General features: G+C 34.4%; 17 protein-coding genes across 28 annotated transcripts; 10 read left to right on the top strand and 7 right to left on the bottom strand.

The window, feature by feature from the left end:
- Positions 1-4,109: 4,109 nt before the first annotated feature.
- Positions 4,110-7,338, top strand: LOC129797844 (aminopeptidase N-like). Its single transcript, XM_055840690.1, has 3 exons — positions 4,110-4,819; positions 4,896-6,852; positions 6,911-7,338. The coding sequence occupies exons 1-3, from the start codon at positions 4,242-4,244 to the stop codon at positions 7,157-7,159; spliced, it is 2,784 nt and encodes a 927-aa protein (XP_055696665.1). The 5' UTR covers positions 4,110-4,241; the 3' UTR covers positions 7,160-7,338.
- Positions 7,339-7,602: 264 nt separating this feature from the next.
- Positions 7,603-11,269, top strand: LOC129797843 (aminopeptidase N-like). Its single transcript, XM_055840688.1, has 6 exons — positions 7,603-8,128; positions 8,524-8,562; positions 8,640-8,759; positions 8,844-9,137; positions 9,213-10,923; positions 10,988-11,269. Exons 1-6 carry the CDS (start codon positions 7,653-7,655, stop codon positions 11,216-11,218), a joined length of 2,871 nt encoding a protein of 956 aa, XP_055696663.1. The 5' UTR covers positions 7,603-7,652; the 3' UTR covers positions 11,219-11,269.
- A 9,945-nt stretch (positions 11,270-21,214) lies between these two features.
- Positions 21,215-28,051, bottom strand: LOC129797842 (uncharacterized). Of its 2 annotated transcripts, none has more exons than XM_055840686.1 (4): positions 27,672-28,051; positions 24,291-24,474; positions 23,019-23,123; positions 21,215-21,562 (listed from the first exon to the last, which is right to left on the bottom strand). In XM_055840686.1, the coding sequence occupies exons 1-4, from the start codon at positions 27,678-27,680 to the stop codon at positions 21,507-21,509; spliced, it is 354 nt and encodes a 117-aa protein (XP_055696661.1). In that variant the 5' UTR covers positions 27,681-28,051; the 3' UTR covers positions 21,215-21,506. The 2 variants fall into 2 exon arrangements, with proteins under 2 accessions (XP_055696661.1, XP_055696662.1); XM_055840687.1 differs by having other exon boundaries at positions 24,297-24,474; positions 27,672-28,043.
- A 5,921-nt stretch (positions 28,052-33,972) lies between these two features.
- Positions 33,973-34,852, top strand: LOC129797840 (RWD domain-containing protein 1). The gene is made up of 2 exons (XM_055840685.1): positions 33,973-34,115; positions 34,178-34,852. Exons 1-2 carry the CDS (start codon positions 33,977-33,979, stop codon positions 34,828-34,830), a joined length of 792 nt encoding a protein of 263 aa, XP_055696660.1. The 5' UTR covers positions 33,973-33,976; the 3' UTR covers positions 34,831-34,852.
- Positions 34,842-36,438, bottom strand: LOC129797839 (cysteine and histidine-rich domain-containing protein morgana). The gene is made up of 3 exons (XM_055840684.1): positions 36,126-36,438; positions 35,356-36,023; positions 34,842-35,293 (listed from the first exon to the last, which is right to left on the bottom strand). Exons 1-3 carry the CDS (start codon positions 36,184-36,186, stop codon positions 34,952-34,954), a joined length of 1,071 nt encoding a protein of 356 aa, XP_055696659.1. The 5' UTR covers positions 36,187-36,438; the 3' UTR covers positions 34,842-34,951.
- A 424-nt stretch (positions 36,439-36,862) lies between these two features.
- LOC129797838 (motile sperm domain-containing protein 2-like) lies at positions 36,863-45,632 on the bottom strand. Its single transcript, XM_055840683.1, has 8 exons — positions 44,843-45,632; positions 43,248-43,394; positions 42,999-43,179; positions 42,760-42,923; positions 42,480-42,685; positions 38,541-38,616; positions 37,735-38,057; positions 36,863-37,384 (listed from the first exon to the last, which is right to left on the bottom strand). Exons 1-8 carry the CDS (start codon positions 44,931-44,933, stop codon positions 37,058-37,060), a joined length of 1,515 nt encoding a protein of 504 aa, XP_055696658.1. The 5' UTR covers positions 44,934-45,632; the 3' UTR covers positions 36,863-37,057.
- A 934-nt stretch (positions 45,633-46,566) lies between these two features.
- On the bottom strand, positions 46,567-47,784 carry LOC129797837 (solute carrier family 25 member 35-like). Its single transcript, XM_055840682.1, has 3 exons — positions 47,598-47,784; positions 47,366-47,541; positions 46,567-47,301 (listed from the first exon to the last, which is right to left on the bottom strand). The coding sequence occupies exons 1-3, from the start codon at positions 47,679-47,681 to the stop codon at positions 46,632-46,634; spliced, it is 930 nt and encodes a 309-aa protein (XP_055696657.1). The 5' UTR covers positions 47,682-47,784; the 3' UTR covers positions 46,567-46,631.
- Positions 47,785-48,248: 464 nt separating this feature from the next.
- On the top strand, positions 48,249-49,851 carry LOC129797836 (protein Tube). The gene is made up of 3 exons (XM_055840681.1): positions 48,249-48,556; positions 48,620-48,783; positions 48,842-49,851. The coding sequence occupies exons 1-3, from the start codon at positions 48,375-48,377 to the stop codon at positions 49,552-49,554; spliced, it is 1,059 nt and encodes a 352-aa protein (XP_055696656.1). The 5' UTR covers positions 48,249-48,374; the 3' UTR covers positions 49,555-49,851.
- A 1,802-nt stretch (positions 49,852-51,653) lies between these two features.
- LOC129797833 (probable cytochrome P450 304a1) lies at positions 51,654-54,730 on the top strand. Its single transcript, XM_055840677.1, has 5 exons — positions 51,654-51,851; positions 52,949-53,373; positions 53,438-53,559; positions 53,657-53,928; positions 53,995-54,730. The coding sequence occupies exons 1-5, from the start codon at positions 51,758-51,760 to the stop codon at positions 54,618-54,620; spliced, it is 1,539 nt and encodes a 512-aa protein (XP_055696652.1). The 5' UTR covers positions 51,654-51,757; the 3' UTR covers positions 54,621-54,730.
- A 1,585-nt stretch (positions 54,731-56,315) lies between these two features.
- Positions 56,316-59,326, top strand: LOC129797834 (probable cytochrome P450 304a1). The gene is made up of 5 exons (XM_055840679.1): positions 56,316-56,605; positions 56,670-57,094; positions 57,166-57,287; positions 57,354-57,625; positions 58,402-59,326. Exons 1-5 carry the CDS (start codon positions 56,512-56,514, stop codon positions 59,025-59,027), a joined length of 1,539 nt encoding a protein of 512 aa, XP_055696654.1. The 5' UTR covers positions 56,316-56,511; the 3' UTR covers positions 59,028-59,326.
- Positions 59,327-59,862: 536 nt separating this feature from the next.
- On the bottom strand, positions 59,863-61,846 carry LOC129797835 (uncharacterized). The gene is made up of 3 exons (XM_055840680.1): positions 60,380-61,846; positions 60,178-60,321; positions 59,863-60,107 (listed from the first exon to the last, which is right to left on the bottom strand). The coding sequence occupies exons 1-3, from the start codon at positions 61,442-61,444 to the stop codon at positions 59,985-59,987; spliced, it is 1,332 nt and encodes a 443-aa protein (XP_055696655.1). The 5' UTR covers positions 61,445-61,846; the 3' UTR covers positions 59,863-59,984.
- Positions 61,847-61,930: 84 nt separating this feature from the next.
- Positions 61,931-63,045, top strand: LOC129797832 (signal peptidase complex catalytic subunit SEC11A). Its single transcript, XM_055840676.1, has 4 exons — positions 61,931-62,130; positions 62,244-62,380; positions 62,450-62,572; positions 62,654-63,045. The coding sequence occupies exons 1-4, from the start codon at positions 62,062-62,064 to the stop codon at positions 62,880-62,882; spliced, it is 558 nt and encodes a 185-aa protein (XP_055696651.1). The 5' UTR covers positions 61,931-62,061; the 3' UTR covers positions 62,883-63,045.
- A 166-nt stretch (positions 63,046-63,211) lies between these two features.
- On the bottom strand, positions 63,212-127,104 carry LOC129797822 (uncharacterized). 7 transcript variants are annotated; one of them, XR_008751364.1, is made up of 14 exons: positions 126,297-127,098; positions 110,621-110,810; positions 107,823-107,944; positions 94,351-94,634; positions 92,356-92,944; positions 89,217-89,357; positions 86,008-86,132; positions 75,664-75,792; positions 72,115-72,283; positions 71,282-71,997; positions 67,863-68,597; positions 66,587-67,768; positions 66,268-66,382; positions 63,212-65,214 (listed from the first exon to the last, which is right to left on the bottom strand). XR_008751364.1 is itself a non-coding variant. In XM_055840660.1 (13 exons), the coding sequence occupies exons 1-12, from the start codon at positions 126,415-126,417 to the stop codon at positions 66,827-66,829; spliced, it is 4,263 nt and encodes a 1,420-aa protein (XP_055696635.1). In that variant the 5' UTR covers positions 126,418-127,098; the 3' UTR covers positions 63,212-66,382; positions 66,799-66,826. The 7 variants fall into 7 exon arrangements, 3 of the variants coding, with proteins under 3 accessions (XP_055696635.1, XP_055696636.1, XP_055696634.1); XR_008751361.1 differs by having other exon boundaries at positions 66,799-67,768; XR_008751362.1 differs by having other exon boundaries at positions 63,212-66,382.
- LOC129797831 (uncharacterized) lies at positions 97,957-99,002 on the top strand. Its single transcript, XM_055840675.1, has 4 exons — positions 97,957-98,263; positions 98,358-98,447; positions 98,527-98,642; positions 98,716-99,002. The coding sequence occupies exons 1-4, from the start codon at positions 98,071-98,073 to the stop codon at positions 98,887-98,889; spliced, it is 573 nt and encodes a 190-aa protein (XP_055696650.1). The 5' UTR covers positions 97,957-98,070; the 3' UTR covers positions 98,890-99,002.
- Positions 127,105-127,813: 709 nt separating the features above from the next.
- Positions 127,814-130,643, bottom strand: LOC129797828 (mitochondrial dicarboxylate carrier). Of its 2 annotated transcripts, none has more exons than XM_055840669.1 (3): positions 130,529-130,643; positions 128,947-129,368; positions 127,814-128,575 (listed from the first exon to the last, which is right to left on the bottom strand). In XM_055840669.1, exons 2-3 carry the CDS (start codon positions 129,357-129,359, stop codon positions 128,122-128,124), a joined length of 867 nt encoding a protein of 288 aa, XP_055696644.1. In that variant the 5' UTR covers positions 129,360-129,368; positions 130,529-130,643; the 3' UTR covers positions 127,814-128,121. The 2 variants fall into 2 exon arrangements, with proteins under 2 accessions (XP_055696644.1, XP_055696645.1); XM_055840670.1 differs by lacking the exon at positions 130,529-130,643 and adding an exon at positions 129,493-130,139.
- Positions 130,205-133,865, top strand: LOC129797829 (uncharacterized). 4 transcript variants are annotated; one of them, XM_055840674.1, is made up of 3 exons: positions 130,205-130,309; positions 131,309-132,085; positions 132,740-133,865. In XM_055840674.1, the coding sequence occupies exons 2-3, from the start codon at positions 131,369-131,371 to the stop codon at positions 132,743-132,745; spliced, it is 723 nt and encodes a 240-aa protein (XP_055696649.1). In that variant the 5' UTR covers positions 130,205-130,309; positions 131,309-131,368; the 3' UTR covers positions 132,746-133,865. The 4 variants fall into 4 exon arrangements, with proteins under 4 accessions (XP_055696649.1, XP_055696646.1, XP_055696648.1 ...); XM_055840671.1 differs by having other exon boundaries at positions 131,309-133,865; XM_055840673.1 differs by lacking the exon at positions 130,205-130,309 and adding an exon at positions 131,034-131,200 and having other exon boundaries at positions 131,278-133,865.
- Positions 133,866-136,621: 2,756 nt separating this feature from the next.
- On the top strand, positions 136,622-141,306 carry LOC129797827 (uncharacterized). The gene is made up of 2 exons (XM_055840668.1): positions 136,622-137,938; positions 140,578-141,306. Exons 1-2 carry the CDS (start codon positions 137,069-137,071, stop codon positions 140,587-140,589), a joined length of 882 nt encoding a protein of 293 aa, XP_055696643.1. The 5' UTR covers positions 136,622-137,068; the 3' UTR covers positions 140,590-141,306.
- The last annotated feature ends 1,040 nt before the right edge of the window (positions 141,307-142,346 follow it).

Raw genomic sequence — 142,346 nt, 5'->3', positions numbered from 1 at the left:
AGGACGCAGGTATGCCTTTGCTTTCTGTCTCTTATCACTGCGTGTACCAATAAAAAACTTTAAATTAGATGAATGAAAAAAGTTATTCTGAGCATGATGCATAAACATTTCCACCCCTTTCTCTCAATTTCATTTCTTTTCAATTTCACCGGAGGTAGATTTGCGTACGGGGAATACACAAAACTCTCCCTAACTATTGCCTGCGGTCTCATAAAGGGACAAATATACAAGGAAGTTTTATTTTCTCTCTAAAATGCACGTTCGTTTGCCAAAATTGAATAAAATGCCTGCAAATTGTGTGGCCCCCAAGGTAGAGTCAACTTGAAAGAAATTTAATAAATTGCACAATATTGAATACAAGAGCAATTTCCTTGAGAAAATTTAGGGTTAATGCTTTCTTTTTGTCTACAATCCTTTAATTTAAAGAAGTTTTTACAGAAATTTTTAAAGAAAAATAATTTTTATCAATCAAACATATATCATCCCCTTGTGATGATCATGAAAAAATCGAAAAAGAGATTTATAGAGTAGCTGACGTTTCATTTGTTATTTTAGAATAATTCATAATGACAAGTTTTGTATTCCAACTTCATTATTAAAATATTAAATCTACAGCGATGTGATTATTGTATTTCATGCATCAGTAATATTCAAGACTTTCATTATCCCTTCAAACCACCAAACCAAACATTTCTCAATGTACATCATACAAAATCCTTTTACGAGCATCAGACACAAAAGCAATGAATTACACTGTGAGAGCATTTTGAGATTGGAGTGGTATAACAAGGTGAACGTTTTCATTTAGATTCTCAATTGTTGTACTAAATCAATGTGAATACAAAGAGAATTTATCGAAATGGATTGCAACAAGAGTTACGATATAATTGGAAATTATACTTCAATTCAATTTCATCCAAGGGTTATGTCTTATGTTGCCGCAGAAAGGGTTGAATTGGTTCAATTGAAATAAATGCTGTGGATTTGATATTCGTTGGGATATCGTTGGGGGTTTTCAAAAAGAACGATGAAAATTAAATAAGTCCTTATAGCTCTCCATTTTGTTGTCAAGTGTGTATATTAAATAATACAAACGTTTTGATTAATGAATCACGTTGCTCATATGGATTTCGCAATAATTATGCTTTATACATTATTCATTTTATCAACACTTTATGGCGAAATAGTTGGTTTTATTGTACAGAATGTAATAAAATAACGCATTATAATGAGTAGGTATGTATGTTTTATGAATAGAATTATCACGCCTATGTATGAATGTTATCCATAGGGCTAGGAAGAATTTTACATTTATTCCTTTTTGTTCATCGTTATGTCTCCTATACCATATCCATGGACATTTTTTACTATTCCAAACGGATAGCATAATGATCAATAAATCTTGCAACAACCCCTCAATATAACTCCTATGATATACGAATGATGTACAAACACATAAAAAATACAATCGTAAAATTAGCCCATTGTTGAGTGATTTTAAAAAGGACACATCTTTTCTTTTTCGACCTCCGGGGTTCCTTCCTACTTTGCGGAGTTTTCTCCTTTTATTCATTATTCAACATAAACAAGGGCTCGTATTTTCATAAAACTTATCAAATCAATATACACTTTTTTATTTATGATATTTTAATCTAAAATCTCTCCATGATTTAAATAATAAATCTAGGAAATTGTATATTTTCAGTCGATTTAATAATTTTGTGAACACACGGCCCTTTCGCGATTTACAAATATCAAATGCTTACATTTAGAGTCAAAACACATGATTTACGAATGCCACCAAATGCTTTATGCGCACCCATTGAAAAGGGGGAGAAAATGTCGAATATCTTTTTACGTGAATATTCATTCATCTTGTTGGTGCCCCGTATACGATAAAGAAAGAAAGTGCGAGAGCCCCGTTATACTGCGACAATGCTCAGCGAGCATGGAATTTGGTGGAAAAATTCATTAATAAAATTATTTTCACACTTGATCAGCTCAGCTAACAAGTCGTGCCATTGTTCACATTCAAATTGAGACATTGTGAAAGGAATGTCGCCAAAGTAGGAAAATGGAGATATAATTATGATGAATGTTAAATATTAAAATGAAACCATTTCCATTTTATGAGTATTGCTGCATAATCCTCTTCATATTTCATAATTATGTCCCGAAAATCTCACGGAGATACGTGATTAATGTGAAAGAGCGTAAATTGTGAGTTAAACATCGTTCGTCCTTCTTTAGTTGTCGTGAGAGAGTGACTCACTCACTATTCTATGTATCATCTTAAAGAAAAGTATTTTTTGCTAAAGTCTTTGAAAAAAAACTCTTATTGAAACAGCTGGAAAGCGGCTATAGATAAGACTTACGAATTTTTATAATACAAAAAAATGATAAAAATGCAGAATTCTTATTTTGTGGCCTTCAATGTTATTTAGTATCCTTAGTATATATTTTAAATGACGCATAATAAATGCCATTAATGCTCCCAACATTACATCAAGATGATTCACCAATTTCATCTCCAGGAGAAGGTGTGTAAATGCGTAGTTTCCTCCCCCACGGAGATAAAATCCACGCACAAAGTCCGAGAATTCTCAATTGCGTCGTTAGATTAAAGATTACCAAAGGATGGGAGAACGTGCGAAGAAAATCTATTGGGTGCTACACACTTTCAATCAACTTTTCACACTGGAAAAAACATTGTATGCGGTGGAAATGGGTTTTTCAGTGATGAATTTCTCAAAATCAGCAAATTCCCCCATCAAAGAGGTTCATAAAAATCCAATAGAAACATGGGAGATGATGCCTTTTGAAGATGGGGCTGCTCATCACTTTACTATTTTCACAGAACGCTGAAAACAATAAAATGTATTTCCCTTTTTTCCCTACATTGTAAATTTTGTATGTACATACATATTTATCAGTAAGCATAGATGATCTTTTCATAGTGTTCCAAAACTGCGGTGTGTATTAAATTCTGCTTCAGTGATTTTATGTACAATTTTCTTTTAGGATATATAGGACAGAAAAGATGCGCCCGGATCTCGAAGCAATTGGGCGCGGGAAGAAAATTTCACAGAGTTTGTGAATGGATAAGGACATCATGGTTTTATTGTCGTGGAATGAATAATAAAAAAATAATCTGCATAAAGAGAATTGAAAGTTTTTAGCGTTTCCGTTTTTGTTTTTACTGCCATAAGAGCATTTCCAATTTTTTATTGCACAAAAGGAGGGTTGAAGGATTCCCTCTCAAGCCCATCCCACTGATCATCTTCTATACTCCATGCACATTTAGTGTGTGCGAATGACGCACTCGAAACAATTGTATACCCCTTGTAAATTTATTGTGACAGAATGGAGAAAATGATTACTATTATCCTCCCTTATATCATCCGCGTACAATAGGCATCACTCCTCTCTCTGTCACATTGTTTCCGCATTTCCCACATATAGCGTCGCGAAGGAAAAAAGGCGCTCTTGGAAAGATTATTTCCCAGTTAATGTGAAATGGGAAATTTAAGGATTCTTTAAAGGCACTTTTACTGCTATTTTTCTCACCATACGAAATTTTACCTCCACCTGCATGAAGCTGGAAAAAGAATTCCATTCAAAATACCAGAGAGCATAAAATATGTGACGAAAATCGAGTGAAACCATAAAAATGCATTTGCATATTAGTAAAACGTGAGATTCACTCATGTGACTCCAATACCAATGAAGTTGATGGATTTTTTTCCAATAAAAGAGAGGTGAGACGAAATTTCCATTTCGATAATGAAGTTCTCTTTTATGGGTAAACATATAAAAAGTATGTGGTGGAGATTGGCGAAACCCAGTAGAAAATACAACATGAGGAAAAACTAAGTAAATTGATGGTCAAAATTGTCTTAAAGTGTTTTTCTCGTTTTTTCTTTCTTCTCATGGAGATTCTTGGTATTTTTGGAGGGGACAAAATCAAGATTAGTGGCTCATTATCAAGTACTTATCTTTATAGCATGTCTATTTGTCTTAGGGAGATTCCACACTTATATCTTTTATCAGCAAATGAACACAATTACACAAACGACAAGAAAACTCTCTCAATGACTTTAAGCCAGTCAGTAAGCTTCCAGTAATCAACTGTGTCGCTAACACCAAAGTCATTTGTATTTTGTTTAATAAAGCAAGTGATCTCTTTCTCAGTGAATACCGACTGAATAATAATATCATTTTGCCTTATCGGATTCAATACAATGAAATTATTGCTTTTAATACACATCTTCTATCTTTCCTCTGTATTTTGCAAATTTCACTTGCCGAATACTTCGCAACCCAATAATTATGAACTATTTCTTCACATCGATGTGGATGGAGGCATTTTCAATGGCACGGTTAAAATTAATTTAAATGTCTCGGAACCCACTGACAGAATTTCCCTAAACTACAAAGATATCATCATTCACACGGAAAGTGTTGATTTCAAAGATGACAACTCCAATACTTATAATCTGAGGGAAGCTATATACAACGACACTTCAGAAATTGCTGAATTTATCTTTGATGAACTCCAGCCAGGAACTTACAATTTTTACGTAGCGTTTGACGGATTCATTCGAAATGATTTGAAAGGGCTGTACATGAGCTACTACTGGACAGAGGATGGCCAGCAACATCAAGCTGCTACGACATTTCTAGCATCGATTTATGCTCGAATGATCTTTCCTTGTTATGATGAACCACACTACAAGGCCATTTTTACAGTGAGTGTAGTTCATTCAATGAAATATCATGCTCTCTCAAATTCTCTTCCTTACGCACCACCAGAAAATATGTAAGTTGTGAATTAATAATTTATCTATGATAAAGGAATAATCAGAGAAAAGATTTAAACATAATTTTTTTTATAGTATACCTGGATTAATGCAAACGAACTTCAGGCCAACTCCCAAGATGTCAACTTATCTTTTAGCCATAATTGTATCTGATTATGTTGGGAATTCAAATGCAGAAGGAAACTTTACTGTATATTCTCAACCAGAGCAGACCTTCATGACAAACTATGCCCTGAGCTTTGGTCAGCAATCTTTGAAAAAGCTGGAAGAGTATTTCGGATCACCGTACCAAATGTCCAAGTTGGATTTAGTGGCATTTGATGATTTTCTCATGGGAGCTATGGAAAATTGGGGACTTATAACATTTCTGAGCAGTCGTCTCCTGTACGATGAGGCTTCTGTAACAACAAGGACTCTGCAACAGATGTCATCAACGATCACGCATGAATTGATTCATCAATGGTTTGGAAATGAAGTAACAGCTCAGTGGTGGTCTGAGATATGGCTCAATGAAGGATTTGCCACACTGTACCAAGATCTTATTACAGATCTATTGTATCCAGATTGGCAGTTAATGGATCAATTTGTCGTTCACACAATTCAAAATTCAATGGGACGTGATGCTAGTCTTACAGCAAAGAGCATGAATGGAGATATTGTAAGTCTTCAAGATATTTGGGGTGTTTATAGTTACATTCCATATCAGAAAGCTGCTAGTATTCTTCGTATGGTTCATAGTGTTGTAACAGATGATATATTCAAAAGTGTAATTAAAAGTTACATACAAGAAATGAGCTACGAGGCAGCCATTCCTCAAAATCTATATGATCAGTTCTCTCAACAAGTTTCCGTAGTAAATATTGAAGATTTCTTCAAAAGTTGGGTTGAAAATCCTGGATTTCCACTTATTACGATAAAGCGTACTTACAACGTTGACAACAACAGCATTCTAAGAATTTCTCAAAAACGTTTTATTGCAAGCGATGACCTGATAAATATTCCTGATACTAAATACTACGTTCCAGTTAATTTTGCAACTGCCAAAAACCCCGACTTCACAAATACTCAAGCTGAATACTTCATAACTCCTTACGTTTCGGAAATTACTGTAGAATTGAATAACGAAAACTACATTGATGACACGCAGTGGATAATTGCCAATAAGAAAGCTACCTACTACTACCGAGTTAACTATGATGAGGAAAACTGGAGGTTAATCATAACTGCTCTCAATAATGACCCAAGTATAATAGCAACAGCAAATCGAGCACAACTTCTCGATGATGCTTTCACTTTGGCCAAGTATGGTCAATTGTCGTACAAGATTGCTTTGGATTTAGCAAGCTATCTTCGTCTTGAAACGGAATACTTACCAATAACAGTTGCCATTAAACATCTCACAGGATTAGACCAAATTATCAGAGGAACCAATATTCCATTTAGGGACTTCTTGAGAGACATCTTTTCTGATCTTTACAAAAGAGTTACTCTGAAAGAAAATAGAAATGATCCTCACCTGTTGAAACTCATGAGAAGTGAAGTAACGAAATTTGCCTGTGATCTTGAAGTCGAAGACTGTGTTGCGGATGCATCAAATCAAATTGCTATAAATGAAATTCCTCCTAATACCCGTCCTGCAATTTTCTGTGGCTATCTAAGAGGAACAGCTCAAACTAGCTGGCCTATTGACATTCTTCACACCAAACTGTCTGATATTGTGCAATCTGAAAGAACTCGACGGAAATATTCTCAGGAATTGGAAGATATTCGTTTGTCGTTTGCCTGTGTTAATAGTCAATCACTGAGATTGTCTATTCTTCAAATGACGCTGGATGATATGAATATTAATCTTCTTTCAAGTGATTTCAATACCATATTTTCGTCTCTTCTACTCTCTGGGGAATATGGCGTTACAGATGCATTGGAATTCTTTGAGAAATCTTGGAATCGCATTGAAGAAAAATACGAATCACTGGGCAGAACAATCCAAGCACTTGGAGAACAAATAAAAACTGTTGCGGAATTAGATTTGGTAATTTTGGTTATTACTTTTTAATTTTTATTTTGATAATTTAAATGCTTTATTTCAGTTCAAAAAAATCATTGAGGAAAAAATTTATACGTATCAAAATATTACTCCGGGATTACGGAATATTGCTGAAGCAGCAATTGCGAAAGGAGAAGAAAACATCGCATGGCTCACCAAATATTCACCTGTTATCGGCGAATGGATTGAGCAATACAAGTCTGGGGCCAATTTGATGAAATCATCCATCATAATCATAATAATTGGTCTCTTTCTACCGATCTTGGGCAATAAAATACAGAGTGTTTTCTGAAAATGCAAATTATCCTGATATTGCTATCTCTTTGCAATTTGACTGTATTGAAGTATTTTATGGTACATTGATTAGATAAATAATTCCAAAATAGGTATGTTATACATTTCTTGAAGTCGCTGATTTTGTAATTCATAAAGAAAATGTTATAATTAAAAGAATTTTATACATGTTCAGTATCAATTAGTTTTCTTTTCTATAAGCTTCATAACATAAAAGTTCTGATCCAATATTTCATTCGTAAAAGATTTATTTCAGCCAATTTTCATCTTTGTTCTAATTCATATCGTTAGACTCATATCGTTTCATACTTAAAATGATATGGCCTCCCAAACTCTTCTAGTGAGAGCTATTAAATCATTCATACCATAGAACAGCAAGTACTTAGCGATTGATAAATTGTCCATAACAGCATTATCTCAATTGACTTCTCAATTTAGTCTCTCTGTGAACTTGATGACTCTCGCACATGCTAAGTGAAAGTGTTTAAAAAATGGAATTCAGTATATTCAGTTTTCTCTTCTTGATTTTTCTTCCTTGTTGCTTCTCTCGTGGTTATCCTTCAATTATATCGAAGGATTTGTCTAGCGACGATGATTTACAGTACCGACTACCGAAAACCTCACGACCATTTCATTACGATTTACACATGAAAATTGATGTTGATGAAGCAAAATTTTATGGATCTGAAGTAATTCACATAAATGTTTTGCAAGGAACGGATGAAATAGCCATTAACTACAAGGATATGGATGTGGATGAGTTCAGTATTGGTCTTTTAGATGCGGATTTTCTTTCTGTGCCATTAATCCAGCATACCTATAACAACGTTACTGAAATTCTACGACTAAGATTCCCTCAGTTAATCCCTGGAGAATATTCTTTAAGTCTTGACTTCAATGGAACAATTAGAGACGATCTAAAGGGACTGTATATCAGCACATATTTCGATCAAGATGGCAATAAGCGGTAAGACTTTAAGATATAGGTCAATAATATTTGTCAAATGTATTGTTTTGTCCACTTAAGAAATCTTATCTTTGTATGATAAGGGATGGTCACGTTATTTTGGAAACTCGGGGACTTTCAAGAGCAATTTTCAAGCCAATTTTGAAAACAAAAATTCAAAATTTGCTTGCAGTCTTGTTAAATGGCCAAATACTGATAAGAATTCAGAACTTTCGATTTAAAAAGTAAATTTTTGTGCTCAAAACAATTATTTGAAATTCTCACATTTTGGCCATTTTGTTCCTGTAGAGTTTCCAAAATAACGTGACCATCCCTTAATTCTTGAGCATTAACGATTTGATTGAAGATTTAATCGTTTAAAAATGAAGAAAAGTACTAATTTTAAAATAATTTAGAAACATCGCAACAACATTTATGGCTCCTAACTATGCCAGGTAATACAGTTCACAAGCTTTAATAAATTAATAAAGTTAAAAATTAAAATCCGTTACTTTTTGTATTAAAAATTTAGAATGGCTTTCCCTTGCTACGATGAACCAGAATATAAAGCAACATACAGTATCAGCATCAGCCATAAGGAAAATTATTTCGCAATATCAAATATGCCTGCCATAGCAGTTGATCCGGATATGTGAGTTTCTAACATCTACAAATACCATAAAATTTTATAAAATTGAGGACTTTACGATGAAAATCTTCATGACATTTTTTTTAGAGTAAGCGGATGGAAGATCACAACCTTTGACAAATCCCTAAAAACATCAACCTACATAGTAACGTTCATAGTATGTGATTTCGTTGCAAATAAGGATCCTGCAAGTAGCTTTACAATTTACTCTCAACCAGCCGTAATTGAAGATACAAATTTTGCCTTGGAGTACACGCAACAAGTCCTAAAGGAATTAGAACTTTACCTTGATCGCAAATTTCAGTACCCAAAAATGGATATCATAGCCATTGACGATTTCCTTATGGGAGCAATGGAAAATTGGGGTATCATAACTTATTTGTAAGTAGAGTGCAGACTTTCTTTTGTAGTGATTAGCGACCTATATTAACGTCTAGTTTTCTTTGACTCTTGTAGGAGTAGCCGTGTTCTTGTAAATGATAAAACTGATGAAAAGGCCAAGCATCAAGTAACTAAAACTATTGCCCATGAGTTAGCTCATCAGTGGTTTGGAAATGAAGTAACCCACTTCTATTGGTCAGCGGTATGGTTAAAAGAAGGCCTTGCATCGCTCTTTGAAGACAGCATTAGTGGTATAATCTTTCCAGATTGGCACACTGATGATAAGTTCGTCCTTGACACTATGCTTTTTGTCATGCAAGACGATGCCGGTAAGACGGGTGTTCGAAAGATGTTTCTTGAAGTAGAAACAGTAGATGAAATCAGAAATATCTACGATTTTGTAACGTACAAGAAAGCAGCATCTGTTATGAGAACTATGGCGAATATTTTAACGGGTCCTACTTTTAAAGAAGGACTAAGGAAGTACATCAACGACTTTAGCTTCGATGTTGCGGCACCTGATGATTTGTCTGGCAGTTGGCAATGGGCTATTGATCAAAGTACCCCAGGACGTAGTTTGCCTCCAATTAAAGAGGTATTCGATACTTGGATCACCAATCCTGGATTTCCCTTTATAACAGTTACTAGAAACTATGACACATCAAGTGTTACAATCACGCAGCAACGTTTTATGGCCACATTAGATTACACCGTCATTCCAAATACGAAGTACTACATTCCATTAAATTATGCCTCCCCATCCCGCAATAGTGACTTCAAAGATACTTCCACAATGGGATTCCTGAAACACACCGATGACTCTGCCGAATTTCCAGTACAGGCACGAAATGATGATTGGGTAATTTTCAATGCTAGATCCACGATGTACTATCGGGTTAACTACGATATGAAGAATTGGGAATTAATTACGGATGCTCTTATTGCGAACCACAGTAATATTGATCCAGCAAATAGGGCTCAACTCATTGACGATGCTTTTAATTTGGCACGTTACGGCTATCTGTCGTATGACATTCCATTGAATATGATGAAAAACTATTTTCCTAAGGAAACATATTACTACACCGTAGCATCAGGAGTTAGAAACTTGGATTTACTAAATCGCAACATAAGGAGTCTTCAAACAAATAGATATTCTGGATTAGTTTTGGACATTTTGAGACCTCTTTATACCCAAATTGGCATTACGGAAGATCCTTCCGACCATCACCTGCTAAAGATGTTAAGAACAGACGTAACACTGCTGTACTGCAAATTCCCCCAATCTGAATGTGTTTCTCATGCTTACAATTATTTGGTCAATAACCTACAGAGGGATATTTCAGCAAATGTTCGTAGATCAATTTACTGTGGAGCCCTTCAGTACAATTGTCGTGAGCATGGAGACGAAAATTGTCAGAGTGATTATCCAGCCTTTAAAATGCTAACCGATAAATTGTCTAGACTCACAAGAACAGAAGCAACTCGTAGGATCAATGATTTAGAGATCAAAGACATAATTGCCGCATTTGGATGTGTTAAGGACACTAAAACCATAAATGATATCCTAAGAATGACAACCATTGGATATCCTGGCATTGAATTTGACAAATCATACTACAATTTAATTCTTCAAGCAGTCCTGGACGTTGAGGAAAGTATTACAAAAGATGTTCTTGTGTACTTGAGGGACAACTTCAAAAGTATTGAAAGTCGCTCTGCTGCGCTAACAGGAGTTTTCCAAACAATCGGAAAAGTTGGTGTTACTGATGAACACAAATCTTTGGTAAGATTGTTTTTATAAGGAAAATTGGTAAATAGTCTGAAATATAACATGATTTTTTTTCCAGCTGAATCAAATAATTGAAACGCACATCGATATGAATTCAATTTCGGACAACTTGAAGAAATCTATTGATACTGCTACTGATACAATTGATGAAAATCTTGCATGGAACAATAAACTTTCAGCTGAAGTTCTCAGTTGGTTGGAAAAAAATACAACTGGAAGTGCATCTAATAGTAAAGTTAATTTTCTTCTATTTATAACTGTTTTATCAATATGCTATCTATTCATGTAATTCAATCAAAAGTGTAAATGGAATTTAATAATAAAATTTTGTGGCATAGTAGTTTTTTGAGAAAAACATATCTGCCTTATAAGATAATCAATGATGTCTCTATTACGGCGAAGTGCATTGAGGTGTGGGAGCTCATAGCAACACTACTAAAACATGTGGGCTAATTGTTCTCAGGTGCTAAGAGTGCGTTAATCCATTGTACTTTACTTATTTGTACACTTTCTTAATTGCACTTATCATCGATTTGATACACAAAATAATTTTACAAAGCCATTTTTTTATCAAAATTAGACTTGAAACATTTAAAGATTTTAATTAAATAAAAGTATAGCACTATACGTGAAATGTATTAAATTTATGAATTTATTTAAAACATTCAAGCTGCCTGCGTTTTTTTTTCTCTTAATGCAAGCGCAACACTTCAGTGAAAAATATAATTTAGCTTCGTGTTGTAAATTTGAAGAGCTCTTCTCCAAAACTCCCCAAAAGTATTTCCCTTTGTGCAAATTAAAAGTTCCAGCTGTCTCTTTCTCGTGAATATGCAATGACGTAAGGTCTCTGGGTGCACAATAACGTGGGGAAATGATGCTCGTTAATACAAGCATAATGAAGCAATTTTTTCGTCTGCAAATTTGATACATCATCAAATGGTCATAATTTGCAATTATCCTCTTCTGCCCCCATGAAATTTCATTCACGTTCGCAATCTAAATCAAGGAAGGTAAACTTGGGAGCAAATTCACTTGGGAATCCGCACTCCTGCCCGCACACTCGTCAATCTCAAATGAAACACGATAGCTCGCACAGTAAGGAGGGAAAAGTGTTCACGGTGATTTCTATTCTAATGCCTCATGGGAGTTCGCTATGCTCGTCATCGTCCATCCATCAGCATTAAGGCGCTCAATTCCAACCCAGCAGCGGCTTCTTGGGACGACAATCACAGAGACATGTACTCCATGATTCGATAACTCGCATTTGATACATTTATTGTTACCCGTGTCATTATTGGATATTTGATTGCTTTCAATTCATAACAAGCGATTCAATCAATTCTTCCATAACAAACTATCCCCCCGAAAACTTTTCAATTACATCCGTGTCGTCCACTTGCCAAAATTCTCCCCATTATTGTACCCAAAGAGGTTTGTGTGTGTCTAATAGAAAAAAATGTAACCTTTTACCTCTCAAATTTGTAAGAAAAAAATATTGTTGGGGAGGTAAATTGGAAAAGCAGCATGAAATAAGCAACAAAAAGGAAGTAAAGATGGTCCGCCATCACTCTTCAATCCAATAAGTAGCTATAAAGTTATTTGATATTTCCTTCAAATCATCTTCTCATTCCTTTCTTCCTCTAGAGAATATTTATTCAATTTCATTTACCTTCGGCAGCATTTATAGTGGGAGGAAGGAGTAAAGATAAAAGATATCCTTTGCAGAATTTTCAGACTTTCGTCCACCTGATACGACACAGATGTTTTTAGTGTCATTATGAGTCTCGGCAAAATTTATGAATGAAATTCTTTAGTTTTATCGTCTACCTTTGTTTGTTTTAATTACATTTTCAGATCTTCTTCAAATTATGTTTAATATAATACCAGGATTAATGACACTAAATGAAAGCAACATTTCATTAAAGATTTTCCGTATTAAAATTAGACTTTTTTCAGTGTTTCTGTCATAAGAGTAAAAAATATTTTGTAAACATTTTCTGATAAAAAAAAAATTAAAAAATACAAAGAGATGAAGAGTTTAGTAGACGAGACATACAAGTTTTTGCAAAGCATATGGACGATATAAAACACTGCATTACTTATCATTTCTCTACACAAATAAAATTAATTTGTAAAAAGTTCGTCAAATTTCTTGTAAGGTTCGTTACTTTCCTATGCATTTATGTATATGGGGAAGTTCACCTCCAGGTTCGTAAAAGTGGGTTTCAACTCCTTTTAGAGGTAAAAGTTCGTAAGAATCCACCTCCAAAGTTCGTAATTCTCATTTTACCTCCAAAGTGTGTCATTTTCACCTCCAAGTTTGTAGAAGGTTTGTTATTCGTCCTGAGAGGTTTCAAGCAGTTTTCTTTTCTCATTTTAACCTTTAGAAATAATATGACCCCATCCCGATTGTACTAAACATATTGAAAAATTTGGTTTGTTAGAATTTGATTGCGGATCTCATCCCAGGATTATTAATGGTGCTATGCAGGAAAAGAATGTCAAGAGAAAATGATCATGACATTTTTTCCTGACATTTTTTTTGTCATTCCCTCTTACTCCCACTAATGTATTTTTGTATCTTTCGTCTTTCTCTGACGCATGCTTCCGACATTTTCATCATTCTTTTCTGTGCACTCAACATGTTTTTCATTTCGTATTATTTTCTCAGTATTTGGGGATATTTTTCCATGAAAAAGTGAAAATGGGCTTTGCTGAAGTGTTCTCAGTGCCAGGAAAGCCATGAAAAGTGGAAATTTATGGTCATTTAGCGGCCAAATATGTGAAAATGCGCGAAGTGAAAAATCAAAACATTCTTTCCCTGACCAATTTTTACGGTATATTTTTCTGTATTTTCACGACACAAATCACTTCCTGCAGGTTTTTTGGACTTTCCCACAGGTCATCTGCAACACGGAAGGTCTGTGTGGGGGGCAGGAAAATGCTTCCTGGGTGGTGGAATCCCACCTGAACGCGGAAAAAATTGGTCCGGGAGTGAATGTTTTGCTATAGAAACTGCACAGTTTTCACTTATTTGGCCAATAAATACCCCCGATTTTCCACTTTTCACACTTTCACAGGCACTAAGAACACTTCCACAAGCCGCTTTTCACTTTTCCCAAGCTAAAATATCACAATTTACAGAGAAAATTGCAGAAAACTAACAAATACGTTGACTTCACAAGAGCTGGAAAAAGAATGACAGAAAAAAACATGTTCCTGCGACATTCTTTTTCAAGCTCTTGCGTAGTCAACACGTTTCTTATTTTTCGTCAATTTTCTCTGTGAATTGTGATATTTTATCTCGGGAAAAGTGAAAAGCGGCTTGTGGAAGTGTTCTTAGTGCCTGTGAAAGTGTGAAAAGTGGAAAATCGTGGGTATTTATCGGCCAAATAAGTGAAAACAGTGAAGTTCGACAGCAAAACATTCACTCCCGGACCAGTTTTTCGCGTTCAGGTGGGATTCCACCACCCAGGAAGCATTTCCCTGACCCCAGGCCGACCTTCCCTATGCAGATGACCTGTAGGAAGATACAAAAAGCCCGCAAGAAGTGATTTGTGTGGTCAAAATCTAGAAAAGAATCCCGTAAAAATTGGTCAGGGAAAGAATGTTTTGATTTTTCACTTCGCGCATTTTCACATATTTGGCCGCTAAATGACCGTAAATTTCCATTTTCCACTGTTTTCCTGGCACTGTGGGCTCTTTAGCTAAGCATTTTCCACTTTTCTTTGGGGAAAATATCCCCAAATGTTGAGAAAATTCAAGGAAATAAAAACATGTTGTGCGCAAGAAAAAAAGCACGCCACGAAAAAAGATGTCGGAAACATGCGTGAGAAAAAGACGAAAGATAGGAAAATACATTAGTGGGAGTGAGATAGAATGACAAAAAATGTCAGGAAAAAATGTCATGATCATTTTTTCTTGACATTCTTTTCCTGCATAGGACCATAAGTCCTGAAAAAATAGGGTATGCTGGGGTAAATTGGTAGATTTTTACAGGTTTTGTGGTCACTACTCATTGTTTATTTAGCGTAACACTGTGGAATATTACAAAACCTTGCAAATCTCTTCTGGGGGATCCTGTACAACATAAAATGCATCCGATGAACCACAATAGACATTCCTGGAACACTGCTAAATAACGGAAATTGATTCTCACGGATAGAAAATTTTTCTCACGGATAGAAATTTTTTTCTCACGGATAGAATTTTTTTTTGATTTTTTTACATAACTCTGTGGAAAATTACAAAATCCTGCAAATCTTTGCTAGGGGATCCTGTACAACATAAAATGCATCCGATGAACCACAATAGACATTCCTGGAACACTGCTAAATACAGTGGGACCTCAGTACAACGACCACTCGGATGTACTCTTCACACTCATTAATTTCAATGCGCGAGAGTAGTATAACCAAGTGGTCGTTGCATTGGGGTCCCACTGTAACGGAAATTGATTCTCACGGATAGAAAATTTTTCTCACGGATAGAATTTTTTTTGATTTTTTTTACATAACTCTGTGGAAAATTACAAAATCCTGCAAATCTCTTCTGGGGCATCCTTTGCAACATAAAATGCATCCGATGAACCACAATAGACATTCCTGGAACACTGCTAAATAACGGAAATTGATTCTCACGGATAGAAAATTTTCCTCATGGATAGAATTTTTTTTTACTTTTTAGCATAACTGTGGAAAATTACAAAATCCTGCAAATCTCTGCTGGGGCATCCTTTGCAACATAAAATGCATCCGATGAACCGCAATATGTAGACATTCAGGTAGAATGAGAATTACGAACTTTGCAGGTGGATTCTTACAAACTTTTACCTACAAAAGGAGTTGAAACCCAATTTTACGAACTTGGAGGTGAACTTCCCCATATAAATGCATAAGAAAGTAACGAACTTTACAAGAAATTTGACGAACTTTTTACAAATTAATTTTATTTGTGTATATAGATACTTTGGATACTTATTGGTTTCTATTTAATAAAAAAATATAGAATGTTTGGGATTGAATAATTACATAAATACATCAAACGTTTAAATACCTTGAGAAGCAGATACTCATAAAGAATAGAGAGAGAAAAAACGTTCATAATATTTTGGCGTGATGTGTGTTCAACTCACATTGCTCACATCATCACCGGAGAAAATAAGACATGAACTAAATGAAAATTTTTACTTGTGAACAAAACACTTTAAATGCTGACGAAGTTTGCTCTCGCCAAAACAGACAATTGGGTGAGTATAAAAGCGTTGTACGCCTGGGGTAGAAAGAAACTAAAGAACAGACGGGAAAAATTATTGCACTTGCGAAAAATTTTCCCCGGGAAACATATTGCAAATTCATCCCACGTGAGAGTTGGAAATAGAAGAAAGTAACGAGAATTTGCTTGTTTATTTCACTGAAGGAGGAGGAAATGCAATTTTTCCCTTGAATATTTCTTTCCGGTTTCAATGATTCAATTTTCGTCTTTCAATTTTGCGGTGTGGATGTTTGTTGGTTTGCATTATATATCCACCCTTCTGCTTCTTTTCTGTTTTTTTTTTCTCCACCACCACCGAAAATCCGGATAAAAAAGGGTGCAACATTTTCTTTGATGAAAATATCTTGATACGTGTGATGATTTCACATAAAAATAGTCTGTACATGCCAGATGCAAAATTTCAAAGCAAATGTGCCAACAAGAAACTTCGTCTGCTTATGTTACATTTAATTTAAATTACATTTAAAAATAAATCAATGCACTTTTCCTTTTTTTTTTCATGTGAAAAGGAAAAACCACCCAATCTTCATTGCAATGTTAACAACTTTTGCTTTCTTCATCAGTCATTTCCATTTGAACCTTAAGAGAAGAGTGAATCTCTCCGAGGTAATCAAAGAAGCTTGCTCCTGATGTCCGCAGAGACCTCCATTCGCCTAATAAGCAAACCACCATGCAGAGTTTATGATAATTTTCGGTAATTTTCCATTTTCCCCCCTCTTTGCTCGTGCATGAATAAAGACAAGCGTATGATTTAGGGATGCTAAACTGATCCCTGGCAAAATCTGACTTACAAATTTTTGAGGGAAATTTTCCGACGCCTCTTTCGCGTGCTAGTGAAATTTTTATTTATGCGTCCAGTAAATTAAATGTTTCTGTTTTCCCTGGAAAATTGCCTGTGTTTTTCATTAGGCCGGAGTTTATGTATCAAAATTCATTTCATATCAGCAAATTATATGCTTTGCATAGGCAATGAAGGGTCTACTAAAGGTATTTTCGGCACTCTGTCTTAAAAACAACTCCTTTATACTGTGAGTTTATTATGTGAAATAGTCCAAATATTGTCGGATTATTTTTGAATAATATTTCCCAAATTACAGAGTGGAGGGTGATTATGGACAATAATTAAAATCTTTCATGGAGATTTCATTCAAATAAATCGCTCACGAAAGGTAATTAAGAAATGTCGCAAAAAAAAGTACTCATTCCACCCTTCAAATGAGATGGGGAACAAAAATTTCGGTTCTCATGCAATTTTATGTTGTTCACTGTTTAATTAATGGAACCAACATGCTCAAAAAATGGATTTGAGAAAATGCGAGCGTCCGCTTTGCAAAACGAAAAAAGACCTGTAATGCAATTCGGTGAAATTTCCGCCGAAAAAAAGTATATAGAGACGATGGGGAGCTCGAAGGTGGACCCTTCACAATATTTACAGAAATTGTATTATTTCCACGATATACAAAAGGGCCTGTTTAATTTATTGCTCAGAGACCATCATATTTATGGTTTCCTCACTTGTCACGAATAAAAAACTTCATATATAGCCGAAAAAGCTGAAAGTGTTCGCAATTGAAGGGACCGTGAAAAACACGACAGAAAATTTATTCTTCCCTAACGCAGATTTCTACGGAGATGCATTTTTGTGTATGGTAAAATAATTGCCATGAATTTGGGAATGTGGTTAGTTGGTGCAAAGTAGCGTGCAAAAAATGGGCATGTTGCCAAAAAAAGTCTTCAACAATATCGCGTGCATGTTCAAATAATCAAATTGCCACGATATCAATGTGATATGAAAATAAAATGTTTTGCATAGAATTCGTGTATGTTGGTTGATTTTCCCTTTAGCTCTACAAATGTAGTTATGTGTACGTACATACACCCTTCAATATCCTCAAGAAATATTCATATTTTTACCGAAGAAAATCAAATCAAAAAATGAATGGAAAAGCAACGATGGAAAACATCAAATAGAAAGATTAGATATTTAGATTTATTTTATAATTAGATTATCTATTTATCAATCAGCCTATTTAGAGATATTATGGCTCAATTAGTTTTTAGATGTTAAAATAGTGTTTTTATAAGCGAGTTCCTTTATAATTATTACAATCAAAGAAAGGTATCAAGTGGGAAATTGAAAATTTAAATTAGGCAATAAAAGACATTTCGCCCATACATACATAACAGCTTTTATAATACTTTTTTTTTTCATTGTCTATTCACCCTATAAATATTGTGGTGCGCGCACTCATTCCTTGAAATACCAAGACCATTTATATTGGCTTTTTAATATTGTAATGAAGGGAAAAATCGAAGGGCCACCCCAAAGATATCCACCAAAATTCTACAACTTCATCGTCAATTTGGATGTAATGTTGGTTTGTGATATTGTTTGATTGATTAAAAGCCATTCCATGATAGCTGTCATGAATCTCCAGAGCGGAAAATTGACATGAAATTCAACTGTGCAATTTTCATGAATAAATTTTTCTTCAATTCATCCAAATGAATGCCACAACAATGAATTATTTTTCCCAGATATATTTTCTTATACTCAAAAATTCATCTTCAATATGTATTATTATGATTATTATTTTGTGGAAGAAAACGCAAAAAAGGCAAATAATGTATATACGAATACAACATTCTTATCCACCTCGCACAATTTATCATCACAAAAATTCTCTGTATGTGGTGTAAAGAACCAAAACTACAATACCTACTTTTTTCGTCTGGTCTGGATCAAGATGTGTACTGCATGAAAAGTAATTTGTACGACAAGACGATTAATTTTCACAATTTTTGTTTGCATGTTTCCTCACAGGTGAATATTTTCCTTTCTATTTGTTTAATCTTATGAAAGATTCTTCTCTTATTTGATTTTTTTTTTATTTAGGACGTAAAGATAGCAAGCAAATTTAAAATAAAAAAAATAAAACAAAATATTTTTCCGTAAAGAAAATGTGCAATAATGAGGGAGGAAAAAATTGTATGTCGCATGCTTCAAAAAAAGCATATCAAGTTGCATAAAATGAAAAAATAAAAAAAGAAATTATAATGGGATGAGCGATTTTTGAATGATAGTCCGTTGCAACATTGAGCATAAAACGTAAATAAAGCATTAATCCAAGACTCCATCCAAATCATAAAATTCAAAGTTGAAGCAAAACCATAAAATGTTGTGCTATAACGACAACCGTTGCTGATCATAAGAATAATTTTCTCATAATTTTGCAATGTTTAACAAATTTCATGACACAACCGCCGTTTCATAGCAATTTACTTCCAGCCATTATTGTAATTAATTGTTTACCGAACAGCCAGCCGGGTGTTGAATGTATGGAATGCGCACCACCGTTCTGTAAGCAAAACAATTAATGAAGTGCTCTAAAACTTTATTGATAATATTAACTTGTACACACCATTTGACTGTATTATGTTTTTATTACAAAATTCCCAATGAATCAATTAAAACGCATAAAGAGTGAATGTGTGGTGTGTGAAAATAGCATTAAACCACATCGGATTTGCATTCCAGAGGTGTTTTGTGAAAAGAAATGGCAATTTTGCATGGCGGGAAAATATATAGAGCTTATACTATTCTGTGCTCTATCCTCAAATATAAAATCGCGGTAGCTGTCTACAAAAGAACTTTTTCTTATAATCCATTGTTGGTGCGCGGTCTAAAAGAGTATTTTGCAATATTTTTGCGATATTATTAATGATCAGTAGCTAAATGGTGACAAATCAACAGCAATTTGCGTAACAATACAAAAGACCAACATTTTGCTCTGGCTACCCTTGAAACCTACTATTGCCATCGTTAATCCCAAGAGGTGAGAAACACGATTGCTCTCCATTCGATAAATTCTAGGCAGAACTCACATTCCCAGAATATGCTCCCATTTATCATTATATTGATTGTTCTTGCAAACAGAATATATAGCCGCAAAACAATTTAAATGCAATTCCCCACAAAAATTAACGCGATTACAATTGAGACACACGCTCATGACTATTTGCCATGATAATCTCTGTGGTATTTAGTCTTAATGCACACTGCACTGCCTGCATATACATCTTATGACAAATATTGCTTTTATCGCAAGTAGCAAATCTAACGAGGAAGCTTAATTCAAGTAAATCTCATTCGCCTCTCTTGTATAATTTCACGAGTATGTATTCATCTCGCGAATGCTCCGGGAGGTTTTTGTTTGCCAAAGAAGGCGGCATGACATGAAGAACACCATCATAGTGGCTGATTTACCAAAGCAGATTGTGCCTGTTCAACAAGGATTTCAAATTAACCAAAACTCACGATTACACTGCAACTGGTGACGCTTTATCTATGTCCTATTATTACATAAATATAAAAATATGTTTATTAAAGTCTCCAATGACATTAAAACTCTTTTAATTCAAAATACATAAATCAAAATATTTTGAATAATTAAATAAATCAGAAATTCACTAAGAAGTCTTCTTAATAATAGTATAATGATTATTTTATATTTTTCTTCGATATTTTTCAATTAATTACACATGACCCCCATGAAAAAAAAAAGTTTGGATAAAAAGTCACGACAGTGAACGTGCTACTAAATAAACAGAAATGTTAACAAAAGACATTTTTGAATTAATAATAGTATTTATTGCACATAATACTATCTTTCACGATGACTTGAGGTCACCGGAACAAAAAGATAATCTTCATATTATTTTGTATGGGCATTGCGAAAAGCTTGATGGTTTACTGCTTTGGAAGATATTTGGCAAAGACAATTAAACCTTGTTGGTGGTTAGAGATGGAATTGAGATTAATAGGTATGTGGTATTGTATGTAGTAAATTGATTTATTTTTGATACTCAACAATGTGGAATAATAAAACATTACAAATTTAATTGATTTATTCGCATTTATTGCAAAATTCATGGTCTTCACAACCTTAAACGTTGCAATTGATGATATAATTATCTCTGCAAATCAACATAAAACAAATAAATGAGGAACTTTTGGACTTGTCTCTTCTCACATTTTTTAATGCATTTTCTCATTATTTACAACCGCTTCACAATAAATTACAAATTAGAACACATCCTAATATAGGCTTAGAAGAATTCAGTGATTCACACTATCTACACACTTACTGTAATTAATAAATTAAATTAAAAAAATATATATATATAAAATTTCATACATTATATAAATTATAAGATATATAGAGGATGGAGGGAGACAGATGAGTTTTGGAGCCGACTACTCGGAAAATATTATGGACTTGGATTCCTTACTAGAGAGAGCCTCAAATGAATCGATATCGGGTGTAAGGAAACTGTCGTGGGAAACCAAAGAATGGCCCTGAAATAAAATTCAACACGTCTTCTTAATAAAATAGTGTTCACGCTCAACTATTCCTAAGTGGTGCATTAAATTGACTTTATGTGTATTTATGCTCTCTTACCTAAGATGTTTATTTACATACGTGTATTGCAATATATACACGGTAGTTACATATAACTTATTTAACAAAAAAAAAATGCTAGTAAAACTTTTTTTCACCACACAGCTGGGGAAGTAAGTAAAGATTATTTACAATTATTTTTATTAGGAATTTATTAAAAATTTAGAACTTCTTCAATACATTTTATATACAAAAAAAATAGTTAGAACACTGAAGCCATTAAACAGAATAGGAATAGAAATCTTGTATTGTCTTAAGTTCTTTATTTTTTTGCCATAAATTTATTTGTTGTGAAAAAATTGACTGAATCAACAGAAAGTGATCAATGATGTGAAAAAATTATTTCCGTGTTTTCTCTAAAATTAAACTCACATCACGTTCCTATTCTGCCAAAGGCATATTTATGTAAATACTAAATCAAAATAAAAATCCAAATGTTTTGTTTGTGATTCTTAAAAATAATATTCTTTCTTTTATTTTGATTTAGCATCACACACATCGTTTTAGCTTTTTTCTTACCCTCACATTTTCCAGTAAACCAATCACCTTTGATTAGGTGAAGGATAGCTGAAGGTATTGGGGAAGGATCGCTTTTCGTCAATCAACTTAACATAAAATGAATCACACACGACATGGTAATCAGTACAACAATCAGCAATCAAACCATCAAGCATTTTCACACCAATTTCACACAGTTAACATATCAATGTTAAAACCCCATCAATCCGCAGTCAATTAAACCCATTCCTCGTGGTCAAACTCAACGTGTTGTACCTTTGATTTTTAATTGAAATTTTCTGCAAATTATTTCACTTTATTCACACATTTCACATTCATTTTATATATATCTTGTTTTTTTCCTGAGGTGCTAGTAAATATTTTATTGAGTGTGCAAATTATTTTTAACAGATTTCTGTACGTAATCCATAAATGCATGTAAAGCAGGGAAATTCCATTTTATTCTGCCTTGACAGAGTGCATCAATTTGTCCGTGAGGAGTGCAAAGAAAAAGGTGGCGCTTTTTTGGGTAATTTATTTACAAAATTTTCTTGTGTTAAGAAAATAATTTTATTTACATTTTATACACAAATAAATAAATTGTATGTACACTTAATATGTAATTAAATATTTCTTACATCAGATTAGCATACAACCACATCCATTCAACAATTCCCATTCATCCGTGGAAACATACAATCTTTTTTTTTATTCTCTTCATACGATCATTTTTTTTATAAAGTATTATGTAAAGATTACATTTAGCGATAAATCCATCACTCTGTACAGAAAATTTACAATTAATTAGACAATTTATCGGAGGTGGGGTGTGTTAAACTCAAAATAGTTGCTTACTCTGTGGGGTCTGAGGTGGGACAAATCCATAGCCTGATGCCCCAACAATGACACCACTCGACTCCACGGGAGCATTAGCTGGAGAGGGTGGAAAAACAACGGGGCCTGGGGAAGGAATTTAAAGGGAAGTATTTTAGGAAAAGGTTAATTGAGCTGTCATAACCCACAACCAGATTTCAAGAACATTAAAGAGATGTTGAGGAGGAAAGTTGATTTTATTTTTTTGCATTTTATGGATTATGTGTGTTTAACATTTTGCATCCTTAATTAAAATGTAGAATAAATGTTAGTAGATATATACATATGAATAACATATAGTGTTGGATGGTATAATTTTAAATTATTTATCTTATGTCACTGAAAAATATTTATGTCATGCCCTTCACAGACTTGAGACTATATAATCTTAGCTAGATTTCACGCCTAAAATTGCAAATTTGCATTTACAAACAAGGAATAAAATAAATTGAATTAGATTAATGTTTAAAACTCTCAAGTGATATTTTTTTTTTTTAATTTTAGTATTTGGTCTGCAAAGGAAATTCTTTCTGTTTTCTTGAAGATTAACCAAAAGTTGAGGTCTTAAAAACAATCTCAATTTTATTTTTTTAAAGCATTATTTACACCTAAAGCATTATTCTTTGTCTGAAGAATGAAGGTTCTTTTTAATTTTTAAAAAAAAATCTTAAAGTTTTTAGTTCGCCGCAATAATTTTGATCTCTTTGTGCTACATTCAATTTATCAGAATTTGCGTAAAAATTGCAACACATTTTTGCAAACCCCGAGAGTGTCTTACTTTCGGGTCAGATCTTTCGTCATCATCACTTCCATGCACCCAATTTGTGGGCAAATGCTCAAAGTGTCGCGTGTTGTTTTCGAGTAAACTTGTACGAGTTACAATGACAGTTGTTCTGCCTCAATGACTGAGTAAATGAGATGTCAATGCTTTTCCTCCACATATTACAACCACTCCATGAGGATCATTAAATATTTCATAATGGATTTAATTATAATTTTTCCCCCTAAAAGTGGTTGACGATGTTCGTGAGAAGGAAATGAGGTCATTTTCGTGAGACATTTTTTGCAATATTGACAGTTACAAATTTTTTTTTTGAAAATTTTGTCTGACACTATATAGTGGAAAAGATAAGATTACAATGTGATGTAAAGAAATAAATTAGAAGAATCATTGCTCACCGCATTCCAAACTACAAATGGATTTTTTTCACGAAATGGTTGAAGGAAATGATTGATGGATAAAATGTTAATTACCAGTACCTCTGTCCTGTCGTGGGTCCCTAACACTACTACCCGATTGTCCAAATTGGCTGGCGAAGGCGGATGGGCCACCGAAATCACCGGAAAGGGCATTGTAGCCAAAGTTGAAGCGGTCTCCACCGAAATATTGGGCCATCACGAGGCTGCTCGACACACAGATGGAGAAACAAACTAAGAACTGCAAGAGACATTTTCAATCGCAAAAATAACAATTACCATGTATTCGTTATGCAAAGACCGCAGGTGGGGTAAAAAAGCTTTGAGGAAAATTACAAAACTATCGCTTTTCAAAATTACTGTGCAATTAATTTGTGAATGAGGAAAGATGGCGATGAAAAAAAAAGATCACTACTCGTTGGCTAAATTGTGTCAAAAAGTTGTTGAGCTTTTCACTTGTACGCGGTGCTTGGGCTTTTATTTGAATATAGCACCCATAGCAAAAGTGGGTTACTACTGAAAAGCACCTTCTTGTATTTATGGTATGACTCAAAAAATAAATAAACTTCAATTTTGCTGTTATAAAATCATAAAACAAACTAAACATTACTTCACATAATTCTACCTCGCAGTTCAGCAGCTCTTTTCACTTTACCATGCAATGCCGTGCCTAGATAATTAGGCCTCTCTCTCTCTCACTCTAGATTTTCAATACTTCAAATTCATTTTCTTATATATACGTACTCAATTTAAAATATGCACTGCATGAGCTTTATTATTGAGGAGACAGAAGAGCCGTCACGTGTGGAATATTTCTTCGGTGCAATATCTCATATAGCGCCATATGGATAAAATCCTTACTCAATCACCCGGCGTCTCCATCGCACAATCGCAATCTCGAAAATATATATAACATACGGTAATTGCTGATGAGCTTTATACAGCCATGCCAACCATGTGACAACGCTGGCATAAATTGAATATCGCCCGAGAAGAGACATATAATTTCCATTTGAATTATGAAAATATGTAGCAATTCATCAGACAATTGGGTCATCTCTGCACTATTGCGTACCTACTGTATTGAATTGATATGGTAAATATAAATTTTCCTACTACTGACTTGAACCAGCATAAATAGCAAATATAACGCTTCCCAACATGAAGGAAAATGTAACGGATATCCTCCACAAATTGTTCAATGTAAATATAATACCTCAAAGACAATGCTAAATGGTACTTCCTTTCTAACCTATTTACATAATACACATTATAAATCATTTATCATTAGGACAATCTATCGTCCAGAACGTATTCAATGCACACAGTTGGAAAATTGTTAACACCCCACCCCCGTCTTTGTTTTTCTTTTACACCAAAAACGCAATTACAAGACATTTTGTAAATCATTCTCCACGACCCTATTGCAACGGTGATCAGACACATTATTTGTGTATTTCCTCACATCAATTCATGTGTTAATGACTTTGAAATTGGCGTTGAATATAGAGTGAGACGAAAAAAAAAGAAACCGCGTATATGGTCTACAATATTGAGACAGAAATGCAAGCAAGAAATATTATGTCTCTCCATATCAATCTTGTGCCACTAATTCACGTTTTTACATCTCGCACATTTTTCTACTAAATTTCCTCACCGTGACATTCGCGAGTCCAAACCGGCCAACGATCAACGACACTTTACGCACTCTTGCAATAGGACTATATCTTTCGTGAAATCAAATCAAACTTTTCATCTTTTTATTTTTAATTTGCCTTGTGTTTGCGTGAACAGCAATTATTTTATTACTAATTTGTCTTTCAAGATATTAATCAAAATTTACGGTCTTTTGTTTGAAAAATTACTCTTTATATGGTTAAATAGTCAAATAAGCCATAATAATAATAATTTCATAACAATGTATGTGAACAAGTCATATAAAAACAATGTACGTTTAAATAATTTTTTTAAAATTACCTTTAAGTATAAATAATGCTGACAAAAGTTCCCAAAAAATTAATTAATTTACAAATTCTTTTTTTTTTTTACTTTTTTAAAATTTCTTAAAAAGAAGTTTAAAAAAAATAATTAGGTACTTCGCGTTAGTTCTTTCGCAATTAAATAACAATCCACACCTACTCTAAAAAATGTCGAAATAATTTCATAAAACTTGTAATTTTCTGCAGCCTAAGCAGCTGAAATGCACTGAAAGAAGTGAAAAGGAGAGAAAAATTCCGGGCGACAGGTTTGTCGCTATAGAGCATTGAAATCTTTCGTCGTGATCTTTCAAGCCACATTTCAGTACCAATTCTCCAATCTTCTCACCAATCTCAGTATACAGTTGATCACGATTGAGATATTAATACACCGCTAACATGCTGACTAATGCACTAATGCAGCTGAATGGCGTGTGTGAACTTGAAATAACAGTGCAATTAGTAGGCAGCATAAGTAGAGTTTAGTTTCCTCATAGAACGTATAGCGGTGTGTGGCATTAATGTGAAGAAATTATTCTGAAGAATATCATCCTTGACTTTCATAATACTCTGCGGTAGGTACATCAATACATCATCTAACGAATTTATTAGCAGGTGGCAAAAAGTAATAACAAGACTTTTGCAGGAGATTATCATAATCTGCACAGTATGTACATATCGGAAGTAATTAAATAACGACTTTTGCTCAATGTTTACTCGAGATTTATGTAACCCTATATAGATTACTCTACAAGAGTTCATCTATTGAATTAATTCGTCCATATATATAGGATTTGAAATAGTTGAGCATTTTTTTTCGTCTGCATTTTATGTGTGTATGTGTACGCGATTCATTCTGATTACGCGCCTTTTTTCTACCAGTGAAAATGATCAAGTGGTAACAATAAGTTAAAACCTGAAAGCTCTTATTAATGGGCCTCACACTCGTAAATTGCCATATCGATCAAACTTTAGTGCAATTCACGTAACACTTTATATGCACATTTTTTAGGTAAGTATACTACATACTCCTACCACCATCGTATACATTTGGCTACCTAATCGCTGTGTCTACTACATGTTGCACTGAGATCACTTTTGCTGTTTCCATTGTACAATGTAACGACATTGCAGAATAATTGTAATTTTTACTCATCTTTCTGGATAACTTTCTCGCAACATTAGCACACCATCATCATCACATCACGAATGGTCTCAAGTTAATTTGACCAAATTACGCTCAAAAAAACTGCAGAAATTATTAAAGCACCTAGTGGGGAATCTTCTTCTCATCGCACACACAATTGAACCACAAACTTCTTCACCGAATATTCCTCAATCTCTTGTCGCGAACACCACTTCCTCATTTTCGTAAATGTGTAATGGATTATTACAAGCTTATGCGAACTCTTTTTCCCCCACATTTGGTATTTGAGGAGAAAATATACTTTTTTGCACTTACAAGCTTCATGATTGTAAATCGATTTATAATCCCTGTGATTATCACTGCTTTGAGATGAACGATAGCAGATTGGTGCGGTGTCTGCAGGTGCTGTGTGTGGTATGTGGTGTACTAAAATTGATCACAGTCTGTGAAGCTTTAAATATCCCAGGCTGGTTTGCTATATATGTACTTAGGAGCTGGACTAAATGGGATCCTACTGATTCGAATAGTGGCAACTTAATGACTGCTTGTGGATTTGGCTAGTTGATTTTATACGCGATTCACTCTCTCTTTCATTTTGCGCGCGCAGCTTAGCCAAAGCTCACGTGGAGGCAGCACTAGCAGCGGAACTTGCGCCTTGCTCGCGCTGTTTAGCCATGAGACAATGTATTGCCACCTTTTTTTCTCCACAACATTCGCCCGTCTTACGCAGATCAACTATATAATACTTTATCCGGATCTGTCCAAGCTTGTGCCTGTGCAGAAGAGTGGAAAAACTATTTTAATTGAACTGACCTTGCAAACATTTAATATCTTGTCACATTCTCCCTCTCTCAGGACAAAAAAAAGTCAAACACACACTTGTTCCGGATATCGAGAAAGAAGCAACATCTTCCGGTGGTGGTTGCGAATCATTAGAACAGGAAATCATCATTTTTTTTTCAAACCGCTCTGTGTGGGTAATATGGCATTGTTGTGAAGAGGGAGAAAACACGCAGCATAAGAAATTATGCTCAAAACCGATCAGCAAGGTTATCGCATATTTATGTACAACAAACGCGCCGAGATGATGGACGTGCTAGCTCCTCACATGCAATTTCTGCATCACACGGAAATTAAGATGATAATTCACCCAATTCCCATCGAATTTACCTAGACCCCGTTAAAGTTGTGCAATGTATGGATACAAAGTGGACTTAATTGCTAAATTAATTAAAAATGCACAAACGCGTTTTCCTTCTGCCGTACAAATTTCCTCATTTTACATGAGAGAAGATTATTTATTAGGAAAAAAATGAGACACCACATGCCACAAAACTGTGCAATATCTCTCAACACGGGTAGGATTTTTATTCTTTTGAAACCTATTTGACTTGGCACGCGAAAGATAATGTTTATTTTATTTTTTCTTATAGCACTTGAATATGATTTTCACGTAATTTTCGCATTCCAAGAATGAAAACTTCTATGCAGTAAAATCTAGGAAAAATCAACGATCAACTTAAACATTAAAGCCATAAATTAGAGGAGGATCGATCAATTTTATACATGTTTTTGAATAAGATATTTAAAAAAATAATAACGGTGTTTCTTGCATAAATTAACATAAATAAGATGATTATCATTTGATCAAATTTAGCACCTGGTTGTTTTTTTTTGGATTCGTGATATGATTTAATTTTATTTAAAAAAAAACACATTTTTCATTCCTACTTCCACATTTTAAATAGATTGCAAAATTTTCTTTAAAACAGGTTTGAAAAAGCTAAAATCCTTAAAATGCCTTCAATTTCATTTTTATTTCATTTACAATTTAAAAATAAAAAGTAGGTATGTATACAAAAATTGTGAAAACCAACAATATGTGGCACGCATTGCTTCACGTTAAGAAAATTGGAAACCACTTTAATTGCCAATTGATATTTTTTTATCTCAATAAATCTTCATTTATGCGATGTACCAACTAAATCAGAATATAAATTCCAATGAACGACTTAATTTTCATTACAGCGGAAAATTACGTAAAAGACGTGGCGAACTTGAGCTTTCCGCCATAAAATCAATTACATTTTGTATGATGCAATGTGGCATTAGATGCTAACCAGGGAAAAATTCTCAATATCAATTTTGATGCCCATTTAGTATATAAAAACAATGCCCATAGGTCTTTCAATTTCCCATGAAGATCAATGTGAATAAAAAAAATCAACAAAAAAAGACGATATGAAAGTATACGCATGAAATTATCAATCTAAGAACATCGATAATAATTATTTAGATTATTCGTCTTATACAGTAAATTGCATGTTTTCGGTCAAGGGCGCAAATTACTGACGTATATGATTTTTATTCTTATTAATAACTTCTCTTTTTGTTTTATTTCACAACGCGACACATTTAATATCGGTGATTTCTTTGCAAAATTAGAATTATGTGCTGAAAAATAGTGATCCTTTTTAATATTTATTTTCCTCTTTATGATTCACATTTCAATCACAATGATGTCAATTGTAAAGAGTAGTTAGGATCTCTTCAAAATTATCAGCAAAGCAAATTTTCATTCGATTTTCTGATTACAACCAGGAAATTTTCTTTTCCAACTTTGTACAAGGTTTTTTATAAGATAAAGATAATACTAAAAAGCTACATCGAGAGGTCTCTGAGGCCTTCTTGTTTAGATAGCGTAAAGTTGCATTATGACAACACCCCACTATACATAAAAATCATAAAAGCTCCGCTTCCGAAAGAGTTACAGTTATTTATAAAAAAATCTCTTGCTATTTTACTGAACATAAATGTGCTTACCACTGAAACTGAAAATGATGGTCACGGAAATTTGCACACTTTGTGCAATTCCTTTTGCAATTTTCATTGTCACATGGTCTGATTGTGAGGGTAAAGGTCAGAAAAGATTTAATATAGAAAATAAATAAATGTTATTAGAACGAGCATGTGATTTTCCCTCCCACAAATTTCATAGTCGCATAATCTCACCACAAATACGTAATGAAAATTCCGTTGTAAGTATAATGAAAATAAAATAATTGATGGATTTAACCAATAATCCCGTGTATGAGCCCTGACCGAAATGATCGTTGTTTTCTTCTCGTTTGCACTAATTAGCAGAGGAAAATCCATCATGTTATTTGAAACTTGGCACAAGTCAATTGGCTCAACTTGCACACATTGCATTTTATCTGCCAAACAAAAATTATGCTACCATGTAATTCCCAAACACCATCATCGCGGTGTCTCACCTCTGCCTGCCTCAATGAACATTTGACTCACTTGCATGGCATACAAATAATTTATCTCAATTTCGTCACATGGAACACGGTGCGTTAATCAAATTCAACTCTTTTTTATTTGCGTAACCATTTTAACTCCCTCCGACTCGTTCTAGCTAATAATATAATTATAGCACAAGCACAATCCTATTATATTTATTAATGATCCCAAAGCAAACAACACCGTAGAACATTGTGACGAAATATGTGATCATAGCCAATAACGTACAATGGCAATTGCAAAAGTATCGCTTATATATACGATAGACCTTTATTTAAATATGAACTTCATGCTGGTCATCTTGTAATCAATGTTTAAAGAGAGGAGAAAAAAAATCAACAAGAACCGAAGCAGAATCTCCCGTATTAAAGTACCATGAGAATCATAATTTCCCAATGAAGGCTTTTCCAAGTGATCACGTCTCTTTAACTTTTCCTTCATTTTTTTAGCTTCTTCGTCTTTTTCTTTAAACAAATTACTCGCAATTTCGTGCATAATTGACTTCATTAAGAACTCAATGATCATCAACAAGATGAATTTGATAATTTGAACTTCGTCTTCTTAAGAACATTAACAGTCGGAAAAGCTTTTTTTTTCTTACCGAGTTGCAATGAAAGTGAAAATCCGTGGGAAATTGTGTGAAAAATACGCAATTTCCGAATGGTGTTCAAGAGAGATGCTGTATAGGTGAGGTACCTCGATTACGACACAGAGGAGATTGAAAACAATGTACAAACTTAATTTTCACATTCAATGTTAAGTTTTCATCATCCGCATACGGTGAAATATCATAAATTAATGTTGTGGCATTGAAAAGCCTCTCTCGTTAAGATTTCTTATTATTTCACTACACATCGCGACCCAGCGAGTCACGTAGACACAGCTGGAAAATTGAAACAATCTCCTTTCCTGGCACCCAGAGATGGACTCAGCTGACGCCGGCTGCGGTTGGAAAAGGGGCTCAAATTCTCCGTCAGGTGATCCATGGCTGACTTCCGTGCGCGCAATTGGATGGGCCATAGAGGTGGGACGTCTCGGGTCCCGTGGTATACATACGGCTGTGTGAGCTCAAGAACAGCGCTTGAGGTATTTCGCATATATGCGCTGCCCACCGAAAAGGTCAGTTTGATACTTCATTTTTTTTACGGTCTGTCTTGTGGTAAATGTACAAACAGCAGATATTTCCTCATACGAATTTTCAAACGGGCACTCCAACGCGGTTTTGCAATAAAACACAAAACACTCACTTGGTAATTGCAGCGGAAACTGAAATACCTCTTTTTTTTCGGGTGTCTCTAAAGGAATGATAATCCCCATTTTGCGAGATCAGCCTTCGTACTCATTAATTGGGCTTCTTTTGCCTTTCGTAGGCGAAACATTTTGCAGCGGAAGAGAATACCTACTGTTCCGCTGATGGATTTTCATGTGTGATGATGACCGACCTAGAACTTGCTTTTTTTGTGGGCGCTTCTCCCCACTATAGCTATATAGCAGGTTCCATTGATCTTTACAAAAAAAAAAACGTTTAAATTCAAACTCTCAAGATCGCATCGGACAAAAATGAAGATGTGATAAATTTTTGCGTGGGGACATATTCGGTGACGACCATCATGTGCATCCGTTCGTTTAGTAAAAATTTATACCTATATAATTAACTTTAAGACTTGCCATCATCAATAACCTTGCGATCCCATAAAGTCGGATATTTAAATCTGGACTTGTCTCTGCTTCCGTTAACACAACGTACTATCTTGTATTTCACAGCATACAGCATATACCTCCATATCGTATTACGCCTTTTTCCCCACTCACTTTTATTCAATGAAAGACAGTATAATGAGATCTTTAAGAATACACGTTAAACTTCACCCTGTTGCGATCACTTCGGAAGAGCCAATTACGGTGATCAAGTGACGAAAGAGCTGCTGCAAGTGTCTGCAAATAAAATGAATACGACAACAGCATTAGCCCCACATATTTCCGCATTCATCGTTTTTAATGGTGATCCCCACCTGGTACGATGCCGCGGCGTCTCATGTGATCGTGATCTTGAAAGTGCCGCATGGAGACTGCATCGTATATCTACGATAAAAAAAAGATATTGTACCCAATTGCTCACCTCACTCAGAAACACACCTTCCTTTGATGATCACCATACTCTCTACTACTCTATTCACATTAAAAATTCAATAAATGCTCATGTAAATTGCTTGACACATTGTAATTAGCTATTAATACCTGGAATAATGGGTACATTGTAAACGCAATCTTGTGGGGTACACACAGGAGAGTCATTAATTAATTTATTGACGTGCGTGATGTGATGAAATAACATGAAATTATGCTCAAATGAACATTCTTCTGGATTATGTGACATCCGAAAAAAATTACAAGTGATCTTTTGTGTATGTTTTGTTATTGTTGTTGAGTAATCCATAATTTTCTCTGTTGAGCCCAACGATCCTCAAAAACTTTCAATGTACCAATTTAATTTTTCTGGTTCACATAAAAAAGAAACTTTCCAAAAATCTCCGTTTTTTTTCAATATCAAGATAATAAATTTTTTCTATTCGTAGAAGTAACGAAATACTTTTTATTTATGAAATTCATAAAATAAAATATTTGTGGGGGTGCACAATCATGATTTATTTGACCCAGATTTGCTCATTAAGAACTTTTACTCGAAAACCTTATTTTCTTCTAAAGAAAAGATTTTGCGTCTGCATAGCTATGCATTCTCATACCGTTTGTCCGATCGCGATGAAAGAGTCTTATGCGCAATACATACAGTAAGTCCCCCGCATGTAACCAAAATTAGTTTTTAAATTATTGTAGGGGATCATTAGAGGCTACCGTCACCAAGGATACTCCTTCACCCCCCCCCCCCAGAGCCCCCCTCTGCACGTCGATTAGGATCAATTTAAAAAGTTTGCGAAAATCCATTCCGGGAAAAAAAGTGCGTGTAAAATCCCCAACCGTCAAAATTTTCAAATTTGTAACCCAACCGGCAAAATTTCTGCGGGCCCCAAATTCCGCTCAGAGAGGCTCCCCAGGAGCTCCAAAGCACCCATAAGTGCCCCAGAAGTCCCAAAAATGCGTTTTATGCCCACTAATTTGTGAGAAAAACATGGAAAACTGTGTTTTTTGGAAAAACAAAAAAAAAAGTTCGTTAAAGTTCAAATTTTAATATTTCAGCCTGACGTTATATGGCGCTATTAGTTGGTTCACCGCGATTCTCTCAAGAATTCCTATTTTGCCCCTGAAAGTAGACTTATGCAGTATAAAAATCACAATAGATGGCGCTCTTCCCCTCTATGTCTTCTATCCTCATAACCTATATCCGGAAAGAAAGTCTCAAGTTTTTTTTTGTAAACATGGATGTAAGAAATTACAAGGAGGACCAGGCAAATGAAATAGAAGCCCTCGATTCCATTTACTGCGGAGAATTGGAAAGTATGTAGAACATGCTATAGTAACTCAAAAGAATATTTTGATGAGTTTTTTTTCTCCGGCAGTTCTTGCCACGGAGCCTTACCACAGATTCAAACTGCCCATAGCCACAGAGGAATACAATGCAGACACGCAAGAAAATGGTCTGAGATGCGACTTGATATTCACATACACGGAAAAGTACCCAGATACCGCTCCTTTGGTAGAGATTGAGGACCCCATAAACTTCCTGGATGACTACGAGAAGCGCCTGGTGGAACACATTGAGGAGACAGTAGCTGAGCATCTGGGTATGGAGATGATTTTTTCGCTTGTCAGCAGTGCCCAGGAATGGCTAAATCAGCGCTGGGATGATGTAAAACAAGAGGAGGAGCTGCAGCGGGAACGTCGATTGCGGGAGGAGGAAGAGCTGGAGCAGAAGAAATTCGAAGGAACTCGCGTCACCGTTGAGGCCTTTCTGGCGTGGAAAGCCACGTTTGAGGATGAAGTGGGAATCACGCAGCGTAGATTGAAGGATTCAGGGGAAAATCGCAAATTAACTGGACGGGAACTCTTCCTGCGTGACACCACACTCAATGAGTCAGACATCAAATTCCTCCTGGAGGCGGGAGATTCCATTGAGAGTGTGAAGATCGATGAGAGTCTCTTCCAGAACATTGATGATCTTGAATTGGACTCGGACACAGACGATGAGGATTATGTTCCCGGAAAGGAATAAAAGGCGCATTGTTAAGAGTAAATGCCATTCGTTTCCTCCATATCGTATCCGCCTTCTCTGTTACATTATTATTTTTCACTCTCACTCAATAAACTATTCGTCGGGTAAGAAAGAAAAGATTTCAATCGAGTTCTGTAATCTTTGCGCCCGGCCTTAGAGCTTCGATGTCATCGAGATCCACGTCGGAATCATCAGACTCCTCCAGATTCACTTTGTTAACTAACTTTTCTACTGTATTCACAGCTGGTGGTGCTTCTGAAGGTTTTTCCACAGCGCGTGGGATGTCCAATTTTGGCCAGGAACCAGGCTCGGCTTTGGTGAATTTGATCTCAACCTTCGTGGAGAACATATCCACCGAAGACTTGGCTACATCGATGATACCCCGTAGCTCTAGATCCAAGTTGAATTGCCCATTGTTTTGCTGTGGGAATACTAAACACACCTGCAGCCTAATGGGATTCACCTGAAAATGATTTCAAATCATGATCATCTCTGGATTAAAAACAATCTCAAAGAATTTTTTACCTTAACGTAGCTCTTGGTGTAGTCGTACATCTTTGCATAGACTGCAACGACAACACTGGTAGCAGTTTGGTGCCAATCATAGCGGCATTTAACGGCCTCTTTATCTCCATCTGCAACCCACTTGTGATGACCCAAGCTGCAGCCCTTTTGGGCAAGGAAGGCAGCAAAGTCAGTTGTTCTTTTTGTACAGCACGACCAATATTTGAGCCCCTCATGGAATACGGGTACACCCGGATGATGGATGCAATCCTCTTCATTGGATTCTGGCGATGAGTATGTACCGCCACAGCCACGATTCTTGCACGTTGTACCCACGGCAATTGTTGCATTGGCATCAGCATCCTTCACAACTGCAGGAGCCAGAGCATCTATTTGTTGCTTCAGCGACGGTGCCACTGTGAGCTGGAGAGCAGTAAGGGGTGCATCGAAGGAAGGTCTCTCCATCATTGAAGGCCTAATTGGAGGTCGGATTTCCTTCACTTCCTCCACTGTGCATTCCTTCTTATCCGGCTTCTCGGGTTCCGGTGGTTTCTCATTCGAATGCTTCCCCACGGTGCAACCCTTAATATTGAGAAATTCCGTAAAGTCCACGCTTTTCTTTTTGCAGCAACTCCACCCCTTGTAGGCGTCATGAAAATACGGATCTCCCGGATGGTAGCGGCAGGATTCTGCAAAGATACATCATCCAGAATGTTCTCGAAAAAACTAACCTTCATTTTCACCCCACATTGTATCACCCACAAAATCCCAGATTAGCCCATTTTACGTACCTTCGGTGTTTTTCTCCGGATCAAAAGACTGCCCACAGCCACGATTGTAGCAATTTAGCATTTTTTGTGATCAAAATCCTCAAAAATAGAGATATGAAAATTCCTTTCTCCTTCTTCTAAATTATTTAAGAGACCTTGGCAGTTTTCTTCGGCGACACCTTCACCAGGAAATAAACTAGTGAAATTCTAGTGTAAATTATCTACAAAAGATTTGAGGAAAAAAGAGATTTTCCCTAAAAATTTTACTCAAAAAATCATAAAAACAATTAGCGTTGTGAACCAAAAAATATTTCCAATTCGATATTATTTAATCAGAGGTCCACTAGAGGCGCTACTATCGCTTTTGGCCGATTGGCGCCAATTCTGTTGGATATTTTATTATATTTTTCTCACTCATCAGTTTCATGATTTTTTGTCATTTAAAAAGCAATGAAACACTAGCATAAATGTTTCATGTGTTTAAAAAGACAACATACAACGGTGACGTCATTGCTTGTCTTTTTTTAGCAAATCTTTACGGTTTTGCCAGTTAATCTTATAGAGAGAAATGGTAAATTTGTTTGATCCGTTTGGTCATTTCTTAATCTTTTTTGTCTTTTTTCCAAGATTGTTACTCTATGTTTTTAATTTGATTTCTTCGAAATAAATAGGAATAGGTTTAAAAAAAAATCCAGCGTATAAAAATCTCGAAAAAATGTAGATAATCAAGTCCAAAAAATCCCAGGAAAAACGACTCCTTTCTGAAACATGAGATTTATTTTTGATTGAAGATCACAATCAACTATAAATTATGTACAAAATACTGCATCCACGTAACAGATTTTGGAAATATAGAAGGTATTTCTATGCCATGTTCACAAACATCAGTGAGTATTGCGTCCAGATGAAATCCATATAGCGCTTGGAGAAAAAAATTGTCAGATGCGCCCCATTTACAAGTCCCTCTTGGCGCAGTATCCCTGGTTATCTACACTCTCCTTAACAATGTACAGCGTGGCCACGCAGAAGGATACAATGGCAAGGAGTGCCAGGAAGAAGAGTATCTGATTTCTCTTGAGCCGCGCATCCAATCGTTCCACCGATTCCGACAGGTCATGCACCTCCCGCACAAGGTGACTAAGTTGCCGGTCGCTGTCACTTCCGGAGCTACCGCTGAAAGCATTTCCATTCCTGAATGATACCTCGGCAACATGAGATACACCTGGCAGGTGGCATTTCAATTTGTGCTGCTCAACAAGATGACTGTGTGAAGGAGTATTCTGAAAATAGATGTAAAAATGATTTTATTTCTCTGCTTTTTTTGCACAACTCTCTCTCAGAGCGCAGTTTTAAAAATAGACTCTATAACCGATTTATCTTAATTTATTTATTTTATTCTATTCCAATAGAGTTCTTATTCAAAATTATAATTCATTAAAACATTTAGAAAAGATCCTGAATAAGGCTAATTTCCTTTTAGGCATAAAATACCATGTTTTTCAGTTCAATAAACTCATCAATAAAAAATCAATAAAGTATCCAATATACTCAATGTAATTAATTTACTAATATCTGAGAGCGAATTACGCACGTAGAAAAAGTTCAATGTAAGGGTCAACGTGCAAATTACCTTCCACAGTTCGGCAATGTCTTGGGAATTTGTCTGCTTGTCAGCACCCAAAGCCATGCACATCACGAGGAATTTCTCCCGTGATAGCGTTGTCAGTTGGCAGCCAGGTACGAGGACCACATTGACTGTGGTTGTGGAACCCGGTGCCAAAACCCCGGAACTGGGGCGTACTCTGAATTTATCGGGTGCCGTCGTCTTCACTTTGTACGTTATTGGTTTCAGATCAATATTAATTATCTCCACAGATCCTGAATAGTCCGTGCCCACTTTGTTGAAAACCAACGTGTCTTGTACCACACGCAGCATCTCCTCACCCACGGTACCTACAGAAATTGTTGTGCAAAAAAAATAAGAGAGCTGTGAGAGTTAAATTGGTGAAATTTTCGATTAGCTGGGAAACGGAGGAAGAGAGTATTATTAGAGGAGATATGTTTGATGAATGAATGAGCACATTATATGCAAATATCACGAGCCTCCATCATTTCTCGTGTGCAATCAACTAAATAAATTGAATGGCAGGAAAGGTGATTTACGTAAATCTATTTATAGGAAATGGCAAAAAAAAACACCCTCAAAATTTCAATACATAGAGAATAGTGGCCCAAATCCGATCCTGAATAATAGGTTCTAATAGAATTATTAAGCAGGAATGATTCATTTTTCTTATTTTAGCAATGAAATCTTCCTCTATTAATAGCTTATTAAATAATATATCTTTCAATTCTATTCTTATTGTAGAATAAAATTAAAATAAAATGCAAAAGATCCATTTTGAGCCATTCTCCCCTATATTGCTATGTAGGTACCTTTCTCCATTGTAAAACCCGGCGAATGTTGGTCCGACATTGATGATTCCGTTGGGCTCAGCTTTGCAAAATGTACCTGAAAAATGTGTGTAAAATTTATTTGTAAGAAATATTTTTAGATGCATTTTGCTTGCTGCAACATAGTGCAAAAGAGGTCTATTAATAAAAAGCAAACACGCCACTTCCTAACAAAACTAAATAATATATTGCTCTACTTTTTTCCACACACATGATTCCATAATTGACCAATTTTACTTAACGCATGTTTCAGAATTTTTATTTTTATTACACAACTCCCTTACATTACCTACCATCTTTAACTCAAGTACACCACAAACTAAATAGAGTCAAGCCAAAAAGCACTCTAAGCAAATTGAAAATACTTCTTACATGTGAACATTTCCTCTCACACTTTCTCTATATATGAGCCACACTCTACATAATTTAAGTCATCGCGTATTTATTGTTTTGTAACATTTTTAGATGCACACCAAGACAAACTGTCTACAAATTTGTACACCTGTTCATTCGAATGTAACTACTAAAATTAATGTTTGTTGAACATACAGACAGAACACACGTCGTAAGCAGATCCTTTCACTCTTGGGACTTCTCAAGGTCAAAGGTCATGATAAATTATCAGAAAAATTTGTCCTTTAATTTGTTTTTCATCAACCAAAAAAAATTATTTCTCATTTTGCTACTTTTATAGATAAATAGCTCTCTGTTCAACCATTTGTGCTACATTGATATTCTTAATATCCTATTCTAAATTTTACACTAAAAGAAGTTATGTACTGTAAAAGTTCTTACATTTTTCATTTTTCAGTTATTGTATTATTTTATAAAATAAGCGAAAAAATCCCAAAAAAAGCTAAAAAAAAAGTAATATTTGACCATCCAAGTCTTTTTAAACTTTAAAAAATCTTTTAAAAAACAAAATCATCATGACATGATTCTTGTAATTCTTATAGTAATAGTTTAAATAAAAAATATTCTTTTATCTGTTAGCTACCAAAAACAATAAAAAAATAAAAAGAACTTTAAATTAATAAAGTCACTTAAGGGTTTTGAAAAAGCTCAAAAAATAATATTTCCCAAACAGTTAAAGCGAAATGTATAGATCATTTATTTAGGACATTTTTTATCCTACAACTCTTTCTCAGACCATTTTGTTCTATCTAGCTAGGAAATATGATATTTTAGGCTTTTTCCAAACCCTTAAGTGACTTTATTAGCCCCGCCCTCCTCTAGATATTATCTTTAGTCTTTTTTTCTTAAATACATTTAAGAAATGAGTTATGTACGTTCGTTTCCAGTAGGAGATCATTAAGTGTGTTCACAGAGAGGTCATTAACTCTTGGATTTTTAGGCTTTTTTGTTAAATGGTTGCAAAATGAAAATGAGATGTGACATATGAGTATAAGTTAAAGGAAAATTTTTTTCGTATCCGGTGGTGGCCAGGTAAAAATTTTGAGGATTTATTTCTTTTCTTAAATTATTTGTGTAGACAATTTCACTACTTGTGTTACAATTACTGTTAATTTGAATTAAGAATTAATTAGAATAATTTTTTAAAGTTAAAACTGTCTCAATGAGAAAAATTTTTTAATTATTTTTAATTTAAAATTCTAGATAGAACATCCAAATTAAGGCCCTGCTAAGCCTAGAAATTCTAATCGTCACGTTATTTAGTTCTCATGAATAATTAATCTTTTTTTATAAAATAAAAATTTTTTTTAAACTAATATTTCCTCTTAAGAACCATTTTATTCTTTTGTGCTCTTCTGAACAACTTAAAGTTCTCATAAAAAAAAGAGATAAAAAAATATAAAATCCAAGATAACTTTTAAGAATATTAGAAGATAAAATACATTCAAATGTATATTTCTTAATCGAGACATTTTAATATTCAGTTACACGTTGGAATATGAATAGGAGGGAATATACGAGCTGACATGCTGACATGTTCGAAATTCACTCTCGTCTGGCTTTCGTGACGCGCATAGAGAATATGTTGGAGAGAAAATGCCCAATGTTTTGATTGCAAAATTATTTTTAACATTTATGATCTAATATCACATAATTTCTTTTGCAAAAACTACAACACGGCATTCTCTAGGTCAGTGTCAATGCAACGTAATACTGAAAAAAGCAAAGCAATTAAAGGAAGAAAAACAACTATGATTTCTATCAATACTTTAATTAATATTAAAGTAACAACTACCACATACTCTTGACATTTTGATGCACTGCTTTTCCTACAATTTTCCCTCTTTTTTTTTTAATTTTATCAAACTACAATCGTCAATGGTACTTTTGTTAAAGTTAAATCAATTACTTTAATGATATACTTAAAGAAGAACACAGTGAATGACGAATAGAATTTATGAATGATGATAATCTGGGAGCACAAAGCAAAATGACTACGTCGACTCTCTCACGAATCATATATGCATAAAGTCATCAAATTCACAATATTTTACAACGATTGGCAAACATTTACACTGTTTTAGCACTTTTAGTCCTCCTCTTGGCCAGCAAATTAGCAAAATGCGTGAGTTTTCTTCTCAACAAACGCCAGAATTTTCTTCACAAACTTCTCAGTATATTGCAAAAAAAGAAGACAAATACAATAACATCAAACAAACACTACGGCAGCCAAATGGATACTGAGGTATACAGCCAGAATAACGATAAAAAAAATATTTTCTGCCATTCCGCTCTCTCTGTGACTCTCTTTCGAACATTATTATCCAACATTTTCAATTTGCGCAGAGAGACCAACGGCTGGATTTTTTTTTATGAATGAGGAAAATTTCTAAAAAATTTCTTATTTCATGATTTTGGGGTAAAATGCTTCACCGGGGTGAATTGACTCATAGTTTTATTTTTTTTTAGGATAAATTGTCTGTGATTAATTGAATGAAATTGACTTTAACGAAAACGATTTCTATGTTTAAGAATTAATTAATTGTTTTAAAATATGTTCTAGTTGTGATCATTACTAAAATTTTCATTCTGAACTTATAAGGTTTATTAATATTCACGCTAGAAAAAGAAAATTCATTCAAAACTTAATTTTTAGTTTAAGAAAATTAATTTAAAACTAAATAAATATTTCTTTCTAGTAAATTTTATGATTTTTTAATTAAATAATAATAATATTAAAAGAATGTACTAACCGCTTCATTTTTAAATCAGAATTCTCTGAGTGCTCTATAAATGGTATTTGAGATAACAACTCGTCATATGTTTCCTTATGATTATTACAAAAGGTCAAAGACTAAAAGCGTCTCTCTTTAAGCTGTATTTATTGAAAGGTCATTAGTTTAGTGATAAGGTTTGGCTGATATTGTCGATGAAAATAAATAAAATCTCCCCGAACGCTCAAAATAATTAATATTTGACCTAAAGCCTTATTATATCCTAAAAACCACGCGTTGATAGATTTTTTTACTTGAATTAAAAAAAAACTGAAGAAATCCTTCTCTACCTAAACAGAAAAGATAATCGAGATTTTTTTTCATAAAAAAGAATTATAAAAGAGTTTTCAAAATTATGTGTTTTATTCAATTTTTCTCAATCAGAAAATTCCTTATTTTCAGTTAGTGCTTAATAAAAATAATTTTACCTCATATTCATACGTGATTATATACAAATGGCCTTTAAAATAAGACCAGTTGAACAATTTTAATAAATACCACAGAATTTCAAGGATAAGGATGTGTGTAGTTTTCGCAAAAATTCTTAAGACAATACGTAAATACATAAGTACAGTTTAGCTATATATATAACAAAATCGGAAAGGTCAAACAATCAGAAAGCTCTATAAATTTTAGGATGGACAGACACACCTCTTTCTTGACTGACACATTGAGGAAATTAGTGTAACCCAATAGGCAATTTAAAGCGACGTTATATATTGATTTTTCTCACCTTCCTTCCGGTAGTGCTCACATTGTTATTGATGCTCTTCGTGGGGGTTTCCTCCTCAAGAAATTCATATGTGTAACAATCATTCCCACCCCAAATGTCCAACATATTGCTCTCGTCGACAAATTCATGAAGTGTCTTGCCATTGACGAACTTCATTCGCACAACAGCCTTCGCTGGTAAGAGCGTCTTAATAATTTTGAAGGTGGCTGAAAGTAAATGAAATAGAAATGAGCTCTTTTTTTTTCATTACCGCAGAAGGTTGCATTCATTTGTAACGTACTATTCAGTATCCAGGGCATTTCAAAGATTATGATGTAGTTTAGTGAATTTGGATAATAGTATTTGAACAGGTTTATAATGTACCGCGTATATTCCATATCCATATTGCTGAGCCCTGAATCCTTGAGATCGAAAAATACCGAGATTTGGTCAAGGTCTTCCTCTCTGCAAAAAGAAAGAAATGTTAAAACATGAAAAACATGCCTGTGATGCATTTTAGTTATAGCTTAGCATACAAACCTGTACATAACTCTCTCTACCCAGTAGACGAGTAACCTCTTCACATCATCCATATCTTTTGTTCCACGTACATACAGCTTGGAACGGAAGATGAGGAGCCGTTTCCCGTTTATGTCGCGATTTTTGGGAAACATAAAACCTTCATGAAGGTATTCCTGTCGCAACTGGCTGGCCTCTAGGTCTACATAAAATAAAGAATTGCACATTAACAATTTAAAAATCATTAAAAAACTGATTTTCTTCTCTTACCATTTGTTCCAAAATTCTTCCGCCATTCGCACGTATCCCAAAGTTGAGTTAATGCCTTTTTCAGATCTAAATCGTTGTACTCAATAAACAGTCGAAGCCATTTTTCTCGATTTTGTATTCTTTCAATATCAGCCGGATGGAAACCACCTGAAATAAGGCAATGAAATATTATAATATTATTCTCTTATTTTTTTTCATAACTAAAGGTTATTTTATGTCATGAATCTATCTAAACTTGTGAAGAATCTAGAAATTTTAAGACATTGTACGAGGAATAAAGATAAAATATCATTTCAGTGCCTCCTATCGTAATTAGTAGAGAGTGGTACTTCTAAACTTGCTTCTAAATCTTTTATTTTATATTTTTTTGCACTTTATGTTATATTTAGGTATATTAAAAATTTACATTTAAGGAAACCTGAACTGGTGATAAAAAAAATTGAAAAAAAATGTCATGAATCCAGAAAAAATTAAAGACTGATCTATTAAAGTAAACTTAATTAGAATACAAGTTAACGACACTTTTTATATAAAATATTAAAATATTAATAAAAATTGTCCAAACAACTGAGACAATGTAAATATGTACAGCCGCTAATGAACAAAAGCTTTTTATGATTTTTTATAGCTTATCTTTAAAAATAAAAGTATAAATCATTTTCTCACAATTCGCGAATCCCGGAAAATCGATAAAATAAACAAAGCCATAATTTTTTTTACACAAAATGCAATTAATTCACGAAGTAATGAATTAAAAAAAAAACAGATAATAAAACTTTGTTATAGAATTTACAGTCCTAGGATTTAAATCTCAATTTAATTACTAATATAAAGCCCTATATTACTCTGTTCGCAAATTGACATAGTTTTCTTGCAGATCAAGAGGTCACAGTCCTTCAATCATAAACAAGTGATCACCTTGAAAATGTGTTTTCATCTCCATGTGCAAAATGGAGGCAACAAAATGCTTGAGAAAAAGTTCTGTTGAAACAATTTTATTCCCACTCTCTTTGTAAGTTTTATGATAACAGCATTCAATAAATAAATAATTCCTCTTGCGGCTTATTTTCATGCGAGTCAGCGTGATTTCCCAATTGATCATATACGAATGATCAACAGTTAGAGAATTTTCTTCATTTTATTCAAATAGCAAATATTAACACAAAATATGACGGAATTCCAAAGTACATTTTATAGGTGTTATAGGAGAGACTTTGACTCAATGAATTGGCAAAAAGAATAAAAGGGAAACACTCAAATCGCTCGAAACGTTTTTTGTAGGTCTAGAGGAGGTTGTAAAAAAATCAACCAATTGGCATAGATTTTTTACCTTTTCAACAGTATGTTATTTTACAAAAATAAAATTGTACATTGGTAAAAGTACACCTTATTTGTATATGATCATTACGTAATTCCCCGCGGCATTGACAACACACACATTTTTGCTCTGTGATGAGGGAAAATGTACAAAGTCTTTTATTCACAGAGAAATCATCTCATTTTTTTTTCTCCATAAACTCCTCAAGGTTACCAATTATTTTTTAAAGCCTCTTTAATACATTTTTAATTTATTAAAATAAAAAATGGGATCATACCGTCAATTTGGTGTCCATCCTTTGCAACTTTTTCAAAGAAAAGCCGTCGAAGCTCTTCAATTTGTTCACTAGTTGCACTTAGATTTTCCATTTTGATCACTACTCAATGTTGCCCGTAGACTGCTCAAATCGAATGCTCAGAGTGTTTTATTATCAGTTAAATGTTGAAAGAAAGAAAAACAAGAGGCGAAAAAAAAACTTTGACACAGCACTGATAATTACTCGATGAACAAATTGCCCACAAATGCACAAGCCTTAGCACAAATTAACGCGTGAAAAATACAACTGGAGGATCAATTTATTATGTAATATTGGGAAATTGGTTAAACTTTTTATTCCCTATCTAAGCAAAACTAATCACACTTTATTGCAACAACAACACCACTTCATTGTCAAAGTTCGCACGATCAGAAGCTCACCCGCTGGATCACCTCCATCGGCTGCCGATAAATGACTGAAATAACTTGATGCGATGTTGGATGTGCCCAACTCACTTTTCAAGCATTTATCTACCACATTACAATGAGAGTGACTCTGAGTAATTTTTACGTATAGTCGTAATGCCTTTTTTCACATCCCATGTGGTGGGATTTCGCTGTGTATCTTTTCATCATATACATAGTATACTCAACTAATTGCTGGGATTGAGTCTGTGGACTACGTCATCAATTGAACAATGATTGGAGTTTGTTTGGGGTCTTCGGGGTCTTGGTTGCTTGGTCGATACAGCCACAAATTATATTTTTTTAACCACATTACACGATCTCGTTCATTTATTGATAGCAAAATGACTTCAGCCATTGCCCTATTGGACGGAGAGAGCTTTATAGTGGAATTTATGATAAGGAAAAAGCGATTGCACTCATCGATCAATATAGCAAAAATTCAGTGTTGAGAAGGCACTCAAGATTTGCCTTTTTACCTCCAATAAAAGCAACCAATATTTGTAATAAAGTGAAGCAGTATATACTGTTGTGCACCTGAGATGTTATCTAAAAATTCTTTCTTAACCCTTTTAGAACAAAATGATTATTATTTTTGCTGAATTAAAGAGCTTTGCAAAGTTTTGTATGGAAAGCCCCTCGTTTGAGGACATTTACATGTAATTTTGTAGAATAGAAAAAAAAGCATAATAAATTGTTAAAGAAATTTTTCAATTTTCCACTGAGATTAACTCGAAAAAGTAGTCAAAGATGTGACCCAAAATGCAAACAATGACGTCATCATTGACATTTTTGTGAATGAGAAAAAAAAACAGAACGATGACGACATTATTTACATTTTTACGTAAATCTTTGCCGGCTTTTCCCAATTCATTCCAATCAAAAATAAGAAGTTTCTTTGACGGTCTCTACAAAATTACATCCGCGAATTAAAGGCATTTTCTATACAGAAACGAATAAACTCCTTTCTAAAATGTCAATGTCCTAATGGTCTGAAAATTGTTCCGTATTAAGGTTTTATCCTTAAATGGTTAACTGCCTTTTTTAGACAAGATGAAGAATAATTTAAATGAATAAAATCTGAAATAAAAAAATCTTTTTATTATAAAATTGTCATGCTGTAAGCCGATTTTTTTCTGTCTACCGCACCTAAATAATGTGATTTATTTGCACACCAAATGGATAGACGCAACAAGTTAATGAATACGTACAAAAAATTGCATTGGAATGAGAAAATATTTATCCGCATTAAAGCTGAATTCAGGAAGAATTCTTCAAGCATGGCAATCTTAGAATTTGTATTTGCTAAAACAAGAATTTACTACATATATGTAATATCACAAGGACTAGGAGGTATTTCCAAAATATTCTTTCCTGTACATGACCATTTGATCGAAGAACATAAGCACTAGCGTAGCATGAGGACCTATGCGAAAATACGTTGCCCAGAATCCTTTGTATAGCCCATAAATACCCTCAGTTTTTACAACTTTGACAAGACAATCAATTACACCGCGATAGTAAAGACCTTGTCCCTTCTCATCCACACCCTGGTTGAATAGCCGCGTGGCAATTACATCGGGAGGTGTAATTGTCATGGCCATCACAGTTCCGGCGAGCATTCCTGCCAGTAGAGACACCCAAAGGGGATTCTGAATCTCCAAATGGCGCCTTATCATGTCTTTGGTCACTCCAAATGTCGCTAGTTGTCCTCCACTTCCGAGGATGGCACGTGGAATAGTGACTAGAACACCACGATAGAGTCCACTAAATCCATGGGCACGATATATCTCTGCAAAAGCATGTGACATGCCTGTATGTTTGTGCTGATGCCCCACAGCAATTGCTTTTGCAGCCTGGGATTGCAAATGGGTTTTAATCATGAAGAAGGGTGATGAGAGAACAGCTCCGGCAACACCACCCGTAGCTCCCCAGAAGAGATTTCTGGCGAAAGACTCCCTTCCCTTTGAAGATTTCGTCCAGCCAGCCTCAACGGCCATATTATAGATGCCCAATCTGTCAATTAAAAAAATCTTTAGTGTTGTGGTGGCCACAGGATTGCATATTTTGAGGATCTCACCTGAAAGCATTTAGAACAAACTGAAAACAAGTTGCAGGAACTAAACCTTTCTGTAAACCAGCAATCCCATCGTGCTTGGCAACTGTTATCAATGACTGCAGGATCCCTCTGTAGGGCTCAACGTAGGTTCCTCGAGCTGCCAGTTCCCCCTGAAGCTGAATTCTTGTTTTGATCACCTAAAAGATTATTTTATTACAATCAAAATTAAATCAGCGATTTGTGAGCAGCTCACCTCTAGTGGATTTGTGAAGACAGTTGCTCCCATGGAGGCTATTCCTCCCAGGAGGAAATCCGAAGAAGGATGAACAGCTGACATTTATGTACATCAGCTGAGCACTTGAGGGGAACTGAGGGAATCAAAACAAATAATCAGCTGATGATCAGCTGTTGAAACCGTTATAATGAGGCTTGTTGAACAATCTGAGCTTGATTCCCATAAAATTCAGAAACTTCACAAAAAGTGTCCTTGTTTTTTTTTTTAATGACTATCATGTCGATTAAATTATTTTTAATTACACAATAATTAGTTTTTTTTCCTTGGGATTTTTATAAGAAAATAAAATCGATAAAATTCTTTCTAGCGCCAAAAACCTGTACCCCCTCTGCAGGGAAAACTCGGCAACAAATTCGAAAATTACCAAACAGCTAATAACGATAGAGCTAAATTATTTTACGATCATTGGGATTTTTATTCAGCTACATCTCTCATATGGAAAGGATTCTACTTTAAAACATAAAACTAAATCATAAGCAATTTTTAAGTTGAAAATTTACCAATTTATAAGCAAAGATTTAGGTAGAGTGGAAAGTTGAATGAAGTAGAAAATATAAAACTAACACATTTTTTTTCTATTCAATTACAATATCTGCCAATTTTCCTATCACGTGTTGATCAGTCAAAATACAACATTGATAAACATTCCAGTGAATCAGTTTTTTAGGAGCATTTTTGTGAGTTTTCCTGGCCCCGGAGAACCTGCCCTAGCACTTGTTCCAATCAAGGGATATCATGGCCACTCTGACACGTAAAACTGAGGTTCGACACCTACCCGCAGCTGATATGTTTAGGATTGCCCAACAACTCGATTCATCCCAAAATTGGAAGAAGTTGATGCGGATTATTCCCAAGAAATTGGAGAATGATGACGAGATTGCAATATTTGGTGGGAAATACAATGCTGAGCATATTAAGTAAGCTAATATATAATATCAAAACAACCTTCTTCGATACAAAGAACTTTCCTGTGATTTCAGGATAATTGAGAATAACAAGGGAAGTCGCCTGGCAGCTGAGGTTCTCATGGAAGAATGGGGAACATCTGGGAGAATTCGACCCAATCTTTCACATCTCTTGCAGCTTCTTGTAAAAGCTGAACTCTTTCGTGCAGCTGATTACGTAGCTTGTGATCTACTCAACGGTGAGTCCGGAAGATTAGTTTTAAAATAACAAAAACCTTGATTGAATTGTCTTCACAGAACCACGACCAAAACGTCCGGAAAAAGGTCCAGCGGCAAAAATTGACATTACTTTGCCACCAGATGAGGAGCTTGCTGAAATAGGAGCAATCCTATCGGATATGACATATCCCAATTCATCTGGGATCAACAATTTACAGAGTCAACTGGACAACAATCGAGATTTCTACGACAAGTGGATGCCAAAAGACCAACAGAAGTTTCATCTTGAACCTCTTGAACACTCTACTAGGGCATTAACTGAGAATTTAATACAATTCTCCAGGTCAAGTGTATCCGGAACTCAGGAAGCTAATCTATCTATTCATTCGGATATCGTGGGAAATGATGGGATTGTCCTGGTTGGTGGTGAAGATGGTCCCAGCAATAATTCCAGGAATGTCCCAAGTAGCATTGGTACTCTATCCACTGATATTCCTGATACAATAAGTACCAATTCTCGAAATGACACTGAACATTCCGATGTGGTGAACGACGTTCTCCCCGATGTCAGTATTCTACGTGTTCACAGGGAGGACTCCCCTGCGGAAGAGCCAAATGACATCATTCCACGTTTTAGTTTACTAATGCCACACGCGGATGAAAACAAATCTAAAGATTCGATTCTAGACAGCACGAGTTCAGTGGACTCTTCTTCATCTTCTTCCCAATCAACGAGTGAAATTATATCCAACAATAGTATTCCAAATCTTTCACTGCTCCAAGGAAAATGATTTACATTTAAAATAAATTAAAGCTCTTAAGGAATTTTGAAATTCAGAACTAGCAAGTTGATTCGGATCTTCTTCAACCATTCTTCTACAAGAGAATATTTTTTAAGGAAAAGAAAACATTCCTCAGCAAGTAAATTCGCATGCCTTAGTGATCATCAAAGCCTTCAAACTTGTGAATAAAATGTAAGAAAAAGTTGGTAATATTATGGAATATCAACAACCGTTCAGGTGCTATAACAACGAGTTTTTCGTTTTTTTATGAAGTGCAATTAAAGGAGAAAAGGTGGCAAAAATTTATGCAAATGTGTTTCATTTAATACTCCCTCTTACTTTCTTTTTAAGCTGTGATTTTTACAATCCCCTCAATTTTTTGTGTACTTCGAGGCTTTTTTATTGTAGAATTGGATTTAAAATTTTTAATTGAACATAAATTATACAAAATTTTGCGTTTGAACAATTGCATCAGCTCCTAACGATTAGTTTAAAAATATATTGAATACTTCAATAAGATTTACAAAAAAAATCAATGCTGAAAAACCTAAACGATGCCGCTTTTATGGGCAATTGTCTCAAACGCAAGAATGAAAAATCACACCTTAAGTAGTTATCTTATCAGTCGTTATTTTTTTTTATTATCTGCTTCCGTGCAATGCTCCTAATGTATGTAAATCATATTATTACCTAAAAAAAAATACATGGATTTATTTATTCCATTATTTAAAAACATAACACTTTTTTGATTAATTTTGCAAACTGACACAGAACGAGTTTTACAAACTTTCATCTTTAACTGACACTGCAAATAAAAGTATATTGTACAAATAAAAGAGAGATGAAAAGCATAAAATTTGACTAAATATCTTACAGTTGTCTGACCCACAAGATAGGACATAGAGGATAGAATTTTAAAATAAAATTTGAACTGATTTTTTTTATTTATTTATTCAACAAGGTGAATTTAGTGAAGATATTTTTTTAATTTAATTAGAGCTCATTACGATTTTGACATTTTTCATTTTTATTTTATTTTTAGAGTCTTGAGGACACTCTTTTGTAAAATATTCCTAAAAAATTATTCTTTTTTTTTTCTTAAAGAAGGTTAAAAAAAACATTCAAAACTATAGGTCAAATAAATTTTTCTTTGGGAATTATGCAAGGATTTAATATAATGGATGTAAAATACCTGACAATGAGATACCACTGTCATAGCCAGGTACAACGATTCAGAACTTATGGAGTGAGTGCGTCCACACGGATCCATGGCCCACGAACAACTGAGCCAACCGTACTACGGTGGTTGTGGAGAGAGTCACCTTAAGACTCCCGCCAACCCCACACACATAAGACAATCTGTCCTACACCATGACAGTAGGTACCAGCGGTAATACATGGATTTTTTTTTACTTGAATTAAATTGTGGATCAGTTTTCCTCAAAATTATGTTGAAGGCTTTTCTTGTAGGAAAAAATCGCAAGAGAACTTATCAATCAGAGTTAATCTAGGTGAAATAAACACAAATATTGCAATTATCATTATTGAGTACCTGCCTGCCATTCTATCCTCTAGGTCTCTAGGGTAGTTACATAGTTTTTTTCAGTTGTCACGTCGACAATAGACTATTTGAGTCCTTAGTAATAGTTGGTAAATTCTATAAATGAACCACTACTGTCTGATTAGCCTTTTATCAGTATTATTCTTCTAACAATACTTGGCAACACAATCTTTATCTAATACAAATTCTTCAAAAATCTTATCAACAACATTTAGAACTTTCTTTTTTGTTATTTATAAGTAACTAAAAAGCTTCAAGAGCTTTTTACACGCTTAAGCAATCTCAAAGCTCAATTCGTCATCGACATATCAATTCTATATAATGCAATTAAAATTTTTCTAGTAAAAGACGCATTATCATTATTTAAGAAAAATTCACTGATACCACTTCCCAAAACAAACGTCCTCCTCTTGATTGTATTATCAGAAAAGTAAATAGAGCTCATCTTAAGGCATGTCGGAAAAAGGGGACAGAGACGCAATAGAGTCTGATTAGTCGGGTCTGAGCTCACCCATAAGTATTTAAAAGACCCATCGCACTTTTCTTCAGTTGCAAACGATTCGTGCTCGGAGAGAGTTGAAAGCTTCAAAGTGGAGGAATAAAGTGATTTTTCTTTCTTGTGGTGCAAAGTTTGAGTGAAAATATTAGAACATGGCGTCCATTATCCTCATTGGACTTACCATCAGCCTGATTTTGTACAGGATTTACAAATATATGTTCTATCGCCCAAAAAATTTCCCTCCAGGTAGTTTATTAATCTAAAAGTGATTGTAATTTAAAGTTGCTCTTGATTTAATGTTTGAGTCTTGAATTTATTCAGTGGTTATTTCAAATAAAAAGGATGTGATGTGTTTCAAAGATCTAAGGACTTTATACGTTCTGAGCATTATTTCTTTTTTCAATTATGAATTTTGTATCAGTAAAAATTTAACTTTAAAGTCATAAAATTATAGCTCTCTTCTAAGATTAAAAAATGTGTGAGAGTTAAAATTCTGAGAATAACGTATTTTTATTGAGCAATAAAGTGTATTTCAAACGAAATCTTTAAGTTTAGGTGGCCATTTGACTTTCTTTTTAGACACTATAATAAAGAACCAATAATAGGCATAATAGGGCATAAAAAGTGCAGATTTTATTATTTTTCATCGATTGTGTCTGTGAATATTAATTTGATCGAACATGGTATTCCCAGATAAATTTTTCTCCTCTAAAATCCAGTTTTAAAAGAAAGTTTACGTCACAAAGTGATTGATTTATATCATTTAAGTTATTTTTACTACACTCATAATTTAATTCCGCGTGTCCGGTGTAATACTTTCACTTTAGCATATAGTTTTAAAGCATAAAATAAGTAGCATAAAAATAAAGTTAAAAAAAAGACAATTTATTATATTTAGTCATTCTATTTGCTATAAAAAAAAGTTTTGCATAAAAAATGACGCAATGTTGCGCGAGACTAATTAATGTCCTTATCAAAAAAAAAGTTTGATTAGCTCTTGAACCGAAATGACGAAGTATTATCTTCTGACAGTAAAATTAAACATCCATTCATAATTTAGATTAAGTTTATCAACATACATTTCCATAAGCATTTGAAATAGGTATTAGGTATCTTTATAACATTTTTTGATACCAAGCCGACAGTGAAGAAATGAATTCATTGATCACACGTGTGTTTAAAACAATGAAAAAACCGACTAAAATTTACCTAATTGAAAATACCCACAATTCTAAGACTACACTGAATTTGCCGCACAAAAGAATATTTTTTAATCCACATAAATCTTTTTATGACCTTTGCAAATTATAAAAACTTACGATAAAACTGTTTTGAATTTTAAGGTCCGCCTCGTTTGCCAATCTTTGGGAGCTACCTATTTCTCTTGCTCCTCAACCGTAAGGAAATCCACAAAGCAGTTCTTAAGCTTTGCCAATGGTACAAATCGAAAACAATCGGGCTCTACATAGCAGGTGCCCCCACAATTATTTGCAATGATTACGAAGGAGTCAAAGAAATTCTCAATAGAAGTGAATTTGATGGACGACCGGATATTTTCTTGGCCCGCATGAGAGATCCTAATCACAATCTTCGAGGGATATTTTTCATTGATGGTGGATTCTGGAAGGATCAACGTCGATTTGCACTCAGGCACCTTCGGGATTATGGATTTGGAAGACGTTTTGCTGAATTAGAAATTGAAGTTAGAGATGAACTTTGTCTCTTTTTGGATATTCTCAGAGGTGGACCAAAATATCCGCACGAGGAAGTAAAGTTTTGCTCTCAAATCAGCTAATTTAACTTGATTTTAATTCATTTTTTCAATTCAATAGAAAATCATGAAAAATGGATACGTTTTAGTACCAGACATCTTTTTTGCATCAATGAGCAATGCCTTTTTGAAAATATTATCAGGTGATAAATTCCCCAGAAGCGAACAAGGAATTCTCTTCGAGTAAGTTAAGCTCAATTAAAATTCTTTTTAAGCTTTAACGTGATTTTCTTGTTATTCCCTTGAAAAACTATTGCTTTTGTTCTTAACATATTTACAGAACGGGACGTGCTGGAATTCGATTCCAACGAGCTGGAGACGACTATGGAAAACTTTTGAGCATTATTCCGTGGATTCGTCACTTCTTCCCAGAGAAGTCGGATTATATCAATTTGAAAGAAGGAAATGGAGGAATTTACAAATTTATCAAGTCTATCGTGGATAAGCACAAGGATACATTCGATGAGAGTCACGAGAGAAACTTTATTGACTTGTACATTCGGGAATTGAAAACACAAGAAAAGGAAGGAATTCCCAATCCTGTCTTTCACTGTAACGTCTCAACAATCTAATCTAAATGATTGATGGAATATTCAGTAAAATTCCTTTTGTTTTCAGATGAACAATTGATCCTGATTTGTGTGGACTTTTTCTTCCCTGCCTTGACTGCTGTACCCGTAACAATTGCATTCCTTTTGCAAAGGCTATTGCATCAGCCGGAAATCCTTGAGAAAATGCAAAAGGAAATTGACGAAGTGGTTGGGAAAGGACGACTACCGGAACTGGATGATAGAATCAACCTACCCTACGTGGAGGCTACTGTTCGTGAAATTATGCGCTTTGAAACCCTCGTACCATCTGCTATTCCGCACAGGGCTCTCGTGGAAACTACACTAATGGGATACGATGTCCCCGAAGGTTGTTTCGTTGTACCTGGTTTATATGCCTTTCACACTGATTCTGCACTCTGGGGAGATCCACATGTTTTCCGCCCAGAGAGATTCATCGGACCGGATGGAAAACTTTCCCTAAAGCTCGACAAATCTCTGCCATTTGGTGCCGGGAAACGACTTTGTGCGGGAGAAACTTTTGCACGTAACACCCTCTTCCTCATGATTGCTGCTCTTGCACAAAATTTCAACATAAGACAACGACCTGGTGAAAAACTTCCAGATATGAAAAAGAATGATACGGGTTTGATTGTACTTCCACAGCAGTTTTGGATTAAATTTGAATCACGTTAAAAAGAAAATTTTTCTTGTATGTATCGACTAATTCTTTGGTTTTTCTTGTAGAAAAGTGTACCTATATTGTCTTAAACAGTAAGTTTTAATAATAAAGTTGTCGAAAAGAATCTTTTTGCGGACTTTTTAATTAGGATTCTCAAGTTGAATGTTTAAAGTTGACACACGCTGACACAAGAATAAAGTATGTGTGTAAATAATTATTAAATATTACAAACGACCTTTAGAAAGATTCACATCTTAGTAAGGTCATTCAATCTGTAGGTCAATATTAAGAAATAAGTTGAAAAAATCGACCGGAAGTATTTTTATTCTTTATGACCTTGACTGACTTTTTTCTGTATCAAGAAAAATATAATTTGCATAATATGGGAGACATGAATTAAATTAGCAAAGAGAAAATTCCAAAAAAAAGAAACTCAAAAAATCATATTCCGTTAAGCAAATTGATCTTATATGTAGTATAAATTGGAATTCCTAAATTGAAGAATAGGAAATTTTCTAAATCCTAAATTTTCTAATTCGGGTGGGAGGGTGGCAAAAAAAGGGAATTTTCTATAAGGCTATTATTTTATAAAATATTGCATCATATAGCAAAATTGAGAAACTACAGAAATATTAAAAAAAAAAACTCAATCATATCTTTCTCACCTTCTAACTTAGACCATTATACTCTATCTTAAGATGAATATTTGGACCGAACGGACCGAGCCTTTAAAAGTAGAGGTTGAAGATAGTCATCCTACAGATTAGTTAGTGATCGCCATGAATAAAAACTTTCAGTGAAAAATGGAAAGGTCCTTAATAGACATGAGCCTTAATATTTCTTTCAATAAATCTAGAATTCCATGAAATAACCAAACCTAGAAGACCACTGTACTATATCTCATAGGGAAATATAATTCTTTAACTACATATTCCTAAATCCTTGTTCGACTTTCTTGCCCCAGTATACCCTACTTATCACTATAATTTTTAAACATGCTTATCAATGTTTAATAATAAATTCACTTTCCATATTTAGTTTTTCTATTAAAAACTAACGGAATATTGTGTACAATATTTTCAAAACAATCACAAATACATATAAATAAGAGTTTTTCATTACTACTAGATAATTACTCTACACATGCTATTTATTTGTACATACATACCTTGGAATAATGTCAAATGGCAAAGTGACGACATACATATACGGCACGTTTTATAAAAAAGCAAATTTTGTATACCTGATTTTATAAAAAAAAGAAATGCTAGTTTATTTGATCACATGTCTGGATCTTAAGAGAGGAAGACAGCTCCTATTATTTATTATACTACCTACATACTTATATATGTACATTTTTTATTACCTATTCATTTCTACAAATATCAATTAAACTGATAAGGACATTTGTGAAAATTGATAAGGGATGTTTCATTGAATGAGAGCATCAGTAAATAAAGATAAATATATAAAAACATCATGTACACCTACAATTAAAGTGATACGCAAATAAATTCGGTAAAACAATATGAAAAGAATTTCATGAACCTGCTGAACCTGTATGATTAGGGAGAGTCGGACATTTAAAATTATATAAGTCAAAATTACGAAAAAGAATTTCATGTGAGAATATCCAGTTTTACTCTGTTCAACACTTAAAATTATTGCTGTAAATACTTTGTAAATATTGCCTTAGACAATGTCAATTGTATATATTAGCAGCTTTTTACTGCCTTATTTTTTTTTTACAGTGCGACCAAGTTAATAAAAGCTGCCTCTTAAGTGGCTCCCCAGTCAATCTTAAACTTCCATTCAGTCTGGTTCAAAGTTTATGGGAAATAGTGGATACGTTGTTTTGATTTTTGTGAATTCATTCATAGTGCGGAGTGTATTTTAATTAGCACCATGCTCTCGATAATACTATTTGGATTAATTTTAATAATTCTAATACGTGAGGCCTATAAATTCATGTACTATAGGCCACCAAATTTCCCGCCAGGTACATTGCAAGCAAATAGCATCACCTGAGAGTTTATTCTTAAAGTGAAATTTTCCCTCTAAAGGTCCACCGCGGATTCCTATATTTGGAAGTTATCTCCTAATGCTCCTAATGAACCGAAAGGATCTCCATTTTGCCGCTCTTACCCTTAGCAAATGGTACAAATCAAAAGTTATTGGCCTGTACCTCGGTGGTACTCCAACTGTTATTTGCCACGATAGTGAGGGAGTTAAAGAGATTCTCAATAGAAATGAATTCGATGGGCGTGCGGATATTTATTTAGCTCGTATGCGAGATCCTAATCACAATCTTCGTGGGATTTTCTTCACGGAAGGTCCTTTCTGGAAAAATCAGCGACGATTCACGCTAAGGCACCTTCGTGACTATGGCTTTGGGAGACGTTTCACTGAATTGGAAATTGAAGTTCGAGATGAGATTTGCTTATTTTTGGACATTCTCCGAAATGGACCAAAATATCCGCATGAACATGTAGGTCAAATAAAAATTGTTTTGCGACAAAATGTGAATCAATGACATTCATGCACTCAAATCCTTTACAGGGTATGATGAAAAATGGGCATGTTCTAATACCTGACATCTTTTTTGCCTCAAGTGGTAATGCATTTCTCAAGATTATGTCTGGAGATAAACTCCCTCGCGAGGAGCAAGGAATTCTCTTTGAGTAAGGGCGAAATTTCCACAAAAATACGTAAATTTTAATAAAATTAATTTACATTTCTCACGGTAGAACCGGTCGTCGCGGGGTTCAATTCCAAGCCGCTGGCGATGATTATGGCAAGTTGTTGAGTGTTATTCCCTGGATCAGACACATATTTCCGGATAAGAGTGACTACATTAACCTTCGTGATGGAAATGGTGGGATCTACGATTATATAAAATCCATCATTGATAGACATATTGAGACGTTTGACGAAACGCACGACAGAAATTTCATTGATCTCTACATCCAGCAGATAAAAGCACAGGAAAAGGAAGGAACGGAAAATCCATATTTTCACTGTAAGTTTAGATTTTTCTATTCAATTTGCTAAAGTTGCTGTGAAAAGGCTTATTTTTCTACGTTGATTCTTCATAAATCATTATGTTGAATTTGCTTTCTCGTGAATTAATTTGACTTATTTCATTAAAGAGTTCGAAAATCGTCTGAATTACATTTTTGGTATATTAATCGATAGGCTTTAATATCTATTTTTTTCGATTTAAGAGAGGTCTATAAATCTGCGATTACCCACCTCATAAATCTTTAATATTACCTAGCTTTGAATATCACTGTAATGTACCGTACGTATACATAGCATATTTACATAAAAGCTTCGAAAGTATTTAAAGTTCAATCGCAATGTCTATACATACACGTGCGAGCTTTTTGCTTCATGTCTCATATTTTGAAACTTATAAGGCCGCGCAAGATTTTTTGTTACTATTTTTGCTATATATTCTTGCGGAGAGGAATAGAAGAAAAACGAAAGCTTTTGCCTTTAAACCTCTTACAAGATATACGGAGAAGCTTAATACAAGAAAACTTTTAAATACTCTGAATAGCTTTTAGGGGAAAGAAAATTTTCTATCGACAATGTGGGAAATTGCAAGTTCTTAAGAAGAATTTATGTAAAAGTTCTGTAGCTACAAAAAATCATTTATCATAGTTTGGGTGGTTTGAGGATATAAATAAATAGACCGTTTTTACCTTAAATATTTTTCCAAATACAGACATTGAAAGCATTATAAAAACAAACTTTCAAAAACACATTTTCGTGATTTTCTTATCGTTTCAGACGAACAACTGATTCTGATTTGCGTGGACTTTTTCTTCCCTGCTCTAACTGGAGTTCCAGTGACCCTGGCACTCTTCTTCCAGCGTCTTCTGTACCAGCCTGAAATTCTTGCAAAGATGCAAAAAGAAATTGACGAAGTTGTTGGCAGAGGTCGACTTCCAAGTCTCGATGATAGAATCAACCTTCCCTACGTGGAGGCTACTGTTCGTGAAATAATGCGCTTTGAGACCCTCGTGCCATCTTCCATTCCCCACAAAGCTCTCGTTGATACAAAATTCATGGGCTATGACGTCCCAGCGGGTTCTTTTGTAGTTCCAGGATTATACGCTCTACACAATGATCCTGACGTCTGGGGAGATCCACATGTTTTCCGCCCTGAACGATTAATTGGACCAGATGGAAAACTTTCCCTAAAGCTCGACAAATCCCTGCCATTTGGTGCTGGGAAGCGACTCTGTGCGGGAGAAACTTTTGCACGCAACACCCTCTTCCTCATGATTGCTGCTCTTGCACAAAATTTCAACATAAGACAAGCACCCGGTGATAAGCTTCCGGATCTCAAGAAAAATTATACCGGCATTATACGGATGACACCGCAGTACTGGCTCAAGTTTGAATGGAGATGAAATCAAGGCTATGTCGGAGCTTTTTAATTAATCGCACACTCTTATCATAATGATGCGTTTCACAACATGCGTGTTTTATTTAATGTCGCGTGTTTTAAAATTTTTATTATTGAGACATTTATGAATTGGTCTTGATATAAAATTATCTCATTTTTTTTAAATGGTCGGCTGTCTAAAATACATAAAAGTTTGGCGGGTAAAAGTCAATGCAAATGAACCATATTTAGAGACATGATTATACTAAATGATATTGGGGTAATTTGTACAAAATGTGGTAATAAAAACAATGTTAAAAATTATCAAGTTTTCAAACTCGTGGCACATGATGTGCAATTACATTATTTTGGGGTCATGAGACTGTTGATATCAAGTGTTTGTGCAAAAATATGAATACATAATCTCTTTGCAAATAGACCTCAAAATGTTCACGAAATTCAAGAGAAGTTTGATACTATACCTACTGATTTTGGTTAGTCATGGGAGCTGTTATATCAATTTTATTTTTTCTTGCTCTGTCTTTGAATAAAATAGTGGGTAATATTTTCTTATCAAATCATAATTTTGAAGCTTTTCCACTTTTTATTTGTAGAAAGAACCAAAGACAGAATGAATAAAATCGAATGCTGAATTTTTTTCTGGGGAATTATATTAAAAAGAAAAATTTTGATGCGCTCAATTATAATTAGAATTTACAAGAGAAATTTCTAGACACTATAATACACAATCACAAAATATTGTGATCTATTATTGTTTTAATCACTAATCAATTCCAATCAAAGAATACTGTGACATTTTCTTATCAATAAGTTTACAGATGTGAGTAAATTTCCGTGAATTCAATGGGAGTCTTTTATTAATTTCAGTTAATAAGGGTGGTAGACAAAAACAAATACTTCTTCCTCAATAATATTTTTCATTAGAAAATTACAAAAATAATGTAAATGGAGCAGTTTTACCTTATGGTGTTGGCCTTTGATCCTTTAAATGAGTCAGGAAACTTCCCAAAGCACTGACGTAGTTGTTTCCTTGTGACTTCTCTTGAACTTGATTGTAAACTGTTTCCAGGAAGGAAGCTGTACTCTGAAAAAAGAATATCCGATTAGAGGTCAGCATTACTTTTCCTTTTGATTGATTCTGAATCAACACGAACCTTTTGAACGTTATCAGCTGTGTGGTATATGTTGAGAATTTCAGCACATATTGGCATGACTCTTTTGATGAATTGTTTGAGAATATCATCCAAGAGATCTCGTCTTATCGCTGCTATTGTTAAAAGATACACCGTGTGAATGAACTGAAAAATAAAATATTATGAATGGCTTGAGATGATGAACGGGACAGCAGTTTCTTACTTGAATGGTGGATACTACTCCTTGACGAGTGCTGGCAATTGTTAAGAGTTGCACAACAAACAAATCAAGAAGGTTCTTTGCCCAGCGATAGCATTTAAAATTATCAATTGTTGCCCCTTTGCTTTTCAACAACTCATCCAACAATTCATTAAGATTCTGTGCCGACAAATTATTCAGATCGACCCCAATTTCTCTCTTATCTGCCACAACTGAAAATGATACAAAACGCAAAAGGGTTTCCTTTAGGAATCTCTTCGTGCTCGGTTGACTTTCAATTTTGAGTCGATAGATGAGAATATTGAGACAATCGTCGAGTTTATTCCACTCGGGATCACGTGCCAGTGTCTTATCTTTAGACACAGCCAACCAGATGCACTTCCAAATGGCACGGCTACACTCTTCATTGAGCAACTTCTGAATATTATCCATTGCTTGGCTGTAGATCACACAGTGAGTGTTTGTCTCAATGAGAGAATCCTCATTTGAGCACTCCAAAAGCAGGCAAAACAATTTAAGGCCACAGAGTTTAAAAGATGGATCAACATTCTCCAGGAATTGAGTTCCAATAGACAAAATGAACATTTCCTTGTCCAAATCGAGGGTTTCTGTGGCATCTCCCTCAAAGGAAGTTCTGCAGAAACAAAGAAATCCGTGGATGGCTCCTAAGTGTTTCTTCCACGCCTGTCCAAGGAGTTTTGATTTGTATACCACAAACATTTCCTTCCTCAAATCCTTATCACTCTGCAGAATTTTCTTAAGTTTTCCTTCGCAGCTCACGAGATTCTTTACCAGATTGTCCACATCCGTTCGAAAGAGATCACAATCTCCTCTCTGCTCACAGACAAATTCAACAAAAAGTCTTCGGAATTTAAGGGTTTCAGGAATGACATCAAAGAGCTCCAGCTCCCGGCTACTGATTAAATCAAACAGTGTCGGCAGGACATGCTTCAGGTGCTCCCGGTACTCAATAAACTGATTACCATCCAGCGGATTCTCTGTTATGTCGTAGATGCACTCTGGAAGGAGGCAGGACTCCAGCATTTTCTCACCTTCCTCCAAGAACATCTCTACGAAGTTATCTTCTCAACTTATTGTGAATCACTTGCGATTTGCAGAGATATTCAAGTAAGAATTTTGTTAAAAATATTAATGCGGTTTTCCATTCTTGTTTTGATTCACTTGATGTAGAAAGAAAGAAGAAGAAAACGATGATGAAAAAGAGAAACATAGAAAAAGACGAAACATGAAACATAAAGAATTAGGAGGATTCGATATTTCGCGATTTCCTCGCATTTATGTGGCTTTTCTTGTCAGAGTGCATTTTATAGGCTTTCAGAAGAAATCTGTGTTGAATTGTATCAGAGAAAATCATTTTTAAAATCCAAAAAGTGTGAATAATGCCGCAAAAAATAGACTACATTCAGGAGCAAAGCACCCGCATGAATGCATGAATTGCTTCACGTGTAAAATGTTTCTTTTGTGTTTCACTTTTGTAAAGAAACATTTTGTGCCCTTGAAACACATAGAAGTGAAACTCGGATGAAACACAGCTTTCCCAGACTTGTCGTCCGGCCCGCAGAAAAATAAAAAGAAGAAGAAAAAAGTTTGTGTGGTGACGTTGATGTTGTGAGGGCATTTTCTCCTGACTTTTCTGGACATTTTCACACGGAAACACCACCAAAATGGGCATTGTGGAAGCCCTCAGCCTCGATGGCTTGCTCAATGATATCCAGCGAATGGATAAACGCCAGGTAAGTGATTCTTTTGCACTTTTATATGCTACCCAAAGCAGAACATAACCTGCCAAGTGGAAGAAAAAAGCCGGATTATCACTTATTTGTCCTTTTCTGGTTGTTTTTTGCAGTTTTTCTACCAAGTCCTGAGCTTCGGGATGATTGTGTCGTCCGCACTAATGATCTGGAAGGGGCTGATGGTAGTTACAGGTAGTGAATCACCAATTGTTGTGGTTCTCAGCGGAAGTATGGAGCCTGCGTTTCACAGGTATGTGCCTTCCGGAAAGCAGTCCTTATTGAGAAGAGTTCAAGGATACATTTTATTGTATTTTTTCAGGGGAGATCTCCTTGTACTGACCAACTACCGCGAGGAACCAGTACGAGTGGGAGAGATTGTGGTGTTTAAGGTGGAAGGAAGGGACATTCCGATAGTACATCGCGTGATTAAGTTGCATGAAAAGTAATTTATTGCTGCAAAAACATCACATATCCTTTTTTTTCTTCCTGTATTTAATTTAACAAAATGTTAATCTTCTTCTAGGAACAACGGGACTGTGAAATTCCTCACGAAAGGTGACAACAATTCTGTGGACGACCGAGGATTGTACGCTCCGGGACAGCTGTGGCTCACGAAAAAGGACATTGTGGGACGAGCGAGGGGTTTTCTGCCCTTCGTGGGCATGATAACAATCTACATGAATGAATATCCAAATCTCAAGTACGCCATTCTCGGCATTCTCGCCCTCTACGTGCTCCTTCACAGGGAATAGGGAATGTGTGCCGTGTGAGGGATGCGGATGAGTTTGCAGAGCGCATTTTTTTTACAAGCACAAAATTTTCACAAACTCTCCTACACAAAAGCATCGACAGGATAATTTTACCATCAATGTATTCCCAATTCAGTGAATAAAATAAACTGAGAATAAAATTGAATGCGAAATATTTTCTCCAAGCTGGAACCATTGTATTGGGCCACGTATGTAAAGCTGGCATGCGACACTACGTCAGCAACATTGGAGCTGTTTGCTGAAGAGACGATTCAAATTCTCTCAGGAGTTTCTGGACTGATCACAGCAAATTTAAAAGAAATCTTCGGAAATATTTTCAATATATTAATTCCATTTATTAGTATTACAAAAGTACAAGTTATCGTTATGTTTTCGTTTTTGTATCTCTGCTGAATTGATCATATAATTTTTTATCTTCAAATACTTCTTTAAATGTCTTTTAAATCAATCTGAATGTATTTTATTTCTTTGAGAAAAAAATTGTTCACTGGTATAAAAAAACTGGAGATTCTCGTCATAGTCTTGTCAAATGAGAATTAATTACTTTTTTCCAGCAATAAGGACAGAATCCTTCAATAGTGAGTTTCTTAATGCATTTAGTATTGTTGCACAGAGCATTCAAAACTTAGAAATTCGATTTTTTTTTAGAAAATTTAATTTATTGAATTTTTTTTTGATTATTTTCATTGCATCTTTGCAATTAAATTGTACGGAAGTTTCCCATTTGTCATTTTTTTTTATCTAAAAAGGTAAAAAAATATTTTTGATCGAAATTAATCCTTTCAGATCCACGATCAATCCATAGCGAGCTGATCGAACTAAAAATAATTTTTTGAGGGCTCTTTTGAACTTTGGCAAAAAATTCCAACTCAAAAATCTTCGGTTTTTCGTCCTTCCTGATCCTGAGAGTCCTTGGGGATGTCTTTTTGTGGTCATAAAGTGATCAGGGATTGTAAATACATAGTCTTGTACTAATTTGAACTCAAAATAAAAAATTAATAGGTTTGAAAAAATATTACAAAATGAAACATTATTTTAAAATCGACTCTTTGGGTCAGCGTATAACCCAATGGACCTGCAAGGGTTAAGTTCATCTGATCTCAAAAACATTCAAGAAAACAATTAATAAAAAGAAGACGCCTAAAGATTGAAAGTTCTGATCAAAGAAGTATTGAAGGATTCTATCCATATCGCTTCTTACCTCGATTAATCTTTTTTTTCTTATTTTCTTATAGCTTTCTCTCAACATTTCGCTTCTCATGGAAAATTTTTTAGCAAGGCGTGTAGTAGCTTTACTTGTTGAACAACTTACTAAAATACAGTGCGATAATCTTAATACTTTTTTTCAGATGTTTCACGTCATCAAGATCGGTGATAGAGATTTTTCATCTTACATTTTTTTTGGCTCGGTAGGTGTATTTTTTCATAGAGGGAACGATTAAAAATATATTCATTATGTGTATATAGCAATATCTTTTTTCTTTTAATATTTTACAATCTGCAGTTTGTGTGTTATCTTTCCACGAATAACTCATTTTTTGATTTTCGTGAAATATAATTTTCTTTTTGCTTTAGGAGTGTTCACAATAGGTCTATTTATGTTTTTTCTTCTTTAAAAATATCTCTTTTTATATATTTTTTTCTTCAAAAGATTTTGGAAGCTTTTTTTTGAGTATTTATCTCAATTTGGATAATACACATCGACAAAGTGAGAGAAAATGACTTTTTTTGTACCTCAAAAAATGAGGACAATTTATGCATTTTTTATAAGAACTGTGTTTATTTTTTTTTTTTTCGAAGAATGGACTAGGCACATTAAACAATTTTATTATTTACTCAAATCGTTGGAAATAGCACAATGCAATAAAATGTACCTATATAATTACGTTAAACTATGTGCTGAAATGAAATTGGAATGTTTTTCTTTTTTTTTAGTTTTTATTAATTTTTATACCTAAAATTTGTTATTTTTACATTATTTTTTTCTTCATATTCCATTTTTCAATATTTTTTTTAAATTTTTATTACAGTCAAAGCGTCATTATTGGTTTATTCCTTTTCTATGTGATATTTTTTTTTAGGTTTTTAGGCTTCGTTATTATGTACAATCAATACTATGAGATAAATTTATTATATTATGTATATTTATTGGCTAATTCGTTAATTCCCTGATGGAAATATAACAATGTTATTTCACTTTCACTGTCGCCCATTTCACCCACACATTAATCTAACTCTCGTTACAATTCTTAACCATTTTCTTCTATTTTTTTTTATAATTAAACTCTCTACCGTATAAGTTTTTATTTAATGCCTAAATTTATGATAAAATTAATAAATTTATATTTTTTATAGTAACTTATTGATATGGTCACGTTGAAAGAACCTGGATATTTCATAAAAATTTGATCATAAGTACAAAGTTTGAGTAAAAAAAATGAGATTAAATTATCACATTAGCTTCAATATACGAAGGTTTAAAAAAAAGAATTGATGGACGCAAGAAAATCACAAAAGTTTGTTCGAAAGTATCCTTAAAAATATTTAAGTATTAAAATAGTGGTAGATTCTAATCCGAACCTTTTCTTTTCTTTCATTACAATTCGTCAGTTATATGATTTTTCGTATTCTGGGAAAAAAATCTTATAAGATTTTGACATTTTATTTCTTTCTTTAAACAGGTTTCTGAAGGAAAATTACTTTTCTAGGACTTCTTAAAGTTCTTTCTTACTGTTTTCTGGAACAACTAATTCTTTCTTTGTCTCTTATAGAATGATAACAGAACGATTTTCTTAAATCTTACAGATGGAGTTCTTCGTCCATCTGTCAAAATCTTTCAAAAAACTTTTAAATTGTTAGAAAAGAAAAGAAAAGATTTTTATCAGAATCTACCCCTAGAAGAATTTTAACAAAATTAATAGAAAATTTCAAACTTTTTAAAAAAAAAATATCGGAAGGTCATTGTTTTTCATGGAAAACTCGGGAGATTCACAACACTTTAAAATTTTTTTTTTTAAAGTCTCACAAGGAAAGATAAGGAAACACTAACTTAAGCCTAAAGATGAAAAATTTGCAAAATTATCTAATAAAGAAAATCCTTTTCTTACTTTTCTTACACATTGATAAAAATTATTTTCTATAATTTTATTTAAAAAAAGATTTTTTTGAGTATATCTTGAGGATCTTGAGTAATTTTGTATGGAATGAAAATTTTGTGACAAGGAATAAGGAATTTATCGCAAGATTTTGGGCAAGAGATTTTACCTGAGCATCCTATGTTATGTATATTAAAACATCCAGGTTCTTTCATTTGAGACTGAGTGTTTGTTTTCTTGTTCACTAACTTTCTCATTTTCTTCTTACTTACATAATATCCAAAGTAAAAAAAGGCGCAAAAAAATTAAGTACACGGGACTAATGGAAGAAGTTGGAATAGAAATGAATTGGCACATTTGCAAGAATTTCCTTATTTTATCCGCCGTCTTCAATGAAAGAAAAAAAAGGAAAAGAAAACACACTCAATATTAATTTCCAGCACAATCACTGTGGTGTGGAGAAGATTGGATTGTCAGGAAAGCCTCCTTATCATTCCATGGTCTCTCCACCACCATCAAATACTTTAGTGATGGAGCGGGAAAATAGCAATTTAGAGCAATAATTCCCACTTCGGGGGACACAACACTCACCCACTCTCGCTCTCTCACATAAATCTCTGCGTCATTCCACCCAGCAGAGTGTCCGCAAATACACAAAACCTATTCATTTTCCTCGGTGCCCCTAAATGATTGGGCTCCATTGGGGATTATCAGACTTTGCAGTCAATTTCTAGCAATTGACATGGGGGAATTGCCTGGCTCCTTCTCCACCCTCCCTCCCTCACTCTCTCTCTTCCACTCACCCGATGCGCGCTTAATTGACAGACAACTCTATCGATCGTGCACGAGATTCTCCACATCGGAGCACATCACCTCCAGATCCGATGGCAGGGGCTCCTCGCGCGCCTGCTTGGCACTCGTCGACAGTGCAGATGGCCACTCAAAGGGTGTCACGTCCTCACAGCCACTTGTATGTGGTCTCCCCGAGCCACCTCCCGAGGGTGCAGCCCGTGGGGCTTGTAGGGAATTCTGCCTCGTGTAGCTGGCATTGAGACTCGCCCGGGGAATATTCCCAATACTTCCACGCCGTAGCGAGGGAATTTTTAAATTGCTATTGCTGGCAGTGCGTGAGATAGGCACCTTCGCTACACTGGCACTACTATTCTTGCGACTTCTCTTCGCCCCACTGGCACCCTCATCATTGAGATTCCCATTGGAATGCCTATGAGTCCTTTCGCGCCCCAAGCTCCCCTCTTCACGGCATCTCGTTGCGAGATTTGTCGTACTTGATCGCATAAGCCCCTCACGCGGATGACGCGCTAAACTATTCCCACTCCCATGCCAATCCTTCGTACTGAGATTCGTGGTACTCCCACGCATCCCACTAGATCTACCGCGACTTCGCATTGTTGTCTCCATTGTGTTACTTCCGCTAGAGCCACCAATTGACTGAGATTTGTGACTACTGGTGCGATTAAGGCTGTTCGTCATGTGGCCACCACTTGAGCTCCTCGACACGCGGAATGTTGCTGTATTTATGCCTGCATTCACATTCTCATACACCGGCACTTCCCCACCCTCGACAGTCTCATAATTGGGCTCAGTCGGTGTAATTGCGGAAGTCTTTGCCACAGTATCCTCCTCCTTTGCTGCATCCTCTGTGGTTCGAATGAGCAAGGCAGTGCGTCTTCTACTTGTCTCCGGATCAACATTGAGTACCCCAACGCGTTTCTTATCAGCTCTTCCAACGATTTTTCTTGCATTGCGACTCACCTGAAACAAATATTAATTTTTACATAGATAATGAGTCTTCTTGAAATCATTTACATTTTATTTGTGGCTAGAGAAAGAATAACTGAAAACTTACCCGATTTGCAATCACATGCGTTTTCACGGAAGCATTCTTTGATAGTTTCAGACTAAACTTGAACGGTGGCTTGTAGACAACCTGAAGTTTCACTTTATCATTGAGATTCCCCACTGATTTGGTCTTCATCGGTGATCGCTGAGTGAGACGTTCTGGGGTTGATTGGCTCTTACTCATGAGATTCGCCATTTTCCCACTGTGCTCAACCTGATTGACCGGCTGGGCAGCAACTGGCGACTCCAGCAACCACTTGTGCACCTTGCTGAAGGTATTGCTGTGATTCTCCGTCCGATTGCTGTAATCAATGATTTCCTTGTGCTTCTTCTTGTCCTTCTTCAGCCGTTTTGTGCTCTTGAGGGAGAGTGTGGGCTCCGTGACTAGTGGCTTCTGCTGTTGCTCCTCCGCCACAACAGGTGCCGATACCCGTGTCTTCTTCTTTCCTTTACTCAACTTTTTGGGGCTCTCTCGACTCGCCTTCAGCACCCTCTTGCCCGGCTTTGTCTTCTGACTCGTCGACGGTTGCCCATCCCCAACTTGATTTGTTAACTTTGACTTCTTGGAGCGCTCCCCGCGCACCTTCTTCTTCAGTGGCACCTTCGTTCTCACTGCTGTGTGAACAATCACACCGTTGTTGTCCTCGGGCAATCGAACCGTCTCCGTTGTCGCACTGTGTATTATTGTCACTGTCTTCAGCTTCAGATTTGATTTCTTCCCCAGCAGCTTCGTACTCAGCACCTACAAATACAAGAGAAAAGAATGTTTTTCTTTGTTAATTAAAAGACATGAGATTTTTTTTTCATGGCGACTAGCTGTTCTTAGCACTATGTATTTCATTTCTTTCTACTTTCAGCTTTTCTTTTATGTGTGAAAAATTTAATTCAAAAGAGAGACAACATGATATTATGAATACTAATTATACTACTTATTAATAATTTTCTTATGATGTTTATGCTCTCTTTATTGATTGATAAATACAAAATTCATCAAATTAATAATTAGTTTGAAATACTTTTGAATAACTTTGTTCTTTAAAATAAAAGTTGTTGACATTAATTCAGAATTGCAAGAGAATCTTCTCATCGCAAGTTTGAAAAATATTCATTCACCGTAACGTTATTATTTCATTATGAACACATTGAAAACTTTCCCATAATGTCTCTATCACCTCTCATTTTTAAAAGTCCACACTAAAATTCCTTGTAGATACTTAAAGAAGAAACTTTTATTGACTCTATCTATAACGACATCTTTTGTATCTTTGCATTTTCTTAAGAGCACCAAGTAAGGGTAATGATAAAAAAAAATTCACAAAGTTTTCCCGCAGCAGAGTTTGAGAACAAATTATGTAAAATAAATGGAATGGCTTAAATAGCTAAAATCATGAATATTTAATGGGATTTTCCTTTTAAATTCATTTAATATGTTTGGTAAAATTTAAACATTAGGTACAAAATAAATCTTTTTTTTTAACAGATCAAGAAAATCTCTAAAACTTCAGAAATTTTCACTGAATTTCCCAAAATGAGTCGTCATTCAAAATTCAGTTGAAAAATAAGATGAAATGCTAAAGATTAATGCAATGGCAACACAGAATGAGTATTCTGCACATGCAAACATACTCCTATTAATCACTGTCGAGAACAATCGTAACATATTATGGAAAAGCGCATTTCCTCTCAGCCCACCGCATTCAAATGCATTTATTACGTTCACCCACAAAGGACTAGAGTGAGAAAATGGAAAATTTTCATTTTATCTTTGTCATTGTCTTGATGGGGAACCAACATCTAAAATTTAAACAAAATTTATTTCATTTAAGTTCTAAAATTTTTAATAAAGAACTCTAATTTAATACGAATTTTATTTATCATTAAAAATACATATTCTATTAGATTTGTTTTTTCGAATCATGAAAAGTACTTTTTTTCTTGTTTTTCTCCCTCACAGTTGAGTGGGTACTTGTTGAAGATTGAACGGCGAATTCTTTACGAATATTTTATTTATACCCTCGCAGCATATTTCGGATTCATTCATTTCATTTAATATTTTATCAATATTTTAACATAGCTTCTAATCCTCGGGGCTAAACGATGGTATCCCCAATTTTTTGGGCGATGAGCTTTTTTTTTGGCAAACCCATTATATGGCTAAATCATACAAGAGTGAAGATATATGTTGAAGTTGAAGTTATTACTGTGAAATAACATATAATACCATCTAATTAAAGTATAAGTTTGTATTTTGCTTAGAAAATTGATCACAATGCAACTTCATTGTGTATCTGAATTGTTTATACTTTCCCACTAACTCTCAGAACTTTTCTCGTCCGCAAAACTAATTTAAAATTAGTTCCACTCAACTTTTTAGTGAAAATGTTTGCAATTGTCATTATTGGGGAAACCAAATAAAGTTTTCAAAATTAAATTACAACAAAAATTCAAACAAACTAAAATACAGCGAATACTTCAGCATACTAAAAAGAAGAAAGAGAATTAATTCACTCTCACCGTCCCCATCTTTAGCAATGTTCTTATCATTTGTAATTTACTTATGCACTTCAACACGAATGGCATTGCAAGGGATGAAATACAAATCATCTTGGGTGGTAGTGCTCAAATAAAAATGCCACCATTTACATTTTCTTTTACAGTACCATTGATGTAAAACCCAAGCTTGCAAGGAAAATGAGGATTTCGTACGTCTATATTGCAAGTTGTAGCACCAATTTACTAAGCGGTTCAAGGAGGAGGGTAAGCACCGACTTACAGTTGAATTCTCCATTTGACTCCATCCCCCTCTTCATCCACTTATTGAACTTCTTTTGCATTTTTTTTCGTGCATTTACCATCCCAGTTAAATTTCATAAAAGATTTCATGCATTAACAAATAAAATTAATTAAATTAAATTACAAATTAAATATAAACCTACTCAAAGAAAGATTTTTTTAATCTAGCGATTTATCATTATAAAAATAAAAAAGTTTCTTCCTATTGCAAAATATATTATTAATTAATTCATTGTAATGGAAAATTAACGCAAGAGTGAAAATTCTGAAGAATTAATGAGCTGTCTTGTGAAAGTATATGTTTTGATCTTTCTTTAATAAGCTGTCACGACTTCCAAGACAATTCCCTATAATTCTCACGTAATTTATGTCATATAATACTTATTTTATGCTTAAAGAACAACACCGGAAAATTCATAATAAAGTTTTATAAATAGGTGTACGTATACATAACCATCAATGCTGGAAATAGCATTTATATAGATATAGGTATACATTTCAAAAAATCAATTAGCATGACGTATTCAAGTTAATTTATATCCATTCATTGAATTTGAGAAAAAAAAAATCAAATTTCGTTTTGGATGAAAATTAAATTATTGTGATAAAAACAAATAAAAAAAATTGACTCACCAGTAGCACCAAAATTGCAATAATGATGAGAACTACGGTGTACCAATTGGTTTGGACCCATTTTTTGAATGAAGCTATACTCTCGTCGGATAGGAGGAGTTTTCGCAGTGTAGCCAGTGGTCCGGATGGATCCACTTCCCTGCACTTTTGGAACACATCGCAGTATCCATTGTAATCATTGCAGGGTGTTCCTGGTTTAGCAAACATATCAGGAACATCGTAAGGCGGTTCATTCCAGAGAAAGGAACTTTTGCAGGGGCTACTCTCCCCTGGCTTTTTACAGCACAATTCACATGATTTTGTTGTGGGATCCGATGGACCCGGAATGCACTGACACGACTCCAGGCCGTACGCCAGGCAAATGGATCCCGTGCACTCGCCCATGTAGCACACAAACTCCTTATTGCAGATTGTCTTGTTCGGTTTATTCACCGATGGCGGGCACTGGGGCATACGCCCATCACAGAAGCTGGGATCACGGCAGCCATTGTCATCACGGCACTTATCGCCGAATTTCAGTGTGCATCCAACGGTGCAACATGGACCCTGCGATGGACTGCACAGTGCACGCGGTGTGAGTGTGCACGGCTTTTCATCTATGCTAGGATGCCGTGACATTGGATAACAGCACTTATCCTTGCAATCTTCTTCCCACCCACAATCACATTCTTCACCATCTTCAACAACACCATTGCCACAGATTGATCGTTGTGGCTCTGTAAATAAAATTCACTATTTATTCACCAATTATGGAATCCATTGAGGGTGATTATGTATCACAGAATGTAAAGAGAAAAAAAAATAATATCTAACACCCCATTCTAACGACTTACCCGTGAAGCACCCTTTGGCACTACGCGCTTTTGCATTCAGCACTGGCTCTATGGCCTTCAATGAGCATGGTGAGAATTTATTGTTATTCCGCTTATCGCCGGATGTGGCTCTTGCAAACATAATATAGTTGCCATCCTCACCACCGGGTGTACATTGTTCCGGATCATGCTAAAATATTTATTAGAATTTTTATTTATATTCTGCAAAATAAATTTTCAAAGCGCGTTATTGCATTTGATAAAAAAAAAGTTGTCCCTTTTTTGCAATTGAAAGATTTTATCATGTTGTGGGTTTTTTTTTGTTAGAGAGAATTGATTCACTTTCGGCGTTTTCCGAATAAACGTAAATCATCATTTAGCAGTATCCCAAAGAGCACGGCGGTTTCCGGCCGTATTCCATTTCGGCCAAAATGTATTCCGCGCGGGATTCCCGCTCAGGCACCGTATGGTGCACCATATATGATGGTATTGGGAAAAATTTGGTACCCAAAATCGGGTCGTGGTTCCATAGCAGGTAAAATTTTACGCCTAAATTAGGGAATACCATAGGGATATCCGTATGGTGTCTGGAAACAGCCTCTGCCACGACTGAAAAAACTCCTACATGTAGGCAAAATTTTTGACATTTTTTTTCTCTTTCCCTCTCACTTATCTTTCTTTCTCTCAAACACATTATTTTCTCTACCTAATGCTCTCCTTTTACAATAGTGTTCCCTTTTCTATTTTGCCTCACCGGGAGGCAAATGGCCAAATTTCATGGAGATGTACTTTGGCAAAAATACCTCGTCTTGGCAATATTATTCACAATGAAAAATTCGCGCGTTTTCACGCGTGAAAAACATATGCGAGATTGATTTTCAGATAGGATATAGATTAGAAGAGTCATAAATGACCTTCTCATTTCATAAAAATTAATATTTCTTTGAAAAATTAGACAATTAAAAAAATTCAAATTATACCCACATCATTATGCTTATTTAATACAACATTGCATTATGTTTCTTATGCTAGAAACATTATTAAAATGGCATAAATCGCTTTAGTTTTCAATAAATAAACTTTTATAAAATATCCATGCCACGTGTAGCTGAAAATAACCTCAAAAGGACAACCATTCGTCGAATACATGAAAAAGCTTTGCATTTCCGTACAATTTTCTTCAGCACATAAGAGCATTTTTATGTTGCTGACGCATTTGCTCTAAGAAATCATTGGGAAACACATCTTGTATTCAGCATTAAAAATGATAATTGAAAAAAAAATCAGAATTATTAAAAATCTACCTGAAATTGGGAGGTCTTTTCTTTGGGCTGCATTATTGTTCCCTCAGAAGAAAAATATGCTAATGCTAATTGCTAATTCTTCGAAAAGTCCAAAAAGTATCTCTCATATTGTAAAAGGATTACATGTGTTAAAACTTTTTCAATGGAATTCTAAGATCAATCAGGTAGATATCTAGTTTTTATTACAGGACCCATTTGCTAACTAAATCTTATGTAGGTAAAAATAATTAAAAATATTTGTACCTAATATTAGGAAACTTTATAATTATTCAAGTCAAATGATTATATTAAATTCATTAAATTAATAATGACATTTTTGAGAAATGCGATAGTGTTTTTATGTTGGTATTAAAAGAATAGTTTTTATATTTCATTTAAACTAATAATTCTTTATTATATTATTTGAGTGGCTTTTTAGTTAAATTTTGAATCATGTTTTCTAAAAATAGGGTGGTCATACCCAAAAAATGACAGAATCACATAAACAATCCTTCCAAAATTATTTAATTTCAAGAAAATCTTAATAAATAGCGATTTTGGTACCAAAAAGAGCATAAAATTATGTTCAATGATACTCAATTTAATCCTTAAAATATGTTTCAATGATTTCTTTTGTCTATCTTTTGCGAAAAATTGTAATTTATCAAAGATTTCGGATTGTTTACAGTCCGTAGCTTGTCCGGAGAACATCTTCCCGGATACATCCAAGAATAGGTTAAGATAAAAAAATTATTTTAAAACACATCATAAATTCATAATTTGATCAAATTTTAACATAAATTTATAAAACTATCAATGAAATATTAATTATGGATTAATACTCTGAAAATGATTTGAATATTTTATGATTATTATAAAACCACGTGTTCTGATATTTTAAAACCAAAATTCACGCGTGCCACGCCTGTATTTTGGAACCAACGTTGAGCCGTAATCTCTAAATTTTTTGGATCCAAAATTCACGCGTAGCCACGACTCTGTGTTGGCACCAAAATTGAGGCATAAACTCCGGTTTTTGTTGGACCCAAAATTCACGCGTAGCCACGACTCTGTGTTGGTACCAAAATTGAGGCGTAGCTACGACTCTGTGTTGGTACCAAAATTTAGGCGTAGCCACGACTCTGTGTTGGCACCAAAATTTAGGCGTAAACTCCGATTTTTGTTGGAACCAAAATTCACGCGTAGCCACGACTCTGTGTTGGCACCAAAATTGGGGCGTGGAGCAGACTGATCACGACTGATTTTGTTAATTTTATTTATTTTACAATTATTTTACTCTGAATACATCTGCTCCATCATATATTAACTAAAACTAATCAAAAAAAATTGCCAAATATTTTTAATTCTTCAAAATATTAGAAATTGTACTTCAGTCGTGGCACACTCCGTGAGTTGACACCATATGGATAGGTGTATGGTTATCCAAAATGGCTAGAGTCGCCGGCGTGCTCCTTGGGATATCAACAATCCATTAATCAGAATATCGTTTTTCCCTTTTTTTCTCATATCCACTTTAACGATTAAGTGTCAGATAAAATTGCCATTTGATTGAAAACATAATTATTACTCAATCAATGCAATGCAATAAAAACCAACAGGAATGTTCTCATTTTTTTCCTGATAATAATTTGTAATAATTTGTTTATGGTATTATTAATTTTACACTTCCGAGTAAACAATTTGCAAATCCAATTATTAATTTGATAAATCAATATTGTGCATTGATATGTATGCTAATCACATAATTATAGACAGATACACCGTATTCAGGTGCATCCTCTTTAAATATTTGCCTATGCTTTCCATATCAAAGGAGTAGTTCTAATTAATTTATAGACATCCATATCAGGCAAACAATCATAAAATTGTGGAGAGAGATATCATATTGTGTAGTAAAGAGATATGGTTATGTGTCTCAACATACGAATTATTCACCAATTAGTACAGCAATTGGAGACGAAGCGTGTAATTAAACTCCCCAGCCAAAACCCACAAGTATTGAATGTGTTCAGTTCACATAATATACACCATATGTAGGTACATGCCGTAAGGATAATATATAATATAGAATAGAATGACCAATTTAGCCAATGGAAAAGTCTCTCAATGGTATTTAATCAATATCACTAAATTAACTTTCTATTGCACCAGAAAATTTCTGGTTCAGTTTTTTTTTTTTTTGCTTTGGGAAGGTATACACGATGGGAGCAATACCAACAAATGGGCAGTCTTTTCGCATTAACGTCATGTGCATAAATTCACCTACCGGAGACCCAAAATTGTGGCCAATTTCATGGGCTAGTGTGACGTGGGATACAGCGGGTGGAACGTGCTTCCCATAATTCAGTAGTGTCACAATTCCTGTGTTCAGTGACTTCAATGAACCACGGTAGTGCTGCAAGAAACAAAAAAGGTGTTTTAATTAAAAACATTGTTGTATCGGAAATATTATGAACTTGATGCATTATTTAAATTATGCGTCAGAATTTCAAATATGTAATATGCCTTAAAAAAAACTCCTCAAAGAGAATTGTATGAACCCCAAAAACAGTTTCAAAATCACTGGATGAAATAATAAAAATAAATGTTCATGGTCTTTAATACTTTAAGCAAGTATTAGATTAAATATCCCTACATTTCAAGAAATTGAATTCATTTACATCAGATTCTTCAGCTGTCTAAAACATAAAGAAGCAAGGGATGAAAATGATTTTTTTTAAAACAGCAAGAACAATGGGAATAATATTATGGCTTTGAAGGAGATATTTATCAGAGATTTTCAGCGATGCATTCATGTGGAATTATTAGATATGACAGTTTGAAATGCATTTTGAATATAAATAAAACATAAATAAATTTTCTCACCCCCTCGAGATCTTAAATTAACTGCTTTTCATAAGAAATAAAAACATGAGAATCACTTTAACATCACCAATGTTAACAATGAAAGAAAAATAATATATTGTGAGTTTAATAACTTATTTAAATGTAGTGTATAATGGGTGTAATGATACATACATCAGCATTCAGCATCTTACAGTTATGAATATTTACATTTTACTATGAATTTCCCACAACATGATGTATGATCATTTTCAAAGTAAAATTAAACTTTCAGAATATGAATTTCAATTCATTTGTCGTGTGCAAAAATCCTTTTAATTTGAAATTGCATTCCATTTATTAAAAGTTGGAACTAATATTTGAAAAGTTATACCACTTATTTTCCAGTGTGCGTAAGAAAAAAATCCTAATTCCCTCCAATGAAATTTCGTTTGAAGAAGATTTGAAGCATGATGTGCAAAATTACCCCTTTCTTTGGCACTGCATCGCTTATATGTGTAGGGGCACCCCTATGTAGTTAATATTAATTGTCGACTTTGGAGAGTAATTCATGAAAGTGGGAAAACAAAATTTAATGCAATTGCCACCACCCGTATGCATAAGATGGGTGTTGTGTTTGCCTCCCAATAAGGACTTTCAAGAGAGATTATAATATGCAGTTAGTTATTTTAAGCACGTGCAATTTACCAAACTTTGGCATTCCTCAACTTTACAGCATAATGGACAACTTTGCCTCTTATGCTCATATTGTGAGTTTACTTTAGAGAGAGAATCCTTACCGTCACACATACGAGCTTTTGTCTTTTAGTCCTCCTCAAATAACCCACCCGTACTTTAATGCCCCCATCGTATGTAAAGATAGTTATTATAGATTGGTATGGAACATTAAATAGTTCCATCATGTGTAAGATTCAGTTCTCGTTATTCGGGAGGGTACTAAAGCTACTAAACGATAGACCGCACACATTACATGCTTCCGAAAGTTGCGAAAGCGCACCAAGCTGTGAGGCTATATATCTTTATAAAGTTCTTCCATGGTGTTACCTCACTTGTAAAATTTTTTAATGACCATTTTATTACCATATTTTAAGAGTTTAAAAGTATCTACATGGCTATTTAATAGGCTATCGGAATACGTACACATATTATGTATGTACGTACATATATTTAAAAGTTTAATGTTTTTATATTAAACAGTAGGAATTTATTATTAAAAAAGCTTAATCTACTACTGGTCTATGTATATCAAGAAAACATGACAAAATGTCGTGATAAAATATAAGTTCTTTGTGATTTTGTAATTCAGATATTAACAATTCATCCAACATTTTTAAAGGTTTGATTTTTTATAAAAAAAATTATACAGCAAAATATCTCCGTATGTAAAATATGAATATGCAGTGCATAAGCATGCGAAATAAGTAATGTAGATACATGTATATTAATTTTGCATCATAAGATAAACAAACAAATTAGAGATTCATTCTCCTTGGTAGTGTCATATTCATTGAAGGTTCAAGCAAATGAGAAACAATGTTGAGTGTAAATATGTTGTCAAGTAAAGGATGTCATGCACAATACAAGGGCGAAGTACCTAATTGAAGGAAACGCAGAAAACAATTTTAACCCACCCAGTCTTGTAGGGAATCAAAAAAGGATAAAGAATCGCCAAAAATATTCACCATTTTCCACTGGGGTCACAACGAAAAAAGACAATAAAGTTTTGTAAAAATTCAAAAAAATTAGCCGCCATTCGCCATTTTGTTCATTTCAATGCATGAAGCATATGTTTCAATGCTTCGTCATGAGCTTGTCTACGAGAGTTTGACATTTCATTCATTTTTTTTTTGGGAGAAAATAAAAAAATTGCATATTTTTTAGTTTAATTATCGTGGTAAATGTGTTTTACGTGTTTTTCGAGAGTGATTTTTATATCTGAATACCTGAAGGATGAATTCCCGCACAGCTTGTGACCGTCTCAGCGAGCACATCTTTCGTTACAAAACAAAGCAATCCAAAAACAATGGTCGTGGATCGTCTTGAAGATGACTTTTTCACAAATTGAGAGATCCTCTGCGCTGGAATCCTTTGCGTTTCACACCACCACGACGGACAAGACGATGGATTGCTGGTTTTGTGATTCCCTGGATGATGTCACGCAAAACCTTACGATGTATCTTGGCACCACCTTTCCCAAGACCTTTTCCACGACCAATGATGTGCTCGCTGAGACGGTCACAAGCTGTGCGGGAATTCATCCTTCAGGTATTCAGATATAAAAATCACTCTCGAAAAACACGTAAAACACATTTACCACGATAATTAAACTAAAAAATATGCAATTTTTTTATTTTCTCCCAAAAAAAAAAATGAATGAAATGTCAAACTCTCGTAGACAAGCTCATGACGAAGCATTGAAACATATGCTTCATGCATTGAAAGAGACAAAATGGCGAATGGCGGCCAATTTTTTTGAATTTTTACAAAACTTTATCGTCTTTTTTCGTTGTGACCCCAGTGGAAAATGGTGAATATTTTTGGCGATTCTTTATCCTTTTTTGATTCCCTACAAGACTGGGTGGGTTAAAATTGTTTTCTGCGTTTCCTTCAATTAGGTACTTCGCCCTTGTATTGTGCATGACATCCTTTATCCCACAAAGGACACACCAAGCAGTAGCGGAAGGATACACAGGGAAAGTAAACAGAAATAACTGGAATGGCATGTAAGTTATTTGGTCGGTTGGTTGTTGTTCTACACAGGAGGGAAATCATCTCTCGTACACTGTAATAGCATCCTTCTACATTATAAGCATTCGCTGGGAGGCACACACAAAACATATTGTATGAAATGAAAAGCAACATCATGGAATGACTTCAAAATGATGAAAGTTGAGCGCATTGTTGTTATATTTGATTATCAAAAATATAAACTGATATTAACAATTCCCATTTCATCAGCGTATGTAGGCTATGTAGGTTTGTTAAGTGTAATTACAAAACGGGAAATTGTAGCATTAATTTTTTAAACGGTCTGGACCATACCACCAACAATAATGAAGTAATTTAAATTATGGTGTATGTATCCCATTGTCGTTTTTACAATTTTTTTTATATACCAACAAATTTTCATGTCACACCATGTTTCCTTTTTTTTCCTTGACTACCACTTGCTGGGGTGGCGGAAGCATAGTCATTAATTATAGAGGGATTGGTGTATGAAGTGAAAACACAGCAGATTATTTTTTTCTCTTCTTTTACTACCTAAATCCGACTACTTCTCTCGTGTTGACTTTCATTCGAAACCCCATCAGCATTCCCATACCGAGAGGATATGAGAGAAATCTCTGCGAAAGAGATAGAATGAAAAAGTTTTTCCCCTTTGTTTGATCATAGGGATGGACACAAGATGACTTCCGGTCCCACTGTTGTGTAGCAAAAGTAAACAAGACTTACAGTGACATAATTTGTCTTTCTGGGATTTTTCTTACTCTGAAAGGTTATTCTTCATCGTTTACATAGAAGGGAATTACGAGCTTTTTCAGTGAGCTTCCCGCAACTTCTCTCACATTCGTTTAGTACATAGAAATCCTCCTACCATATGACTTGGGCTATACCATATAAAAAATGTTAACACTAAATCTCATCTGCAAAATGTTTTATTCAGTACAATTGAGAGCATGAAAATATTTCAATTTACTTTTCCCTGGTGTAACACATTTATGAAATTCCCTTTTCTATCTGTTTTTTTCTCATATACATATGTAGGTAGGTATGTATTATAATTTACAATATGTAGAGAAAAAAATCCCAAAAACTCATAAAAGATATTTTTGTCTCATATCAAGATTTTTGTCTACACGTCCTTCAATATATAACTTCATTACGTTTCTTCGCATATCTTTCCATTTATTGGGTAGGTGATGTGTTTGAAACGTGACACTTTTGGGAAGACTGCAATCAAGGATAATAAGGCAAGACGGGCGAGGTGAATTGAGATGGAATGAATTGTGTTAATATAGGTAAATGAAATGAATATGAATAAAGTAAATATACTTATTTGAAATTAAATTATTTTGAAATTAATTAAAGAAAAACAAGTCTAAAAGTCTAAAAGATTTTCCAAATTAATTGCCATAGAAAACTTTTTCTAAGAAAAAAAATTGTATGATGACTTTAAGGAAGTTAACTTAATGTTTTAAAAGCAATTCAATAGATAATGTGAAACGTACCCCTGAACTAATTAAATTTCTCCTTAGACATTCATAAATTATTCATTGTTTGCATATTAGATATACCACCATACTAAGCAGAAATGCAAAGGACTTTGGAATCAATAAAGTATAAGGAGAAGTTATATTGTCACGTACTTATATGATAATTACTGAGAAGATTTACTAATTTAAATATTTATCGTTTTCTTATTTGATAAATAAAGTTTGCATTAATTATTCCAACTATTCTACTGAATACACATTAAATAATTAAGTAGATACCCAAACTTAAAGTATTGCGATGCATACTGATCAATTGCTCTATTTTAGTATTTAATTAAGTTGAGAGGAGATAATGCAATAAAAACAAATGAATTCATCTAATCCCATTAACCTGAAATAGCATAAGCATTAACCTTAGCATAAGAAATCGAATGCTTATTCCATCTCATGTTTAAATTAGGGATAAAAAAGGACAGAGAGAAAATGTTGTAGAAACAAAAAAAAAGAATGAGTACCTATGTCTTATTCTTAAAAAAAATTTGGGATAGAACCTTCGTAGTCATTACATACATTAAATTCATGCTTTATTTTATGTGGATGGAAACATCTCTCTCTTTCGGCTCTATCCCAATACAACAGAGAATCAACTCCTGGGAAATTTCGGCAAAATCTCCATTGCATGGACGAAACCATCACAGCCTGACAATAATCAATATTATTAAAACGAACTGCTCGCCATTCAAGAGGATCGGCCTCACCATTTCTGAAAGGCTGCTCCCCAAAATATTCGCATGAGCACGAATAGGACAACACATTTGATATGAACGTGGAATGTATGTAGAAACATATAACTGAGACACTTCAAAAACAAACCAACTAGCAGTTATGTATGTATATATGTACATACATATGGTACGTACATTTTGTGTTTCACAAAATACACTCAACCCCTCTTTCTGCACCCCCTCAATATACTCAACGCCCCAATCACGAGAGACAAACTCTATCATATATGGAATCCCCGACCCTAGAGGCTCAAGCTTCCCCAGAAACGACAATATTTCGCTCTATTTGCGGGAATATAACCCACTGCTATTGATATATAAATCCCCAGCCTCCCTTATCCCTCAGAGCACAAAGACCATTTCTTTATTCTCCGCAATTTTCGGTTCATATTGATAAAAAAAAAAGACAAAAGTGTATCCATTGGCAATGGATGTAAACTTTTGGAGGAATATGAGAAAAATTCAGAGAGCATTTCAGAATATTTAGAATTTCATTTTACATGTCTCACAGATTATAAACTCTCTCCTAAAGTTGTCAGTGAAGTTCCAAAATCCAATAAAAGTATTTTGTCTAGTCCACTACGGTTGTTATGAAACCAACTTTATCTAGGTTAAAATATCTTAAAGTTTTCCAGAAAATAATTTTTTTTCCTTCATCTTAAAATGTATATTACTTGACATTCTAACCACAGCCCTTATATTTTTGAAAGTTCTAAAGATATGAAAAATCCACTCATACAAGTTTGTAAGTTTGCAACAAATGTTTGAAATTGAAAATCATACAAATCTTCAAAGAACTTGCCACAAATGTATGAAATTCATTTTGGTAGGTATTGAAGTTTGTGGAAATGTAGAAATGCACGTTGTCTAGTTTATGGATTCTGCACATTCTGCATGTCTCCATAATATGCAAAATAATATCCTATATTTTTTATTTAATAATTTCATCGAGAAAAATTAAATAGATCACTTCTTATACTTAAACTTTTAATTGTTGTTTCAATAATTTTTAAATCACCAAAAAAAAATTCTCAATGATGGTTCAATAGTAGAGAAGTTAGTTAAGACTTAATGAGTAAGTTTGTGAAGATCCCAAAGCCAAAACTCTTCTGAATAGATGCGAATTCACGTTTTGTGTGCTAAGTAATTGTGGTGAGGTATTGAGTTATCGATTGCAGAAACGTGGTAAGGTTTATAAGTTTTCTAACCTTCCTCTCTTTTTTTGGCCACCCTTCTTTTCTTACCCTTCACACTTCTTAAAAGAACTGTCGTACATATGTATATATACGAAAATTTTATATACCACATGTAGGTATGTAAACAGTAAAGCGTTCTATATCCTAAAAAGTTCTCTGAAAGTTCACTTTACTGTACGAAAATGACTCTTACATTTCATCTGCCTATGTACGTAATATAAAATACATAGATATACATAATGTACATAGCACATGCACATGTACCACACCTTTTCACAAAATTCACAATTCTTTTAGAGACAAATGTGAAGCAAATGCTCAACATTCCCTAGGGGTCTATGTTAAAACAAATTCCTTTTGTAAGAATACAAACTTTTATGCTTTTGTATACATAACTCTGTTTAGATATAACAACATATAACATTTCTAAAGGAATAATGAGAATTTTCCTTTCAATGTGTTACCTCTACACTGTTTTCGGTGGAAAAACGGAAATTTGCTTAAGCAATTACATTTCACAAATGAAAATATTTCCAACACAGCCACACAATTTCAGGATTAAACTTCAAAAAGGAAATATAAGGTTTATTGTGAATAGGTATTCATAAGAAAGGAGTGACGGAACACCATTGTGATTTAGCAACTCCATATCGCCTTTCATGCCAAAAAAAAATCTTTAGCACACCTGTTGCCGAAATATTACGCAATTTGCAATAGGGGTTGTTCCGAGAAAAAAAAAAGAGAAACATATTACATAGTAAGGTTCAGACGAGGAAGGCAATTATATGAAACTTTAGGAGTAGTAAAACTGTAACTGAGAAAACACATGAAGGAAGTTTTCGTCTTCAATATCGGATACAAGTTGCAATTAGCTATCTTTTTTTGTTGTTGCGAAAGTGTTAAGTATGTTCCGATACACCATGTGAAGAAGTTTCTTGCGGTGCTTATCTTCTACGCTATTTTATGTTGTATGTATAGTTTGTTCTCTAATTAAATGGTAAAACTTCTTGTATGGTAAAAGTATGAGAAATTGGAAAATTTATAGGGAGTTAAGAAAAAAATTATACCCCTGAACCCAAGTTTAGGCCATTTAAGGGTCTAAACGTAATTTTCACGTAGAGATTTAATTGACGATCAGAAATTTATAATTTTCTCATTTAAATTCAATTAAGTGAGTCCAATAACTTCCTGAGATATTGTATGTGCAGAGGAAGGGCTTGGAATTAAGGCGGCTATAACCAGTAGTATTATCTACCTCCGTGTCTGGGATGGTAATAATGGAATTTATGAAGAGATGACTTTTTCCACCACAAATTCCATATAATGAGAGTTTTAGCAGCAAGCACGAACTTGTAAAAGTACAACATACTTTCTGCATTCACCCATAATATATCCACAACATTGCTACCACCCAGCCATAGCTGTTGAGCAATTGAAAGCATGAAAAGGTAACGTTTGGGATAAAGTTGATTTTTATCGCCTAATTGCGACTTTTACGATGTTTGTACCCGAGAAATACGAATTTGCTGACATTAACATTCCCACCCGGTACTTGTTCACCCTAAGCACACAGCTTCTCCATCCCCCAAAGCGACCTTACACAATTGAATCAGAGGATATACACCTGCTGGCCGAAGCTATCGGGTGTCATTTTTCATGCTTTCACATATATAGGAAATATATGAGAGTTGTAAATCTGACCAGAAATTGTTACAAGATTTGTGCTGTGTCAAAAGCGAAAAAAAGAGAGATTGTATATGTTTATTTTTACCCAGATTGATTAAATTAAAATACTTGCGTTATACTTGGGATGCTTCATCAACCCTGAGAGATAACTTTGTGAAAGTAGACCATCACAGGATTTTAATGTCACTCTTTGGATAGAAACAAAAACACTGAGAGATATGTAATTTAATTCCAACCCAAAGTGAGGAAAAATGTAATGAAGATAATAAATCTGTACGAGAGTTATGAACCTCAGTATGATAAAATTACCCTTTAGGTATGGTCTTCTTTCTCTTGATTAAAATTAATTAGACTGTTTATATCGTGAGGCGAAACAGAATGTAAGTCTCACGAGAGATTTTCCAAGTTAATGTTATAATTTAAAAAAAAGCGGCGTTTTCATACCGTCCAGAATTCCATTTCCCGATAAAACTGTGTGCAAAATGATTTATACACCACCACTCTTGGAGGTAATTTCACTTGATAATGTATTTCCATTTCATTTTTTTTAAAACATTTTTTTGTACAAATGCACCAAAAACGAAAAATGAAATTCATTATTCATAATACACAACATTCAATTTCACGAGGAAATTTGGATATTAGGTATACTTGCGAAAATATACATGTTAATATTTGTCAGCATACATATCCTCATGAGTTTGTGAAGTGATGAAAATATCAACATAAAGGATGTAAATAAACATAAATAAATGTGATAAAGTAGAAGGGATTCCATGTGAGAGAATCGATAAATAATATTTTTTGCACCCATAAATTTCACAATTGAATTTTTATCGAGTTTTTGCGTAATAATATTCCTTCAAAAATATCCTTTTTAAGTTGAAGAAATGGTAATGGAGTGAAAATTATACCTATACGAGATTTTTAATTTTTTTTTTCAACCCCTTAGTTAATTTAAAAAAAAAATCTGCCAATCTGCCATTGAAGTATGTAATGCATAATTCCGAATTCTTTACTATGTATAAATAGATATAAAGACATTGGAATGTTGGAAAATAGTTTTGGTATTACATTACTCCTTCAACATGACTGAAGAGACACTCGCATAAGCGAGAAGCTTAAGTGAGATTTCTCAAAGTTCCTATTAATTTTCTTAGGCTGAACAATTCTCATAGAATATAATCTACCCGGATTGAGAATGTAATATATTGCACATCGGTGACCATATGTACGATGGAGTACCAGTGATTAGTCATCTTAGGAGATAACAAACCAATCCGCACACACTCACTTATTTGCCCGTTGGGGGAAGTTATATTAATTATTATGGTATTAATATTTCATGGAATTCCAATAAAATAAATCCCTCATCTTAGGCCAAACCAAACAATCCCCCTTACCTAAAGGAATAAATTGCTTTTACCGCCCATTTTGGGGAGATTGTATTATGTGTTTTATATGCTTTACGCGTGATAATTATACATACAATAATGTATATCCCTGAGGTGTATTAATTTTCATCAATTGAGCTGAATGAGAGATTTTCCATCCAGCAGATGCATATTTGTGCACACAGCCTGTACAAATCACGCGACTATTTGCATTTTATTTTAATCTTTCATACTGATAAATGGCACGCTATTTACAATACATCAATGAATTCTCACTAATTTCTTTTTTCAATGCATTGAGAAAGATTTTTGAAAAAGAATGACGGACTATTCATCCAACTTTTTCGTCTTTCTCTAATTTTTGTACAAGTTCCGATAACTTAATTGAGGAGTAGGATACTTATTTGAAAACACGGCAAATTTGTTTATTGGAAGAAAAAACAAATTTAAAATTCAATTAAATAGGAAAACGTGATTGTGGCTCAACTTACCCCATTTTTCTCGCAGACTCCGCCAGCATTTTTGAGATCACCCGTCCACGCCAAACCAAGAGTTCCCATTTCAAAATCCCGATAAGTGAACATGTACGCCAGACAGAAAGCATCATAGTCTTCCTCTGAAAATACGTGAAATATACGGATTGCATAAATATATGTACGTATACGTTGAAAATTGAATTATAAATCCTAGTGAGTTTTTCCACGTTTCGAGAAAAATGATTCAACACAAAAGCGAAGTGATTTGATTATCTCGCGATAAAACGTGATGAAATAACTAAGCAAAATTTTCTGTTTCAAAACTACACAATTTTTTGGATTTAAAACCTTTTGGAATATTTTTAAAATTGTCTGTGTTGGAAAATTTATTGATAAAAGTTATGTTTTTGTGTATTCCCCATTACAAAGGAATTCCACCCCACCAAAAAGACAGCAATATGAGAAGGAAGAATTCTCAGCGATTTGTGGAACCTTTCACCCGAGAAGCTCTCCGGTCAGACACCAAAGTTTTACCGCCTCTGAAGTAGGTTCCCTCTTGAGTTTCTTCATTTTGACGGGTATTTAGAGAGGAATAATACCCGGGGAAAAAATCCAGCAAAAAAATATATAAAATTCCCAGTGTTTCTTTGCACACAGAGAGAGAGAGCTTTTTCACACATTTTCTCCCCACGGCATTCCACTTTTAGCAACTTTACGCTTCGTCATTTTGATGATACTACGAAGAAGCAGCCATTCTTTTATTCCTCACCACACAACACATTTCATGAGTGAGAGAAGAAATCTTCTCTATGGTGTATCTATGGGCAAACTAAGGGAAAAAAATCCTTCTCTTCCATCGTCCAAAGGGTCTACAAAAGTATTACCATTATGAGTGTGACTATGGTGGAATAAAATTAATGAAAATTTTCAACTTCACCCCTCTCGGGGGATCAAAGAAAGTGTTCGCTATAGCGAAACAATCCTCCAAGAGATTGAGTGGCGCCCATAAAGGGCTCAACTTTATCTCTTTTTCCACACTTCTTTTAAGCTCCCTGCCACAATGAATGGGATCTCTCCATTCGATTTCACCCACATACTATGTGTGCTCCCATTCTATGGAACCTTCCCACCCATAAGCACCGTCCTAAATTGTGTGAAAATGAAAAATTTCTGTTTACTGACAATTTTTCTTACCGTCCCACCAGATTGAAAATTGAGAATTTTTCACAAACTCCGTCACATGCTTTTCGGGAACTAGTGGGAAGAGATGATATTTTATCAAAATTGCCAATGGTCAACGAGCGACACCGAGATAGAAGCCAAAAGTGTCGAAAATCTCGGGAGGATTGCAACTTTTATCTCCGGTATTTGCCAATCTTCTTCGATGGGTATGTATATAGAGAACTCTCTCATTTTATGTGAGAATTTCACTTAATAGATGGATTTTGCACGTCCAAGACGAAAAATGGTGTATTAAGTTGATGGGCTAGACAGAGAGCGACATTGTGACAGATTCCTGGCAAGGATTACACCACTGAATATGATGAGAAAATCCTCCTTCAAGACATTCATTCTTCTATACTGTATATTCTTTTCCTCTTTTATCGTCACAAAAAAAATCCCATTTCATTTAAAGACTATCCTTCTCAGAGATATTTTCAATTGAAAAAAACGTGTAAAAGAAAATAAAATTTAATTTAAAATTGGATTCAATTGAGTACGATAATCTTGTTAACTTTTTTTTCCTACATTACTTTAATTACAGATTGCACGACTGTGATGAGTATTATCGTAAAATGGCTATAAATGGTTTGCAACATCTTATTTATATTACAGCACAAAAGGTAAATTTGTTTAAATAATTAAAAAGGACTAAAAATTATCACGTGGCAAACCATTTTTGTTCTTGCTCCTAGATTTTCACAATTATCCCATCATTAATTCTACCAATTAGACGAGCACTAGCAACTAGAAAACAAGAAGTCATCGTCGCCACACTGAGAGCCATCCAGTGGATTGCTAAAAGGGGTATTTTATAAAGTTCAAACAACTTAATTGTCTTAATTTTTTCTTTTCTCTCTCTCTCTCGCTATTTGCTGCTATCATTAAAACCTTTTGTTATTTGCACGTTTCACAAAAGGAGTGGTGGAGCTATTTAGGGTAAAATGGATTATATGCCTTAAACATTTTGGAGTGGATTAGATGTTTCACAGTTGGTGGTTAGATGTGATGAAATTTACTACCCCGCAACTTATTAACGTACTTTATTCTCTCCAAATGGGTCTCGATGGCGAGTGAGGTGGCATTATCTTATTTCCTTTGTATATACCATCGTCCCCCCCCCCCTACTTGCCAACGATGGTGGTACACAAAACCAACATCTGTGAAAAGTCTCTTTCATTCTATGTAATTATATTAGAAAATAATCTCACATATAGGGGAATTATGTACACAGCATTCTTTTGTTGGGAATCACATGAAAAGGGTCAGAGCTTTTATCGCAATATGTTTACATTTGAACAGCTTTTCTTTATGACAAATTATCACTCTTACATATAGGTCGTTAACCGCACATGACATACATACATACTCTTGCAAAAATTGCAACATTCGGGAAATCAATCACTTTGATGTAAAATGAATTATAATTAATTTTGTAAAAAAAATCTCTTCATTATTGAAATTCATTTATTTATTTAAATCAGTTTAATGAAAATTTTAATTTTAATGTAATTACCACTTCGATTTTACACTACGTTTTTTTTTATATAATGACGATTTAATATAATTTTGTAATGTCGTAATATAATTTTCTCTTTCCAAAAAAAAAACTTTTTTTTGCAGAGAAGGATACCTAAACTAAAAATGACTTTTTGCATAAAGTATATTATGCAATGCATTAAAGAATTAACTGCAATAAATTTTATAGTGAATTTTAATTAATAAATTTTAATAATAAATTTCTCATTTCCAGGACCATGTTGTGGGGAAGTTCTCATTCGATATTACAGAAATTTTCTTCCACTTCTCAACCAATATTGCTGGACAAAATCCAATATTCATGATTCAATTGACAATACACCGGATATTGCGGATATTGTCTACGAAACACTGGAAATTCTTGAGCACTCCGCTGGAGATCAACGCTTAGCTTACATAACTATAAAACGTATAATTCCCACCTACGAGAATTTCTACCACAATCAATGTTCTAATTCACTTACCTGAAAAGAGTTCAAGAAATTTCTCGACACCATAATTCCCTGGGAAACGATATGTGGGATCCTTCAGTGCATTCATGTTGTGGACTTTTATTCGCTTAATCATGAATGTGATATTGTCTGCCTTTCCATCACCGTTGAAATCTGAGTTAAAGAAAATAAAAAAAAAAATTGACTATCTTTACTAAAAATTTTAGCTTTGGCAAAAATTTCTATTTGAACACACAAAATGTAAATTTAATTTTAAAGTTCTTTCATTATTTTTTTCAAACTTGGCATGTAACATAATTTGGTGTGAAAGGGATTACCTACAATTTATATGTTTACATGTAGCGTGTACATGTTTTCGAGCTCTTGTTAAATAAAGCTTTAATAACAAAGCGTACTGTATTACACGTAAATATAGTGATGTTGTTAATAAGTTAATTAAATTCTCTATATGAAATCGGCATGATTGAATTGATCAATTAAAATAGAATTTATCATTTTACTCAAATGTTTATGTTATGTAGGTATGTTTGAATAACTACTGTTTGTGGTGTCAAAATTGAAATAATTGCATGTGATATCAAATCAATTGCACAAATTTGCTCATATCATTTGTTAATTTATATTGTTTATCCATAAATGTTTTTAATTATTTTTTAAACATGAAAAAAATTGAGCATTGAAATAAAATTAATAAAAGTTTTGATTAAAAAAAATGTTTGAATAGATTTGCCAGAAATTAATTTTTTAATCTAATACATTGAGTGTAAACTAATTTAGAAGAAAAATCTTTAAACACTGTTTAATAATTATTATAAATAAATAAAATATAAAATCTTCAATAAATCATAATATTAAATATGCAAAAACCATTAAATTTTGCATATGAGAAAATGAGAAAAACTAAACAGTGTGGTTATTAATAGTGGCCATCCATTGTGATTCAACGAGTGAGAATACTGACATCCTCAGTGCCATAATTCACGCAATAAAAGAGGTATTTGTGGAAAAAACTATGTGTTGGATTGGAATATAAATTTATGTGAAAACCCATGATGAAAAAAAATATAACTTTTAGATCAATATGATAGATTTCCATTAAGATAAATGGGGATCTAAACGTGACAGCAAAAGTCTGTCTACTAGAGCATCAACTTATATACATGTACAATATCTTTTCCATTTATTTGCCTAGCATTAAGGATAGAAGTCATGAGCTTTTACGAAAAAAAAAGAAAGAGAGATGACTTTTATTGCGCTTCAATGCAAAGGATTTGTCAACTAATTTCATTTGATAAAAGTTTCCTAAGGGTAGCTTTGTGGGTTTGTTCAAATTCAGCATCAGAAAGCAGGACACAAAAATTTTCAAAGTATTCATAGAGGTCAATAGGGAAAAAGTAAGGGATGTTGGGGTGGAAAAAAGTAAAGAGGAAAAATGAGAAAAGAAAATAAGATAAATGACTGTCATTAGTGTGTTCCAGTTTAACATTATCAGATTTCCAAATTGCATTTCTTGGAAAGCCGGGCTCGTAAATTTTCCTCATGTGGCCACTTTTTTGCCTTCCTAACCGACTTAATATGGAAAAATATATTCATGAGGGATGAGCAGAGGGATGAATGCAGAAAAAACATCTTCATACTTTTAATAGAGCACTTGTTATTAAATTTCCTTGAGTTTCCAGCATTTTCATGATTCAATTCACCCGAAAATTGTTTATGTTTAAACACTCCTTCCACCATTATATGGCATTTCAAGTTTTTTTTTGTACCCTTTTCTATTCCTTACGTCCTATATTCTTATGTATTTTCATCCCCACCTGAGGGACCAAGGATGAGTTTGAAATTTTATTTCCGTTTGAGCCACAATATCAAATCGCTCCCACAACCCTCTTCACCTTTCATCGTCATCTTCCTGTTGAGTCGTCCCCCATTGTGTATATGCATATGAAATGTGATATTGGATATTTTATTGAAGCTAAGGATAACCTCGGGCGTCAATAGGGCGAAATGGAGGGGGAGGTAAAATTTGAAATGAGAAAAAGAAATCAAATATCGACTTTTTTTTCTCTCGATTCAACAAAAAAAAATAAGGAAAAATATTTATAAAGAAAATTAATTTGTCAACCCTTGTTGAATTGAAGCAAGATAATCATTTGATAAAAGGAAAATATTGAATCATCATTGTATGGAATTTCTCCTCCTCCCCATTCGCTCTCTGCGTGTATTTCCCCCAAAATTATGCCCAATAATTAATTTCCCCAGAGTGGCGGGCAGCTCTTTGTTGAGAGAGCAGTGAAAACCAAAACAGATTTCCATCATTAATCTCTAGGTGCTTTCATGGTGAATGTTGATTACGAAGAAAATTATTCAGTTAATTAAGCTCTATGTGAATTTCCACGAGGGGTTTGTCCAAATGCAAATTGTACCAGTGATCCCGGATTAATGCCATGACGCAAGAAATTTTGAGTAGATATATAACATTTTAGGAATTCAATGAATTCATAACGACAATCTCCTATAAAATTCTGTGACAATTAAGCACCAAATAAAATAATATCCTCCTTTGAAATAATTACCATTTAATTTATTTTAAATGAGGAACGAATGGAATAAGTCAGAAAAAGATGTAACGAAACGACAGGCAAGCCCCGGGGCGAATGTGAATTAATTTCATTATACGGAGAGATGTGTGGGATATTAATGTTGGTGGTGGTGAGAATCTAAAGATGCTACATCATCTCTTCTATTAACCCACTAATGTATAGAACTTTCAAACATAGGCAAAGTATGATATGTTTCGAAATTGTAGATAGATCGTAAATTGAATTTTGTTATACTATTGTGTGTATATTGCATATACAAAGGAATATATGTATGTACCATATAACAAATTATGATAATGCAGGATAATTTTGTCCCAAAAGTTCTAATTAATAAATTTTGTATAGAAGTTTGAACCATGATTTATGTATTACCTCGGGAAAACTCACAGATTGTACTACACATATTTTGTATGCAGGGAATGAAACTCAATAATGACAATCCTCTTGAGGGAAAGCTCATAAAATTCGCATATATGGCCTATAGTACTTAATCGCATCATTTTGATGGTGAAAAATTTGATGAATGATGATCATTGAATTTGATAACTCACCTGTATTTTTGTAGATAATATTGGCACGTTGTACATGGCGTGTGATGGCCTCAATACTGGCCTCGTCGGAGCCCATCTTCTGGAAGAACGTGTGATCCGCCTGGAGGTATAGCATGCACGTGCTTTTCTTATCATATGCCGATTTGGACTGTTCAAGTAGTTCATTCTTAACATTTAGGTGAATGTAGTTGTTGTAGTTGTTATGCGTCAATATCACATCGGGATTGTAATTATTCACAATAATATTTGGCTTTTTCGTGGCACCATTCTTCGTGATGATTTCCACATGGGTCTTGTGGCTGGGTCTCGAGGAGTTCGATGGTATCGTTGTTGGCACTTTTGAATTGTCAAAACTGCTAACTATTATATTGCGATTGCCAAACGTGTTCCGGAGATTGAAGTCACTGTTGGGATTGTAGTTGCCGACAAGAATATTTTGCCGATTCGATTTGGTACGGGAAATGATTCCACCAGCATTGCTGCCTTTGTCGTCGTCATTTCGATTATTGTTGCGATTTATGATGCTGAAGTCATCGTTGTACGGCACGTCGAGATCTAATGGTAGTGGTGGATTTTGACTCTCTGACAGCTGTAAAATTAAATTACAAAATTGCACCATTAATACGTTTCTTCTCGTACTTACGCCCACCCCACCCCCCTCCACCTCTTCTCCATTCCCCATTCAATACAAAAGCCATTTTGTTCAAAATCTCATATAATCACACGATTAGATCAATGGATTTCCTACGTGATGGCTAAGATGTGACTTATTTGATTCACAAAAGATGCTGCCCTTTGCATTTCTTCCCCATGTTCGCGCGCGCAAGTGTCTTGCAAACGTTATTCACGACGTTGAAAAAAATAAGAGAATCAGAGCTACAAAAAATAGTTCACGTTGTTTGGACATTTGAGACATGTTAAATTTCAATGAGCTATTTTCCAGACATAAAATTTAATTATTTACGCAACAAACATCTTTGTCTTTAACAATTTATTATGTTGGATACGTACCATTGCACAAAGACCCACCAGCAAGATTTAGTTCAATTGTGCATAGAAAAATCTCTTTATTATGTTGAAATGCATTAAAAATAAATTCTTTTCTAATGAAGAAAAAATTGCGGTGCATTAGCACAATTTATACGTTATTATTCAGTGAAATTAAATTTACTCACTTAGAAGCACCATACAATATTACAATAATGCAGTTATGGTAAACAACTTCTTACATAACTAAACTAATTTAATAAGATGCACCATGGCTATATTACGTTCCTCTAGAAGGGGAAAATATGAAGTTCTTCCTATGCACTTGCATACACCATCACCGTGTAACAAATCGGTGAAAATGAAATTGTGACTAGGTGTACACAGTCTGTGGTCTGAAAGTAGTTCCATTGTCTATTTGTACAGTAAAATGCAATAAAGATCATAAGATTATCTAACAACTTTTTTAATGCATTTCTTTATATCACTTCTGTACACAATTTTTTAATTGAAGATTTTATTTTGCAAACAAGCAAAAATACATAAAATACCAGGCTTCAAACACATGTGTGCCTATTTTCATGGGATCGTACTGTTTAATCTCAATTGAAAACTTTGTATGGAATTGAATGCACCGACCAACTATACTAGATATGCAGTTCTACACATCTAACGTAATCATAACTTTGCAAATGCAAGGTGAGAAGTCTTTAGCATTATTCCACCTGTAAGGGGAAAACCCTATGATGATATCATATGCCCCATATCCCTTTCTCAGGAAGATTTTCACAGTAAAAAAAATTGCGAAGATGGTTTAAAAAACAGTGTTATACGGAAATAAACCTCAAAATTTCATTATGAACTTCCCGTATAAGGAAGGTAGAAAACATTATAAGAGGAAACTTTCACAGAGGCGGAGGAAGGACATACAAATTAGTATTCAGGAGCTTTTTTTTAACAGAGCTCTTCGTCGTAAAAAATGTAAATTTATATGTAGATAATACACACCTCTTCCGGGAGCCACCGCTTAGCACGCTTCCGCTCACCACTAGAGTTACTGTTGAGTACATGTTTTCGATGGAACTTTTCACTGGCACAGTGCTGAGCATTAAGTGACGGATGGCTCTTAACATCACTCAATTTGTACACTATTGAATGAATTCCAGCATCATCTAAGGCCTTTGAGTATTTCAGTGCTGGTTCCACATAGAAAGTCTCAACGTTTGTGGAAATTGTCCCATCAAACAGATTATCCGACGTCAAAATACCATGTACGTGAGAGTTTTCATCATCTGCAAGAGGGAAAAGAGGCGAAAAAGTCATCATTGATTTTGTCCCATATATATAGTTACTATATAGGGTATAATGTGCGGTGAATGAATGGTGAAATTCAAGTGGACCATGAATCTCGTGAAAAAAGAGGCATCGACATGCCAACATCATTTGTCAATTTGTGTCAAGCGCCGAAAAGAGCTTCCCACCGTAACCCATGTTGAGCGGAAATTGTGACGATCAAATTAAAGCTCACAATTTCCATAGGACTGTGAAAAACACATTCAGCCGCCCCCGGGGTTGTATGTCAGACTACATAGAAAACATAGGGGCCCAGGGGGTCTTATTTCCTAATTTCACCCTCTCATTTTCATCCACGAAACACACTCAATGAGAACCACCATCCACTCTGTGTGTGTACCACCACAATATAATGTTTCTCACTCAGTGTCTCTCACTCTCAAAATACACTAGGTGGGAATTTCTCACTCATCCCCTTGCCCAACTTTACCGGAAATTGTACGCTACTTGCCAAATAATCCCCTCAAAATCTCTCTGAAATATTTGCAGAGGTTTATTTTGTGACACGATGCGAATCCATCTTGAAATAATTAGTTAAAATTACATTATTAACAAATCAAGTATACAGTAGATAATACAAATACGCTAGACCTAGGAGTAGCTCTTCTTCCGTTTGATAAATCCAACCCATCAAATGATTATAATTAAGATTTTCACTGTTAATTGCTATAATGGATATCCATTTGTTTAAAGGAGACGAGCAATTACAATGGTATTCAATTACATCCTTGAGCAGTATACATTCGATATTATTCGTATTCTCTAACAATTCATACCAATCTCATACAAAAGCATCACATGAGACTTACTAATTAGCATCAACCAATGGAATCATTCAATTACCCAATATGCCTTCACATCGCACAGGATGCCACAATGACTCGGAGCACAATTCCCCAAAATCAATATCGTATCCAATTAAACTGCATCAAGCATATCTTAGGCAAATTTACTAGAGCGTTGAATGAAAAAGACATAATTGGAACCACTAACAATCCTGACAACTCCTTCCAGAAATTCTGTAATAAAAAGTTAATGAAAAAGTTCGTGGTAGAATAATTTTCAAATTAAAAAGGTTCAACCGAAAATTTCTTATTGAAATTGATGTTATAGAGATAACTTAGAGCCTTAACCTTACATAGGAGTCGTAAAAATCCCTCAATAATTCTTCTACATAACATAATATTTGAAATTACTCTTTATAAGTATTTTGATGATGTTGAACATTCTAACTAACCCATATGCCTCTTGCCAAAAAGCAAAGCACTTTACCAAAAGAGATGTAGAAAGGAAACTGTAGTCGATATGTTTCTGCTTCCAATTTTCCAAGATGCGAGAAATCTCTGACATTCTGGAGGGATTTTCCGCATAAAGCATCTCAAGTCAACTCCCAATGGGGGCTTTCTGACGAATAAATATTTTCATGATCATTAGTGTGGAAATGGAAGGACCAGAAGCTCAACAACATCCAATTACCAGACCCAAAGGGGGCTAAGGATACCAAATAGAGTAACACTACATACAATACCCCGTGATTTGTGACGTTTTTTTTTTCTTCATTCCCTAGCAATGTTGTCACCCTCAGCTAAATTGAGCATTTTAAAAACAATTACTTCGTAAAGACTAGAAATCTCCTGGTTAGGCTGATTTTTTTTGTATTATATACTGTTATATTTAATATCTCACAATTTAACAAAATTTGAACAAAAAACCATAGAAAATATATAGGTACATATATGGTCTAGTTGTGGATTGTTAGTGGCCTATGTTTGCAGGAACAACGCTGTGCTGGAACGGTGAAAATGGAAACATTTGGTCGGAAGGCATTTACACATCCCCCACGAACAATTCATTGACCAACCCAATAATGTTTTCTCCACCGGAATCATGTACATGGGGATACTCTATTTTGGTTCTCCTTCGGCTACAACAACTCGATGCTATCACACCCATGTTAAACAATTTCGTATAAGGTGCTCCGGGAATATTTTGCCAATGCTATGTGATTAGTCTACCTGAAATAGCTTTTCTCTCTACTCAACTTACAAACATGATTAACGAAGCTGAAATTAGTCTATTCCCCCAACCACACATCTTCCTTTTTTTCCATCAACCACACTCAATGCCACTCCTAACTAAATATTCAGCAAAGGTAAAAACATTTATCCAAATATTCTCGGAAAATTTTAATTAGCTCAATTCAGGGGAAACTAATTCTTGTTCCAATGAACTCAGATTAAAGTAGAGAATTTTTCGAATTATTCGGAATAATTATTTTATGAATATTTTTTTTTGGTTTTTTTTTTAAAATTTCCTTTCAATGAAGTTGAAAGATTAATATATAAGCCAAGCACGAACAAGGTGTGCAAATAAAAAAAAAGCTCTAAAGCAAATTCACTTCTCAGAATCACAAAACTTGTCAGACAAGGAGAATGGAAAGAAAATAAAGTTTGAGAGACTTGTTTATTGAATTTAATCTTTTAATGTGTTAAATATTTTCAATTTAAAGATCATTGAAAACATACAAAAAGGTGAATGCCTTTTTGATGTTTTAAAATATTAAGAAAGATTCGGGAATCTGGATATATAATGTACATATGTAATTTCACAAATACGAATTGTTAATGAAGATGATCAATAAATATATCTAAAAAAAACTATATATCAAAACTTGTAGTATACAAACACCCAGTTATTGGATTCAGCAACAATTTGTCACTCTTCATTTTATCACAATTATAATCGAAGAGTAATAATGGTTTTGTAATTGGTTTATTCTACTACATATAGGAAACATAAATTACACGATCAATTTGTTTGCATCCCTCTGCAACGTGCAAAATTGTATAGGTATAGGTAGTACAGTGAATAAATGGATAAATATTAGATACAATTTGCATTCCATACAAGAATATTCATTCAATGTGAGGTAGGTACTATATAGAACGTGTTTCACGTCTTTTTACGTAAATATATATTTTGCGTTTAGATGATATAAATGACGAGAAACTAATACACAGAGTTGAATATTGATTTCCCATTTGTCTCACCAGGTATTTCCAAATGTTTGAATGCCGCATCACCTGAACAGGTTATTTTGCAAATACCCATCCCCATATACGTTAATAGAAAAAAAAATCACATTCATATATAATTTCATACGACAGAAGAAGCCAGACTACAAAGATTATATTGAGAAAACGAGTTTTTAGCAAAGGCCAAGTTCTCTCTCACCAACTTCTTCAATATCCGCAAAAAGTAACAATATTCAGTTCGATATCAGCATCCTAGTGACTAGAGCGTATTGTCGGAAGTGCGATACTGAGACTTTTCCAATTACACTTTTAATCAAAAATTATTGCAATTTCCACCAAAATGGATACAAAGTGTTTACTAATTTGTATTCTGAACATCATTTGTATGGTGGCAAGTGAGAATAATCCAACGGATTTAGATACATTTAAAATAGAGAAATTTGCCAATACGTCCTCGGTGATACAGAGTTTGGATAAAACACAAATTGGATACAATTACGCTTTTGGTGAATCTCATGCCTCAGGATACAAAAGTATGTAATGCAACTGAAGCGTGCATCCTCTCATATCTGATGAAATGATCCAAATTACCAAAATAATAAATTAAATCTCATTCTCATTATAAAGGCAAAAATGTTGAACATCACCTCTTCACACCCATTATTGAGCATGCGTCCAATGGCAGCAATTATGTGATATTTGGAAATCGAGTTGAAGGTGAGAGACCATTCAATTTTCTGCTTCTGGCGGAAGTTGTTTTTTTTTGTGCTAACACCACGTTACTTAACTACTTTAGGCGACATCTTGGTGGCGAGCACATCGAGAATATCGTACACGGATAAAAATGTTGAAAAACTAACAATGGAATTTACTGGACAAGCTCACATGTCCTACGTAAAGTTTGAGTCAGATGTAAGGCCACCCACAGGGGACCCGGTATAAAAGTTAAAAGAGAAAAATGACCCCTCTTTTTTCTCCATTGCAGGATCCAAACTTTACATTGAGCACCACATTCAAGGAAAATTATATTCTGGCTAATTTCATTTTCACGAAACCACTGAAACCTGCCACAGTATTCCTCACCGCATATGGTTTCTACCCGGACTCATTGCCAAAAACTTGCTTCTTATTCTACTTTAATTGTTTCATTAAAAGTTAAATAAATTCTCATGTCAGATAAAATAAAAGTTGATGTGAATTATGTGAATGATGAATGAAATAACAAAAAAAGTTGCGGTTGCAAACTTTGAAAAATAAATTCTTATCATTGAATTTGTCTTGTGTATAAAAAAAATATGATTTTCTTATTCCCCTATACATAATGCAAATATAACATAGAGTAAAATAAATTAATTTTGAGCTCCAAAAGAACATGGGTAAAGAAAATATAGCAACTAATTAACTTTTTTAATTGCAATCTCGTTCTTTTACTTTTTGTCCTAAAGATTTCACTTATACAAACGGAATAATTAAAATAATTGCAATATTAGTAAAAAAAAAAAAACACCATAATTTGCTAATATAAATTATCAAATGATTGATTTTATCTCGGTACGATTTTCATTATGTATATAGCGTAGAATTTATTGTATGTGTGTATGTATTTAATTTCGCTTCGGACGGAATGATGGAAAATGTTCATCGTTGAGAACTTTTTCCGCAATGCATCCTCAGAGAAATTACATCTCAATGATGATATTGATCCATGTGAGTTCCGGAAATTGGAAGGCGGATCACAACGAAATGGGTATAGAGTATCCCAATTCAAATAAGTTACAGCACACCACCCAATAAGAATTTCTTTTCCTTTCTCCCACAAAGTCGAAAATCGATCAAGGTTCCTCCGGCGACGAAATGGCGGTAATGGATGGGTGGTTAGTTTTCTCTTGGATATTTATTGACTTTATACAAATAAAATTTGGGAACTTGCTACAGGGAATTCTTCAACACGAAAATACTGAATGAGAAAAAAAAGAAAAATAAACTCTCACCTAAAACATTTTCATATAGAGCACAAAAAGCTTAATATTTCCCTCTTGAGACATGCTCTTAATGTATGTATATTTAAGCTCCCAGGAGACAGAACAAAAGCTCATACCATTTCAAGTATTTATTTCAATGTGTCGTGTATAGGAAAACATATAGAAAATAAACATCTCAATTTAAAATTCAAAATGAGGTATTTTCAAATTAAAGCCCCACAAACTGAATTGAATCCAATGGTACGTAAAATTAAATTTTTTTTCCTTTCTTGTTCAATCGAATTATTAAAACTTTTTGATGGATTTTTTAATAGGTTTTACGAGTAATTCTACGAAAAAGAATTCAGAGAAATGTACAAAAATCAAAAAGAAATCTACAAAAATTTAATAGGTCAATTTATCTCGATGGATACAGCAAAGGGCACAGTTCTATGTAAGGTAGATATAACCTTATAGAGTTCGCACTCTTACAATAATCGAGATAACAGTTTAATAACTTCTTAGTCCTTATATATCTATAAATCTATAATCTATATATAAATCTATAGTTTCATTTTGTTTCAGCTTCTCATGGAAGAAATTAACTTATTTGTGAGTCTTCTCCAATTTATCTTAAAGCTTCTCTGGAACCCAACGAAATTCATTGCCCTAAATTCCTTTGTGTATAAGAAGACATTTCAATTGAAATAGTTTTGGTCTTGGCGAAATTCATTTGTGTGGTGCAATAAGCTTATTTTACCAAATCCAGGAACATTTAAAAAAAATAAAATGGCTTTAGTTACATCAGTTAAGTTAAGATAATGTGTTCTAATTAAGTCAATCCACAAATTTTATTTAATTAGATCACAAGGGCAATTGGAAGGATAAAAGTATTTTCTCTGCATATAAACTGAAATAAGTCTAGGATAGGATACATTACACCCACAGTATAACATTATCATTGGGTAGCATTTGGACGCAAACACGAGAGGCAAGGGAGCATGGAAATGTGCAGAACGTGCTTACATACTATATACAATAACACTAAGAAGTAAGTTCACTTTCATGGATGTGTTGAATATACCTCAACTCGGTGGAAAATGTAGAAAAAAAAGGCTCGACATGAAGTTTCCCACGCCAGACTAGAAGGGAATTTGTAACTATACGTATGTACAATATATGTGCGCAGGAAATTTGTCGGTCCTGCCTACGTTCTGAAATGTGTTTTATGATACAGATTTTACATAATTTATGTACGTTTCCACGTTGATGCCAACTACTTGAAATTCAATGTGAATTTGTCAAGGATTCCATAGACTCATCTCCGGCTCCTCATTTCCTAGCCAGAGCATCCTTTCCCTTACACATTTCATCCATATCTATCAGCAACTTACATTCAACTATACACCATACTTTGTGTTAGATCACATTCCTGGAATACTAAGAATGTTTCCTATGCCTACGACCCTACGGAGTTCTTGATGTTCAAATTAGGCGCGACAATTTCACGTTTCACCACCCATCTTCTCACACCATGTTGTCTTGATTGTATGCACAAGAAAACATAATACTATAGTTTCCCGGAAGTGTGTCACAAGAAAGGATTTTACCGAAGGACGTTACGTACAATATATGATGAAAGTTCCAGAATTATAACAATTTTAAATTAATAATCTGTTTGAAAGCAAGATTTATTAATTTGAGTGAAGCGTGATGACATTACTCATGACGAGAAAATTTTCTCTAGTTGACGTTTAAACATAATATAATATGTACATACATATATCCCATAATTCCTAATATATTTTTGAAGAATTCCTTTAAATAACTAAAATCTCAACAGTAAGTACAAATAACCTAAAGAGATACGATATAAGGGTGGATTTTGAATCCTTACAGTACATACACTGTAACTGCCTGCATAAGCCAACTAAGAAATGTGTGGAAGAGAAAGATAAGGCGAAAACATACTTTGAAAGATAAATATGTTTGTGGGGAATGACTTCTTTTTTCCACTGCACCAACTTTGCAATGAGATAAATAACAGACTTTTGCAGAAAAATTGTATTATACCATGCACAACAGCAACTACGGTGTCACTGACACTTCTTCAAAAGTACTTCTATATAAAAAGGTAATAAAAAAACAACCGAATGTTTTCTTTTCCGAGTCATACGTGAAAGAAATGGGATAGAGAAGGATATGTAAGGTAGTCTATTGGGGTGCGGCTTTTTCTCTTCATATTAATTGAAACAACATCCGTTCAACCTCCTTTCGGCACACTCTTAAATGAACCGATCTAAAGAAAAAATTTATATCGACTTAGATACTATAAATAAGTCAGGTCAATTGCTTGCAAATATTTTCCAACACTATACGGCAGAGAGAAAAGTAAGAAACTGTTTATTTTCCATCCCCTATGTACACCATACATATGTATATATGTATGTACCATAGTGATCGAACCAATGAAAATAAATTACAGATTTTATGAGGAAAAAATCAGGACAAATAGGAGGGTGCAGCAATAGAAGTGGAAACTTTTAAATGATACCCCCTCGTGTATGCTATCGAAAAAACGCACCTGTTTGTTGCTTTGTTGAAATTTCACCTCCAAATTCATTGAACAAACGAAAAACAAGTCAGAAGTATAAAAAAAATCTGTGCATTTGGCAAATTATGGTAACAAAAAACGAGATAGAAGAGGGTGAAAGGAAAAACTCAAAGCATGAAATATGAAAACGGTAAATGGAAAATTATTCCTCTGTACACGAGTTGATACTCCCAAAACAAATTACAATTTATTTTCTAAAGCATTGGTAAAGAGGGTTTGTGCTCCATAAAATTTGATTTAGTTAGTTTTTTTTCAACAATCTGCCTTTATACTTTCTCTCTGCAAACCTAGCTACCTAGCTATATGTTTAGTGCATTGATTTAAAGGGAAAGTCAATCATAACGCGTCCAGTTATTAGAGTTGGTATACCACAACGCGGATGGGTCAGTCTATGCGTTGTAATTTAATTTGTGAGTAGTATTAATAGGCAAAGTTGATTTTTTTCTGAAATTCATCAATTTGAAAGATAAAAATGCTCATATCTCAAGTTCTATTAGACCTACAGAAATTTCGTGACTAGTTTTGGAAAGATCTTGAAATAAGCTATTATTTGATACATATCTCAATTCTTTTCAAGGTCACCTCTAGAACACAAAATGGCGCCTTTTTGTTTTACTAAAACAGTTTTTGGCGTTTATTGACCTCAAGGAATGGTTATAGAGCTTTTTGATGTTCTAAAAAGTTATAGAGAATCGCAAAACCTTTAATTTGATACTAAGATGTGCCAAATCGGTCAATCACTTCAGGAGATATGGCTATTAGAACTTTTCAAATTCAAGAATTTTTCAAATGGCCATATCTTCTAAACGGCGACATAGAATTTCTTCATTTTCGGACTGGTGAAAGATATTGAGTCAGGCTACAACATATCAAAATTTAAAAGAAATCGATAATGGGGATTCGGAGATATTGCCCCATTAAAGTTAGGCATTTTTTGTTTTTGATTTTAGCGCCTCTTGCGGATGTTTTTGGAACTTGGAATGTTTTAGACTGTTGTAGGGCTTCCAGAAACCTTTCGTTTGATACCAAGATGGTCAAAATCGGTCAAGCCGTTCTCGAGATATATCGAAAAAACACTTTTTGCTTTAGGCCGCCATATTTGCTAAACCGCTTGACCGATTTTCAAGTATGATTTGTTGATGAAAACAACTCACTGAGCTCTACAACATACTAAAATTTCAGATCTCTAGCTGTAAGGGAAGTGGTTGACGGTATTTCAAAATGGCGGATGGCGGCCATCTTGGATTTTTAAAATACGAAAAAACAAAATTTTACACCCACATTTCTATAGAAAACTTCAAACCGGAAGTTTCTATCTGTTACCGTTCTCGAGATATAAGGCAAAGTTTGGCGCAGAGGCCGGCAGGCCGGCCGGCAGGCCGGCCGGCAGGCCGGCCGGATCAAAAATTTTCCACCACCATTTTCGTAATGTGGGTTGTCTAAAACGTGCTCATACCAAGTTTGAACCCGATCTGAGGTGGTCGGTTTTTCCGACGATTACAATACTTGGTATGCCACGATTGTGGTATACCAACTAATTGTTCAATGATTTATTTGAATTTGAGCAATGTCACTCACTGTAAACAGCAAGATGAATAACAAGTAGTACAAATAGCATCTTCTTCCTGAATACATCGCAATGTATTTTTTTTTATTTACTGAAGAAGATTCCCAATTTTCTATTCAATAACATTATATATTTGTACACAATGCTACCTATACTTGAGGCATGGATGAATGAATTTAGTATATAATAGAAATTTATCTATACATGTAGCTATAGAGGCTCTAGAAATATAGTAGAATGAAGGTATATGTAAAACATTTCTAATCGAAAATTTTATATTCCTAAGTTAAATAAAACCATTAGTTCAATATTCAAATGGTAAAGCCTAAAAAAAGAATTACAATGCGCGGCAGTATAAAATGTTTCTCCACTGGATTAACTTTTATATGGCTTTATTTGCAAAACTAAACATATTAGTTTGATGTTCGTCCTCGTGTATATTAGCCTTAAGGCCATCGTTGATTTTTATTTTATTTTCAATCGCATTGAGAAGTAAAAATGAAAGAGAATACTTTTGAGATGGCTGCCTGTCACAAATTTACTTTTTTAATGCTAAAGAAAACCCTTTAAAAAGATTCACAAAAAAATCTCAATTGTCCCGCTTTAGGTAAATCCAACGGAAGGCAAACTGAACAAACTATAGTGATTTTACTTGTTTATATGTATGAAATAAATCAATAAAATTTAATTTATTGACATCCAACCAAGGAAAAGAATTCAAAAAAAAAGGGAAAGAAACTCATAATACTTTCGTTCCCCCTTTTTTGCCATTATTAGGGTAGCAAATGTTGTTGCCACAAAACTTGACACCACGAAAAAGTTTTTAATTATGAAATGGAATAAGAGCTTCTGCTTGTGGAATGGGAACCCTCAGCTTAAAATAAAAGTTTTCCATTCCACATAAAGTATTTATAGATACCTATATTTATGTACACAGTACATATAACAACCGAATTGGACCAAATTGAACCAAATTGCGAAATTTATCTCCACAAAAAATATTACAAGCAATAAATATAATTAAGAAGTCTCACGCGGTGGAGGTGAAACTTTAATATTTCATTCGCAATGAGACCTTCAAATACACTTGGTGAGTTTTCAATTTCTTTTTTTTCTGCTTATTTCACCCTCGTCACAATTTACCCCTAATTTGTCAACGACGAATTTTCCAATTTTCTCAAATACATTTTCATTTCATCATCGTAAGTGGGTATCATTTTGCATTCAGTGTGGTTTTCAAATTGGATTTGTAGTGAAATTAGAGAAGGATCTTCTAGGATTCAATATGTATTGCAGATTAAATGAATAATTGGATATCGCATTGCATCAATACGGCCATAAAAGGTTTGAAAATCATATTTGTGTTTATGAAACAAATCCAAAAAAATAACCATATCATATTATTGATTTTATAATTTTTTTTGTAGGAAAAATTGTTATGCATTGTTGTATTTTATTTGTTATCTTCAAAACTTTTTAAAGCATTCAGAAATCGAATTTTTTTTAGCAATTGACAATCATCAAAAATTAAATTAATGTATTTAAAATATTTTTTAATAAGCCACAGTTATGTACGGGTATAGGTACATTTTTGGTTTAAAACTTGCAGGCAAAATTTTCGGAGATGTTTATTCAATTTACGAGCATGTAGAACAATGATATATGTGTACATTTCATGGCAATAACTCAGCATTATTTCACCTACTTTCATAATTGTATTACATTATTCATTTCCCTCAAGTTGATACCCTTATGCTTTTATGTCCTACCCTTTTGTTTGTCTCATACGAACAACAATGTATCCCAAAGACATGTGCACGTATATATAAAATGCGTAGAGATACATCGCCACACTTGGCCTCAGTTAATAATTTAGTAGGACGACACAGAGGTCGACTCGATGTGTGAGGATTTCGCAATTTTTCCACAAAAACTCCCTAAGTAAAAGAAAAACTTTACAACCCCACTGCAATTCAAGAGACATTGCTTGAGATACCTTTGTAGAGGGGAAAACTTTTAGTCACCAAACATAATTTTCACCTTTTTTCCGCTTTCCAACCAACACTTTTAAAACCCCACACAATACATCGTCATTGTCTGCTCCACTTCACCTCACAATGGATTTATTCTTGGCAAATTCTATAAAATTTTCATTTAAGCATATTTTATGTGAAGAAAAAACTGCCCACATACTTTTCAATGCCTTAACTTACTTATTTTCTCATATACATAACACCTTGTCAAAAAAATCTAACTCCTACCATTTGAGAATAAATTTGAGTCATCTCCAAGCCGTTATCGATCCCCACGTATCAACTTTAGATTATAACTTTCGCCATATCACGGAGTAGAGACGGTGAAGGATTTGATGGAAACGTTAAAATGGCCAAATATAGCTTTTATATGACACTTTTTTGCTCCCTAATTCAGATTCAGTGAAGCTTTGGGAAAGTGGCTCATATGGTGGAATACGGTCCCAAGGCTTAAAGTCCAATAAATCCGGTAAACTTAAAGCCCACTGACACTGACCTTCTTCCAAAAAGCATCCTTTTCCAAATACCCAGTCAATATTATATGTATTATGGATTTATTTTTATTATAAAAGGACCAACACGAGATATGAATCTCAAAATGTCTCATGGCTCAGCAGAACTCGTATTAAGATAGTTTACACTGCAAAAAATCAATAGTAATACATAGGTAGTGAAGTGTATATACAGTGAAAACCCGGTGTTGTGTTTATAAACTAAATAACTAAATATGTAGATACAACGATCTTCATAAATCATCCCCTTATATGAAATCTCTTCCGAAGAGGTGTAACTATAGTATATTCTGCATAATGAAGTCAACAAACACCTGTCGACACATCATATTTAACACTCTACCGGTATATACACACACACCAAAAGAGGCGGAAGGACATCCTAAAAAAAAAAGTTAATTAAGTATCTCCCCATCCTGTGGATTATCGCTGATCCTACAGCACATTGTCGTAAATTATTAGGTAAGTGTACCCTCTGGATATTTTTGAATCCATTCTCACATCCTATAATTCCATTAAGTTACGTATAATGTATACACGTCCTATCCTTGGTGTATCATAACTATAAAGGGACATATTTTAGGAAGCTATATCAATGAAAAATTTGAATTCTGACTTATGCCTATGTTTTATTTCCTTTCTGCAGCATAATTCTGGATTTCAAATTTTAATTATAATTTAATTTCGTAAAAATTCATTTATTCTAAATGTCTATGAAACACTCAGAGCAACTTCAATTCTTTAAGCTGCGATGTTACACAATGGATTACTGCTTGAAACGTAATTTATTTACACGACAGTACAAGAGAAGAAAAAATACCATTTATCAACAGAAAAAAAGGATTCCTTTAATAAAATATTTGCTAAATATTTAATTTAATCATTCATTACTAGGCATTACATTTTATGACCATAAGTTTTATAGCTTTGCGACCAGATATGCTTAACAGGATAAAATTTTATAGTGTCTGTCTACCCCTGTCTAGCCATTCTTTGGGAAACTTAACAATGCGACGCAATTTTACGGGTATTTTAATAGCAGAGGCGTTTATACAATGTGAAAGGTTACGAGTTCATTAACACTATGTTGATATTTTTTTTAGGTTTTATTTAAGTTTTATTGTCAAAAAAAATCTCAAGAATCTACCACAAAAGCTTTTACTGCATACGTATCAGATGCAAAATATGAATAGTATGTAGTATAAAAGCTACTACATCCTTTAGTATGAGTTTGTATAAAATATGAAACATAGGTAGGTACATTGAAATTGTCACAATGCACACGGGTTTCCATGGAAAGCTCTTTTCTCAATAGAATCGTAATAAGAACTTTCGATAAAATCTCAGTCGATGTTTCTCAACTATATAAGTAAATGTTGCATACATATAAGTAAAAGTCACTTACCTTCGAGAGTGCCACTATAAATGCGAGACACGTCAAAATCTAATGGTCCTAGAGTGTTCTCAATTTCAACATTAGGGCTAAATATAGACTGGGGATCTTCGTGTAGTAGCAACCGAAATTCCCTGGAAAAAAATAAATCAATAAAACGATTTCATTTAAAATTATAATGACTTTTTTTCCATTTAAACACACATTTGAATGTTTAATTTAAATAAAAAAATATATATGTATATTCGATAAACATTATTTTTTTGCATTATAACTCGCTTAATGTTAATTACAAATTCATACACCGAGTGTGAGATGAAATAAAATTTTATTTTGTGGTACCTACTCATAAAATTATATTAATATTCAATTAATAATAATATTATTGAGCTAATTAAAATATTATTTTTTTTGTCCCAGGCTTATGAGGGAGATTTGTCCAAATGTAACCTTTCCCTGGAGTGTATAGGTTTCTATAAATTATTCCATAAAAAGCTATATAAACATAATTAAATTTAAATTTTTTTTTCAATTTTATTTTTAATTTAAATCTGAAATCGATTTTGCAAAAAAGATTCAACATATAAGATATAAAAGATAAAATTTCTTATTAAATAAACTAAGAAAGTTTAGTGAACAAATACACAGTTTAAGATTAAGAAGTAGAATGATACTCTTACAGCAACACCAAATAGACAATATATTTTCCCTTAACACCATGTGCAAGTTATACAAAAACGCCAAACTTTACATGCATAGCACATCATCTGTGCCACCCCTTAATTTGTGTTCTGAGAAAACTCATGAAAATTGCATTATACCTACATATATTTAATGGAAACGTTCAAAATGATACGCACACATATACTTGTTAAAGTTAATTAAATAGGAATTTATCCTTTTGCAAAATATTTGAACGTTGTTTAAATAACAAGATAAATTTATTATTCAGTCACATGTGTTATATTACTTGGCCAAAAGTTCTAATGCAAGTTGCAAGTAAAACATATTTCAATAATGCATTATACCAACAAAATTCTATTTATGTTTGTTTTATTTTCTTTTTTAAATCATTTATAAATATATCTTATTACATAAGACAGGAATGTCTCACAGTTAAAATTTTCTGAACCTCAAGGAGTTACTTTATTCCCGAGATGCGCATGATAGCATAAGTTTTCAAGAGAAGGTAATGAGCAGAAAAGTACTGTCACTGCAGGTTGCGGTTTTATATAAAGTTTTCAAAACAAATTAATATTTATAAGGTTTAATATAAGAAAATGTAGGAATTAATGAAGAATGTCTCACGAAGAATATTTCCACACCTTGGTTATGCATAATGAGAAAATAATAATTTGAGAAGAAATGACTGGTATACGATATAAGAAGCAAGAAAAGTGGAGAAAATAGCAAAAATTACTCATCATTTCAAAAACAACACCCGCACAGATTAATATAGCTATGTGCTGATGAACTTTATTATAGTACAATTATCAAGTGGCCAGACAACAAAGCCCACGTTGAGAAAAAACAAATTGCTAATTGTTATTCATGGCATTATAATGTCGACAATCTATGGAATAAGGTTCAGCAAGAGTCTCTAATCCATTTTGAGAGAGGACACATGCCGTATCGACATAACATGCCTTGCTCTCACAGTCACAACAACCGCATCAAACCCACCAAAAGTACAATTTGACTGTCCACATCAAATTACTCTACTACATGGCTGCGTCATGTGGCACGCGAAATTCCCCCAGGAATGTTTGGAATTCACTGACCAATATGATTATTCCTAACTAACCTCACAGTTGATGTACCATTGTAGAAATGCCAATGCTATAAACAAGTGCGAGGGAATTAATGAAATGAATGCATTAAAGAGTCCAAGCACCCTCTCCATGAACCACACCCTAAATAAGAAAATATTCTCCCCGAGGCAGCTGTGTGTGGGTAAACCATACTCACACAAGAAATTAATTTCATCCACTCACCAAACAATCTTGCAAGTTCTCATGGGAAAAACCCGAACTTTTGGCAAAGACTATGTGCTAAACTGTAATCAGTAGTTACATAGGTTTTGTTGTTATCGTCATTGTGATTGTAGTAATTTTAAATCTTACCAACTCTTGGTACCTATATGTATATCGAAAAATTTGCATTGTTTTAATGTTTTTTCTTCTCTTCATCTCTTGTTATATAATAATCTACCTATATATAATTTATATACGTGCTTGAGGGTAACTATAAAATGTTTATATGCAATACATATTGTTGCGGGATGAGATAAAGTTGCTATTTCGCGCCCTGGAATTTCATCATTTTGTCCTTATAGTGCTCTCCTAATGTAAAACTTGTGTTCCAAGTCATGCAATACTTTTATTCTAAGAAGTACAATATGTCACCATTTCTTTTGTTATCCCTCTTCTTCATTTATATCTGTTACACCCGTTACACCGAATAAGTAAAATAAAGAACCGTCGAAAAAAGAACTAAAAAATCAATTGCAAATAACACCTACATAATATTATGCGTATTTAATGGCAATTAATTAACAGAATTTACATAAATAATTAAAGGTTTAAAGCATTACCATTACAAAACAATATTGCTTCAGTTAGAAAACATAATCTTGAATTTATTTAATAACAATAGCATAAATTGAAATAACATTGTGTATATGTAATTATAATACAAGTATGTAATGTACGTACATATTGAATTCAATGACATTCGTGTACTGAACTGGAGAAAAAATCTCCCATTTCATGCAAATATCAATAATGGTAAAGAAATTTTTTTCCACCTACCTATCATGAGCTGAGAAACGCAATCTGATTGTTTGCCCAGGACCATAATCGGGTTTCGACGAATCGTAGCCCACATCTCGACGTCTGCGACGATGAAGCTCGTGGTGACGGTGAGCTACTTCGAGTTCGGATCTGTCGTATTTGGCGGCCTCCCAGTGGCGGATGTATGAATTTATACTCACGGCCGAGCCTGCAATGAACAAAACAAACAGATTTATAGTAAAAATGCTAAAAAGAATTAATTTTGAAGGTACTCTTAATAAATCTAAGATGATGGTGCTAAAAAGTATTCTCTGTGTATATTGATACTTTAAATTTCAATGTATTGCGCTCAGTTTCCAGTAGTTTGGAATTTTTTAGAGATTCTGCCCCACTGTTGATTCTTAAGCATTTTTTTAAAGTAGCTTTCAAGGTTACAAAATTAGTTCCAATTTGAAGAGCACGAAGTTGTGTAACAAAGAGTACGAATGTTATAATTTTCAGAAATTAAAAGCCAAGAATTAAAAAAAAAGAATCAAATTTTAATTTAATTATATAAAAGCAGTCGAGTTCCTTATTCTCTTAACATAGAATAGAGAAGCTTGAGGTAGTAGAGTGGGTGACCCAAGTTCCTCAGTATGTACAGATAGAGACAGAACAAATTGAACTTAAACAAGTGATGAGACTGCAATAATATTATTTATCAAAATAAAATCACAATGGAGTTCCATCCCAGTCTCCCTCATGTTACCTCATACTTTGATAGTAAGTTATTCAGGGGAAGAATTAATAATAAATTAACACTAACCACAATAAATTATCTTTAAACATTTTAAGAGTGAGAAAATAATTCCTGAGCGGTCAGTATCTTTAATAGGTAGTCTTTTTGTATGTTCCTTTTGCATTATTTTTCTTCTCAACTCTTTTATCTTTTTGCTTATTTTCCTTTCGTGAGGAACATCAATTAATATAAAAGGGGAAGACCTTATTTTAATTGAAAAATTTTATACGTTTTTTTATTCAAACGAAAAATTGCCTTTGATATTTTCCCATGTACTTTTTTTAATTGGAAAAATTATAATGTTACCAAAAAGCAGAAAGCAAAATTAAATTCTTAATCACACATACCCTAAAGCAATGCTAAATTATTCAAATTAATTTGGAGAACTTTTGATGCATTTTTTTCGACAAATGCATAACTTCAACGGTACATTTTCGAGTACATATAAATGTGTATATCAAATTGAAAATTAAACAGGAAAACTTTCATTCAATCCTGGACATTCATAGTACCCAAATTAAGAGACGGAAAACCACAATTTTCCATTTTGTTTGAATGAACGTTGTTATTTTTGTAGAACAACATTTTTTTATTTATTTACATTTTCAAATTTCATTTGCAATTTGCAAATTAGATCAATATAGAAGAATCCTTTAAAAATAAAATTTTAATTTTTTTAGATATAACGTGAGTTGTGTTTATCTACACATTTCAACATTTCTATCTCACAGTGTATTTTTTTCTTTCTCAACCCTTCAGCAACAGCCAGCAACAATGCACAAATTGAAAAGCTTCCGAAATTTTTATATATTACATACATACATGTATAAGAGATAAATCTTCGAAAATATTCCACAAATGGTATTGCTGAATCGAATTGAAATTTAATATTCAAATGACAATAACCCCAACCCCACATCTCTGCCAGCAATGTTATTCTTCCTAAAAAGAAAATCTTTTTGGCTTCCATTCAACTATATAGACGCATCAATAGACAGTTTGAATTTAGACTATCGGTTATTGGTTTTATAAATGCTACATTTTTCACTTGGTCCTCCTAGGAGTCGTTTGCCACTGAAGAATCGATTTTTTTCCCATTGAATGAAAAGTCTATGCAAAACTTAAGAACAGTAGCGGAAATACGCAAATGGGAAGAAATTTCAGTTGACAAAAAAAAAACAATATTGAATAGAAAATTGAGTGAAAGAGAAAGCATTGCAAATTCCACTTTGCTGACAAAGTACTTTGAGAGCTTTTTGCTGTTGTGGATTTATTGAATCCAAGAAAAGAATTATGTAAATCAATGCAGAGAAACGTTTCATTTATGTACCTATAGTTCTCCTTGTTTTTCCATTTCCCATTTGAGACCAAATGAAAAAAAATCTCTAGAAATCTACATTTGCATTATTTATCATTGTTATGGCGACTATAATCAAGAGAAGATGTGGGGTAGATCTTCAATTAATTTGTTGAATTTAAGACAAAATTGGGGAAGAATCTACATATTGCTTTTAGGGAATGGGAAATTCTATCTAAATATTTTAAATGCTTATCTCTTATCCACAATCATTTTAGCAAACTTATTAAATTCTTCTATGTATAACTTCGTAAACATAGACAGATACTAAACATTCATATTTTCTTTATCATTGAATATTTTTCATTTATATAAATATCTTCTTTCATACCTCATAAAAACTACAAACTTGAATATAAAGGCAAAAATATTATCATACAAATCTTTAACACTTTCAGCACCGCATCCAACACAAAAAAAATTACCAAAATTTCACGGAATATTATATAACGTTCACCATTCAAGAATACCAAAATAATCATAAAAGCGCCAAATTACATGAGAATAGTGGGAGCAGAAAGTTCTTTTACGCTGACTACCCAAACGTTGAATATTTGGTATTTTTTGGGGTTTTCCTGAAGATCAAAGGTCTTTTTTTGTATCTCGTTACATTTTTTTCCTCCTTTGAGCTGTGATTCTTTTTGTACGTGAGCACGAATACAAATTGAAAAATGCATTCTAGGGAATATATTTGCATATTTAAGATGAACAAATAAAAGTGTGTAGTTACTGCAAGGCGTAAGCTAAAATAGCGTAAACAGTGAGCATAAAGGGAATATTCATAGCATGAAAACTCACAAACAGCAGCGAATAGCCTTGAGTAGGTACATATATATGTACAGTACATATACAATATACACACATCTAATGCATTTTTATAAGATTCGGTTAGTAGCGCATCAAAATTCGTTCTAAATGTATAGTACACTCTCTCAGTAAAGTGAATAATACCCCTTTTCCATAACTTGCAACAGCATGCATCTCCCACCATCTAACCACTCATCGTAGAATTTTGCATTTGTATACAATATTATATACCTTTAGTCAAAGGTTGACGGCACCAACAGGTTTTCGCACTACAGTACTTAGAGTGATATGCGATTTCTACTCCTTCTGCCCTAGGTAAGTTCGCCATATATACCTACAATATATACATAACATCGGTACTCCCTCATCTCATATTTATCCAACACTCTCTCATTCACTTCTTGCCGTTAATACCATATCAAGCCGAGTAGCAAAGTAGCCGTGAATGCCAAATTGCACTCCATTCTCTTCATCAGTAATCGTATCTTCCCTCCCGCACCTCAAGACAACCCATACCATCCATTCACATGCCGCGATTATATCGCACGCAACATTGATGCAACTAACACTCTTCCATATTCACTCAACATTACATCTAATTTCATTTTTATGTACGACGAGTACTTGCTCTCTCGCATTGAGCACGATAGAAGAGAAAACATAGTGCCTCCAATTACATAATGGTTTGTAGTTTTGTTAATTTTCCAACTTTTTTGCCACTAATGGAAATTTTTTAATCCAAAATAAGCGGTTGAAATACAGAAGCTACGGCAGTCGGATTGGATTCCAATAGTTTTTAGTCGTAGCTGAAAGCTATACTGCGTTTTTTGCTCTATATAGTGAACGAGTAATAGTTTAACAATTTTTTTCTTCATTTTAAATCGCTTTTATTGAAGACATTTCATTACGGTCTTTTCTGTAGAATTTGTTAATTCAGTAAATTTATAGAAAGGTTCCACTAAATGATGAATTAGTAAATTTAGAAAGGTTTAAAAACTGTGAAACTGTTTTTTTTTTTATATATATAGGGGAGACCGGGGCTAATAAAGTCACTTAAGGCTTTGGAAAAAGCCTAAAATATCATATTTCCTAGCTAGATAGAACAAAATGATCTGAGAAAGAGTTGTAGGGCAGTAAATTTCCTAAAAAAAATGAGCTATACATTTCGTTTTATCTATTTGGGAAATATGATATTTTGAGCTTTTTCTAAACCCGTAAGTGACTTTTTTAACCCCGGTCTCCCCTATATTCTAACTTTGCTGTAATAAAACGTATCTAAATAAAAATTGAAATTTAAAGATATGAAATTAAAGAAAATTAATTATTCCTTTATTAAAAGTTCCATGTATTCAATGATTATGCCATAAGTCTTGTCATCGCTTTCGTACTCTATTAAAATAAAAAAAGCTTCTTCAAAGTTTGAAGCTCCGCAGTTACCTATACAAAAAAGGTATGGTAAATTAAATTGAATTTTCAACTGGCAAGAAAGAGCATAAAGTACAAAAGGTATGTCATCTGCCATCGAGTGACCCTGACTTGATAGTGTGGATATTGCAAAAACAAGCATTCATTTGAGCAGAATTGCGTCCACAGCCCACGATTCGGCCACACGTGACACACTGAACTACAACATTCCGTACCAATCGAAGAGGAACAATAAAAAGAGAGGTGCAAAAAATGTGTTACAATGAACGAAAATTTAAGCACCATGAAAGTGCATGACAAATATGGATAGCAAAAAGCTAATTTATCTTAATACCTGTACCCTATCCCAACGAGAACTATTTTCCCAAATGTTGACTTTGTGGAAATAATTTCCAAAATATGTCGAAAGTAGCTGCCCTATTTTGGAAGGAAATCATCTTTCGTAATATATTCGGCATATTTCCTTATCAAACAGCCCAATTTCTGCCCTATTTTTAAGTAAAAAAATTGGGCAGCCCAAGTGGAAAATATCTCGAAAAAGTTTCGACGCCTTCCCAATAGGGAATTGGGTGTGGACAGTCTGTCGAAATTTTTCCTTCCTCCATTTCCTTTAATATTAGGGAAAAAATAAGGCAACTTGTCGACTAATATTCGACATGCTTTCGACAATCTTCCCAATTTTTGCCCCATTTCTTCCCAATTTCTGCCCTTCTCCAGATTCTTGATTTCATATTTTGTCAACAGATGGACTTTAAGGTTTAGAGGTTAATGAGCTCAATGGCGTACTTATTCGTGCGCGGCAAATCAAAAATTTACTTGCTAAAATTAAATTCGATTTATTAATTATCTGAGACTTTTGCATCCAAAATAAGTTGACCAACATGTTTCAGGATGTGTAAAGAAATTTTAAAAATACTTTCAACAAGGTTTTGGAAAATTTTATTTTTTATGTGCAATTAAAATATAATTAAAAATTTGAATTTGTGAAATGCAATGGCATTTTATCGCCTATGGCAAATATTCATGACGGAAAAGGGTGTGGCATGGTTTTCCAAAGACCAAGCGTCAGGATAAGTCGCAATATAAAAATATTAATATTTATTAATATCGTGTTCCATTTTGTCTTGGCATTTTATTGTTGTTATGTAAAATAACGCCATGAAGGCCCCAATATAATCATGTGATGTGTGAAAAGAGCAGAAGAATATAAAAATATGTTGTTTGAATTGAATATTATTGGAGAGAAAGAGACAAATAACGAGGAAATCAAAGCAATATATGTCGACATACTTTCGAAAATTTTTCCTATTTCTGCCCTATTTCGACGGTAGGTCGGAATATGGTCGGCCACGTTTCGACATCAGCTTCCCAATTGGGCAGAAATAGGGAAGATGCTTTCGACGAACTGTCGGCAGTAAAATTGGGATTTTTAAAGCTTAACCATACTTCAGCGTCAAAAGACGCTGTTCGTTGTTTTTTCTCACTTGCTCCTTGTCAAATTGTATCGCGCTGTCACTGTTACACAAGAAAGGCGGTTATATAACATAGAAACCGCGTTTCTTGTTTGACAGTGACAGCGCAATACAATTTGACAAAGAGCAAGTGAGAAAAAACAACGAACAGCGTCTTTTGACGCTGTTGCTTGGTTAGGCCTTTATTCCCCATTTTCGTCGAGGCGTCGAGATTTTGACCAATTCTCGACAAATCCCTGCCGACGGATTTACGAAAATTTTCCCTATTTTCAAGCAATTTCTCTCGTTGGGATATTACAAAAATTTAATTATTTCACCTTTATTGTATAATGGAAAATGTAAATTTGCTATGTGCCACGATATGTCGCTCTGGAAAATGTATAGATGAAGATTTCTACGGCCAATTAGGAGTAGAATACCCTGAGAGTGCATGTATTTGACTAACTTTTAAAGAAGTATACACATAATTTAATTCTTGCACCTCTCTTACCAAGCAGTGAATTTGTACTTTAGCCAAAATTTAATTACAGCAATGTAAAGGCAGACTCATTTTGGGTTGTGTTCTTTATCAGATAATAGATTAAATTTTAATTACAAACTCTCTGAATTCCCGGCAGTTGGAGAAAATGAAGAAGAATCTTTCCTATAAGGAACTTTCTTCATGACCAAAAATTTTCACTTTGTGAATTAATAATGTTCGCATAAATGAACATTAATGTACATAATCCATCTAACAGTTTCTTATAAATTTAATTTATTGCAATGCGCAGTAAACAGAAAAGCGTTACTTGCAATTTTATCGGTATCTCTTTAGTCTTTATTACCATCTACTTCATTTTCTTATATGCGAACATTTTCTATTTGTAAATATTCCGCACTTCCATATTGCATTGTTTTGCCTCAACACTAACCATTGTTGCACTCAATTTCAGTTCATCAGTTAATTGAGTGATTTTGCAAAAAGCAAAATATTTACAAGATGATGATGACTGACAAGTATTGTATGTATATAATTACATACACAACTACTCATTATTAATTTATTTTATTTGTAACATCAATACCGATAGCCCCAAATTTTAGGGAAAGTTTTATTCATATCTAAGAGTAATTTTCTTTAAAAGTAGCATAAGACCCCATTATAATTAAAGTTCTCATATTTTGTATCTATACATTTTCATTTTCCTGTCACGATTATATTTTATCACAAAATTTCTGAATTAAATCCAAAAATTTGTTCTCTCTCTTAGAGCATACATCACACAACATATCAAATCCATTGTCAAACATTAAAAAAAAACATTTGCTTGTATAAAAACTATGTAATTACTATCTCCTAAATAATACAACAATTGCTAGACTTTCATCTCACGAATGAAGTTGTTTTCTTGAAAAATCACCTCGTGTACAATTTTATTATATCACGTAATTGGCGGAACGATAAAATTTCATAAATAATTATGAAAAAAAGAAATATAAGTATCACAAGGCCATAAAGAATGGCATTTATAACGGAGATTCTCTCCCTTCAACATTTTGCCACACAAAATTCATTAATATATACCCCAAATTTCACATTCAATGCAAAATGAGTAGTCCAATAGTGAGTAGACCGCAAATTTGCTGAAAAAGCAAGAGACGTAACAAAAAAATAAAAAAATACAATGAAAGTAGAAAAAAATGAACTCATAGAGGTTGATCTGAAGATATTGAAGCATTAGAAAAGTGGTCCAACAGTAAATTACAAAAAAATGTTTATTCCAATGGGAAATGCGCAATGAGTCACGCATGATTAACACCTCCAACCACACATTAACAAGATCATTGGTAACAAAGAAAGTGACACCCTTTTCATTCGTTCAAGATCCCGCAAAATTTTATTTAACTCAACTTGACATTATTTGCAGCTCATGCTTCAGTTCGGGATATTATATTGGTAGGTACGTACATACGTATATAAAGCAAATGGTATTGAGGTGACGGAAAAATATTGATGTTAAACTATTTCCTTGACAAATTCTCATGTCCAATCCCCCGAGGATATTTACCTTTTGTACGTTATACTTCTCATACCACAAATTTTCTTCATTTTATTGATTTCTCACTCCCGCCACCCACGCCCACGGTGTATTTTGCAAATATTGAAGGAGGAATTCTCGCACGTCATTTTGACTGACTTTTTTATATAGAGACGGATGTACCAAAGAGACAACATTTTCATTGAGAAAAGAGAAAATACTCTGAAATTGATCTAAAAAAAAGAAGACAAAAGAAAATAGGTAAGTGTCCCCAGAACGACATTGGTTATAGATTTTTTGCCATTCTCTGTTAGTATCTACATTCCTTGGCTCATATTCACTTTTTTTTCTTAATATTGAGAAAAAACGAATAGGAAAACGAGGAAAACATTGAAAAGATGTGCTTTAAGATGATGTTAATAATAAAAGTCTTTCCGCTTTTTCATTACATTTTTGTGACGATTAATCTGAGATTAATGTATATAGGTTCTCCTTGTATGTATATAATAATTTCACGAGTCTTACATTCAAAATAATAATTATTATCGTTTCATTTCTTTTTATCTGGTAAGGTCTAACCAACCAAATGTACTAAAGTAATAAAATTAAACACGAAAGAAAAATCGTAACGTGTGAAAAAGAAAGTAGAGGTATGAAAATTACCCAAAAAAATGTGGTAGGAAATTTGAAAAAAATTGGATCTTCTACATTAAAAAAATCCATTAAAAAATATTTTGTAGAAATCTGAAGATCTCTTTCAAAACAGATTATTTTGCATCATTTGGCAAATTTTTATAAAATGTCATGATCATTCTTCTGCCAGTGAAAAAAAATCATCATCAAACACACACTTCACAAAGAGATGAGTTAACTCGTTTCTTCACCTTTTCTTCACATCTCTCATTTATTTCGCTGTAACGTGAATCCACAAAAATCACCAGAGTAGTCAGGCCCATATAGAGAAAACCCACTCAAAGAGACTTATATACATTCATAATATTTTTAAGTTTAGTACTTCTTTTGTTGAAACCTTTTGCATACCCTCCAGTATTATTTACGCATAACCACAGAATATTCATTCCATGCCATCCTGTTTTTCAATCAGGCTATTTAAATTCTGACTTTAATTTCATTTTTACATTCTCAATTGACGAAGAAGCTTAGCGAAGAATGAACCTCATGTATATTTTAAATTTAAATTCTCAGGAAAAAGGGCACACCAGCATAAGACACATTTCATATTAAATACACCATGTGAACGTAGTACATATGCTATGTATACGTACATATTTACCTATCAATTCATATTCTGTGAAGATGAAATTGCCAAGAATGACACAGGAAAAAAAAGACGTAACACACATTTTTTTGCACTTATGTATACACTTTGAATCTACTGAAATAATAAAATTCTTTTGTTCGAAAGGAGTTTATAATGCAATATACTTGCGATCATATGTGTATAAAGTTCAACTCTGTATGACACCTCTTGCGGAGGAGCAAAAGCACAACATGGAGCGTGAAAAAAAGAGAAAAACAAAAATGAAATTGCGCGAAAAATTCCAAATGTATTATTCATCGAAGCAAAGCCAATGTACGGCGACATACATATTGGCAATGGGAATGGTTCAAGGAACAAAATATCATGTTTGTGCTATACCTTTCTTTCTCACCCTGTGTGTCAAACTTTTATTAAAATAATACATCCCAGGATATAAATAAAATGGAAAATCATGAATATGCATTACAAGACATTTTTTATGTGTTCATGCTACTTCACCTCCTGTAATTTGTCAGGAAGGATAAATTCGTAAATCATAAAAATTTCACAAGTTCCCCACACACATTCTGTAAATTCTATACGTCTTGCCTATTTTGTAGCACATCCTATTATCGGGTAATGTAATATATTTCCGTCTGTTGAACACCATAAAGGAATTTTTATCTTTCAACCCGGAATTACAGCATGAAGGATTTCAAAAGAAGAAAAAAATATCATAACAAAAAGAGCAGTTAAGGTCAATGGCAAATTTACAGTCAATCGTGCGAGCATTGAAGGTCCTCGGCGACTTTTAAGACAAATCATCCGTGAATGAACATGCAAATAAGTACAAGTAAATCGTGAAAAATAGGTGGAGCGGAAGAAATAATTGAGGAGGTGGACATCAGTGTCTTAAAAAGTAAATTTAACCGTTAACTTCTTTAAGATTCCATCTTTGTGATTTTTTTTAAACAATATAATTACTGTTTCCTCATACCAAGAGTATACAAACATGATGAATGGTGCTATGCAGGAAAAGAATGTCAAGAAAAAATGATCATGACATTTTTTCCTGACATTTTTTTTTGTCATTCCCTCTCACTTCCACTAATGTATTTCCCTATCTTTCGTCTTACTCTGACACATAATCACGACATTTTTTTTCATGGCATGCCTTTTTTCTTATGCACATGTTTTTCATTAATTTTCTCAGCATTTGGGGATATTTTCCTCAAAGAAAAGTGGAAAATGCTTAGCTAAAGAGTCCACAGTGCCTAGAAAGCAGTGAAAAGTGGAAATTTATTGTCATTTAGCGGTCAAATATGTGAACATGCGCGAAGTGAAAAATCAAAACATTCTTTCCCTGACCAATTTTTACGAGATATTTTTCTGTATTTTCACGACACAAATCACTTCCTGCAGGTTTTTCGGACCTGCCCACAGGTCATCTGCAACATGGAAGGTCTGTGTGGGGTCAGGGAAATGCTTCCTGGGTGGTGGAATCCCACCTGAACGCGGAAAAAATTGGTCCGGGAATGAATGTTTTGCTGTCAAAACTTCACTGTTTTCACTTATTTGGCCGATAAATACCCACGATTTTCCACTTTTCACACTTTCACAGGCACTAAGAACACTTCCACAAGCCGCTTTTCACTTTTCACGAGATGAAATACCACAATTCACAAAGAAAATTGCAGAAAACCAAGAAATATGTTGACTACGCAAGAGCTTGAGAAAAAATGTCGTGAACATGCGTCAGAAAAAAACGAAAGATAGGGAAATACATTTGTGGGAGTGAGAGGGAATGACAAAAAAAATGTCAGGAAAAAATGTCATGATCATTTTTTCTCGACATGAGAAACGTGAATAGACCCAGAAATCATCTTTCATTGATTCATTGTACGTCAATGATCTTCAAAGAGCTTAAAAAATCACTTTGTTGATTTTTTGTGATTACTTTCAATACAAATTAAATTCAATAAAAATAGATTTGATATAGCAATATTAGGTTCCTACAATATTGAAAACAATTTACATTTTTAGTTGTAGAATTTCAAGGTATGTTAGATCCTTAAAAAATTGTAGGTATAATACACCAGTAAAACATAATAATTTTCATTTTTATTACCAAAATTCTTTGAAAAATTCCTTATCATGTCTAAATTAAAGTAACTTACAGAAGAAGAATGCGATGATATAAATCAAGAATGAGTTTGTACTTCCTTGCGAAATTAATCTTATGAAAGCAAATATATGTATGTTTTATTATGCTTTCCATTATATTAAAATTGTTTTCTTATTTTTCCATCAGCAAAGTACAAAATTATGACGAAGAAAATATTTCATATAAATGTGTATACTGTGCACATTATATATTTAATCCAAACACGACAGGTAGAACAAATTACTAAAAAAAATGTAGGTATGTATCTAAGAAATTTCTTCATTTCCTTGGAATGTAGAATGTACTTTGCTCAAAAAGATGTATCCAAATATTACAAAAAAGACGAGATGGTTGGAAACGAGAATATTTACTGGTGAGACGCACTGAAACTTTTACGTTACCTACATAATAAATTTACGTTATTTTGCTTTGAAAACTTCATGAAAGAATCCACGTGTATGTGAATATTTAAATTATTTTACGATGTAGAAGAATGAGGTAGGGAGGGTGTGGGTAAAAAAAAATGAATAAACCAAAGTGAAACAATATAAATATCCGGTGCCCATAGAGGGGCTTAGTGTCTTCCCCAACCTTTGGCTCTTGTGCTCTGAATGCCCTTTCAAGTAAAATCCTCACTGAGTCCCAACAAAAATTTCATCCACCGCATGCCCCTCGCGAAATGGTAATCATCATGACGTTGAGAGATGAGTGGGTGGACGATGGAATATAGCATACGGAATAGCCCGTGCACGAGGCAAGAGGATGGATGATGATTTTACGAAAAAAAAATTTTTTTGTACATCTAAATAAAAGTCTGTGCACACGTCCTCCCCTATAGAGGCAACCACCTCATCCTACCGTTGCGTTGGAATTCGATCAATAAATCAACAAAATCACGCACACATGCAAATTTCATCCTTCCATCATCATCTGCCACACCATCTTCCCATTCCCTTATTTTCCTATGTTCCCACACACATGAGATACTCTTGGGAGGAAAAGTTGTTTGCCAAATACATCTATGTATCGCACACTCAGAACCGGAAATTACTTTCTGAGCTCTGGCACCCTTAACAATCTTCACACTGCTCCGAGTGTCTTTATGTAAAGACCCCCCTCACACCAACATTTACTTCATTAGCTGAGAAGTCGATGGCAGATTGTTTGCGTTCACTTCTGTTGTGAAGTTCCCACAGAGCGAGAAGACCCCGAACTCGCGAGCATTAATCCTAAATATCTCAACATCCTTCACATGTTTTCCCTCGAAATCGCATAATAAGATAGATTTTGTACCAACGACGAATTGGCTGTATACAATCTTCAGAAGCTTAAATGCTATAACTGAGATTGGGGTGAAACAAAGACGTTACCCAAAAGCCTCACAAAAGGACACTCAAAGAAAGGTTAATACTATGAGTAGCACGATTTACCTTTTGCCATTCACACAATGTGTACAACAAAATATATGTAGGTTGAGAAGGGAAATTTGAAAATCAGGATGTACAAAATTGAAAACCTATTCCCAAACTTTTGATTGATATATAATGTGGCTTGTTTCACAGACAAGATTTAAGATACAAGACTTAATAAAATATAAGATTATATAGAAAAGGATTAGCTGACTGACATCATAAATTGTACTCGAAACTTTATTAGGCGTATTTTATATGTTGATAAATACCTCAGCTTATTATATGTTTTATGCTAAGACTGTGTTTAGAATAACTAAATTTATTCATAGCACAATAGGTAATAAAATCGAATGATAATAGCCGTATAGTGGCAACAGCTTTTAAAAGATTAATGAAAGAATAGACATTAAAAATTAGTAAATATTCACAAAATATGCATTTGATTTAGATTATTCTAATCACATTAACTAGATATAAAATTTAAAAAAAACTTATTTTAAAAAGCACATTGATTATTCACATTTAGTTAACTGTTTATTAAATATTTAAAAGTAAGCACAATATGAATATGAAAAGAAGATATCATCATCAAACTGCGATGATACAAGACAACCACGCGCTAAAGTCTTGAATATCGATTAGTCTGGTGATAGTGATTATCTTTGGGAATTGAGACGAGAGAGTATCAACATGGGGAATAAGAAGTAGTCAAGAGAGGCAATTTACACAAAAGGAGATCAAGAACTTTGCCATTTGACCCATTAAAAGACGATTCTTGCGCTAGTGCATGTGTACGTACAATGATGTGACTCATCTGGATTTTCAGACATCTCTTCCCACAATAATCCATTATTAAATCTGCTGCATATGTATATACATGCGGTAGATGAGATGTGGATACCTTAAAGCTCACACAGTATTCAGCAAGAGGAAAGAGTTCAGAAGATTACACGGGGATTTCTCAAGAGCTTTCATCGTTGGAGAATTTAAATTAGAGCTGATTATAAATAAAATCTCATTTCATCATCTTCCCAAAATATCTTTATATATAGTACACTGGATTGGAAGAAAAGGGATTGAGAAAATTACTAAAAGAGTAATGAGAGGATATGGAATTGCCACGAAGACTCTTCACCATCTTTGTTGAATATTCAATAGAAATTCCCCGGCCCCTTGAGAAATTGGTCAATTTGTTTGACATCGGACGAGATTGGTCGTGCAATTACCCTTTCCACTTTCAACTTTGACACTCCTTACAATGTTCCTTTGAGAAAACTTTGTGGCACATCTCAATCCATTGGAAATGAAGTCTATAATCTTGGGGATATTTACTCAAGTGGGATTATTTCACTTGACTTTCTATCACGATCTCATCTTATAAATTGTATAATTAATTCGTATACGTAGTTGGGTTAAATAAGAATTTGCACTGCAGGTTAATTTCACAGAACAGAGAGATTTTCTTTATTTACTCGATTCAATTTACTCTAGTTTTTAAGATCCAAATCTCAATTCAAATGAACTTTACACGTATTATCTACTCTGAAAGAATTGGAAGTTCAATCTAATCCATTGACTAACTCGAGAAGAATATTCTTTAGTCTATTCTTGGTTGATTTTATTTATCTATTTGTTAGGGCTTTGATCCATGCAAGTAATGTTAATTAATTATACAAACTTCCTTTAAAAAATCATTTTAAAGTCTTCTAAATCAAATTAAATGCCAATTTGAAGTTAAATTCTTCTCAATAAATTATCTATGAACGATAAAACAATAGTCCCCTCCCAAAACAAATTTACCAAATTAAACAAGAAATAAAAGATTGGACGCCAAATTTTTATTGACTTTTGGAATTTCGCGCCAGTGAGTCATTTGCTTATTTATTCTTTCGTGCAATAAAATAAAAACAATCATGGAATGAAACCAACTCATAAATTAATTAATTAATAAAAGTATGTTTTGTCGGAATACATAAAATTTATAGTTGAAAAAAAAATGCAAACTTGCTTCCAATGTTATGTGAGTAAATATTGTGGGCGCCTCTTTTCTCTATCTCTCACTCTCACAATAATTTCACCCATTCTATCACGTCGGTCGCATTCCAATTCACCCACAAATTGAGTGGCAAAATTGCTAATATAAATTTCCCATTGCTTTTGGGATGAGTTTTTGTGTCACTGAAGGAATTTTTTTTGTTTCAGAAAAAAATCAAATTGTTTCGTCTTGCATGGAAAGACAAGAGAGCTGAACTGCGAGAAAACCCATGACAATGGTGGATAGAAGCTGATGATGTAAGAAAGTTGTGGGTCCCTCTTATACATTTCAATCTCGCCTAGCTATGTCGCGTAAAAGTAAACCTGTCTGTGATCAAGAGTCTAGCAATTTTAGACAAAGTTTTTCAAATGAAAACTATTAATAAGCAGATTTCAGGATTAATTTATCCACAAATTGATTTTTCTATTGGAATTCAATAACTCTGATCCTAATTCAAGATCCTCTGCAAAATATTAAAAGAATTTTTTTTTTATTAGTTCTTAGTTCTAGCTCTTAGTAGCAGAATCAACATCTTAATCATTTGATTCCTGAACGAGAAAATTCATTAAGAAATCATTTTCTGTCAACAAAGGATTTTTGGTTAGATTTTTGAATAAATATAATCATTAGAGCGCTATTAATGTAAAAAAAAAACCTTTCAGAAAAATATTTAGCTAAATCGACCAAGAATGCTAATTCCTGGTTTCCACGGTATTTTAATTTTAAATTTAAATTGTTAAAATTATATTTTATCATCCTTGAAGCCTAATTAAATTAAAAGAGTTTGATTAAAACGACCGTTTACAGGATATTGATTTGGTTGATGGAACTGAAGTTGATTAGACAATAAAATCCATCAGATTTTAAATACACAGAGCGTGCACTATGCCAAGTTCAATAGCTCTGAACGAATGTTTTTTGCCGTTCTTTCATACCGAATAGTATAAGAAAAAAAAACTGCTTACCTTGAGGTGGGACTGGGGTAGCCAGCGCCAGGAAGGTATTTAATGTGCCACAGCATTCCGATGGGTCTCGCGAACGATGAGATGCCAGGATGAAGATCATCCCAATCAGTATCCAATTCATTCTCGTGCACCAATGATGACATCACCCTCCGGAATCAACACCAACTTGCCTAAGTCCGTTCACTCGCGGCCACAACAGGCATTGTCAGCAGCCACAGTTCCCCCGAAGGAGGAGGGGCTCTGTGGGGTGGCGGTGTGCACAGGTGCGTCACCGCAGATGATGGAAAATCCCTCAGCTGTTCCCCCCGAGGATCCAGGTGGGGAGGACACGCGTGTGTGGTGTGTTTTATTTTGTACAACAAAAATAATGTAAACTCTCTCTCTGAGATTTGCCTTCAACGTGTCGCCGAGGACAAAGAACTGTAGCAACACAATTTAGCTTCTTCCTGACACTTTGTGCTCAAGATTTCACCACTTCACACAATTCTTGGCCACGCTTGTATGGACGAACACTGACGACACTCGACAAAGGACGAGATGTACGGGCAGAGAACGAAATCTCTTGCAAGGAACGACACCAACAGAAATGATGGAACACAATCACTGACGGCATCACCTGAACACTTTTCTGGACACAACAAATATTACCTTTCACACCTCATTTCATCACAAAAATCGCCCACACTTGGCTTCCTGACACGATATCCTCCTCTTCACTACACACAATGGTTACACACAACAAGGATTCTTTCCACCAGGAAGCACTTCCTCTCCCGACCAAGTTGTGGCAAAAACTGACTGACTGCTATTTTGACAGCAATGACAGTCCCTCCGCCACATGTTTGGGACTGTCCTTCCAGACGTCCCAAGACATAGTGTCTGCGGCTTCACTGGACAAAATGGAACGATCTCCGGGACAAAGCATTATAAATGTTCCCAAATGTTCCAGGACACTGAAACAATGAGTTGGGGAGACAGTTTTTGGTTTTAATATAACTAAATGATCATAAACCAAAAAAAAAAAAATTACAAGGAAAATATCCTTCATTTTCATATCTTGAACTTTTATGTTAAAAGTCCCGTGACGTTCCCAGAAAGTCTCTTTTTCTTGTCGTGACAAATGGAACTTTACGGCGCTGGGATGTTTCACAGATTTTTCCGATGTTTCTCATTTGATTTTAAATTTGAAAATTAGTCGTTTGTTTTACTGTTTTAATGTTGATTTTTTAAAACTTTTTTCAAAATGGCGATGCCAATCGACGCGGCATCGCTTTCTCAGCATGAAAACCGCATTTTTTGTTAAAAAATCGTAAAAAATGCAAGAAAATTGTGAAAAATCTTCCTATGAGCGAGAAAGTAATAGTGACGTACGAGTGAGAGAATCGTACTGAAATGGCACATGAAAAATATACTTCTGTCTCACTTTCACTTCAGTCAACAACGCCACAACTAACAGCGGAGATTTTTGGAACTTTAAGGAGACTTCAACGCCACATTCTCTCATCAAACGACGAACCTTCAACAATATAATTTTTACATTTATTACTTCACATAATTTTGTACATTCATATAGAAATAATAAATTGCTGGTAACAAGAGAAATGTACACAATACACATAGCAAAAAATTAAACATACAATTTTACAAAAATATAGTTTGTTCTATATGCTGTTTTCGTTTACCTTTCCATGATTTAATCGTCACATCGTCCGGAATGTTTGTTGGAAAAAATCCAACAATTTTACCAAAAGGGGTACTAACTACCTAGATTATGTGTCGAAGAAGCACCATTGAACTACATTTTATGCCTCCACAGTCGTTGTTCCTATGCAGATTTCTGCTTGTCAATGCCGAAATTGAGACGAAGTTGTTCCAAGAGGAGGAATGTGAGAATGGTGTGCGGTCCTAGCCGCACAAATGCCGGAATGTAGCCCTTGAAGAAGCCCAATGGACCGAGTTTGGCCGTGTAGAGAAATAGATCCCAGAGTCCTTTGAACTCTCCTGGTTTTGCATTCATTGAGCGTGTTTTCAACACATCCAGGGGCTGGGTGAGAGTTGTTGCAATTGCACCAGCTGCCAGGGATGCCACAAAGTGCGTCTTGGGGTTGTCTTCAAAGTGCTTCGTGGACAGCAGGGCGGATTTCACTTGATCATAGAATGCAATTTGCCCAATTGTCATCATAAATCCTCTCATTGTTGCCGTTGTAGCACCTGAGAAGAGCCGGCGGAAACCTTCTTCGCGATAAACGCGAAAGAGCCCATCGATGGCATTCTTGTAGCTGAAATTGCAAAGAATGTGAAAAATTAATAAAATCATTCATTTAAAAAGCTAAAGAATGAAATAACAGGATATTTTGAAATCAAAGATAAGGTCAGATGAGTCAAACAGCTATTTAATCCGTTTACAAGCAAGTTGACCTTTGCTGGAAAAATTAATGAGAAACAACGACGATCTCATTTAGATGAATATAGCCTCGTAATTCCCTGTCTATCCAAGTTTTATAGCATAACTTTTTTTTAACGTAAAATTAGTATAATAAAGTTATTTTTTCTTGAATCCTATTAGTATCCTCCTCATAAACTTCCAGTTTGACAATAAAAATTCTTAATTCGCTCCAATTAGAGCAACAAAAATGAAATATTTTCTTACTTGCGGCGACTCTCAGGTGGCAGTTTCACATCATTTTGCATCCTAACATTCACCATATCCGCAGGAGTACCCACAAGTCCACCGGCAGCGCCCGCACTTCCAGCCAGGGTGATTTTGGCCAGGAAACCTGAGTCTTGGCCAATGGACTGTTTGCCCACTTCGTAGATCCCAAACCGCGTGGTGGAGTACGTCATCTGTCGCAGGAGTGATGCCGAAATTCCATTGTAGAGAGCTAAGACACCCTGCTCCCGGATAACCTTCCCAGTCAGCCGGACAATTGAGATTTTGCCCTCTTGCTGCGTCTGCAAGGTGACTTTCAGCAGGTCAAGGGGATGCGTAACACAGGCAGCTCCAGCACTCGCCATTCCACCAAAGTACCATCGTGATACTCTATTTTTCCGTGGGTCAGACATTGTTTCTCCCTTTGATGTAATTCAGAAAAATAGAAAAAAAATCAATTTTATTTGACCATGATAGAGCAAATATCCTTTCAAGGCTGTTCTTAGGCAATATATTTAGGACACGAATTGTATTGATTTTACTCACTTTGAATACAAGTGGACACACGAGCAATTAGAGAGCTTAAAATAGTCTTAAAATTTATTTGCACATCGTGGAATGTAATGAAAATTCGATCAGAAAATTTTAAAACTAAAAATTCATGCTGGATTTGTGACAGTTGTTGATTTTGTACAAAAAAAAACAGTCAAAAAAAATGACATTTTCATCAGGGCATTAAAGTGTCCCAAAAAGAGACTCAAACGATTCAAATATCACTCTATCCCAAAAAGTCCTGCATTTTTTATATTTTCATCAATTTTCAGCTATATTTCCAGCTCTTTCACATTCACATTCCAAAAGCCGTATTTTCATTGCATTTTATTAGAAAACGCCGTAAAAATTAATACGAGTGACAAATTCTGCAATTTTGTTAGAAGTTAGAAAGTTCAATACAGAAATCATTTTTCTATGTTTTTTCGATGTTTTACATTTCGTGACGGTGTTTCGCGTTTTCCGGGACATTTTCCGTCTGGATATGTTTATTCATTGAATCAAATTCAAATCGAATAAAATCAAGAGAAAAAGAAAAGCTAGAAGAATTCATTTTCAAAATTCGAAAATGCCGAAAATGCCATAAAACACAGACAGCAAACAGCTGACATTGGACGACTGATTAAGTTGTCCTAAGTTATATCCTAGGATTGTCTTCAGACTTGTCAACCCATGTCTACAGTAATCAATGTTTTCTTTATGGGACATCTAATTGTGTGACGTCAGGTAACGTGCTTTTTGTTTATCAAAGATTTTCCGTGGATTTTTTACAGAATTGTGTTAATTTTGTGGCGAGCAAGTAGTCTTGAAGGTATGTTGAATCTTATCATTAACATAAAATGCAAGAAACACAATCAACAAATCAATTAACAGTCAGTTTTCATTGACACACAAAAAAGCTCCACACACAAGCCACAAAAGCATTGTTGCTAAGGAAACTCATTGTACTCGTAAAAATTACGATTCCCAATTGATTGGGAATTGCTTTCAATTTAAACGCCCTGCGGCTAAGATTGTCACACTGAATTACCTTGAAAACCCAAACGAAATGATTTTCCGGGAATGGTGCTGCGTCCCAATGACAACGGTACTAATTGCGGAGGGTTCTCCAAGACGGCCTCCGGACACAGACTGAACTCTCACTCTCCACTAAATCACTCTAATTAGCTTGCAGCTCCTCACTTAATGATAATCCCCTTATCAGTGATCATATAACTCCTCGTCTGTGGAGAGCTTACTCTCGGAGACTCGGCCTGGGAACTCGTGCCCTAATCACAATTCACGGAACGCCTGCTTGCCTAATAGGGTGATAATTGAGGCAATTGCTGCAAGTCGCGGGGCTTCCCAGTCAAGCACATCTACGAGAGTGCCTCCTCGATTGTCGACTAATATCTTCGCGGGCAGTTTTGCTTTTCTGCTGGCCCACAGACAGCCAATCTAATCGCAATGAACGCGTGATTGCTTCCATAGCGCACCAGACTGCGCAACTTTCAGGACAGCCCAAAAAGAAATAATCGTAATTTTTAAAATAATTTTATAGAGCAACATTTAACTGACGCGACAAAACACTTTGTAGTTTACTGCCTCATTTTACAAAGACTTTAACTGAGAAAGATTTTATTTCTGTGGCTTGCGATCCTGAATAATTCCTTTAGCTTCTGTCCACATTATTATTTCGGTTAAAAATACATACAAGCTGTAGGTAATGTTTAGCGCAATAAAAAGACTTATGTTTATCTTCATCGAGATTGAAAATTGTTACCCACCCACTAATAAAAGTGTTGTGTTCTATTTTTTCGCACGGAAACAGGAAAGCTCTCGTTTGCGGCTCAAAAAAAAAGTGAGAAAAAGAAGATAAATTCTTTATACGATGTCGGCTTCAGTTCTTCTCTCGTGCGGTCTAAGTGAGAAATCTCTCGTGCCTTCAATCTTCATTGGAGAGTGCTCAGGAGTCGATGGAAGTTTTCTCGTAAGCTGCCTTCTTGGACATCAATTCAAGCACCGCAACACTGGGATGCTGCTCGTGTGTCTACACAATTCTTTCAATCATTACATTGAGGCTGGTCTTAAGTTGGGCTACAATTTGTCTAATGCCAAAGAGAGGAAGAATCTTCTGGTGCACAATCTCATTAGTAGTTTGCCCGAAATGATGCAGAGTGGTGTCAATGTGGCCGAAAAGTGCCTCCAGGACATCCTCAGCGACCTGGAGCTACTGATGCAAGCTCATGAGCACACAACCGTCCTTATTGATGACATTTCCGTCCTCCTCAATGTGGGTGTGAGTGAGAATGTCGTGCTGAATTTTTGTCAAGAGCTCCAGAAATTAACAGTCTGGCATCCGCGTGTCACAGTCGTTACAAAGATGAATTGTGCCAACATCCACACCATTCTCTTCAATCATCTCTTTGATCTTGCAAGTACGCGAATTACGGTGAAGCCACTTGAATCTGGGAATTTCCACGATGTCGATGGAAAATTGATCATAAGCCACAAGAATGAGGAGATGGAACTTTCAGAGAAGGAAAAATCTGTTCTCTATCACGTCAATGAGAGGAATGTGAAGATATTCCTTCCCGGAGAATATTCGGTGAGTAACTGAAAGCCGTGAAATAATTCACATAAGCATTGCCATTTAGAGTCCGGTCAATGGAAACGGGCGATAAATAGACTGAAATTTTCAGAAACCATTTTTTTTATATCTTTCTCCCTCACTATCAGCTCTACTTTTAATTAGTGCGATAGCTAAAAATAAGCAATATATATTATCTTTCGGCAAAACAAGAGAGCACAAAATGATGATTGATTGATCTGTGTTTTTTTGCACCCTTTAAAAGCATGGCGATGAAATTAAGATCAATAAAATCCTATCCTCTCGCCCATTAAATATTTATAGGCAAACAATCATTGCTTGGTCCTTTTTGAAAATCTTTCAGCATTATGCTCTCTTGTTTGGTCATAAAAAGAATTTTGTGTGATGTTATTAATTTTATGTTAAGCCCCCCTTTTACATCTCAAGCATGATAAAAATTTCTCACGAAAATATAGGGTGTTCCAAGCTCAATGCTAAGAAACATTTAGTTTGATTTGAATGCAATTTCCCAAAAATAATGTCAATCAAAAAGACTCATAAATTACTTTGCTTTGAATTATGAATATCAAAATTATTTTATTTACTGATTTATTCATATGAATTAGTATTTTTTTAAATAAAAAAAAATATAACTTGTTTATTAATTTTCAGCTTTAAAAAAAAGAGAAAAAATAATTGCGGCTCTATCAGAAATTTAAAAATGCTCATAAAAATGGAAATATTCTCATTCTTGAGGTGGATTTTGTAAGATTTTTTTCTATCAAGGATTTCTTTCCTTGGCCCTTTTTTCTCCAAAATTCCAATTTATGTAAGATTTATACGATCTATAATTTATGATCAAATTCTTGTGCAAAATTTTCAAAATCATTTGTATTTAAATACATATTTTATAATAAAAATTAAAAATTAAAAAAAAAAACTAAATTCTGTATTTTTATGTTAAAATTTTTATTTATGATTTATATTGATTTTCTATCAATTTAAATATCACAGAAATTTTAATAAACAAAATTCGGATTTGCATTTTTTGTTAAATTCCAAACTTGAACGACAAAACAATTAATTAAATAGTTCTCCTAATTTTCAAACGTAAAACAGTTTTTTTTTAACTTGAAACTTCTCTTCTTTCTGGCGACAGATTATATTTTTTAAAAGATCAACAAGTTTTTAAGACTACGAGTCATTAAATATTCTCCACCTTCTGGAAAAGATATTTTCAATATTGGGTCCTATTTAGCGATCTAGAAATCTTTGAATGTATTGAAATCTCTGAAGAAATTCTTGAAATTTTAAGGAATTCTTGAACGCCGAATAGTAAGTAATCTTTGAATTTTTTACAAAACACTTTATTCTTTCCTTCTTAAGAATCCTCTCTAAAAAAAATATATATAATTGCCGCAAATATATTTTAATTTTTACCCAAATACGCCAATATTGAAAGAAATCAACGTTCCTTTTTTTTTAATTCAAGTATATTATAGTAAGTCTAAGGATAGACGGGATGTAGTGGATCTCTCGAGAATTTCACAAAAGCTCTAAAATCGCATTTAAGGGTTGAGATTAAGCAACATTCTTTGCTGCTCTTTTGAGAATTTTACAAAATATTTTATAGCAAAAATACCACAGAAATTCTTTTAATCCAAATAGATCCACTCCACCCTACTCTCCCCTAATTAAAGAAAATAAAAGTCTAAAACTATAAATTAAGTTTGAAATTATATTTTATGATTGTAAGACATTATAAGAGTTTATAATACATAAAATAAAAACTTGAAAAGCGACTTTTCCTTTTTGTTCTTCTATTTTGAACAATCTTTGCGAACTTCAGTAAGAAGCTTCAATGAGAGAATCAGGGTCACTTTTGCTGTTATCTCTTCCACTTTCCTAAACTCTTGTGTAAGTAATTGCGCGGCATGAGAAGTTTCCACCGAAGAAGATTCCAATTCGTCATGCAACCTGTTGCTCCCAAAAAAGCAATCGATTCTGTTGTCTCCGCAGAAATTGACTTCTTTGTGATATAGTGTTGCTGAGTAAACACTACGTCATAAAGGAGAAAGATGGGACGCAAACATTGCAAAATATTTTTCTCAGGGCATATTGGGTGTCAATGATGGTCCAAAATGCCAAGTATCCACCCACCAAAGGTCAAATAGAGTTCAAATTCTAGCGCAAAAGGGGAAGACTAAGCCTCAAAAGCCTCTGCCACACTTTAAGCCCGTGTATGTGTTACAACTCTATAGCAACGCAAAATCTGTGCTTCTTACCTGACTACTGATCCCATTGTATGTTGGGACGTTTTATCGTAGCTCCGGATAAAGCCATCACTTCCTTATTGATTGTTCTTGCAAGATAATCACAATAGGGAGGTTCTAGACTATTTTATAAATAGATTTATGATGACTGGCACGTGTAGTGTTTGATTGATTGAATGCATAAAGGAATTTTTGATTACTCATCTATTTATTTTATTTTTTATCAAAACGTCGCTGGACTAACCAGAAGAAAGTAAAAATTGGTCAGTATAAAAATTTATTAATTTAAATTTTATTCTGACTATTTGTAATTTAATTCCTAATTTTGTAAATCAAAGGGCAATGAACGGGAAGCTATTTTGAATGTTCTGTGTAATCTACGTGGGTGGCACATACATATTTTTAGCTATTTAAGGAATTTTATGTAACTCTAAAGAATTGCTTTCGTATGCCAAGCAATCAGGAGGCTTGATAACACGATTTGCGTATTAAAATTTTCCTTTACTCATTCCCATTCTCTTAAAATTAATTTGCATATGAAGGAAATTTAATGAAGCACATTTTCTACAATAAACTTCTGTATGTTAGCAGTTTGATGAAAGTTACCCAACAGCAGGTAATACATTAAATGAACAATTTTGTTAGAAAACTTTTCATCATCACCTGATTTGCCAGAGGAAACTACACTAAGGCATCATCATGAAAAGAGAATGATAAATAGAATACCTACTGATTGATTTCGTCCAAGCTCTTTCCACTTTAGTGATTTTAATCGAACATGTCCCAAAATTTTGGATGTTCCACAAACTTTTCTAATTAATTTTACAATTTGAAGTACGTTTGCGAAGCTTTTCGTCAAAGTGCAAAAAGTTTCAGAAGGGGAAATTCTTAAATTCTTGTACGAGTTGCGATAAAAGTGTTTGTATCGTTTAATATTGAATTTATATTTACTTCATGGAAAGATGTTGTGTCTGTGATTATTACGGAATTCACCATCACGTTTTCCGGCAGAATGGTCTTTTTGCGTTTACCTTTACACGTGTATCAGTGGATTTTAGTAGAAGGAGGAATGTTTCATTTCTTAAAGGAGATAAAATCCACAATTTTATGATTTGCCACCGGTGTGTTGTACAAAACCACCAGCAAAAAAATCTAAAGTTAAACGCTCCACATTCCTCCCTCCCCATGAGTTATGGTTTTTATGATAAAGCCACACCACATTGAATAAACATTTTTTATCGCTGAAAAATTCTAAAAAGAAGAGACAATTCTTTGCAATAAAGCTTACTTGAAATTAATTTAGGATGGGATGGCTCTTTTATTTCATTTTATGCTTCTTTGTAGCTTTTATTTTTAGTTTTAGCTACTGTGTTATATAGCTGTTGGTATCCCCTTCTTATTGAGCATGTGGGCGAATGTCTAATTAAAACAAATTAATTATGTTCTCCACTAATTCATCCACAATTTGAGCCCAATTTTATGAACTTTCTCGCCTTGTGGAATTATTGAGAGTGCCACACAATCCACCATTGCCAACAATCAATTTGCTTTTGAGACGTTCTCAGTGGGGGAGTTTGCTGCTAAGAATTTTGGGGAGAATTTTATTGCTGTGAGTTTTGTAACTTTCTTGAAAGAAGACAAAGCCATTGTTTCTATCTTTGCGTTGATTACCTTGCCTGTGGGGTATATACTTAATAAGCTTTCTTGTCTTCTATACGCAAAAAAAAACCATTTTATCTAATAAGCCAGATGTCGATGAAGCTTAAATTTTTTTTAATCAGTTTTTTTGTCAATTAAAGGATAAGAAGTAATTCGAAGATTAAAAAATTCACTCAAAAAGCAGATATAGTAACAAGATATCGCTTAATGTTCTGCTTATGTGACTCAATATAATTTCCTGATATACTTGTAGGTGAGCTTCTGGGTTTCCTCTTACACGAGAACGTGTCGTAAAGTGCAGAGAGGAAATAGAAAAATATTATCTTATTTGTAGCAATTGAGATGAAAGCTCTCGAGTGTTGGAAGTTTTATCAAAAGTGTGACTGTGGTATTTTTACAACACGTCCTATTCGCCTCCAATTCTGTTATAGTAAACACTCTTCACAGAAACATCCACATCAACCCCCTTAAATTTACCTTAATCCATTCACCAATAAAGTTTATTGTGTACGTTTTTGATTCACCCATGAACTTTGTTGCTTACACGTGGTGATGGTAAATCAACCAAAATCTCCAGAGTAGTCTTCGTGGAAGAATTCTCTCGTAAGCTTGAAAATGTTATGTATAACATAAATCATGTATGCCAACAGTGAGATTTAACAATAAATGTTGGTAGCCCTCCCTTCTATCGCGACGCTCAACCGAAACCTTTCGGGGCAGTCGAGCTCGGGCTACCGACGAGAGCACACGCAACACACAGTCTTTTCAGTGGCGACGATTCGGGATAGGAAAATTCCAGAAGAAAATTTTGGAGAAAAGCCCAAAAAAGTGTGAAAAATTTTCTGGAAAAACCCCAAAAGTGCATAGTAGTGAAAAAATTTGAGAAAAGACGTGGAAAATAGACGAAGAAACGCTTTGTTTGTTTGTGAGTGGGCGTGGCCAAAGACAAAGGACTCAATGGAAAAAACCCAAGCGGGCGAAGCGTCAAATTTTTTCTGCGCGTGAAAATTGATGAAAAAGACGCCAAAAGTTTGTTTTTCCGGCCTGTGAACAAAGAAAAGTGGTCAAGATGAGTTCCCTGATCGGCAGTATAGAATCTTTTGTGCCAGGAGACAATTTTAAGAACTTTCGCGACCGATTGGAGAGTCTCCTGAGTGTCAACAAAATTACGGAGGAAGATCAGAGGAAAAATCTCGCGATCACGCTAATGGGAGCAACTGCGTACGATACCTTGGTTACACTTTTATCACCCAAGACGCCCAGCGAAGTTACCTACAAGAAAATCATGGAGACGCTGTTGAATCATTATGAGGTGAAAAATAACGTCATTGCCGAGAGATGTCAGTTTCATATGCGCAACCGCAAAGACGGCGAATCGGTGAATGATTACATTGTGGAAATCAAGGCCATGGCAGACAAATGCGAGTTTGGAGCATTCTTGGAGGAGGCTCTACGGGATAGACTGGTCAGTGGAATCAATGATCAAGTGCTGCAACAGAAGCTGATCCTCCAGAGTAATCTCACGTGGGAGAGAGCAAAGGAAACATCCATCATTGAATTCCGTACACGGCGGAATGTTCAGGAAATGGGACAAGCGATCGGAGGAGTCAATCTGATGAGCAAACAATCCGCCCACGCGAAGCGTCAGTCATCAGGTGGACATCAACGTCATCGTAGCCGTCACAGGGAAGGCGCAAAAGGACAAGAGAATCGATCTTCAGCTCCAAGTGGTGCTTCATGTGACAAATGTGGACTTCAGCACGCTCAAGGTCAATGCAAAGCTGCGAAGAGCAACTGCAGGATGTGCGGGAAGAAGGGCCATTGGGCTGCGATGTGCCGCTCCGGGAAGACGCTGACGTCGCTCCATGCAACCACGATGGATAGTTTTAACCCCATGTATTTGAAGCTCAACGTAGATGGTCAGGATACGAAGTTTGAGGTAGATACAGGTGCGGTGTGTACGGTGATGGGCTGTGATGTGTATGAGAATTTTTTCTCCCATCGGCAGCTGATGCCCACACAGATGAGATTCTCCTCAGCCAGCGGAGACCCAGTATTAGTCCGAGGAGTAATATTGGTAAGTACCTGTGATAACCAACTTCCCATTTACGTAATTGAATGCAAAGAAGGTGCAATTCCGTTGCTCGGGAGAGACTGGATGGATCGTTTATTTCCGCGGTGGCAAGAAAAACTTCGCGATGCATTTTCATTAAACGCTCTTCAAGCAGATAAGAGGGAAATTGTTGATGAAATTAAGCGAAAATTTCCGCGGGTTTGTGAGACAAACGATAAAAATCCGATTAAACGATTCAAAGCTTCAATTCATCTCCAGGAGAACGCGAAACCAATTTTTTATAAATCGCGAGTAGTACCGTTCAAGGTTAGGGATCAGGTAGCCAGTGAGCTAGATAGATTAGCTGCGGATGATATTATTGAGCCAGTACAGCATAGCGTATGGGCCAGTCCTCTCGTAATTGTGCCCAAGGGGAACGACAAAATTCGGCTTTGTGTAGATTTCAAAGTGACGATTAATAAGTACGTTCTGAAGGAGCACTATCCGCTGCCCAGTGTTGATGATCTTTTTGCCCAACTGTCTGAGGGAAAAGTTTTTTGCACGATAGACTTGCAAGGGGCATATCAGCAGTTGGAGGTTGAGGAAAATTCACGCGAATTTTTGACGATCAACACGATCAAGGGTTTATATCGATTCAAGAGATTGCCATTCGGGGTCTCATCAGCCCCAAGCATTTTCCAATCGTTTATGGACCAGATTTTGGCAGGGATTAAGGGGGTGGTCGTATACCTAGATGATATCCTCATCTTTGGGAAAGATGAGAAGAGCTTAAAAGAGACATTGTGGGTTGTATTGGGGAAGCTCGATGAGCTCAACGTAAAGATAAACGTTGATAAATGCACATTTGTCGCGAGTTCGATCAAGTTTTTGGGTCAGATTATTTCCGAAGGGAAGATTAGTCCAAATCCGGATAAGTTAAGGGCATTAGAGAATGCGCCGCGACCAGAAACGTTGAAACAGCTACAGGCATTCTTGGGTTTAGTTAATTACTACGCCAAATACATTCCAAATCTCGCGGACAAACTTCGTCCTCTCTACGATTTGCTTCAAGAGAGAAATCGGGAGGGAGAGAAATTGATGTGGAGACAGGCCCACACAGATTGTTTCGAAAAGTGCAAGAAGTTGTTAAAAGGTGAGTCGATACTCATGCTTTATGACCCCAAATTACCATTGATCATCTCTGCAGATGCATCACCCTACGGTCTAGGCGCGGTTTTGTCGCACGTTTGTAGTAATGGCGCCGAAAAGCCAATTTACTTCGCGTCTAGGACTTTGTCTGAAACAGAGAAACGTTACGCTCAGCTAGATCGTGAGGCAGCAGCAATAATTTTCGCGATTCGAAAATTCTATAAATTCATTTACGGGCGCAAATTTGTGATCTACACAGATCACCAACCTTTGATTTCGATTTTCAATGAGAAAAACCTCGCGTCCGCGGTGCTATCCCCACGGATGTTAAGATGGCAGGGTTTAGTAGCATCAATGGATTGTGAAATTAAATTCCGTCCGGGAAAATTGCAGGGAAATTGCGATGGTCTATCAAGACTACCCATTGATGACCCAGAATTAGAGCCAGAAGAGATAAAGATTAATGCTTTCCGTTGCGAGAACGACCCCATTGACTTTAATATTGTGAGATCCGCGTCGCTAACCGACCGCGAGATAATAAATTTAAAGCACCAGATTATCGCTGGATGGCCCGAAAATCCAGCGGGGTTGTCAGAAACCCTCAGGTTTTATTGGAGGTTTCGTCACTCGTTGACCGTAGAAGATGATTGCGTGTATTACGGGTTCAGAATTTTGATTCCACGGAAATTGCGTCGTAAGGTCTTACATCTTCTACATGAAACGCATGTAGGGATTGTACGAATGAAGATGATGTCTCGTTCACTCCTTTGGTGGAGGGGTATTGATAGCGATATTGAAAAATTTGCAAGTCAATGTGAGGAGTGCTGCGTTACAGCCCGAAGGAATAAGTCAAATACAATTCCATGGAAGGAGGCAAATGCTCCTTTTGAAAGAATTCATTTGGATTTCTTTCATTTCGCGGGTAAAGAGGTACTTATCATGGTAGATAGTTACAGCAAATGGCTGGAATTGGTTCTCATGAGGGGTACTAACGCAGAAAAAGTCAATGAAGCACTCGATGAGATTTTCGCGCGAATGGGAAGACCCAAAGAAGTGGTTTCGGACAACGGTCCACCCTTCAATTCAAGTAAATTTCACGATTTTTGCCACCAACGAAGTATCGAAGTCCTGAAAAGTCCTCCTTACCATCCACAGAGTAACGGAATTTGTGAGAGAGCGGTTCAGACAGTTAAGAATTCTTTGAAAAAGGAGTTGGTTAACACAGGTACAGATTCATTCAATTTGCAAAAAGTTATGCGTGAATTTCTGGCGCGTTACAATCACACCCCATCTACCGTCACATCAGCGACTCCGGCAGAGTTAGTTTATAATTTTGTGCCAAGAACAAAATATAACAATGTCAATCCTCATTTCAGGGTAGTGCCTAAGCTTAAGTCAGATCTGAAGAATAAGGATAAGAAAGTACATTTTAAGTTGCCGGAGCAAAAGTTCAAAGTTAATGATTCAATTTTTTACCGAGTGGAAGATAAGAATTCAGTTAAGTGGATCCCGGGCAGAGTCATTAAGGTTCTAAGTAGGATTAGATACCAAATTGTTGTTGAGAACAGAATTTTGCAAGCCCATGAGGATCAGTTGAAGGTGAACAACACACCTATTCATCCAAGATGTCGCATAATTTTTCATAAAAAGGAGGAAATGGAAAGTGATGACGATGAGACGACTCTAAATTCAGAAAGTTTTGATACCGCGAAGTCTGAATCATATTCGTCAGACTCAGATCAACCCCCAAGGCAAGACTCTCATCCTCGCTCGATTCCACGGAGGTCATACAGAATTAGAAGACCTCCTAGGAGATTAACTTATGATTAAAGACTCTAGGAAGTCTGAGTAGATTAAGTGTTAAAGGGAACATTGATAGTTTAAGTAATAAAGTACCGTGTATGTTAGCCTTGAAGAAAATGTAAATACTCAGCTAGGGTCTAGTTCTTTTTAAAAGGGGGAAGTAGATGTTATGTATAACATAAATCATGTATGCCAACAGTGAGATTTAACAATAAATGTTGGTAGCCCTCCCTTCTATCGCGACGCTCAACCGAAACCTTTCGGGGCAGTCGAGCTCGGGCTACCGACGAGAGCACACGCAACACACAGTCTTTTCAGAAAATACTATAAAAAGTTGTACTTTATTTTCCTACTTTGGGAATCGAGCTTAAAAGAACATTGTCAAGCTATGTATGTTGATTTTATGAGCTTTTCGCATACAAGCTTTCATGAAAGAATTGTAATTGAACATCGTGACGGCATACAATTCCAGGCCTATTATATGCGTGTGATATCCAATATCAATGGAAAATTGGATCATAAAACTCAAGTGGTGTTGCCTCTTTAATTCTTCTCCAAAACTTAAAATTCAAACGAAAGACGCACAATCAATTGGCGGAGATTACATTTGATATGCGTAGCATAGCTTTTCTTATTATATATTCATATCCATTGATGGAAAAATTTATTGATTTATATTATGAAAATTCTTTTCTCCATCTTATTGGAAATATTGATTTGCAATTTTGTCATAAAAGGAAGTAAAGGAGACGCTGCGAGGCCACAATAATAAGTGGAAGTGGTGTTTTAGTGCTTCCTCCCGGGAAAATGTGCCAAGTCATCGTGACAGGATATTTTTGAACTTCTCACATCATTTGAGATTGAGGAAATCACAACGAACAATGTTAGTATCACTAACTCTCCAGAAATTCATTGCATATCTTCAAAGTTTTCCTAAGGAATTCACAAGGATGCTGCTTATTAAACTTTGTTATTACACAGAGAAATATGAAAGTCTCACAGACACTTTTCTCTATCTCTATAAAATACTTGGCCATTTGGTATTCTTTCACATTAGAATAAGTTTTTTTTTCCTTCAAATAATTTCTGTGAATGTTTAAAGAATTTCTAAGAAGGTATATGCTTTAAGTTTTTTCCACAAATGTCCAATATTCTTAAATCGTTATTGATTTACAGTAGAATTGGGTAAGGCTACAAATATTTTCATTTCTATCTCAATTCAATGCAATGCAGCCATCAGTTATAAGAATTCTTCAGAAGAATATTGAAAGGAAGGCAAGTAAATTTCATCCATAGTTGTTATGTCTTTTCAACCACCCACACTGTATTGCTTTTATGCGTG

This window comes from Lutzomyia longipalpis, chromosome 1 (assembly GCF_024334085.1).
Source record: "Lutzomyia longipalpis isolate SR_M1_2022 chromosome 1, ASM2433408v1".
Lineage (NCBI taxonomy): Eukaryota > Metazoa > Arthropoda > Insecta > Diptera > Psychodidae > Lutzomyia > Lutzomyia longipalpis.
The sequence above is the reverse complement of the archived record's forward strand: the minus strand, read 5'-3'. Positions and strand labels throughout refer to the sequence as shown.

Coding starts and splice junctions, on each gene's coding strand:
- LOC129797844 (XM_055840690.1), top strand. CDS start 4,242: ATGAAATTATTGCTTTTAATACACATCTTCTATCTTTCCTCTGTATTT. Junction 4,820..4,895: donor TACGCACCACCAGAAAATAT/GTAAGTTGTGAA, acceptor TTTTTTTTATAG/TATACCTGGATTAATGCAAA. Junction 6,853..6,910: donor CTGTTGCGGAATTAGATTTG/GTAATTTTGGTT, acceptor GCTTTATTTCAG/TTCAAAAAAATCATTGAGGA.
- LOC129797843 (XM_055840688.1), top strand. CDS start 7,653: ATGGAATTCAGTATATTCAGTTTTCTCTTCTTGATTTTTCTTCCTTGT. Junction 8,129..8,523: donor GATCAAGATGGCAATAAGCG/GTAAGACTTTAA, acceptor AAAATAATTTAG/AAACATCGCAACAACATTTA. Junction 8,563..8,639: donor ATGGCTCCTAACTATGCCAG/GTAATACAGTTC, acceptor TTAAAAATTTAG/AATGGCTTTCCCTTGCTACG.
- LOC129797842 (XM_055840686.1), bottom strand. Junction 23,124..24,290: donor ACGACAGGACAGAGGTACTG/GTAATTAACATT, acceptor TTCCTTCCCCAG/GCCCCGTTGTTTTTCCACCC. Junction 21,563..23,018: donor CCCACCTCAGACCCCACAGA/GTAAGCAACTAT, acceptor ATTTTATTTCAG/GGCCATTCTTTGGTTTCCCA.
- LOC129797840 (XM_055840685.1), top strand. CDS start 33,977: ATGTCTTCTATCCTCATAACCTATATCCGGAAAGAAAGTCTCAAGTTT. Junction 34,116..34,177: donor TTACTGCGGAGAATTGGAAA/GTATGTAGAACA, acceptor TTTCTCCGGCAG/TTCTTGCCACGGAGCCTTAC.
- LOC129797839 (XM_055840684.1), bottom strand. CDS start 36,186: ATGCTAAATTGCTACAATCGTGGCTGTGGGCAGTCTTTTGATCCGGAG. Junction 36,024..36,125: donor TCCGGAGAAAAACACCGAAG/GTACGTAAAATG, acceptor GTATCTTTGCAG/AATCCTGCCGCTACCATCCG. Junction 35,294..35,355: donor ACACCAAGAGCTACGTTAAG/GTAAAAAATTCT, acceptor AATCATTTTCAG/GTGAATCCCATTAGGCTGCA.
- LOC129797838 (XM_055840683.1), bottom strand. CDS start 44,933: ATGGAAAATCTAAGTGCAACTAGTGAACAAATTGAAGAGCTTCGACGG. Junction 38,058..38,540: donor GGGTTTTACAATGGAGAAAG/GTACCTACATAG, acceptor CAATTTCTGTAG/GTACCGTGGGTGAGGAGATG. Junction 37,385..37,734: donor ACATTGCCGAACTGTGGAAG/GTAATTTGCACG, acceptor ATCTATTTTCAG/AATACTCCTTCACACAGTCA.
- LOC129797837 (XM_055840682.1), bottom strand. CDS start 47,681: ATGTCAGCTGTTCATCCTTCTTCGGATTTCCTCCTGGGAGGAATAGCC. Junction 47,542..47,597: donor TCTTCACAAATCCACTAGAG/GTGAGCTGCTCA, acceptor ATAATCTTTTAG/GTGATCAAAACAAGAATTCA. Junction 47,302..47,365: donor TTTGTTCTAAATGCTTTCAG/GTGAGATCCTCA, acceptor TTTAATTGACAG/ATTGGGCATCTATAATATGG.
- LOC129797836 (XM_055840681.1), top strand. CDS start 48,375: ATGGCCACTCTGACACGTAAAACTGAGGTTCGACACCTACCCGCAGCT. Junction 48,557..48,619: donor TACAATGCTGAGCATATTAA/GTAAGCTAATAT, acceptor CTGTGATTTCAG/GATAATTGAGAATAACAAGG. Junction 48,784..48,841: donor AGCTTGTGATCTACTCAACG/GTGAGTCCGGAA, acceptor TTGTCTTCACAG/AACCACGACCAAAACGTCCG.
- LOC129797833 (XM_055840677.1), top strand. CDS start 51,758: ATGGCGTCCATTATCCTCATTGGACTTACCATCAGCCTGATTTTGTAC. Junction 53,374..53,437: donor CAAAATATCCGCACGAGGAA/GTAAAGTTTTGC, acceptor TCAATTCAATAG/AAAATCATGAAAAATGGATA. Junction 53,560..53,656: donor GAACAAGGAATTCTCTTCGA/GTAAGTTAAGCT, acceptor ACATATTTACAG/AACGGGACGTGCTGGAATTC.
- LOC129797834 (XM_055840679.1), top strand. CDS start 56,512: ATGCTCTCGATAATACTATTTGGATTAATTTTAATAATTCTAATACGT. Junction 56,606..56,669: donor GCCACCAAATTTCCCGCCAG/GTACATTGCAAG, acceptor TTCCCTCTAAAG/GTCCACCGCGGATTCCTATA. Junction 57,288..57,353: donor GAGCAAGGAATTCTCTTTGA/GTAAGGGCGAAA, acceptor TTCTCACGGTAG/AACCGGTCGTCGCGGGGTTC.
- LOC129797835 (XM_055840680.1), bottom strand. CDS start 61,444: ATGTTCTTGGAGGAAGGTGAGAAAATGCTGGAGTCCTGCCTCCTTCCA. Junction 60,322..60,379: donor GAGTAGTATCCACCATTCAA/GTAAGAAACTGC, acceptor TTTATTTTTCAG/TTCATTCACACGGTGTATCT. Junction 60,108..60,177: donor CAGCTGATAACGTTCAAAAG/GTTCGTGTTGAT, acceptor TTCTTTTTTCAG/AGTACAGCTTCCTTCCTGGA.
- LOC129797832 (XM_055840676.1), top strand. CDS start 62,062: ATGGGCATTGTGGAAGCCCTCAGCCTCGATGGCTTGCTCAATGATATC. Junction 62,131..62,243: donor AGCGAATGGATAAACGCCAG/GTAAGTGATTCT, acceptor TGTTTTTTGCAG/TTTTTCTACCAAGTCCTGAG. Junction 62,381..62,449: donor ATGGAGCCTGCGTTTCACAG/GTATGTGCCTTC, acceptor GTATTTTTTCAG/GGGAGATCTCCTTGTACTGA.
- LOC129797831 (XM_055840675.1), top strand. CDS start 98,071: ATGGATACAAAGTGTTTACTAATTTGTATTCTGAACATCATTTGTATG. Junction 98,264..98,357: donor TCATGCCTCAGGATACAAAA/GTATGTAATGCA, acceptor CTCATTATAAAG/GCAAAAATGTTGAACATCAC. Junction 98,448..98,526: donor ATTTGGAAATCGAGTTGAAG/GTGAGAGACCAT, acceptor TAACTACTTTAG/GCGACATCTTGGTGGCGAGC.
- LOC129797822 (XM_055840659.1), bottom strand. CDS start 126,417: ATGAATTGGATACTGATTGGGATGATCTTCATCCTGGCATCTCATCGT. Junction 107,945..110,620: donor CGTTTCTCAGCTCATGATAG/GTAGGTGGAAAA, acceptor ATTTTTTTCCAG/GGAATTTCGGTTGCTACTAC. Junction 75,793..86,007: donor GAGTCTGCGAGAAAAATGGG/GTAAGTTGAGCC, acceptor TGTTTCTTGCAG/CACTACCGTGGTTCATTGAA.
- LOC129797828 (XM_055840669.1), bottom strand. CDS start 129,359: ATGTCTGACCCACGGAAAAATAGAGTATCACGATGGTACTTTGGTGGA. Junction 128,576..128,946: donor CCACCTGAGAGTCGCCGCAA/GTAAGAAAATAT, acceptor TTGCAATTTCAG/CTACAAGAATGCCATCGATG.
- LOC129797829 (XM_055840671.1), top strand. CDS start 131,369: ATGTCGGCTTCAGTTCTTCTCTCGTGCGGTCTAAGTGAGAAATCTCTC.
- LOC129797827 (XM_055840668.1), top strand. CDS start 137,069: ATGAGTTCCCTGATCGGCAGTATAGAATCTTTTGTGCCAGGAGACAAT.